Source organism: Ornithorhynchus anatinus, chromosome 6 (genome assembly GCF_004115215.2).
Source record: "Ornithorhynchus anatinus isolate Pmale09 chromosome 6, mOrnAna1.pri.v4, whole genome shotgun sequence".
In the NCBI taxonomy this organism is placed as follows: domain Eukaryota; kingdom Metazoa; phylum Chordata; class Mammalia; order Monotremata; family Ornithorhynchidae; genus Ornithorhynchus; species Ornithorhynchus anatinus.
In genome coordinates this window covers 1,498,418-1,642,596 of record NC_041733.1, presented here as the reverse complement: position 1 = coordinate 1,642,596, position 144,179 = coordinate 1,498,418, and the positions used below count along the sequence as shown (strand labels likewise).

Sequence of the window (144,179 nt, the reverse complement as noted above, 5' to 3'; positions counted from 1 at the left end):
GTGGCAAACCAGCCCACACACTTTGCTCCCCTAAGGCCAACCTGCTCACCTTAGCTTGACTCATCTGGCCTTCCCTCTGGCCTGGAACGACCTCCCTCTTCATATCTGACGGACCACCACTCTTCCCACCTTCAAAGCCTTATTAAAAACCCATCTCTTCCAAGAGGATTTTCTCAACTAAGCCTTCATTTCCCTATTCCTCCCTTCTGTGTCCCTTTTGCGCTTGGATCTGTACCCTTTATTCACTCCATCCTCAGCCCTTCAGTATATATAGTATATATACATACATACATAGTACATAGCCATAATTTATTTCAATGTCTGCCTCCCTCTCTAGATTGTAAGCTCCTTGTGGGCAGGGAACAGGTCTATCACCTGTCTTATATCCTTCCCAACCAAGCACTCAGTACAGGGCTCTGTACACAGTAAGTGCTGAATAAATACGGCTAAATATTTATTAACCAATAATAGTAAGGTTATTAAGCAATTCAAACAATTTATTGTATGCCTCAATAAGTGCTCAATAAATACTGATTGACAAGAGAATTCAAACAATCAGTGAATTGTTTTTATTGTATTCCTACTGTGTACAGACCCCTTTTCTGAGTATTTGGGAGGGGACAGTAGGGTAAGTAGACACAATCCTCTCCCTCAAGGAGTTTAAATCAAATGGAGAGTCAGTTAATTTCTCAGGAGTATTTACTGAGCTCTTGCCGTGAGCAGAGCACTGTACCGAGGACTTGTGAGAGAACAGCGTGCCCTCGTGGATAGAGTCTAGGCCTGGGAGTCAGAGAACCTGGCTCCTAATCCAAGTTCCACGAGATATGTACCTGCTGTGTGACCATGGGTAAGTCACTTAACTTCTCTGTGCCTCAATTCCCTCGTCTGCAAAATGGGGATTCAAAGACTGTTCTCCCTCCTGGTTATCGTATATCTACCCCAGCACTTAGTACAGTGCTCGGCACATAGTAAGCGCTTAACGGATACCACAACTGTTATTATTACTGGAGGCAGGACGGGGAAAAAACGAAGCCAGTGTTCACCGAGCCATCAGGGAGTCCTCCTCTCTTTATAATTCTCACCTCTGGAGTCACTGCAGAGTCCCGGTGCCGGCAGGAAGAGTGGAAAAGGAGGGAAAACCATCCCACCACCACCCACGGTTCAGCTGCCAGCCAGGGAAGCATGGATGGGGAACCCCTGAGTTGCAGGAGGGAGATTAGTAGTGATGATATTTATTAAGCCCTTCCTGAGGACAGAGCACTGTACTAAATGCTGGGAAAGAATACTCAGGCAGGAAGCAATTTGGCCTAGGGGAAAGAGCACAGAGCTGGGAGTCAGAAGACCCAGGTTCTAATCCAGGCTCTGTCACATCTGCTGTGTGACCTTGGGCAAGTCACTTCACTTCTCTGGGCCTCAGTTCCCTCATCTGAGCAGTGGAGATTAAATCCTACTCCCTCTACTTAGATGGGGATTAACTGTGAGCCTCACGTAGGACAACCTGATGACCCTGTATCTCCCCCAGCGCTTAGAACAGTGCTCTGCACATAGTAAGCGCTTAACAAATACCAACATTATTATTATTATTATTATTATTATTTGAGGCAGGGACTGTGTCCGACCTGAGTATCTCAGATCTACTCCAGTGCTTTGAACAGTGCTTGGCACATAGTAAGCACTTAACAAATACCATAGTTCTTATTAATTAGACATGGTTCCAATCCTTTGGGGGGGCTGGGTGTAGGAGGGAAAGCCCCTAGGCTGCAGGAGATGTAAGAGAGGAATGCAGGGGTGACTCTGGTCTCCCCAGCCGCCCTCAGCAGAGACATTCATTCCCAGTCGCCCAGGGTTTGTGTCCTTGTTGCCAAAATAAAAAAAAGGTCAAAAATCTCTCTTGGGCTCCATCTGAATCTAACTTAACCCCACGCAGAAGTCAGACCGGATCCTTACTAGAGATAGACTGGAAACGTAGCCGGCGGTCAGTGCTATTTTTCATTCTTTATTAGCAGCGCTATCGATGAAGATGTTGATAATGATGATGATGATGATGGTTTTGATTCTGGGGAGGATACAAAGTTGACCTGACTGGACCCAATCCCTGTCTCCCCCTCCCCGCCCCCCCAACCCCAGGGCTTACAGTCTAAGAGGGAGGGAGAGTAAGTACCTGAATCCCCATTTTATGCATCCTGGCTCAGAGAGGTTCAGGGACTTACCCTCGGTCACCCAACAATCAGTCACTCAGTCAACCGTATTTAGAGTGTTTTCTGTGTGCAGAGCACTGTACTGAGAGCTGGGGAGAGTACAATAGAACAATATAACAGACACATTCCCCGCCCACGACGACCTTACAGTCTAGAACGGGCCCGGGGATAGAGCCAGGACTAGAACCCGGCTTTCCGGACTGGGCAACATTGCTTCTTGAAGTGGATTGCAGTTGGACCTGTTGCTATTAAGCTTCGTCAACCGCTCCGACCTCCAATGTTCTTAGAGGAGACTGATTCGGTTGGGCCCGGACCAACTCCACACGAGCAGTGTTGTGCTGCTTTGGAGAAGCTGGGACGGGCCACGTGGTCACCATGACGATCCAGCCCAAGCCCTTCCCCCCAACAACCGTCTCAGGACCACCGCCCTCCTCCTCCTTTCCACCTCCACCTTTTAATTACTCTTCCCATTTGGATTCCAGCGCATTTTCCTGGAGACGGGAGCTTCGAAAATCATCGGTATTTGGGAAGTCCAAAGCTGGGGGTGATGTCCGTTCAGGTACTAATTTATTTACATCAATTAATTTCAGGCCCCTGATGTAAACCAATTAGCATTCAACACTTAATGGAGTCATTATCTGTCAGATTAGCTCTTAGAAATGCTTGTCAGTGCTCTAGCACCAGGCAGCAGAACTTTGCTAATAAAACCAGCAGAATTAATGGACTGAACAGCATAGATAATGACTTAATGTGGAACATACAGTATGGAAAGGAAACGGACCCACTCTCTGTTTGTGAGAAATAGAGATATCACAGAGGCAGCTTCTTTCATGCCCAAACTGGGCTCGGGCGGGTTCTTCCAGACGCCAGGCAGCCTGGCAGAGCCGCCGATGGCCAAAGAGCCGGGGGCAGCGTGGGGGCTTCAGGCCTGAGTGGCCGGGGGGGGTCCGTGAGACACATATGGGTGGGAGCCGGGCAGTGGTGGCCCCTGGTTAGTGTGGCCCTCCCTCCTGTTGCACACCGTGGGACAGTCCGGCAGCATGGCCTAGTGATTAGAGGCCCGGGCCTGGGAGTCAGAGGCTGTGGGTTCTAATCCTGGCTCCCTCCACTTGTCTGCTGGGTGAGCTTGGGCAAGTCACTTCACTTCTCTGTGCCTTAGTTACCTCATCTGAAAAATGGGGATTAAAAGCGGGAGCCCCGTATGGGACAGGGACTGGGCCCGACCTAAGCGGCTTGTATCTACCCCATCGCTTAATACAGCACCTGGCACATAGTAAGCACTTAAGAAATACCATTAAAAAAAAAAGGTCGCATCCTATACCGTGAAGGAAGTTGGGTGTTCAGCCTGTCTGCCCCTGTGCAATCCAGAAGTGGCACCAGGCACCTCTGTGGTCATGTTTTTCATTCATTCAGTAGCATTTATTGAGTGCTTACTATGTGCAGAACACTGTACTAAGTGCTTGGAATGGACAATTCAGCCACACATAGAGAGAATCCCTGCCCAGTGACAGGCTTACAGGTGTTTTTATTGTCAGAGCCACCCCACCCCCTCCACCTCAGTGCCTGCCGCTGAGTCCCGTGGCTCGGAAGCAGCGCCCACATTCGTCGGGACCTGGGAGGGGGAATGAAGCCATTCCGGTGTTGGCGAGGGGGTCAGGATCTCCCAACTCCCACTTTGGGGTCACGCTATTGAGTTCTGTGAATCTGCCACCAAAGGTTCCATCTGATGCCAGAGGTAGGGCCACATCATGTGCGAAACCCACACCACGCGTGTGAGATAATGAGTTTCTGGATGGGCCCTGGACTTCGGGTGTCAGCGGGTTCTGCTCTGCACTGTGCGTTTGGGAAGGCACCACCTGTCCACGATGGGTCTTCTCTGCTCACAAGGAGCTTCCCCTCTAACGGGGAAGACGATCAGAAACATTTATGAGCCACGAAATCAGAATTTAATAATAACAATGATGGTATTTGTTAAGTGCTTACTCTATGCCGGGCACTGTACTAAGCACTGGGATGGATACCAGCAAATCAAGTTGAACACAGTCCCTCTCCCATGTGGGGCTCACGATCTCAATCTCCATTTTACAGATGAGATAACTGAAGCCCAGAGAAATGAAGCGACTTGCCCAAGGTCACACAGCTGACAAATGAAGGAGCCGGGATTAGAACCCATGTCTTTCTGAATTCCAGGCCCGGGCTCTATCCATTACGCCATGTTGCTGCTCGGCATGTTCAACTGAACTGTGTCTGCATCTACCCAAGTGCCGACGGCGGGTAGAAGCAGCAATAACACTGGCAGAGACTGTCCCTGAGGACAAATCCTCAAACGGCCTGTACGTTTCGTTGTCTGTGTGGGCTCCTGAGGGGAGAACGAGTTGCTTCTTTGTGTGCCACTTTCCCAAGATCTTATTTCAGTGTCCTGCACCCCTTGGGCGCTCAGTAGGTACAGTTACTATGACTAGTGAGCCTCAGGAAGTCCCGCTCATGGAGACTGAAGAACAGGGAGGATATCTCTTTCACTTGGCTTTTTGGAGAGATTGGTCTTTCTTTGGTATTTTCAGTTGTGTCCGAGCTTCTCGAGTCACTTCATTTCTCTGTGCTTCGGTTCCCTCATCTGTAAAATGGGGAATGAGACTGTGAGCCCCACGTGGGACAGAGACTGGGTCCAATCTGATTTGTATTCCCCACCCCCCAGTGCTTAGTACAGTGTCTGGCATATAGTAAGAGCTTAACAAATACTATAATTATTTAGGGGAGCAGCATGGCGTTGTGGATAGAGCACAAGCCTGGGAGTCAGAGTCATGGATTCTAGTCCCAGCTCTGCCATTTGTTTGCTGTGTGACTTTGGGCAGCAGCGTGGCTCAGTGGAAAGAGCACGGGCTTGGGAGTCAGAGGTCATGAGTTCGAATCCCAGCTCTGCCACTTGTCAGCTGTGTGACTGTGGGCGAGTCACTTAACTTCTCTGTGCCTCAGTGACCTCATCTGTAAAATGGGGATTCACTGTGAGCCTCATGTGGGACGACCTGATTACCCTGTATCTCCCCCAGCGCTTAGAACAGTGCTCGGCACATAGTAAGCGCTTAACAAATACCAACATTATTATTATTATTTTTATGCCTGTAAAATAGGGATCGAGACTGTGAGCCCCTCTTTGGGACGGGGACTGTGTCCAATCCGATTTGCTTGTATCCACCCCAGTGCTTAGTACAGTGCTTGGCAGATAGTAATCCTTTAACAAATACCACAATTATTATTATTATTAGAGAGGATGTGGTTCTTCCCAGGGCGGCTGGGATATGGCTCAATGCAGGAAGGTGAGATATAGGTTCTGCTTGTGTTTATGTCGTTACTGTTATCGTTATGATGGTAGTGTGTATTAGGTGTTTTCTTGTGTGTCAAGCAATGGGGTGATTCAAGATAATCAGATCAGACACAGTCCCCATTTTGGACTCACACCTAAAGAGGGAGGGAGGGCGGGCAGCGATCTTATCCTCATTTTCAGATGAGGGACTTGAGGCCCAGAGAAGTGAAGTGACTTGCCCAAGGTCACACAGCAGGCCAGAGGCAGCGCTGGGATGAGGCCCCAGTCTTGTGCCCTCCCCACCAGGCCACACGCCTTTCGGTTTGGACATCCCGCAGCCGTGCTCCACAGCGACGGCGATCGCTAGGATGATTGGCCCCTGGGGAAATCATCCCAACACCAGTGTGGTCTCTCAGGCGGCAGCGGAGAAGTCAAATCTTCCCCCCAAGACGCATCTAGTTGTGAAATGCCGTACCACAGGCAGGCCGGGATTTCCTGCCGACCTCAGCTGGCGATCTGCTTTCGCCCTGAAGCACACCGATTAATAACCCTTTTGATTTTTCGCCCAGCTCATGGAACTGCTGAATGTATTCTAATTCATGTCTTGTCTGTTTTCAAAAAAAAACAACAAAAAACACAAAAAACTTTCGAAGCGGTTTGCCCCAGTTCTGTCCCGTGACTGGCAGTGCCACAGGTTAGAGGGAAATGACTCTCAACAATAATAATAATAATAATAATGTTAGTGCTTAAAATGTGCCAAATACTACACTGAGCGCCTGGATAGATACACTCCAACCAGCCCACTCGAAGAGGAAGGGAGAACTAGTATTTAGACCCCATTTTACAGATGAGGAAACTGAGACCCAGAGAGGTGAAGTGATTCGCCCAAGGCCACATAGCGAGCCGGTGGTAGAGCTGAGACTGGAACCTAGTTATCCCATTTTGGTGCTCTTTCCTGTAGGCCCCATCGCCTCCCATGTATGATTGGGTCAGTGCCTCCAGATGTTTTTCCTGTGAGCTTTTTAGGAAAGCAGCACGGCCTAGTGGATAGAGTACGGTCCGTGAATCAGAAGGACCTGGGTTCTAATCCCAGCTCCGCCACTTATGCGATGTGTGACTTTGGCCAAGTCACTTAACTTCTCTCTGCCTCAGTTACCTCATCTGGAAATTGGGGATGAAGACTGTGAGCCCTATGTAGGACAGGGACAATGTCCAACCCGATTACCTTGTATCTACCCCAGTGCTTAGAACAGTGTCTGGCACATAGTAAATGTTTAAGAAATAACATAGTTAGTATTATTATTACAATTATTAAATGCCTTCAGTCATTTCCTATAGCATCCACGTCATCTCTCTTCAGACACCCATGCATCCAGTCGATTAAAAGCTCCCCTTCAGATTGTAGGCTCCTTGAGGTCTGACTCCAGGTGCTCAGTACAGCACCCTGAAAGCAGAGAAACAATGTGGCTTAGTGGTTAAGAAGACGGCTTGGGAGTCAGAAGGACAGGGTTCTAATCCCAACTCTGCCATGTGCCTGCTGTGTGACCTTGGGTAAGTCACTTAACTTCTCTGGGCCTCAGTTCCCTCATCTGTAAAATGGATATTAAGATTGTGAGTCCCATATGGGACAGGGACTGTGTCCAACTGATTAAGTTGTATCCACCCCAGTGCTTAGAACAGTGCTTGACACATAGTAAGTGTTTAACAAGTACTATAATTATTATTATTATTGTTCAGTTCACATTCTGCACACGGAATGCACTCAGTACAGAGCTCTGCACAACGTAGGTACCCAGTATAGTACCATACACAGAATAGGTACCGAGTACACAGCACTGATGTCACTGATTGATTGCTAAGCAGAACTAGTTCCGGCCTTGGTTTGCCCAGGGTGGAAATCAGCCGAGCCCAATTCGGCTGTTTTAATGTTGATGGTATTTGTTCATTCATTCATTCGATCATATTTATCGAGCTCATGCTGTGTGAAGAGCACTGTACTAAGCACTTGGGAGAGTACAATTCAACAATAATTGACATTCCCTGCCCACAATGAGCTTTCACACTTACTTTGTGTCAAGCACCGTTCTAAGCACAGGCTAATCAGTGTTGGACACAGTCCCTGTCCCACATGAGGGCTCACAATCGTAATCCCCACTTTCAGATGAGGTACCTGATGCCCAGAGAAGTGAAGTGACTTGCCCAAGGTCATCCAGCAGACATGTGGCAGAGCAGGATTCGAACATAGGTCCTTCTGCCTCCCAGACCCCTGCTCTATCAACTGCTCACTGTGGGCAGGGACCGTGTCTGTTTACCGCTATGTTGTACTCTCCCAAGTGCTTAGTACAGTGCTCTGCTTGCAGTAAGCACTCAACAAATACGATCGAATGAATGAAGAAATTAATTAGGCGGTGCTTAAAACCCAGCTCCAGCCCAAGAGGCGTCTGAGCCGGCTCACATTTCTTCCTCTATCGCTGTACCTCCTTGCAACCATTTATTATTAATAATTAATATTCATTTCGCCTCTCTAATTGGAAGTACCACCAGGGGGCTGGTTAGCCTGGGCCCTCGGCTCTCCATAATTTTTGCCGGTTTGTATACCAGGCACCAACTGTAGGGAGAGAAGACTTTAAACCATCAAGCCGTCAATGGCATTTATTCAACACTTCCTGTGTGCAGAGCGCTATGCTAAACGCTTGGGAGAGTACACTACAACTGAGTTGGTAGACACGTTCCCTGTCCACAGTGGGCTTCCAGTCTAGTGGGTGAATCCAGTGGAGAGAGTGCTCTGCTGGCTGCCTACTGGATCCAGATTGCTTTATTTTTATTTTATGGCATTTGTAAAGTACTACCTGTGCCAGGCACTGTCCTAAGCACTGAGGTAGATACAAGGTAATCAGGTTGGACACAGTCCCTGACCCACAAGAAGCTCACAGTCTTATCCCCATTTTACAGATGAGGTAACTGAGGACCAAAGAAGTAACTTGCCCAAATCCCACAGCAGACAGGTGGCAGAATCAGGATTAGAACTCAGGTCTTTCTGACTCCCAGGCCCGGACTGTATTAACTAGGCCACGCCTCTTCTTCTCTCTCTTTATTGGACATTTCCAGTGTGCAGAAACTGTAATTGGTGCCTGCTGGGTCCAGAATGCCATACTGGGCACCTGCTGTGTACTCAAAGCTCTAATGAGCAACCACTGTGGACAGACATGGTATCAGATACCTATTCCTACTGTGTGCTGAGCACTGTACTAAATGTGTGGGAAAGTACAGTAGAAACCAGGCTCAGGTTCCCTACCCTGAAAGGAGCTTTCAGTCATAAGGAGACAGACAAAAATGATTTACAGAGAGTGGGAGAAGGAGAGAACAACTATTAGAGGAAGGAGCATATGAATGTGTCAGGCTGGAATATTCATTCATTCGATCGTATTTACTGAGCGCTTACTGTGTGCAGAGCACTGTACTAAGCGCTTGGAAAATACAATTTGGCAACAGAGACGATCTCTGCCCAACAGGCTCACAGTTTAGAAGGGGGAGACAGACAACAAAACAAGTAGATAGACATCAATAGCACCGAAATAGAGAAATAGAATTATATATACACAATAGTAAGCGAATGTCTAGCTGAATGCACACATCTAAAGGAACAGCATGGGATAGTGGATAGAGCACGGGTACAGTGTTCTGCACACAGTAAGCACTCAATAAATACGACTGCTGCAAGTTCGAGTCGACCTCTTCTGCTTTGGCCTGCGGAAAATGCAGAAAATCAAGGGGCAGGGTTTCCCCATGCTTGCAGACTTTCTCCACTCCAGATCCCGGCGGCACCCACAAAAGGAAAACTTGCCAATGCACACCCACAGCTCTCCTTAGCCAGGCTGGGCCGGAAATGGACCAGGGCAGAGAATCTGGAAGGCCAGAGGCTCTCTGGGGCTCACATCTGCCAGGAGCCATCAGATAAAAGAATCTCATTTTTCTTCCAAATTATAATTACTTCAAGGAATTCGGTGGAGGCCGAGGGCAGCATTCAGGCAAGGGAGGCAGGCTTCACACTGAAAAAGGTCTAGAAAACTAGCTTTCATGGCTCTACTGTCTTAATAATAATAATAATAATAATAATGTTGGTATTTGTTAAGCTCTTACTAGGTGCAGAGCACTGTTCTAAGCGCTGGGGGAGACGCAGGGTAATCGGGTTGTCCCACGTGAGGCTCACAATCTTCATCCCCATTTTACAGATGAGGTCACTGAGGCACAGTCACACAGCTGACAAGTGGCAGAGCTGGGATTCAAACCCACGACCTCTGACTCCCAAGCCCGGGCTCCTTCCACTAAGCCATATCTTCTTGGACCAGGCCCATTTGGGGGCTTGCAATTCAGGAGCAGAGGGACTTATTCATTCATTCATATTTATTATTAATAATAATAATAATGATATTAAGTGCTTACTATGTGCCAAGCACTGTGGGCAAACCACTGCACTAAGCGCTTGGGAGAGTACAATAGAATAACAAACAAACACATTCCTGCCCACAACGAGCTCACAGTCTAGAGGAGTTTATGTGGATATTAGTGAGAATGACAGTGCCGGTTATTTATGTGGTGTCCGCTATGTGCCCAGAGCAGTGCTCAGTACTGGTGTAGATCTAATCATAATAATGATGGAATTTGTTAAGTGCTTACTGTGTGCTGGGCACTGTACTAAGTGCTGAGGCGGACACAACCAAATCAGATTGGATACAGTCCTTGTCCCATGTGGCTTAGTGGAAAGCAGCGTGGCTTAGTGGAAAGAGCCCGAGCTTGGGAGTCAGAGGTCTTGGGTTCTAATCCCAGCTCTGCCATTTGTCTGCTGTGTGACCTTGGGCAAGTCAATTCACTTCTCTGTGCCTCAGTTACCTCATCTGTAAAAATGGGATGAAAAAATGTGAGCCCCACGTGGGACAATCTGATTACCCTGTATCCACCCCAGCACTTAGAACAGTGCTCTGCACATAGTAAGTGCTTAACAAATACCATAATTATTATTATTGTGTGGGGCTCACAGTCTCAATCCCCATTTTACAGATGAGGTAACGAGGCCCAGAAAAGTGAAGTGACTTGCCCAAGGTCATGCAGCAGACAAATGGCAGAGCCAGGATTAAAACCCAGGACCTTCTGACTCCCAGCAGGCCCAGGCCCCATTGCCTCAATTACCCCGGCGAGTGAGGGAGGAGAAAGTGGCCCCATTTTGTTTTCTCAATCCCCACGTAGCCTGGAGGATGGTGTCATGTTCGTGCCGCTCAGGACCTTGTGGCAGGGTTCGTTTGGAGGGGGAGTTGGGATCATTTGAATGTAGAGTAGGCAGAAGACTGTACACGTCCAATAGACTCATTTACATGGAATTTAACCTTTCTGCCTTTCCGCATCGCCATAGGCCCTCCCCCTGGGTTCTGGTCTGCTGGTTCCAGGGGCTGTGAGCCAGAGAACAGGGCAGGCAGCGAATCCAAGCACAGAGACCCTGAGGAGATCATAGTCACATGGTTTTCTCTCCTTTTATTATTATTAATAGTAATAATAGTAATAGTGGTATTTGTTAATTGCTACTGTGTGCCGGCACTCTATTAAGCATTGGGCTGGATATAAGCAAATTAGTTTGGACACAGTCCTTTCCCACATGGGGCTCACAGTCTCAATCCCCATTTTCCAGATGAGGGACCTGAGGCCCAGAGAATAATAATGATGGTATTTTTTGAGCCCTTTCTATATGTGTATATATAGAGAAGCTGCATGGCTCAGTGGAAAGAGCACGGGCTTGGGAGTCAGAGGTCACGGGTTCTAATCCCGGCTCCGCCACTTGTCAGCTGTGTGACTGTGGGCAAGTCACTTAACTTCTCTGGGCCTCAGTTACCCCATCTGTAAAAGGGGGATTAACTGTGAGCCCCACATGGGACAATCTGATTACCCTGTATCCACCCCAGCGCTTAGAACAGTGCTCTGCACATAGTAAGCGCTTAACAAATACCAACATTATTATTATATGCCAAGCACTGTTCTAAGTGCTCCACAGAAAAGTGAAATGACTAGCCCAAGGTGACACAGCACATTAGTGGCAGAGCTGGGATTAGAACCCACGACCTTCTGACTGCCAGGACTGTGTTCTATCCACTTTCTATGTTCTCTTTGCCTGGGGATGCATGAGGCTTCGTGGCCTGGGCACTGAGGGCCCTGGCAGGAGGCCACGGTGCCTGGACGAAATGTGTGGGGTCTCCCGACAGAAACAGCGGATGAGCCCTGATTTGCTCCCTTTATTCATCCCCCAACCATCTCTGTCATAGATTTAATTATATTAATGTCTGTCTCCCCCTCCAGACTGTAAGCTCACTGAAGGCAGGAAATGTGTCTGTTATATTGTTACGGTGCACTTTCCCAAGCACTTTAGTGCAGTGCTCTGCACACAGTAAGCACTCAGTAAATATGACTGAATGAATGAATGAATGAATGAGCCTCAGTCTCGAGACCTCAACCCCATGTGGAGGAGTTGGTAACGATAATAATGATAATTATGGTACTTTTTAACCACTTACTATGTGCCAAACACTGGGGGTAGATACAGGTTGATCAGCTTGGACAGAGCCCCTGTCCCCCACGGGACTCACACTCTTAATCCCCATTTTACAGATGACGGAACTGAGGCACAGAGACGTTAAGTGACTTTCCCAAGGTCACACAGCAGACACGTGGCAGAGCTGGGATCAGACCCCAGGTCTTTCTGACTCCCAGGCCCCGGCTCTAGCCACTAGGCCACACTGCTTCTCTGGTAGTTTGGTGGTAGTGCTGCTGGCTGGCACTGAGGCACTCGTGTATTCATCCTTTCTCTCGTGTTCCCTTGAATACAACCGGCGAGCAGGGGCACCGCACATAGTGAAGTGCATCTGTGGTCTTTGCCTACATTAGCCAGCTGCAGGAGGAATCTGGACAACCAATCAATCGTATTTACTGAGCGCTTACTGTTTGCAGAGCACTGTACTAAGTGATTGGTAGTAGAGTACACTAAGACAGGGTTGGCAGACACGATCCTTGCCCACAGCTTACCGTCTAGAGGCGGAGACAGACATTAATATAAATAAATGAATTACGGATATATACATAAGTGCCGTGAGGCTGAGAGAGGATAAATTAGGGGAGCAAAGCCAAGTGCAAGGGTGACACGAAAGGGAGTGGGAGAAGGGAAATGGAGGGCTTAGTCCGGGAAGGCCTCTTGGAGGAGATGTACCTTTAGAAAGGCTTTGAAGGTGGGGAGAGTCATCGTCTGTTGGCCCGTTGTTGGGCGGGGATTGTCTCTATCTGTTGCCAAATTGTACATTCTAAGTGCTTAGTATAGTGCTTTGCGCACAGTAAGCACTCAATAAACACGATTGAACTATGATTGAATGAATATGAAGGGGAGGGCGTTCCAGGCCGGAGGCAGGAGGTGGGGGAGAGGTTTGCGGCAAGATAGGCGTAATCGAAGTACAGTGGGGAGACTGGCATTAGAAGAGCGAAGGGTGCAGTCTGGGTTGTAGCAGGAGAACAGCAAGGTGAGGGAGGAGGGGACACGGTGATTGAGTGTTTTAAAGCCTGGGGTCAGGAGTTTCTGTCTGATGCGGAGGTGGATAGGCAACCAATGGCGGTTCTTGAGGAGTGGGGACACTCGACCTGAACGTTTTTGTAGAAAAAGAATCTGGGCAGCAGAGTGAGGTACGAGCTGAAATGGGGAGAGACGAGAGGCAGGGAGGTCGGCGAGAAGGCAGATGTAGTAATCAAGGCGGGGCAGGATAAGTGCTCGGATTAGCGGGGTAACAGTTCGGATGGAGAGGAGAGGGCAGATTTTAGCGATATTGTGAAGGTTGAACTGACAGGATTTGGTGACAGATTGAACACGTGGGTTGAATGAGAGAGATGAGTCGAGGATAATGCCAAGGTTACGAGCTTGGGAGAGAGGATGGTGGTAGGAAAGTCAGGGGGAGGACAGAGTGTGGGCGGGAAGATGAGGAGTTCTGTTTTGGACATATTCAGTTTGAGGTGTCAATGGGACTCCTAAGTAGAGATGTCCTGAATGCGGGAGGAAATACAAGGCTGCAGAGAAGGAGAGAGATCAGGGCAGGAGATGTACATTTGGGAATCATCCACATAGAGGTGGTAGTTGAAGCCATGGGAGTAAATGAGTTCTCTACGGGAATGGGTTTAGAAGGGGACCTAGAACTAAGCCCCGAGGGATTTCCAGAGTTAGGGAGTGGGAGACAGAGGACCCTGGGCTCCTGGGTCTCAGAGCCGAGCCGTCCACTGGACCCAGAGCAGAACCGGAACTGGAACTCAGGCGTTCTGATTCCCAGAGCCGGGCTGTCCACTGGATTCAGAGCAGAGCAGGACTAGAACCCAGGTGTTTTGATTTACAGAGCTGGGGTCTGTTCAATGGGCCAGGAAAAAGGGCTCACATCCCCATGAATCCTTTCTTGGAACAATGGTGACTTATCTGCTCACACCAGGGTCCCGGAGTGGGCCTGAGATGGTCGCCCCTCAGGGGCAGCAAGAGAACAAAGAGGTGACGGTTTTCAAACCAGCATCTCCTGTGGTGTTGAAGTGACCGCAACAGGCCACAGGGTTATTCGCTCTCTCAAGCCCCTGGACCACTTTCTGGCCAAGCTTGGCCATGGTCATCACTGCCCAACTTATTTGAACGTTACGGAACCCTTGGCAAATCAGGGGAAGGGAAGACCCTTGCTGGAGACAGACTGTAGCTCCTCGAGGACAGGGAATCAATTATATTCACTGAGCGTTTACTGCGTGCAGAGCACTATACTAAGTGCTTGGAGAGTACAAGTCAGTATACGTTCAGTTCAGTGCTTGGCCCAGTGTTCTGTCTTGGGAGGCATACCATTGGCTGTTAGAGGCAGTCAGTCAGGCAATCCTTTTTATTGAGCACTTACTGTGTGCTCCAAGTCTTAATCCCCATTTTACAGACGAGGGAACTGAGGCCCAGAGAAGTGAACTGACTTGTACAAGGTCACACAGCAGACGTGTGGCAGAGCCAGGATTAGAACCCAGGTCCTCCTGACTCCTGGGCCCAGGCTCTATCCACAAGGCCATGCCACCTTCTCTACTTTGCACAGTATTTGGCCCCCAGTTAGCATTTAATGAATCCCATGAAATCGTGAAGTGATGGACACCCACTCAGGAGTTGTGGTCACCACCCGGAATTTGGGGCACGACGGGCACGTTTGAACATATTCCTTCCTGGGCCTGCTGGTTTTCTCCCATTTCAGGAGAAGCATTTACCCAAAGTGCGTGGACGGTGTTTTTGCTGAAGGCATTAGAAAACCAGAATTTGGAAAATCGTCTTTCACTCTTGACGAGTTTGTCCAGGGATCCCGGACGCTTCTGATTTTTAGCATTCTAAAAGTCAGCTCCGCCGCCACGCTCATAGCGTGAAAGCTTCGTGCCCAGGTTGAGCCATTTGCTGAATTCATAAAAATAAATTCATACATTGCCAAGAGAGATAAAGGCACTGCTATCAATCTCCACCATGCGAGGTTTCAGATGGGCACAATTTAGTTGCAAGCAGCTATTACCAAACACTTACTTTAATCACATATTTCTTGGATCCCAAGAAGATACTCAGATCTGGAAATATTTTTCTTTTTGCACTGGGCTTTCATAGATATTTTTTTCCTCTTTCTACCATAGCAAAAATGTCCTGAGCAAAATCCACTACTGGAGACTAATCAATCAAATCATTTGTGGGCAAAGAATGTGTTGTTATATTGTGCTCCCCCAAGTGCTTAGTACAGTGCTTTGCATACAGTAAGCGCTCAATAAATACAATTGAATGAATGAATACAACAGAGCTAGTAGACATATTCCCTGCCCAGGAGGGAGTTACAACCTAGAGGGGGACACAGACATTAATATAACAAACACCATAATTATCAAATAGTCACTGCGGACAGCACACGTTGATAAGTTTTGAGTTAGGGCGAAGTAGTTCAGGAAATGTTAGGTTTTTCTGTGGGTTTTTTAAATGTTATTTGTTAACCATTTACTTTGTGCCAGGCACTGCACTAAGCACTGGCGTCGATGCAAGATAATCAGGTTAGACACAGTCCCCGTCCCTCATCAGGCTCACCATCCTAATCACCATTTTACAGATCAAGTACCCGTCCAAGGTCACACAGCAGACAAGTGGCGGAGCCAGAATTTGAACCCAGTTTCTCCACCTCCCAGGCCCGTGCTCTTTCCACTAGGTCACATTGCTTCTTATTTGCAGAGATGTGCAGCAAAAACATATGCCTTAATCTAGAGAGACCTGTAGAACTAGCAGAGGGACTTCTCCACACTGTTTGCATGGCCTATTTCTCCCAGGTTTGAAATGGAAGGAAAATTACGCAAAAGTACTTCAAAATCTCCCTCTCTCTATCTCCTTCTCTCCTCTTCCTTGTCCACCCTTTCTTTTTCTCTCTCCCTCCCCCTCTCCATTTTTAACGGTATTTGTTAAGCACTTATTATGTGCTAGGCACTGTACTAAGTGCTGGGGTTTATACAAGCTAATTAAGTTTGACACAATCCATGTCCCACATGAGGCTCACAGTCTTCATCCCCATTTTACAGATGAGGTAAGTGAGGCCCAGAGAAGTTAAGCGACTTGCTCACGGTCACACAGAGCATTCAAGTGGTAGAATAGGTATTAGAACCCAGGTCCTTATGATTCCTAAGCCTGTGCTCTAGCCACTAGGCTATGTTGCTTCTCCACATCTCCCTGTTTCCTGCTGTTTCTTTCCTTACCCTCTCTCTCTCTCCATCTCCTGTTCTTTCTCTCTTCCTTACCCATCCTCTCTCCACCCCCTCCTGCTTTCTCTCCTACTTACTTTCTCTCTCCCTTCCTTTCTCTCCCTGTCTTTCCCTTCCTCTCTCCTAATCTTTCTCTCTTCCTTGCCTACCCTCTCTCTCTTTCTTTCTCCCGCTGTCCCCGTCCCCTGAGTTTAGTGAAAGATGAGAACATTGCAGGGGAACGTATACAGCCATAATTTTATTCTACAGTTCTTAGGGCAGTTCAGAGAAGCAGCTTGGGCTAATGGATAGAGCACAGGGCCTGGGAGTCAGAAGGATCTGGGTTCTAATCCTAGATCTGCCATTTTCTGTTGTGTGATCTTGGGCAAAGGACTTAATTTATATGTGCCTCAGTTACCTCATCTGTAAAATGGAGATTACAACTATAATAATGTTGGTATTTGTTAAGCGCTTACTATGGGCCGAGCACTGTTCTAAGCGCTGTGGTAGACACAGGGGAATCAGGTTGCCCCACGTGGGGCTCACAGTCTTAATCCCCATTTTACAGATGAGGGAGCTGAGGCACCGAGAAGTTAAATGACTTGCCCAAAGTCACACAGCTGGCAAGTGGCAGAGCCGGGGTTCGAACCCATGACCTCTGACTCCAAAGCCCGTGCTCTTTCCAGTGAGCCACGCTGCTTCTGTCTTGAGTCCCTTGTGGGACATGGACTGTATTCAACCTGATCAGCTTGTACTTACTCCAGCATTAAGTACAGAACCTGGTACATATTAAGTGCTGAACAAATGCCATTAAAAACAGGCAGGGGCAGCAAAAGATATTTTGGGACCCCCACACACACCAAAAAACAAATTTATGAGGCCATCTCTTTCAAGTCACCTTAAAAATTCCATCGGTCTAAAATGCTTGGGCAAAGTCTGTTGGTCTGCAAATCGGTTTGGACATCTGTGCTTGGGGCCCGAAGCTCTGGGAAGAGCTATCACTTCCTCGGTTCTGTCCGCATCACTTCAGAAATGGATCCGGGGCCACAAGCTACAGGTGTTTGATTTGGACCAGGGGCTCAGCCTCACTCAAGAGTGGGGAGGGAAGCAGCGGGGCTTAGTGGAAAGAGCCCGGGCCCGGGGATCACAGCACCTGGATTCAAATCCCGGCTCTGCCACGTACCTGCTGTGTGACCTCGAGCAAGTCACTTCTCTGGGCCTCAATTCCCTCATCTGCCAAATGGGGATTCAGTACCTGTTCTCCCTCTTCTTTAGATTGTGAGCCTCATGTCCTTCATTCAGTCGTATTTATTGAGTGCTTACTGTGTACAGAACACTGTACTAATGTGAGACCTGGTTATCTTGTATGTACCCCAACACTCAGTACGGTGCTTGACACATAGTAAGCACGTAACAAGTGGCATAATTATCATTACTATTCTCTGCAGGAATCCAAGAGGCCTGCTCTCTTGTGGGTACCATCCTTCTGCGATCTGGTTCTTCTGGTAAGCAGAATCTTTTTTTCCATCACAAATCTTATATTCTGGAGGACTGAGCATCAGCCAAGAACCAGTTGCTTGGAGCCAAGGCTCCTGAGGTCTCAGCCCTCTGAGTCCTCCCAAAGCTTCAGTGCAGATTCCCGACCCTCAATCAATCAATTGATCAATCGTACTTATTGAGCGCTTACTATAATAATAATAATGTTGGTATTTGTTAAGCACTTACTATGTGCCAAGCACTGTTCTAAGCACTGGGGTAATACCGGGCTATCAGGTTGTCCCATGTGAGGCTTACAGTCATAATCCCCATTTTACAGATGAGGTAACTGAGGCACCAAGAAGTTAAGTGACTTGCCCAAAGTCACACAGCTGACATGTGGCTAGAGCACAGGCTTGGGAGTCATAAGGACCTGTGTTCTAATACCTGCTCTGCCACTTGTATGCTCTATGTGACCTTGGGCAAGTCACTTAACTTCTCTGGGCCTCAGTTACCTCATCTGTAAAATGGGGAATAAGACCCATGACCTCTGACTCCTAAACCCATGCTTTTTCCACTGAGCCATGCTGCTTCTCAATGTGCAGATCACTACACTAAGCACTGGAGAGTACAGTATAACCAAGTTAGACACGTTCCCTGCCCACAACAAGCTTACAGTCTAGAGAGGGAGACAAACGTTAATAATAAATAAATTAATTATGGTTATGTGGATAAGTGTGGTGGGGCTGAGGGAGGCGTGAATAAGGGGTGCAAATCGTGCAAGGGTGATGGAGAAGGGAGTGGGAGATGAGGAAAGGCTGGCTCAGCCGGGAAAGACTTCTTGGAGATGTGCATCAAATGGATTGGGACAATCTCCCATACAGTGAGTCTTACTTTTTTAAAGTAATGAGTCTGGAGTTATATCCCGGCTAGACTACTGTGTCAGCCTTCTCTCTGACCTCCCTTCCTCCTCTCTCGCCCGGCTCCAGTCTATTCTTCACTCCGCTGCCCGGCTCATCTTCCCGCAGAAACGATCTGGGCATGTCACTCCCCTTCTTAAACAACTCCAGTGGTTGCCTATCGACCTCCGCTCCAAACAAAAACTCCTCACTCTAGGCTTCAAGGCTCTCCATCACCTTGCCCCTTCCTACCTCTCCTCCCTTCTCTCTTTCTACCACCCAACCCGCACGCTTCGCTCCCCTGCTGCCCACCTCCTCACCGTCCCTCGGTCTCGCCTATCCCGCCGTCGACCCCTGGGTCACGTCCTCCCGTGGTCCTGGAACGCCCTCCCTCCTCACCTCCGCCAAACTGATTCTCTGTCCCTCTTCAAAACCCTACTTAAAAATCACCTCCTCCAACAGGCCTTCCCAGACTGAGCTCCTCTTCCCCCTCTACTCCCTCTGCCATCCCCCCTTTACCTCTCCACAGCTAAAGCCTCATTTTCCCCTTTTCCCTCTGCTCCTCCACCTCTCCCTTCCCATCCCCACAGCACCGTACTCGTCCGCTCAACTGTATATATTTTCGTTACCCTATTTATTTTGTTAATGAATTGTACATCACCTTGATTCTATTTAGTTGCCATTGTTTTTACGAGATGTTCTTCCCCTTGACTCTGTTTATTGTCATTGTTCTTGTCTGTCCGCCTCCCCCGATTAGACTGTAAGCCCGTCAAACGGCAGGGACTGTCTCTATCTATTGCCGACTTGTTCATCCCAAGCGCTTAGTACAGTGCTCTGCACATAGTAAGCGCTCAATAAATACTATTGAATGAATGAATGAATGAGTGTGTTTTAACTGTTTCCGATACCCCTCCACCCCAAATAAAATCAAATGCAATTAGAAGCGGGTGAGTTGATGGTCCCAAAGCCAGTTCTCACCTGGAGAAATCTCCCTGAGACTGTCTAGTCTGCAGCATTCATATAATGGGTATCTTGGATCCTGGCGCTTAGGACTGTAAACTCTAGACTGTAAACTCTTTATGGGCAAGGAATGGGTACCACCTCTTGTTGTATTGTACTCTCCCAAGCACTTAGTACATAGTAAGCACTCAATAAATACCACCTTGTGGGCAGGGAACTTGTCTACCGACTCTGTTGCATTTGTAGCGGATAGAGCATGAGTCTGGGAGTCAGAAAGCTTTGGGTTCTAATTCCCACTCCGCCACTTGTCTGCTGTGTGACCTGGGCAAGTCACTTCACTTCTCTGTGCCTCATTTCCCTTATCTATAAAATGGGAATCGAGACTGTGAGCCTCACGTGGGAGAGGGACTGTGTCCAACCCAATTTGCTTGTATCCACTCCAGCGCTTAGAACAGTCAGGCACGTAGTAAGCACTTAATTACCACACTTATTATTATTACTCTCCCAAGCCCTTAGTATAGTGCTCCAGACACAGTAAGAGCTCAATAAATACTACCGACTGATTGCGCATGGTACCTAGCCATCACTTATTGAATGCCACAATTAATATTATTGCTATTATTTTTATTATAATCATCACAAACAGAGAAGGCCCCTCTAGTTTGCTGGTGATCACATTCTCTTGTCTTTTCGGGTTTGGGAGTCAGAGGTTGTGGGTTCTAATGCGGACTCCGCCTCTTATCAGCTGTGTGACTTTGGGCAAGTCACTTAACTTCTCTGTGCCTCGGTTACCTCACCTGTAAAATGGGGATTAAGACTGTGAGCCCCACGTGGGACAACCTAATAACTTTGTATCTATCCCAGCGCTTAGAACAGAGCTCGGCACATAGTAAGCACTTAACCAATACTATCATTATTATTATTATTATTACAAGGGTGAGATTGGAAAGTTTAGACTTAGGGTGGCCGAGTTTCTCATTTGGGGGCTCTGCCCCTCCGGTGGGAATAAAACATGGAGAGATGGAGAGGATATGATTCCCCACCGGCACTCGCTCCCGGGAAAACTGAATCTCCCCCACCCCCCCCCCCCAACCCCCGACCTCCCACCCCCAGGGCCCCCCTGCTCCGGTGCACACAGAGAAACCCTATTGATATTAATGAGTTCCTTCCTTGGTCATTCTGTGCGGACTGAAGTGGTCATTTTGTGAGTTGTCATTTGCATATTGGTGAAGGCGGAGGAGGGAGTCGGCGGGGAGATGAGGTTTCTCAGGGTCCCCGGGGAGGGAAAGGGTTGTGTGCGAGTCTGTAAAATATTCTTAGCCTTTGGATTTCCAACAATCTTTGTGCCAGTCTGTTCACTGTGCTCTAAATGCAGCAGGGAGGGGGTGGGGGTGGGAGCGGGGTGTGTGTATGTGCGTGCGTGTGTGTGTGTGTGTGTGTGTGTGTGTGTGTATTTTAAAGTCAGCTCTTGTGCAAGAACGGGTTTTTTTTTTTCTTTAGTTGAAACTGAAAAGCAAGATTTTAGAATTCACGGGAAGTTTTTTCTCCCAGCAAATGTGGACTGAGAGAGTAGGAAGGCCCAGGGGTAGCAATACCCACTGCCCTCACTCCCTGATCCAGATGCCCCTTCCATACCAGGACCCGATCTTCCTCGGGGGGTGGGGGTGGGGGGAGCTGGATACAGCAACCCCTGGGATCCCAAAAGATAGCACCCAGGACCCTCTCCCAATTCCCCCTGGCTTCGCACCCCAACTTTCATGGGGCAGTTTCCCCTCCCATATAAAATGTTAAACATGGAGGGAGAAAAGGGGGAAGAGGAGGAGGAGGAGGAGGTCAGCAGGGAAGCAGGATCCCTCTCTGCTGCCACCCCAGGATGGATTTCCAGGCTGCAGGAAGGCCCCCAGACTCTGTGCGGCCGGGGGGGAATTGGAGCTGGAGACCAACAGCGACAGGCCAATCGTCCCACATCCGGAACGGCAGATTGGGTGATCCCCCGCTCCTGGAGCAGAGGACCGAAGGATGGCCTGCACCCAAAGAAGCATCCTGGGGGACTGCCCTTACCCGTATCGGTGGATTGGGAAACCTCCTGCACCCAGAATGGTGAGTTAGGGGGACTGCCCATACCCAGAGCTGCGGATTGAGGGAGTACCTGCACTCAGAGAATGGATTGGGGGACCACCTTTACCCAAAGTGATGGATTGGGGGGATCACCTGCATGCGAAGAGGATGATGGGGGCATGGGGTCTCATGGCTACGATCAAGAGAAGGTGGTCTCAGTGGAGACGGCACTGGGCCTTCCCCAACGACCCCCGCCTGCTCACACCCCCTTCAGTCGACCCCATCAGGAAGACCTCTCCACATAATCCCTCTTCCCACCGATGACCCAATCAGGAAGACACCCCCGAGACAAGCCAGGCTCTGGACGACCACCCTCCGCTCGACCACCGGCCGGGCGACCTCTCGTGGCTCCTGGTCCAGGTCAGTGGTTGGCCAGCCCCGGCCCCCGACAACTCCCCCAACCACTCCTGCCCCACGAGAGTCGCCCACGGCTGGTCACATGCTCGGGGGGGGCGTTAGGCTGGTACCTCCTGGGGAAACGGGCCCTCTTAGGAAGTAGTAGGAACCAGGCCGAGTGGGTTCTGGGGGCCCAGGAAGGGGTGGGGGGTCTGCTCACCCACCAAGGACCTTCCCGCCACCTCCTCTTTCACATGGTAATTTTCTAGACCATTTTAGTGGATGACGGACAGTGCGGTGGGGGCGAGTGGATTTCAAGCAGTATAGTTGGGAACTGGGAAAAAAGAAAAATACGCTGAAATCCAACTGTAGTTAATCATGTGATTAATTTTAAATGAAAATGTCCCTCACCCCTTCCTCAGAGGAAGTGTGCAGCCTTCCCTCCCTCCTCAAGCCCCTGCCTCCTGGTGGTCTGCCGTTTGGGGGTCTCTGCCTCTTTCCCAGAGGGTATCGAGTGAAGTCAGTGCTGAGTGTGTAGGAGGCACTTAACTAATGCTATTACTACTACTACTGAGGTACATGGATGTTCATATCCATTTTACAGATGAGAAAACTGAGGAGGGGAGCGACGAAAAGATTTAACTAACAATCCTCTGTCGACCTGGTAAGTAAGAACCCCCTGTTCCCTCCGGACTGCCCTCTTTCAGCCCTCTCATTATTATTATTATCATTATTATTATTTAAGAACTTACTATGTGCCAAACACTGTACTAAGCACTGGGATAGATACAAGGTAATCAGGTCCCACATGGGGCTCACAGCTTAAGTAGGAGGGAGAACAGGCATTGAATCCTCATTTTACAGATGAGATAACTGAAGGACTTTCCCAAAGTCACTTGACTTCTCTATACCTCAAATTACCTCATTTGTAAAATGGGGATTAAGACTGTGAACCTCATGTGGGACAACCGGATTAGCTTGTATCTACCCCAGCGCTTAGAACAGTGCTCGCACAGTCAGTGCTTAATACCATTATTATTATTATTATTATTATCATTATTATTTTTAAGGTCACATAGCAGGCGCATGGTGGAGTGGGCCACAGGGCCTGGGTCTCTTTCTGCCAGACCCTAGAGACTCTTAAGCAGAGTGTGTGTATGTGTGTGTGTGTGTGTGTGAGTGTGTGTATGTCTGTGCACATGTACTCAACCACGTGGAAAGGCAAAATCTGTGTGAAGATATGTAAGACTGTCAGTCCCTCGAGGGCAGGTATTGTGTGGACTAACTCTAATGGGCTCTGCCAAGCGCTCAGTACAGTGCTCTGATGTCAGGAGTTGCTCTATAAATAATATTAGTTGATGAGAGCTGTGAGTTTGATCTTTTGTCTCTCTCTATTATTTAGGCCTTCCAGAAAGAGACCCAGGGGATGGTTTTGCTGATGTTTTTGTTGAGAGAGGCCAAAAAGGAGGAGTTTCATCGTATTACCTCTATGTAGACCTGGATGCAATATCTTGGGTTTTGTGGAGGGGGGAGGGGTTTCATGCAATTCTACCACTTTTGGAAAACGAAACCATCGAGGTTCTTAAGATTTACTACACAGAGTTAACGCATACCCACACATACTGAGTTATAGACCGAACCCATTACAGGTCAGTGTAATAGCATATATTTTTATTTTTTATCTACACCTATCCAGCTCCACCTCTTAATTTTTGAAGTCCCTCGTGTTGCCTGTGCCAAAGTAATTTAAAATCAGCTGGATGTAGAGACAGCAGTGTGCCTCTCTGGGTTTGGGGCCAGGCGGTGATTGTGTGTGTTTGGACAATTTTATTTTTCAGAGGGACAGAGAGGAGGGGAGGGGTTGGCAAGCGGTGGCTTCCCACCATCTAACCCAAATGCAAATCGTCCCCTGCATCTACAGAGTTCTGACAGGTGGAAACAAAAAGGAAAGAGAAAATCCGCGGTGGTATTCGAGGACCTGCACCTTTACCTTTGCCCACGACGCAACCTCCCCTCCTCCTCCGGCTTCCCAGTGAAGCCGTGGGTAGTTGTAAATAAAACCAGAATTTTTCTGTCTCTACTCGCAGCCTGCAGGCGTCCCAAACCCGCCTGAGCGGCTGGAGCTCAGAAAGCAGCCCGCGTTGGCCGAGAAGCCGGGTTTGCTTTTTATTAGGCGCTCAGGACAGGGGTCCCCTCCCCCGGGCCTCCCCGCACCCCCCGACTTGCTGCTTCTCCACGAAAACTGCGGGAGGGGAAGGGGGCCTTGCATGGAGGGGGATGAGCAGGACACGGGTCTGGCTTTGTTTACTTGCCGGAGGCCTCCCTTTTCCGACATCTCTCTCCCCCGGCCCCCCATGTCTCTCCCCCTGAGGTCTCTGACTCTCCTCCCTTGCCAAACGAGGCCCCGACCGGGCACCGGGCTGAGTGAGGACGGAAGCCTGTTCCGTTTCACCCCATTAGCTATGATTAACTGTTATTGTTGCTTTGAACGGCCCGGCTCACGTTGAAGGAGGGGGTGGGAAAGTACAGTGGGCAGCGAGGTGGAGGGCAAGGCCGGCGGGTCCGCAGACCCCCAAGGGGTCCGGGTGAAGGAGGAAGGGGAGCCGGACAGACCTTTGCCCTTTGACATCTATTGGAGAAAGGTTTTTGTTTTTCCGGTTTGGTTTGGTGTGTGTAGCGGGGGAAACGTCCTGGGGGAAGGGTGGCAACGAAACGACACACACATACAAACACACACCTCCCTTCGTGCGTAAGGTTTCATTCCACGACACAAAGCAACAATTGCACGCCAACCCGGCCCATCCACCCCCCACCAGAGTCTCCAGTAACAGCTGCAACTGGTGAGGCGCAGCGGCTCTGTCCCTCTGTCCGTCCCTCTTCCTTCCCTCAGCGCTTAGAACAGTGCTTGGCACGTAGTAGGCGCTTAAGAAAAAGCCATCATCATTATTAGCACCCTCCAGCCGCCCCCAACTCTTCCCCGGGTCCATCCTCTAGACTGTGGGCTCTTTGTGGACAGGGATGGTCTCTATTGCTGGATTGTACTTGCTGGCGCTTGGCACATAGTAAGCGCTTAACAAATACCATCGTTATTATATCCCGAGCGCACAGTACAGTGCTCTGTGCAGAGGAAAGCGCTCAATCAGAGAAGCTGCGTGGCACAGTGCAAAGAGCACGGGCTTGGGAGTCAGAGGACGTGGGTTCTAATTCCGCTCCGCCATTTGTCGGCCCTGTGACCTTGGGCAAGCCGTATAATTTCTCTGTGCCTCAGTTACCTCATCTGTAAAATTAAGACCGTGAGCCCTACGCAGGACAACCCGATTACCTTGTATCTACCCCAGCGCTTAGAACAGTGCTTGGCACGTAGTAAGCGCTTAAATACCATAATAAAAATTAATCCATTATGGTACTTTCCCAAGCTCTAAGTACAGCGCTCTGTGTATAGTAAGCGCTCAGTAGGAAAAGCAGCGTGGCACAGAGGAAAGAGCACGGGGTTGGAAGTCAGAGGACCTGGGTTCGAATCCCCGCTCCGCCACTTGTCTGCAGTATGACCTTGGGCAAATCACTTCACTTCCCCGTGCCTCAGTTACCTCATCCGTAAAATGGGGATTAAGACCGTGAGCCCTTCGCGGGACAACCTGATTACCTTGTATGTGCCCCAGCTGTAAAGTCAGCGCTTGGCACGGAGTATGCGCTTAACAAATACCATAATGATAATAATTAATCATTGTACTTTCCCACTGTGCGTAGCACTGTGCGTAGTACAGTGTTCTGCGCACGGTAAGCGCTCAGTAAATACGATCGAATGAATTAAATGAATTCCCCCGCAGCCTGGGAGGGTGGGATTGGGGGCAGGGGAGAGGCAAAGACCCGCACCCCCCGGCGGAGAGGAAAGGAGTGCGTTCAGAAGCAGCCCCGCCGGTTGTCTGCCGGTTGACCTTGGGCAAACCACTTCACTTCTCCGTGCCTCAGTGGCCTCATCTGTAAAACGGGGATGAAGGCCGAGAGCCCCACGTGGGACAACCTGATGACCTTGTACCTACCCCAGCACTGAGACCGGTGCTTGGCACAGAGTAAGCGCTTAAAAAATACCATCATCATTATTCAGGGCCCGCATCCTCCCGGGCACATTGCGGAGATTTGGGGAGCCATATGGGAGCGTCGCGCGGGGAGAGTTTACACACAAACACACGCCCGCACGCCCTCCCATGTGCGCCCTTTGGCGTGGACAGCTGGGAATTATTAGACGACCAGAAAAATGCAAGGCGTTCCATGTGATAATAATTACCTATTACTGATGAATTAAATCTTTTTCGCTCGTCTCTAACCAAAGACACCTACTCTGAGCGTGCGGTGCGGGACGGGATGTGCCGCGACGGAGGGGCAGTTCCGGGGAGGTTTTTCCCTCTGACCCGGGTGGCGACCCCCGACCCAACGGACCCGCGTCCGGCGCGACCCCCCGCCCCCTCCCCTGTGAGCATCTCACTCATCCTGATCATTTTCATCTAATGGTGGGGGGTAAAATTAAAATTACCTCCGAGGACCAGTCCTTGGCCCGGCCTCCCAGGCCCGGCCGCCCCGGCGCATAAATCTCCCTTATTTCTCGGACCAACTGAACGATGGAATAAAACCACGGTGATTAAAAACAAGCCCAGGCTCCGGGGAGCAGATTTCTGTCCATCCCCCGACCCCCGGCCCTGCACCGCGCCGGACCAGGGGGTCTCCTCAACCGGCCCCTTCCCCATCCAGGTCTGCTCGCCCTCGCTCTGCGCTTTCTCCGACGGGCAGAACGCGGTTTGGGAACTTTCTTTTTTTAAAGAAAGGAAAAGAGAGGGAAGTCCGGGGATGGGGGCGGTGAGGAGGGGAAAGGGACGAAGGGTAAGGCCCAAACTCCCGGTGCGGGAGCGGGTTGCGGGTGCGGGGTCACCGAGAACCAACGACCGAGAACCGAGAATCCAAAGTCAAACAATGCAGCGCCGCCCCCTCCCGCAGCGCGCCCCCGACAAGTCTCTCCGTCCCTTTGTGGCTTTTGTTTTGTTTTGGGGGGTTTTTGGGGAAAAAAAATGTTTTATTTAAACCTTTTGTATTTTCTTTTACAACAATAAAATACTGCGTCGATATAAGCCCTTTCGACTAAAACTTCTCGAAGACCGACATTACAGCGAATCGTTGATTTTCAGACACCCCATTTCGTTTCCGTCCGGTTTTTTTCCCCCTCAGTTTTTTTCCCTCGCTTTTTAAAAACATAAATGCGGAATTTATTGAAAATAAATAATCGTTGGCAAAGGCAATAGGTCATTTGAATAAAATAGTTGAAAAAAGCAACTCTTAATGAAAATAGCGTTTATTATACATCAGTTACTAAATGAATAAACTAAACGATCTTTCTTTAAATTAATACCTTCAAAAACGTTTAATATACAAAACTGTACAATTATAAAGTCGGCGGAAAGGTCTAGGTTAAGTCGGGGCTGGGCTGGACGCGGCGATTTCGGGTCGGAGGGGATGAAAAGATAGCGGGGAGATGCGGAGGGGCGAGAGGCTCCCACTGGGGCCTCCAGGCTACGCACCGGCCTCCTCCACCAAGGCGACGCTATTGTCTCCTCCACCTGCCCGGCCCGGGGGTCCTTGAGGTGCAGGAGAGTGTGCGTGGCAGGGACACGCACACGGACCCACGTACACACAGACACACGCAAACACACACGGACGTCCACCTAGTTGACATCTGCAACGCCGGGGGGTTAATGGGAGTTGCACCCCATCAGGATGCGACCCTCCCGGCTTGGGCCGCGCACGGTGTGTGTTGCGTCTGACCACACAACACTGACCTACACATCCACGCGCATACACAAACACACACACACACACAGGGACGTCCACCTAGTTGACATCTGCAACGCCGGGGGGTTAATGGGACTTGCACCCCATTAGGATGTGATCCTCCCGGCTTGGGCCGCGCACGGTGTGTGTTGTGTCTGACCACACAACACTGACCCACACATCCACGCACATCCACACACACACACACACAGGACCGGTCCATCCGGGGGTCGCAACCGCCCCCAACCCGGACCTAGGCCCTCAGATAGGAGACGGCCGGCGGCCGCCGCCTTTGAACCGATTTAATTGTCGCGAGGGGCAAGAAGGGGATAAACCGGGCCTATATAATCCGGGAGGGGGAATTTGGGGAGGGGGGGACCTGCAGATGAGCCTGGTTTGGGGATGGGGAGTGCGAGGTTGGGAGGAGAAGGGATAGGAACTCGACTATTGCGCCCCTCGCTCCAGGACCGACTGCCACGGTTCCCAGCCCTCTACACGGGATTTCCATTTTTCTCCCTTCCACCGGTTTTGCGGTCAAAACTCCCTCTTTCTATCACCCCTCCCTATCAGCCCTTCTGAGAACAAAAAAATAGCGATAATAATAATAATAATAACAATAATAATAATCAGGAGAATAATGCGGACCGGTCAATTAGGTACAAATTATTTCACAAATATTGTGTACAGTTTGTAGTAAAACACCTCGGACATTTAAAAACGCTATAGAAGTTTTTTTTTCTTTTTTTTAATGCAAAACTAGTCTATTGTAAAACAGATTTCACCTGATATACAGCTGCTCTAACCAAGGCGCTGGAAGGTTCGTAGGCACGCATCTGTCTTTGTTTTTTGTTTTTTGTTTTGTTCTGTTCCTCTCTTTCTCCCTCTTCCTAGTGGAGACGGACAAAAATCCCGACCGAAAAAGCAAAGGAAACAAAAAAAAAAAGAAAGAAAGAAAACCGACGAAGCCCAAACCTTGTCGAAAGAGTAAACAATATACGGATTGGCCGGGGGGTGGGTGGAGGAGGAGCAGGAGCAGAAAATACATTGTGTCCTGGACGAGGTCGGCGGGTGGGGGGCGGGTCTGCCCCACGGCGCCTTTCCCGTGCGGGGTGCGGGTGGGTAGGGGGTCCCCCCCATCTCCCTGGGGGATGGGTAGAAGGGGGGCTTGCTCTTTAAAGGTAAAATTTAAACAAAAAATCCTTCCAAGAGGAAAAACCCTCAACCCCAAATGAGCCCCCACATAATTCTCCTCTCCCTCCTCGAGAGTCCCTTTCTGGCCGTGTCCGCCCCCTCCCCCCAAAGCAACCCCAACCCAGCACACACACACACACACACACACACACACGCACACACTCGCATCACCCCCCGCCCCCTCCGGGTCCCTCACTCCACGCGTGGGAGGAGGAAGGGGAGGGGAAAGAGGTCCTCAGAGGTCATGACAGGCCGAGTCGGCCTTCCCGGCGTGGGGGTGGGCGTAGCCGTCGTGCGGCTGGGGGTCGCCCGGGGGGGTCATGCGCTTCTCTTTCTGCCGCCGGTTGCAGAACCAGACCCTCACCACCTCCTTCTCCAGCTGCAGGCTGTCGGCCAGGGACGAGATCTCCTGCGCCGCCGGCTTGGGGCATTTGAGGAAGTGCGTCTCCAAGACCCCCTTGACACTCACCTCGATGGAGGTGCGTTTCTTGCGCTTGCGGCCCTGGGCCGCGATCTTGTCGATGCTGGTGGGGCCGCCGGTGGACGAGTCGGCCTCCTCCAGCCACTTGTTGAGCAGCGGCTTGAGCTTGCACATGTTCTTGAAGCTGAGCTGCAGGGCCTCGAAGCGGCAGATGGTGGTCTGCGAGAACACGTTCCCGTAGAGCGTGCCCAGGGCCAGCCCCACGTCGGCCTGCGTGAAGCCCAGCTTGATGCGGCGCTGCTTGAACTGCTTGGCGAACTGCTCCAGCTCGTCCGACGTGGGGGTCTCCTCGTCCGAGTGCGGGTCTCCGCCCCCGCAGCCGTGCGGGGCCAGGGGGTCGGCCGGGAGCAGCGCCTGCGGGGGGCTGGGCCCGCCGTGGTCCAGCAGGCCGCCCACCGAGAAGCCCGACGCCGGGTAGCCCCCTCCGCCCCCGCCCCCGCCCCCTCCAGGACCGGCTCCCCACGGGTGACCCCCCGCCGGGTGCGGGGCTGGGTGCGGGACGTGCGGCGACCGCTGCTGCTGCTGCTGCTGCTGCTGCTGCTGCTGCTGCTGCTGCAGGAGGGGTCCGAGCTGCAGGTCTTCGCGCCCCGGCTTCACGTCCTGCGGAGCGTGCGGCGGAGGGTCCAGCGCGCCGGCCGCGGCCCAGGGCCCCCCGTCGCCCAGGCCGGTCACCCAGGGGGGGCCCAGGGCGTGCCCCCCGCCTGGCACGCCCTGCAGGTAGTCGCCCTGCAGCAGCTTCTGGGGGCTGCGGAAAGGTCCCCCCTGCTGCATGCCCGCAGAGTCGGCGTGCACCAGAGCCCCGGGGCTCAGCAGGCTGTAGGGGTTGGAGGCGGCCGTGGCCATCGCGGTGGGCACGGCGGGTGCGGGCTCCTGCGCCCCCCGCCCGGGTCCGGTGTGGCCGAGGGGGGGAAGCCTCCTCAGCCTTTGACATGTACCCCGGCGAGCCTGCCAAATCAGCAGCCGCCGGGTGATGGGCACCCGGCCGGGCCAATGGCGGGCCGCCCTGGGCTGGGGAGGGCCCGCCCCCCGAGCCCCCCCGCGCCAATGACGGGCCCGGGAGGGAGGGACGGACACACGGACGGACACACGGACGGACGGACGGATGGACACGGAGGGGAAGGCCGGCAGGACCGGCCGGTGGCTTCCCCAACCCGGGGCGGGGGGTCGGGGGGGAGGCGACCGGGACCGGGAAAGGGAGGAGCCCGACTTGGGGGGCGGGGGGGTCCATTGGCTGCCGCCGGCCGGGCTCCCCCCGCAAGCACGCCTGCTCCGCTTAACTCTTCCTCTCCCCCAGCCCTGCCTGCTCCCTCTTGCTCCCCGCCCCCAGACCCAAGAGGGAAAGGGGCAAGGCGGGGACCACCCCGTCCCCCGGGACCGGGAAGGGGAGAGGGTGTTCCCTGGGGAGGGGTCATCCCAGCCAGGAGGGAGGGGGCAAGGCCGCGATCTCCCCACACCCAGGACAGGGAAGGGGAGAGGCCGTTCCCTGGGGAGGGGTCATCCCACCCAGGAGGGAGGGGGCAAGGCCGGGATCCCCCCCCCACCCCCACCCGGGACCGAGAAGGGGAAAGGCCATTTCCTGGGGAGGGGTCATCCCACCCAGGAGGGTGGGGGCAAGGCCGGGATCATCCCCACACACTCAGGACCTAGGAGGGGAGAGGCCATTCTCCGGGGAGGGGTCATCCCACCCAGGAGGAAGGGGGCAAGGCCGGGATTCCCACACACCCAGGACCGGGAAGGGGAGAGGAGATCCCGGGGGAGGGTACGGGGGGAATCCCCTCTCAGGATAACAATAATTATAACAATTGTGGTATTCGTTAAGCCGTTGCTATGTGCCAAGCACTGTTCTAAGCGCTGGGGTAGAGACAAGGTAATCCCGGTGTTCATTTGACAGAAGAGGTCACTGAGGCCCAGAGAAGCGAAGTGGCTTGCCCAGGGTTACAGAGCAGACAAGTGGCGGAGTCGGGATTAGAACCCACGTCCTCTGACTCCCAAGCCCGGGCTCTTGCTGTGGGATGTAGGGGAGGCAGAGGAGGAGGAGAAGTGGTCCAGCAGGATCCGGGTTTGGAAAAAGGAGGGAGGGTGGCGATACTTCCAGGGGTAGCAAAGAGAGGGGGAAAAAAGCAACCAACAAACCCACACCTTGAACCGATCTGTTCCCTTCCAGACAGGGTTTGGGAGAGTTCGTCCCTGGATGCTCTTGAAAGAATCGTCCCCCGCTCACCCTCTCGAAGTCGACGGGTTCTCTAAACTTCGATTTGGGCCCTTGCCAGAAACTCCCCACTGCGATGGCTCTTCTTTAAAATGCCACCGAGAAAAGAAGACCCCGGTGTCCGCGGTTTCCCCACCTCTAGCGGCCCGCGTGGAGGGAAGAGAGGCCGGGAGGGAGAAGGATCCAAGTCAGGGATGGAAGTTTAGCCCGGGGAGAGGAAAAATCCAACACGACACAACCACCGCTCGGTCCTTTTTAAGACGCACCCCGTCCACCCCCCACCCCCCATCTGTCTGGTCAGTTGGAGTTCTTGCTCTATTATTGCTGAAAGTCGTTTCCCATCAGCACTTCCACAACTTCTGAGAGAGAAGCCAGCTTCCAGGAACTCTTTCGGAGCCAGAAGGAAGACTACAGCCTCCCGTCTCTCCTCCCTCCTTGAAAATCCCCGCCGCCTCCACGATACGCTCAAATCCGTTTAAATCAAAGAAAAAAAGAGAAAGAAAACAGAGTTTCAGACCCCACCGACAAGGCCGGGAGGAAAGGGGGTGCAGTTTAATATATCCAATAGATTTTTGAAGTGACTTCCACCCAAGTGGAAAAAGAGTATTATTATTATTTTTTTGGAGGGTGAGGGGGGTTACTTGCCGGGAGTGGGAGGAAAATCCCGTCTATTTTCTCTGAAATTCAGTTTCAAAGCTCATGCAGTTTTGAAGCGCTTTGTATCAGCGGCATTCTCTGCTTCAGATTCGGGGGGGGGGGGCGGTCGAAACCCCAAGATGAAGCAATGGAAACGAACCCCTCGAAACCTTGGAAAACTCCAGTTTTAAAAAAATGACCTTTCTTTGCCTAATTTTGGAGCTAGCCTAGCTGCGTAATTATATTTGCACTTACAGAAGACCGCATCACAGTTCCCTTATTGGTTTAAATTCCATTAAATATATTGCAGGATCTCCTAGGTTAAGCTTGATTTAAATTTGCATACATTTTCATATATTTAGCAGAAATAAAAGAAGGCTCGCAGCTACCAGAAAGTCATTAAAGCATTCGTTTCTCTGAGAAGACACATCAGAAGAAAATTCAAGAAAATGAGAAAAAAATAAATCAAAACGAAGGCACGAAGGCAAGGGTGGGGGGCAGATTCCGGGGTCCCTTTCCTGCGCAGCAGCTTCCTCGTATGTGAGTAAATTCTTCATCAAAGCTCAGAGCCCGAACCGGTGATTTTGAAAAAAAAATTTGAACGCATCTGTCAGGCGGGGAACACGAGCGTTTTGGTTGAGCTGCGTTTCGATATCTTTCTTTTATTTTTTTTTAATAGACAAACGCGTAAGAATTATTGGCGAGCGATTCCCCTGTCTCGCGCTCTTCCCCTCTCCTCTTTCTCTCTCTCTCTCCGTCCCTCTTTCCTTGATTAATTGAAATCGCCGCTTCCTTTAGGGGCTATTGCTGTTTGGATCCTGATTCCAGTCGGTGGAATCAGGGGTTGTCCGCTTTTACCTAGAAATAGATTCCCTCTCCCAACCCCCTCACTGGGTCCTTCCTGCGCAGGGAAACGAGAACTGTGTGTGTGTGTGTGCGTGTGTGTGTGTGTGTGTTTTGTGAGCGTTGTTGAAGTTTTCAGATGCCCTGGCCTCTTCCAGAGCAGGCCCGGGTCGTGACGGAGTGGCAGGGAAAGACGAGGTGGGCGAAAGATCGGGATAATTGCCTATTTTCAGGGATGGGGGGCGGGGAGCGGGAGGCTGCTATGGGGAAGGCGTTGCTAATCCTGGTTGAGACCTTTAGCGCGTTATAACAATGGTCAAGCTACGCGGCCTTGGGCCCGAGTCCTTGAAACGGGGCGCCCGCCTCCTGGCCCCCGGGGCCCGGAGTGGGTGAAAGCGACTTGGCCAAGGATGGGTAGGAGAAAGAGGGAGGCACACAGGGAGAGACGAAGACAAGGGGAGAGAGAGAAAGAGACAGAGAGATAGAGAGGGAGACCCACGGAGAGAGAACAAGAGGAGAGACAGAGAGAGGGAGATCCAAAGAGAGAGAAAGTGAGGGGAGATCCATAGAGAGAGACAGAGAGGAGCGACCCACAGAGAAAGAGACGAGAGAGACAGAGAGAGAGAGAGATCCACAGAGAGAGAAAGCGAGGGGAGATCCATAGAGAGAGAGACCGAGAGGAGAGACCCACAGAGAAAGAGGAGAGAGATAGAGAGGGAGATACACAGAAAGAGAATGGGAGGGGAGATCCATAGAGACAGAGAGGAGAAACCCATAGAGAAAGAGAGGAGAGAGACAGAGAGAGGGAGATCCCCAGACAGAGAAAGAGAAGAGAGGCAGAGGGAGATCCCCAGACAGAGAAAGAGAGGAGAGAGACTGAGAGGGAGATGAGGGAGATCTCCAGATAGAGAAAAGGGGAGAGAGACAGAGAGAGGGTGATCCCCAGACAGAAAGAGAGGAGAGAGACAGAGAGGGAGATCCCCAGATAGAGAAAGAGAGGAGACAGAGGGAGACCCCCAGACAGAGGAGAGAGACACAGAGAGGGAGACAGAGAGAGACAAAGAAGAGAGAGGTAGAGAAATAGAGATAGGCGGGGAGTGGAAACACTTTGAGGAGGAGAATCAAACTCGAGTTTTATTACGGCGACCCCCTCTTCCACCCGCCGAAACCTCTTTTTCAGAAAATTCTTCCAATTCTACCGCCAGAAGCAAAATACAACGCCTGCGGCCGCAAAGAAAAGAAATCGTTTTCCTGCATGGAATAATTTATTTTTTTTTTAAAAAAAACATTTTAAATTCTGCATAGAGTGAAATCGGGTTGCTGTTCTAAGTAATCTTCTGGAGAGGGTTTCCCTGTCAGTCTCCCTTCCCAAGTGTAACAGATGCCGCTCTGAAGCGCTCTTTTCTGCCGCTTCTCCTATTCAGCCTCGCATATTTCCCCCGTGATCGAGGTTTCCATAGAGAGAGGCATAAAAGGGACGCCATGGCCACAAATCCTTTGCCCCATGTAGAATAAAAGAGCCTTATTCAATAGCCCACCCCGTCTGGACATGGGAGAAAAATAAGTCCCTGAAAGGCGACTGTTGCAAGAATTTGTAACTTATTTTTCATAGACTCGAGCTCACGTTAAAAGTTAAAAAAAAAACCCCAACCAAACCGCTTTTCGATGCTTTGAGATCTCAGCCACTGTTTCTGCCTGTCCCCCAGTTTGCAGATCTGATGGCGTCCCCAACCCCGCGCATTTTTCAATCCCCGGAGAGAATCAGAGCCCCAAATTTGGCTCTGGCCCGGACCGACCCGGACCAGCTCGGCCCAAGTTAAAGGCAGGGGGACACCTCGTCGGCCTCTTCCCCGTTTCTCACTCCACTCCACTTCTCCCACCCCTTCCCCCTCCTTTTCCCCTCTCCCTCTCTCCCTGCTCTCCCTCACCCCCTCTCTCCCGCTTCCCAGCAAGGCCTAGCGGTTAGAGGCCGGGCCTGGGAATCAGAAGGAGATGGGTTCTAATCCTGACTCTGCCACTTGCCTGCGGTGTGACCTTAGGCAAGTCACTTCACTTCTCTGCGCCTCAGTTACCTCATCTGTAAAACAGGGAGTTGGACTGTGAGCTCCACGTGGACTGTGTCCAACCTTATTTGCTTGTCGCCACCCCAGCGCTTAGTACGGTGCCTGGCACATAGTAAGCGCTTAACAAATACAATTATTATTCTTATTATTCCCACTCCACTCTACTTCTCCCCCGGTCCCAAATCCTCTCCCTCTTTTCCCCCCACTCCCCCGTTCTCTTCTCTCTGCTCGGCCACGCTCCGCACCCTCCTCCCCAAAGGATGCGTCCCGAAAGACATTTCTCAGAGTTTTATTTTTTCAGGGCTCCCTCCTCCAATTTTCCTCCTCCGAACACCGTGACTCTTCCCCCACGCGGGATTTGCAGGCTCCAGTCTGCCTCCGATGAAACGGGAAATGCATTTTGCCTGAAAGCAGGCCCCAAACCTCAGCCCTCCCCCGCGCCCCGCAGTCAACTCTTGAATAATAATAATAATAGTGTTAGTTAAGCGCTCACTATGTGCCAAGCACTGTTCAAAGCTCCTCGGGGTGGGGCGTGGGTGTAGGGTTTTCTCTTCTGGGAAGCAGTGAAGGACGGGCGAGCAAGGGAGATTTATGGCTTTCGCGGATTTCATATTTTGCTGTCGATTGAGAGGTTTTCTCATTATCCCCCCGCAGAGGCGGAGGGCTGGGGGAGGGAAGGGAGAGAGACCCCCGTCCGAACCGTGGGTGGTCAGCTCAGCAAGCAGCTCCCAGCGGGGTCACGACCCTCCCCTCCATAGGAGACTTTTCCTTCAGTCCCAGCTCATGGGAGAGGCGGGGGGAGGGCTTCCACGAGAGGAAACGGGAGCCGTGGAAAACCCGGGGGCATCGCCTGACTCCAGAAGCGTTGGCTTTCCCTGACTCTGTCTTTGCTCCTACCTCTCTAGCTCTGCTCGTGTCTCTCCCTGGCTCTGCCCTTCCGCCTCTTTCCGTCTCTCTGAGTCTGCTTTGCTCTCTCTGTGTCTCTATTTCTGCCTCTCTATCTCGGCGTCTCTCTGCGTCTTCCCCTAAAACTCTGTCACCTCACCCTCGGCCCCTCCAGCGCTTAGGTACAAATCCTTTCATCCCGTCATTCCCCTATCTGTAATGTATTCTAATGGCTGTCTCCCCCTAAGCTCCCTGTGGACAGGGAACGTGCCTAATAATTATAATGATGATGACATTTTTAAGCTCTATGTGCCAAGCACCGTTCTAAGCGCTGCGGGAGATAGAAGGTAATCAGTTTGTTCCACGTGGGGCTCACAGTCTTCCCCATTTTACAGATGAGGTAACTGAGGCACAGAGAAGGTAAGTGACTTGCCCAAAGTCACACAGCTAAGTGGCGGAGCAGGGATTAGAACCCACGACCTCTGATTCCCAAGCCCGGGCTCTTTCTCCTGAGCTTCGCTCCTTCTTATTAATAATAATAATAATAATGGTATGCCGACTTCATTGTGTCTGTGTACTGCCGTATTGCACTCTCCCAGGCGTTTAGTACAGTGCTCGGTACACAGTAAGGGCTCATTAAGTACGATTCAATGAATGAATGAACTGTATTACGCTCTTCCAAGCGCTTAGGTCAATGCTCTGCACACAGAAAACACTCAGTAAGCATCAATCAATTGCTTTGAATGCTTACTTTGTGCAGAGCACTGAACCAAGCACTTGCGCACTGTATTAAGCGCTCGGTTAATTGGTCTGCGTCTGCTTCGCTGTCTCCAAGTCTCTGTCTCTACTGCTGAGTCTCTCTGTTTTGTCTCTGTTTTTGCCTCTCTACTTTTGTCATTCTCTTCGTTTCATTCTCTTCGTTTCTGCCTCTGTGATCTCTGCTTTTCCTTGCGTTTCTCCCTCGGTCTCTTTCTGTCTCTGTGCCTCTCTCTGTTTCTGTCGCCGTCTCTATTTCTGCTTCTCCATCTCTATGTCTCCCCCGTTTGTCTCTCTATCTCTGCTTGCGTCTGCGTTTCTGCCTCGGCCTCTTTCTGTCTCTATGTGTCTCTGTCTCTGCTTCGATATCTCTGTGTCTCTTCCGTTTAGCTCTCTAACTCTGCTTGGGTCTCTGATTCTGCCTCTCTGCCTCTTTCTGTCTCTCTTTCTATTTCACTGTCGCTGTCTCTGTTTCTGCCTTGCAGACTCTGTAAACGTTTCCCCCTCTATCTCTATCCGTCCATTTTAGTCAGTGGTGTCTATTGAGCGCCTACTGGGTGCAGAGCCCAAGACTAAGCGTTTGGGAGAGAAGCAGCGCATTAGCGGAAGGAGCACGGGCTTGGGAGTCAGAGGTCGTGGGTTCTAATCCCGGCTCCGCCACTTATCAGTTGCGTGACTTTGCACAAGGCACTTCACTTCTCTGTGCCTCAGTTACCTCATCTGTAAAAGGGGGGTTAAGACTGTGAGCCCCACGTGGGACAACCTATATCTACCCCAGCGCTTAGAAGAGTGCTTGGCACATAGTAAGCGCCTAATAAATACCATTATTATTATTATTATTACAATACCACAGAGTTGGTAGACACGTTCCCTGCCCACAAGAAGCCTATATTCATTCATTCGATCGCATTTATTGAACGCTTACTGTGTGCAGAGCAGTGTACTAAGCGCTTGAGAGAGCGCAATATAACAATAAGCAGATACATTCCCAGCCCACAGGGAACAGCCATGAAAATGAATTATGGATGGTGAGTACGGCGGAGTCAATATCAAATGTTTAAAGGCCACAGAACCAAGTGCGTAGGTGACGCAGACTGGAGAGGAACTAGGGGGAAATGAGAGCTTAGTCAGGGAAGGCCTCTTGGAGGAGGAGTGGTGAGGTAGGAGAGGGCAAGTTGATTTTAATGCGTTAAAGCCGATGGTAAAAAGTTTCTGCTTGAGGCGGAGGTGGATGGGCAACCTCTGGAGGTTCCAGAGGAGAGGAGAGAAGCATCCTGAACGGTTTTCCAGGATAAGCAGCGTGGCTTAGTGGCGAGAGCCCTGGCTCGGGAGTCCGAAGTCACGGGTTCTAATCCCGACTCTGCCGCTTGTCAGCTGTGTGACTTTGGGCCAGTCACTTCACTTCTCTGTGCCTCAGTGACCTCATCTGTAAAATGGGGATTAAGACTGAGCCCCAGGTGGATAACCTGATAAGCTTGAGCCTACTACAGCGCTTAGGACAGTGTTCGGCCCATAGGAAGTGCTTAACAAATACCATTATTTATTTTTTTTCCGAAAAACACACCGGACAGCAAAGTGACATATATATGGCAGTGGGCAGAGACAGGAGGCAGGGAGGTCAGCGAGGAGGCTGATACAGTGTTCGAAGGCGTGATGGGATAAATGCTTGGATTAATACCGTAGCAGTTTGGATGGAGAGGAAAGGACGGACTGTAGCGATGCCGTGAATGGACAGGATTTGGGGACAGACTGAATATACGGGCAGAATGAAACAGATCAATCAAGCACTGTACTAAGCGCTTGGGAAAATACAACAGCATTAGTAGACACATTCCCTGCCCATAACGAGCAGTTGAGTGAAAGATAAGGCTAAAGTTTCAGGCTTGTGAGACGGGGAGGATTCCGGCGTTGAGTACAACACTATCCTGCTTTGTCTCTGTTTCGACTTAGAGCAGCGTGGCGTAGTGGAAAGAACAGGGGCTTAGGAGTCAGAGGTCGTGGGTTCTAATCCCGCCTCTGCCACTTCTCAGCTGTGTGACTTTGGGCAAATCACTAACTTCTCTGTGCTTCACTCACCTTATCTATAAAATGGGGATTAAGACTGTGAGCCCCACGTGGGACAACCTGATTACCTTGTATCTACCCTAGCGCTTAGCACGGTGCTAAAGTGCTTAACGAATGCCATTATTTTTTCCCTCTATTTTTGTGATTTATCTGTTAAATGGGGATTAAGACTGTGAGCCTCACACGGGACAACTTGATGACCCAGTGTCTATCCCAGATACAAATAAATATCATAATTATTCATTATTTATTATTGTCTCTCCCTTTCTGCCCATCTCCTCCGCCCCCAGCCCCCTTAAGCACCAGCCCACCCCGGAGGCCCGGAGCGGGAGTTGTTCCTGTCCCCATTTCGCTCTGTGTGCCCCCGTGCTGTACACTTTCTATCCCTGGGTTCTCTGCTCTGCCTCGCTATCTCCATTTCAACCGATCATTCATTCATTCAATAGCATTTATTGAGCGCTTACTATGTGCACTGTACTAAGCGCTTGGAATGTACAATTTTAGTGCTACTGGCAAACACCAACAGAGACAGGGAGGAAGAAGCAGTTTGGCCCCTTGGCAAGAGCCCGGGTTTGGGAGTCAGAGGACGTGGGTTCTAATTCCGGCTCCGCCCCTTGTCTGCTGTGGGACCTTGGCCAAGTCGTTTAACTTCCCCGTGCCTCAGTTGCTCCATTTGTAAAACGGGGATGAAAACTGTGAGCCCCACGATGGAAAACCTCTTTACTTTGTATCTATCCCAGTGCGTGGCACATAGTAAGCGCCTAACAAATGCCATCATTATTAAGTAGGAACGGGTAGATGGAGAGACTCTTTTACTCTCCCTACTTCTCCCTCCTTATCTCTGGCAGTGTCTCTGTGTCTCTCTATTTCTTTTTCGGGTGTCTGTGTCCGTTTTCCACACTCTATGCTCCCCTTACTTAGGACACGGGTTCTAACCCTGGCTCCACCACTTGTCTGCTGTGACCTTGGCCAAGCTACTTACCTTCTCTGTGAATCAGTTACTTCATCCGGAAAATAGGGATTAAGACTGTCCCACGTGGGACAACTTGATTACCTTGTACCTACCCCAACGCCTAGAACAGTGCTTGGCACACAGTAAGCGTTAAAGAAATACCAGAATTCATTTATTTTATTCTGTCCCGTCTTCCCCTCCCTAGCCCCTCTCCTGTCACGCCCCCCAACTCCATCCCCTCCCCAAATCCACACCCGCCCCTGCTGGTCGGAACCCCCGTTATTCCGCTTTCGGGGGGGGGGGGCTCTTACTGTTGCCGAATTGTACTTTCCGAGAGCTTAGTACAGTGTTCTGCACACAGTAAGCGGTCAATAAATACGACTGAATGAATAAATACCCACCAGGTGTTTAAATGACCCCAGCAGCAAAGCCGCCACCTCCTGCACCTTCCTTTTTAGCTTTTGTAAAATTTTTGATTTTGTATAGAAGCGGGCAGGGGCGGTGGAGAAGGGTGGGTGGAGGATGAAGGGGTAGGGGGCTGCCGGGGGGGAAAGAGGGTCAGCAAGGGTCAGCGCCGACACCGACTCAACCCGTTGGGCTCCCGCTCCGGGCCTCCGGGGTGGGCTGGTGCTTAAGGGGGCTGGGGGCGGAGGAGATGGGCAGAAAGGGAGAGACAATAATAAATAATGAATAATTATGATATATATTTGTATCTGGGATAGACACAGGGTCATCAAGTTGCCCCGTGTGAGGCTCACAGTCTTAATCCCCATTTAACAGATAAAGTAAATAAGAAACAGAAAAATGAAGTGATCCGGCAAGTACCAGAGCAGGGATTAGAATCCATGTCCTCTGACTCCCAAGACCGTGTTCTTTCCACTAAAGCACGCTGCTTCTCTGCATATTGGAGTCGGGGCGGGGAGATGGGGAGAAGGGTAGAGGGGAGACTGGAAGGGGCGAGTAGGAGCAGAGGGGAGACAGGAAAGGAAAGATGTAGGTAGAGGGAGGCAGGAGGGGAAGAGAGAGGTAGAGGGAAACACTGTACCTTGGTGGAAAGAGCACGGGCTTGGGAATCAGAAGACGGGGGTTCTAATCCCCGCTCCGGCACTTGTCTGCTGTGTGACCTTGGGCTTCTTAGCTTAGCTTCTCTGTGCCTCATTTACCTCATTGGGAAAATGGGGATGGAGATTGTGAGCCTCACGTGGGACAACCTGGTTACCTTGTACCTGCCCCAGAGCTTAGAACAGTGCTTGGCACATAGTAAGCTCTTAACAAATACCAACATCATCATTATTATTATTATCATTAGACAGGCGCCGGGAGGCCCCTGAATCTTGCATCCGCAGCCTATTGGCCAGGAGCCCTTCAAGACCCAGCCAGGAGCGGGTCGAGTGGGCTGGCGAGTCTGGAGGGGTTGGTTTACTGCAGGTGGAAGTCTGGGCTCCTGCCTGGAGGAGGCGGCATAAGGGAGAGAGGACAAGCCGTGCCGGGGAGCCCTGCTAAGGGAAATAAATATCCACTAGGCATGCTGTCCTCTCTTTCTTGCTCTTTTCAGTTAATAATAATAATAAGGATATTTGTTAAGTGTTTACTATGTGCCAAGCACTGTTCTAAGTGCTGGGGTAGATTCAAGGTAATCAGGTTGCTCCACGTGGGACTCATAGTCTTCACCCCCATTTTCCAGATAATAATAATGTTGGTATTTGTTAAGCGCTTACTATGTGCAGAGCACTGTTCTAAGTGCTGGGGGAGATATAGGGCAATCAGGTTGTCCCACGTGAGGCTCACAGTTAATCCCCATTTTACAGATGAGGTAACTGAGGCACAGAGAAGTTAAGTGACTTGCCCACAGTCACACAGCTGACAACTGGCAGAGCCGGTAGTCGAACCCATGACCTTTGACTACGAAGCCCAGGCTCTTTCCACTGAGCCACGCTGCTCACCCAGTATCTGAGGCACAAACAAGTTAAGTGATTTGCCCAAGGTCACACAGCAGAGAAGTGGCGGAGGCGGGATTAGAACCCACATCCTCTGACTCTCAAGCCTGGGCTCCAGGTTTGGCATGTGTGCCCCTCTGCCCCTCCTCCCTCTACCCTAGCCCTGCACCTCTTCCCTTGCCCTTTTGCCCCCTGCCCCCACCTTCCTTCCCTCAGCACCCCCTGCTCCCTTGCTCCCGGCCAACGCCTTGTCTTCCCTGACCCAGTCCTTAACACCTGCCCTCTTTCCCTGCCCTCTGTCCATGCCCTCTATCCCTGCCCTTTGACCCTGCCCTCTGCTCCTGCCCTGTGCTCAGACCTCTGACCCTGCTCTTTACCCCAGCGCTTGCCCCCCACCCTCGATCTCTGTCCTCGTTCCTCTGCCCTCAGTCCCTGCTCTGTATCCCAATTCTGGAAACTGAGCGATCTGCCTTTCTCCAGGAAGGCACCTTTCAGATGCCCTGGGACCTCGAGTTCTGGGCCTGGGTAAGAAAGGGACGTGATAGGGAGAGAGGGGCAGGAGCTTGAGCGGGGGGTCTTGGAGTGGTCAGGGCAGGCAGGGGCTGGGGCTGGGCAGGGCCTGGGCCAGGGCCAGGGCCAGGGCCAGGATGAGGGCAGGCCCTAGGCCCCCGGGGCTGGAGGGGCCCGGTCTCTCTCCTGCTCGAGGAGGTGGTAAACTGGTTGGTCCAAGAGTCTGGGGCTGGTGGCCGGGGGGTGGGGGGGAGGTGGCGGCAGTGACTCTGCCCGGTCAAGGACCGTGAAGTCCTGGCTGGGGTCACTCCTGGGTCAATGGAGCCATCCCCCAACCCCCGCCTGGGGCTCTGCTGGTGGTTGGGCTCCAGGGCACAGAGGGTAAGGGGTGGGGGCTGAGGCCATCCAATGGGCCCTGAGCTGGCCGTCCACAGGCCAGCCCGGTCCTTTGGGGGACCCCTTTTCAGTTGGCCGACCGGTCCAGCTGGAGCCATGGAGTGGGGGAGGTGAGATTGCCCGAGGGGAGATCAATGCCACCTGGACGTCTTTGGGAGTGGGAGGGTGCTGGGGTGGGAAGGAAGCGGCCTTAGGCAGGGCAGGGACTGGGACGGGGGTGGGGGCAGAGCGGTGGCAGGTGGAGGAGGGAGGGCTGAAGCAGGAGGAGGAGGGAGGGAGATGAGGAGGAGGGTTAAGGGATCTGGGGGTGGGGCCTGAAGGGCTTCACTGCCCTTGTCCCCCTTGTCTTGGACTTCTCATCTCCCTGCAAGCTCCCTTGGCCCTGAGCTTGACCCTCTGACCACTGGTCTCTCCGGCCACCAGAAATGACTAAGCTCTTTGTCACTTCCTTAGGAGAGATTGAAACTCTTCCTCCTCCAACACCACACACACACACACACACACACACACACACGGCGCCTTCCCCTCCCCGCCCCCCCAATTTAGTTCCTGATCAGCTGGGGCCGAGAAGCGATTATTTTCTTCATCCTCCCTCTTTCCATGCAGTCAGATCAGGGTGTGGCTACCTAACCTCCAGGTGACCAAGGGTCAGGTTCATACATCTTATATATCAGTGGCTGCCTGCCATCACGCCTACTCAGCCCCTGCTTTTTTCTAGGTTCACACCGACCCAGCCTGTTTACTCCTACTCACTGGCCTCTTCACTCCGAAGGCCCCAGAGACAATTCAGTCGTCTCCTCAGGGTTTCCCTAAACACTGGACTCTTCACTCTCAAAGACGCAAGAGTAATTCAACCATCTCTTCAGGGTTCTCTTACTTCTTGGCCTTCTTACTCTCAACAAGCCAAGTACAATTCAACCATCTCCTCTGAGTATCACCAAATTAAATTGTTATTGCTATCGTTTGCTTCACCAACCCCACAATGACCTTCAATACCCTCCCTCCTGTCAACTCATCCCAGTCCCATCTCCCACCTCACCTCCCTCCCCCCCAACATCAACTCCTCCCCACCCAATCCCTGTAATCCTGACCTAGAGCCATCCCTCATCCCCCTCAGATCACTTCCATCCATTCCCTCCCACCCCTTGTCCGGTCCACTCTCCCACTACCCCCACCCCCCTTCCCATAGCTTCAGCCAAGTGTGGCCTATGGAACCCCCGTTCCATCATGGGGAAGCTTCCCTTCATCCTTGACCTGTTCCTATCCCGGTCACTCCTCCTCCTTGCCATCACTGAATCCTGGCTCTCCTCAGGTGACATGGTCTCCACTGCTGCTCTCTCCAGAGGGAGGTCTCATCTTCTCCCACTCCCCCAGACTCATGGAGAAAGAAGGAGGCGTTGGCTTCCTTCTCACGCCCCAATACCACTTTTGCACCATTCCACCTCCCCCCTTCCTTTCTGCGAAGCCCATATCATTCACCTCCTCCACCCCCTCTAGATTCTAATAGCTATCATCTACCGCACTCAGGTCCCACCTCCAACTTCTGTAACCATTTTAATCGCTTCCTCACATTTCTTCTCTCTTTCTCCATGCCCATATTGATCTTTGGGGACTTGAATATCCACAGAAATGTTCCTGATGACCCTTCTGCTGCCCGCCTTCTATCACTTCTCACCTCTGCTGACCTCCTGCTCCACCCCACTTCGCCCACTCAACCAACTTGGACACAATTCCATCTCATCTCCTCTAACCACTGTACAATCTCTACCCTCACCAACTCTGAAATTCCTCTATCCGACCACAACCTCATCACTTGCTTCCTTTCCCACACACCTCCTCCTCTTGGATCTGTACTATTCCCCCACAGAGACTGCTAGTCTTTTGATCCCATCCCATTTTCTCAACTCATCATGCCCTGCTTAGCTTCCATACCCAAGCAACCTTCCCTTCATGACCAAACTGACACTCTCTATAGCACCCTCTCTGCTGAATTCAACTCACTCGCTCCCCTATCCCTTTGTCGATTTAGTACCACTAACCCACAGTCCTGGATCACCTGGCCAGTATGCCTCCTTCATTCTTGTGTGCAAGCTGCAGAGCACTACTGGAGGAAATTTAAATATCAGGCTGACTTCTTCCACTTCAAGTTTATCCTTACATTCTTAAACTCTGTCCTCTTCTCTGCCTGCCAAAGGCATTTCTCCACCCTTATTGACAGCCATGCCCTCACTAGTTGTTCCAGACATTTAATTCCCTCCTCAGTCCCCGTCCTCCCACCTCCCCCATCCCTTACCCTCAGTGACCTGACTTAATTAAGAAAATTGACACTATCAGGCGTGAGCTCCCTAAAATCTCCCTGGCCCCTCTTCAGTCCCTCCCCGTTCTGTCCTCCTCTTCAGCTCTCCCATCCTTTCCAGCAGGACCTCTAGAGAAGATCTCCTGACTCCTCTCAAATTCACCCCCTCCACCTGCACAGCCTACCCCATTCCTTCTCACCTTCTCAAAACTCTCACCCCCTCCCTTCTTCCCTCCGTAACAGCCATCTTCAACTATTGGCTCTCTAATGGCTTCTTTCCCACTGCTTTTAAACATGCCCATGTCTCCCAAAGCCTAAAAAAACCCTCTCTTGACCCCAGGACTCCCTCCAATTACCGCCCCATCTCCCGCCTACCATTCCTCTCCAAACTCCTTGAGTGAGTTGTCTACACTGCTGTCTCAGATTCCTCTTCTCCAATTCTCTCCTGGACCCCCTCCAATCTGGCTTCCATCCCCTTCACGCCACAGAAACTGCCCTCTCAATGGTCACTCTTTCTATCCCACCTGGATTACTGCATCAGCCTCCTTGCTGACCTCCCAGCCTTCTGTCTCTCCCCACTCCAGTCCATACTTCACTCTGCTGCCCGAATCATTTTTTTACAAAAACGTTCAGACACGTCACTCCGCTCCTCAAAAAACTCGAGTCGTTTCCCATCCACCTCTGTATCAAACAAAAACTCCTCAATATTGCTATTAAAGCATTCAATCACCTTACCCACTCCTACCTTACCTATTGGTTGAAAAGCAGCGTGGCTCAGGGGAAAGAGCTCGGGGGTGGGAGTCAGAGGTCGTGGGTTCTAATCCCAGCTCTGCCACTTGTCAGCTGTGTGACCTTGGGCAAGCCACTTAACTTCTCTGTGCCTCAGTTACCTCATCTGTAAAATGGGGATGAAGACTGTGAGCCCCACCTGGGACAAACTGATTATCTTGTATCTACCCCAGGGCTCAGAACAGTGCTTGGTACATAGTAAGTGCTTAACAAATACCAGCATTATTATTATTATTACTCTCCTACCACAACCCAGCCCGCACACTTTGCTCCTCTGGTGCTAGATCGTTTCACTGTATTTTGATCTCGTTTATCTCACCACCGACCCCTCGCCTACATCCTATCCCTAGCCTGGAACACCCTTCCTCCTCAAATCTGACTGATAATTACTCTCCCCCGCTTCAAAACCCTATTTAAAGTACATCTCTTCCAAGAGGCCTTCCCTGACTAAACCCACCTTTCCTCTTCTTCCACTCCCTTCTGCATCGCCCTGACTCACTCCCTTTGTTCTTTCACCCCCCCCCCCCAGCCCCACAGCATTATGTATATATTATGTACACATCCCCATTTTACAGAAGAGGAAACTGAAATAAATCTCCCTAGGTCACACAGCAGGCAAATGGTAAAGTCGGGATTAGAACCCCAGGTCACCCCACTGCCAGGCCCACTGCTCTTTCCACCAGGCCTCGCTGCTTCTCTTATGGGAGTTGAAGCATTTGTGTGCATGGGTAATACTTTTTGTATATGTGTTGGGGGGAATCTCACCCTTATTGCAGACTAAACCCCAGGTTCTTCAAGTTCGCATTTCTACATATGTGGAAACTCTCAGGTACCATAGCTCTGTATAGTCCTTTCACTTTTTCATGTCGTTACGTCATTTTCGTTCTCGCAACCTCCCTGTGAGGGAGGGATAGACTGGGTGGGACTATTAGCCAGATGATAATAGTAATGATAACAGTATTTGTTAACTGCTTACTGCATTCCCAGCGTGGGGTCCTAAAAGACTATAAGCTCCCTGAATGTGTCTGTTTATTGTTATATTGTACTCTTCCAATCACTTAGTACAGTGCTCTGCACACAGTAAGCACTCGATAAATACGACTGAATGAATGAAAGAACAAGATAATCAGGCCGGACACAGTCCCTCTCCCACACGGGGCGCACAGGTCACCAGTCAATTAATCAATCAGCAGGATTATTGAGTGTTTACTATATGCAGAACAATGTACTATGCGCTTGGGAGAGTACAGTACAACAGAATTAGCAGACATGTTCCCTGTCCATAATGAGTTTACAGTCTAGAGGGTGAGACAGACATTAATATGAATAAATAAGTCATTTATAAAATACAGTTTCAAAAAAGGAGGGGAAACAGATAACCAGTTCCTGTTTTCCCGATGAGGAAACTGAGGCCCAGAGAGACTCGGTGACCTGCCCAAGGCCTCACCAAAGGCCAGGAGTGGCACCGAGATCAGATCCCAGGTCTCCAGACCAGTGGCCCCCCAACCCGCTGCATCACACCCTAAGCCCTTCCCCAACTTTGGGCTCGAGACAAGCTAAGCCAGGGAAGCCAAGGCTTGGCCGGGCTGAGAATGTCTCTGGTTCTGTCTGGAACCGAAGCCCAGCCTGTGAAAACAAATCCCAGCCTGGAGACGGAGAGCAGGATTGGCGTTTGATGTGAAGCTGGGGGCCACCGGGGGTCTGCCGTTTTGGGTTTGTTTGTGCTTCCAGTCAGGTGTCGGGGAACCTTCCTGTGCGAGCCCGGATCGATTCTCCAGGAAGCGGAGGGTCCAGTTTGTTTTCAAAGCCAGCGGGGCAGTTGGCTCCTCAGGAGGGAGGAAGAAAGCTTGGAGGAGAAAGTGGCCAACCCAGGTCTTTGCCCCCCACCCCCTTTTTTTTAAAAAGGTATTAGTTGAATGCTTACTATGTGCCAGATGCTGTTCTAAGTAGTGGGGTAGATCCAAAGTAATCGGGTTGGACATAATCCATGTCCCTCATGGAGCTCACAGTTTTAACCCCATTTTTCAGTTGGGACTGTGGCACAGAGAAGTGAGGTGACTTGCCCAAGGTCACATAGTACATGACAGGCAGAGCCAGGATTAGAATCCAGGTCCTTCTGATTCCCGGGCCAGTGCTCTAGCCACTAGGTCTCTGGCCCTCTGTCCCTCCACTTCCCCACCCTGAACTGGAAAAGAATCGGACATTTCCACCCCGTACCCTCAATTTTGATCCTCCTCCTCCATCCATCTTGCTGAGCAGCCCCCACCCCCTCCTCCCAAAGCCCTGGTTACTAAAACGATGTGAAATCACTCATTTCGGCTTGTCAAAATCCTCTCTTGTCTACATTTTTGAGTGTCTTTCTCCCTCACTTGACGGTAAGCTCTTTGAGGACAGGGATCAATCCTGCTAATGCCACTGTACTCTCCCAAGAGCTTAGTACAGTACTCTGCATATGGCTGCTTAGTAAATATTAGTGATTGATTGAAAGCCACACAGGGGAATGTGGACACACACCTGCTCAGGTTTACACACCCAAACACACGAAGGCACATATATCCTGATATATAGATATACACATATACTTAAACACATCCACATATGGTCTGCCAACCTCAATAGTTGCTTCCTCCCCCATAGGCACACATAATAATAACTGTGGTATTTGTTAAATGCTTACTATGTGCCAAGCACTGTTCTGAGTGCTGGAGTAGATACAAGGTAATCAGGTTGGACACAGTCCATGTGTCTATGTCCCTTATGGGGCTCACAATCTTGATCCCCATTTTACAGATGAGGTAACTGAGGCCCAGAGAAGGTAAGTGACTTGCCCATGATCACACAGCAGATAGGTGGCAGAACTGAGATTAGAACCCATGACCTCTGACTCCCAGGCCTGTGCTCTTTCTGCTAGGCCATGTCACATATAGACCTACACACACACACACACACACACACACACACACACACACAGACACTGAAGCAGCATGGTGTAGGGGATAGACTACGGGCCTGGGAGTCAGAGGTCATGGGTTTCTAATCCTGGCTCCACTGTTTGTCTGTTGTGTGACCTTGGGCAAGTCACTTAACTTCTCTGGAAAATGAGAATGACACTGTGAGCTCCACTTGGGACAGAAACTGTGTCCAACCTGATTTGCTTGTACCCACCCCAGTGCTTAGTACAGTGACTGGCACACAGTAGGTGCTTAACAAATACCATTTTAATTATTTTTATTATTATTACATATACTCATACTTGAGTATAGGGAGCAGAGAAGAAGGATACAGGGGTCAGGTCGGACTGACTTGGCAGTGTCTACCCAGGCCGGAGTGTCCGGAATGCAACCAGACCTCCAGACTGACACGTAGGCTGTCCGAAGTCTAGCGGACACAGGTCTCAGTGGTCGGTCACCTTCGTTGTGGGCAGCGAATGGGTCTACCGACTCTGTCGCCTTGTCCTCTCCCAAGTGCTTAGTAGAGTGCTCTGCCCACAGTAAGTGCTCCATAAATATGATTGATTGATTGATCTTGATCGATGATCTTCCAGGGGGAGCCGGACGGGGACAGGGAGGACCTGACGGGGCGGGGGGTGCAAGTTGCTTTGGAAGGTGTCCTGTTCCAGCAGATGGATCTGGGGAAGGCCAGGGAGAGGAGTGCAAATTGCAGAATTGGGGGAGGAAAGAGGGAGAGATAGGGGACTTGGGGCAGAGGCAACACTTTCACACCCGTAAGGTGTTGTGTGTGTGTGTGTGTGTGTGTGTGTACACAAATCAATCCACTCCGGTCCTTGTACAAGCTGTTTTGAAATTACCACTAGGAGAAAAGTAGACTGCAAGTAAACCTAGTGAATTAGGGTGGTTCCCAATCCGTTTAATTTATGTTTTATAGTTAGTTTAGCCTTCTGATTTGATTGCCTTAGTAATGTGAATTGCCTACAGCTGATGATGATACAGCCTTAATTCTGTTTTAAAGGTCATGTAAACATGTGCCTGTAGCATAAGGAATGCAGATTCAATTCCCTTTTAATGTTTGCTCACATTCACTTCTCAGTCTTCACCTAGAAAATTAGCGGGATTTAATATGAAACTGTTTCAATGTGATGATTTCATTAAAATCCCTGTTCAGTGCTGTTTTTTCCTCCTTGAGAGGCAAAAGAAGTCTCAATTGTATGTGATAGACACACACACGCACACACACACGGGCAGCAGAAAACACTGTGTTTAGATCAATAGATTTTTTTTTCCATTTCTTTTGCTAATGAAGAGGAGCAGCACTTTGATACTGCAGGATTTGATCCATCAAGGGATGGCATTTGTTGAGTGTTTCCTGCATGTAGAGAGCACTGTAGTAAGCCCATGAGAGAGTATATTAGGGTTGGAAGAAGAGATTCCTGCCCTCAAGGAGCTTAGAACCTCCTGGCTGCAGATCGCTGGACAAAACACTTGGGAAAGTACAGTAGAGACAGAAGGCGTGACCCCTTGACCTGGAGAAGCTTCCAGTCTATCTGGGGGAGTCAGACGCTGAAATAATTGGCACGCGTTTGTATTGTATGGTGTTTTGACCATTTGCACTGCCCTTTCCCAAGTGCTTGGTACAGTGCTCTGCACACAGTAAGCGCTCAGTAATTACCACTGATTGATTGACTGACAGGAGGAAGATGGGAAAGTGGATTGGTAAGTGAATAAAATGCAGTGTAGCCTAGCAGCATGGCTTAGTAGAAGGAGATAGGGCTTGGGATTTGTGGGTTTTAATCTCGGCTCTGCCGCTTGTCGGCTGTGTGACTTTGGGCAAGTCACTTCACTTCTCAGGGCCTCAATTACCTCATCTGTAAAATGGGGATTAAGACCGGGAGCCCCACGTGGGACAACCTGATGACCTTGTATCTACCACTGTGCTTAGAACAGTGCTTGGCACAAGGTAAGCGCTTAACAAATACCATCCTTATTTCTTATCAATAGAGCACAGGACTGGGATTCTTCTAATCCCCTCTCTGCCCCTTGCATACTCGGTGATTTTAGTCAAGTCATCTAACTTCTCTTTGCCTCAGTTTCCTCAGCTGTAAAAATGGGCTTAATCTTGCCTTTCTTCTCCTAAAGACTGTGAGTCCCATCAAAAAATCAATCAGTGGTAGCTATTGAGTACTTAGTGCACGCAGAACACTATATTAAGCGCTTGGGGGAGTTCAGTAAAACAGAGTCATGTGGGACAGGGACAGTGTCTGATGTGATTGTAATGTATCTAATATTTCACCCAGTGCTTGGCACAGTGCTCGACACATAGGCACTCAACCAATACCACAATGGTTATTATTGCTACAAATAAATTAATTGGCCGAGGTCATAGTGGGGTGGGGGGTGTTGGGAGGAGGATAAGATGTTCACTGGGAAGAAGAGAGATCACAGAGGCTGTGCAAGAAGACTGGAGTTCCCCACTCAGTAAAAGGCAGCGGGAAGTTCACATCCCACTGCGGCATTTCTTTCCCACAGGATTAGGTTCATGGCAGAATGTGAGTCTAGACTGTAAGCTCATGCCTAGACTATAACATCATTGTGGGCAGAGAATGGATCTGTTTGTTTTGTGCTATACTCTCCCCAGCACTTAGTACAGTGCTCTGCATGCAGTAAGTGCTCAATAAATATGATTGATTGGCTGACTGGGTTGTTGCTAATTGGTTTTGAAAGCCCCTGAAGTGCTCTGCCCATTAATGTCTGATATCACCTAGTGAATTATTTTAAGAACATGGACCTCCCAAGTTCAGCTAGAGATTGCATTAGAGGCCCCCGAAGGTGGCCCTCAAGCCTGCTGGACAATGGGAATTATTATTATAATTCAAAAATCTCATTTCATCTATTTGCACTGCCTTTTCCAAGTGCTCGGCACGCACAGTGTGTGGCACCCAGGGGACCCTCAGTATAGTGTGTGGCTCTCTAGTCTTGTCTTATGCTGTCGAGCCGTCTCCGACCCATAGCGATGCCTTGGACACATCTCTCCCAGAACGCCCCACCTCCACCTGTAATCGTTCTGGTAGTGGATCCGGAGAGTTTTCTTGGTAAAAATCCAGAAGTGGTTTATCGTCGCCTCCTTCTGCACGGTAAACCTGAGTCTCCGCCCTTGACTCTCTCCCATGCCGATGTTGCTCAGCACAGGGGAGTTTTGACTTGTAGCAGACTGCCTTCCACTCGCTAACCACTGCCCAAACCAAGAATGGAATGGGCAGGCCTCCACTTGACTATGCGTCCCATAGTCGAGACTGGTAGAATACTGGAAACTCTCCAGGTGTGACCCTGAGAGGGGAGTGTGGCTCTCAGGGGATGCTTAATAGAGCATGAGGTACCCAGGGGATGCTCAATACAACACAGAGCACAGTGCATATGACCCAGGAGGTGCTCAGCGCACAGCAATGACACCCAGGGGGTGCCCAGTATAGAACACAACACCCAGGGGATGTTCAATATAGTGTGCAGTGCCCAGAAGGCACTCAATACAGAGAGTGGCAGTACAGAGGGTGCTCAGTAAAGAGCATGGCACCCAGAAGGCGCTCACTCAATACCCTGCCAACCCCTTAAGACCATGCAGAAAGTGTTCGTTTAGGGGCAGCGTCCACGGTTTGGTGGCCAGTGTCGGACCAAAATTACAGAGAGGAGGGCAGAGCAAAGAAGGATCAATAAACACCATTGGATTTGCTCAGACGGAGTCTTGGCCCTAACCGTTGGCGGTGGCTTGGGGGCAGGTGGAGGCAGGGGTGATGTTGCTGCCTAGTTCATTCATTCATTCAAAAGTATTTATTGAGCGCTTACTATGTGCAGAGCACTGTACTAAGCCCTTGGAATGTACAAATCAGTAACAGATAGAGACAGTCCCTGCCCTTTGATGGGCTTACAGTCTAATCGAGTTGACGGGTAAGGGTCTGGCTGGCACAGCCCCCTGGCTCCAGCGGTTCTTAGCTCAGTTCTGCCTCTCAGAGCCCATTTCTGTGTAGGAAGGCGGTCCTTCCCACTCGCCCTTGGGGTTGCTGTCAATCGAGCAATCACTAGTAATTATTATTATTATAAAAATGGTATTTGTTAAGCTCTTACTATGGGCCAGGCACTGTGCTAAGCACTGGGGTAGATACAAGGTAATTGAGTTGGACTCACTCCCTGTTCCACATAGGGCTCACAGTCTTAATTCTCATTTTACAGATGAGGAAACTGAGGGACAGAGAAGTGAGGTGACTTGCTCAAGGTCACCTAGCAGACAAGTGGTGGAGCCGGGATTAGAACCCAGTTCCTTCTGACTCCCAGGCCATGTACTATCCGCTAGGCCATGCTGCTTCTCTGGGCAGTGTTGGAGCACTACTGAGTGTCTAGTGGGTGCAGAGCACTGTGCTAAGCACTTGGGAGAGAACACGACGACAGGGTTGATCGACACATTCCCTGCCCAAAAGGAGCTTAGAGTCTACAGCTGATGCACAGGTAGATCAATCAATCCGTCAGTGGGATTTATTGAGAGATTACTGGGTGCAGAACACTGTGCTAAGTGTTTGGGAGAGGGCAATATGACATTGTTGGTTGACAACTTCCCCGTCCACAGGGAGCAGCTTGGTCTGGCGGAGAGAGCCCGTGTCTGGGACATATACTAAGGGCTCGGGTAGTTTGAAGATAATCAGGTTGGACACAGTCCCTGTCCCACATGAGACTCACAGTCTAAATCAGAGGAAAGATAATTTAATCCCCATTTTACAGATGAGGTAACTGAGACACAGAGAAGTGAAGTGACTTGCCCTACCTCCCACAGCAGACAAGTGGCGGAGCTGGGATTAGAACCCAGGTCCTCTGTCTCCCAGGCCCGGGATCTTTCTACTAGGCCATGCTGCTTAGCCCATAGAGCCCGGGCTTGGGAGTCAGAGGTCATGAGTTTGAATCCCGGCTCTGCCACTTGTCAGCTGTGTGACTGTGGGCAAGTCACTTCACTTCTCTGTGCCTCAGTTACCTCATCTGTAAAATGGGGATTAACTGTGAGCCTCACGTGGGACAACCTGATTACCTTGTATCTACCCCAGCACTTAGAACAGTGCTAGGCACATAGTAAGCGCTTGACAAATGCCAACATTATTATGAATGCTGTAATTATTGTAGTGAAAGAGTATGTGGAAATTCACAGGCGTTCTCCTCAGAGAGTAGAGTCAACGGTCGCTCAGCACTTTGGCAAAAATGGCCCGCATCTGTCTGCTGCGAGCCAGTCCGTCTGCCCACTGGTCCCCTGCGGCCCGCTTGCCGCCTACCCGCTGTCCTCCTGGTTATCTGCTTACCCGCCCAGCCCCTAAGTGCAGTTTGAATTCTCCTCATCCCCTCCTGATCCCCGTCACTGCTGTGCCCGATACCCAAGGCCTCTGCTGCCCTCACTGGGTCACACTCCTTTGTGTTTGTGAAAATAAAGTATCCCTGGACGGAATTGTTGGAGAAGTAGCGTGGCCTAGTGGATAGAGCCCAGGCTCGAGAGTCAGAAGGACCTGCCTTCTATTTCCGGCTCTGCCACTTGTCTGCTGTGTGACCTTGGGCAAATCACTTCACTTCTCTGGGCCTCACTTACCTCATCTGTCAAATGGGGATTAAGGCTGTGAGCCCCATGTGGGACGGACTGCGTCCAACCCGATTTTGGGGTTTTATTTGCTTGTATTCACCCCCAGCACTTAGTACAGCACCTGGCACATGGTAAGCGCTTAACAAATACCACAATTATTATTACTGTTATTGTTAGAGCCCGGGCTCAGGAGCAAGAAGGATGTGGGTTCTAATTCCGGCTCTGCACTTGTCTGCTGTGTGTCCTTGCACAAGTCACTTCATTTCTCTGCGCCTCAGTTACCTGATCTGTCAAATGGGAATTGAGACTGTGAGCCCCATGTGGGACAGGGACTGTGTCCAACCTGATTTGACTTGTATCCACTTGAGTGCTTAATTCAGTTCCTGGCACATAGTAAGCACTTAACAAATACCATAAAAAAAAATTGTCCGGACAACAACTCCACACTAATTCCAGCCTTGTCACCCTGCTTGTCCAGAGCTCAAAATTGACAAGGACTTATGCCTTGATGATCACTCAAACAATCATTCAGCAGCATTTATCGAACGTCTTTTGGGTGCACAGCACTGTACTGAGCATTTGGGAAAGTAGAAGTAGTAGACATGATGCCTGCCTTCAAGGAGTTTCCAGTCAACTGTGTGCAGAGCACCATGCTAGGAACTTAAGAGAGTACAGTTGAGGAAGAAGACACAATCCCTCTCTTCTTTGTGCAGAGGACTGTGCTAAACACTTGGGAGAGTGCAATAAATGAGGTAGACATGCTCCCTGTCCTCAAAGAGCTGTCAGTTTACTGTGAGAAGAGCACTTAGGTCAAAATCTGCAATTTATTTATTTATATTAATGCCAGTCTCCCCCTCTAGACCGTAGGTTCACTGTGGCAGGAATGTGTCTATTTATTGTCATATTGGACTCTCCCAAGTGCTCAGTACAGTGCTTTGCATACAATAAGTGCTCAATAAATATGATGGAATGAATGAATGAAAGAGCACTGTGCTAAGCTCTTGGAAGAGTACAGTAGATGTGGTTGATGTGATCTCTAATAATAATAATAATAATGATGGATGGAGAAGCAGTGTGGCTTAGTGGAAAGAGTGCAGGCTTGGGAGTCAGAAGTCATGGGTTCTATTCTCGGCTCCGCCGCATGCCAGTTTTGTGACTTTGGGGAAGTCACTTAACTTCTCTGTGCCTCAGTTCCCTCATCTGTAAAATGGGGATGAAGATTGTGAGCCCCACGTGGGACAACCTGATCACCTTGTATCCCCCCCAGCACTTAAAACAGGGCTTGACACATAGTAAGTGCTTAACAAACAATAATAATACTGATGGTGTTTGTTAAGCACTTACCATGTGCCAAGCCTTGTTCTAACGGCTGGGGTAAATACAATGTAATGAGGTTGGATATAGTGCATGTCCCATGTGGGGCTCACAGTCTAGCTTCCCATTTTACTGATGAGGTATAGAGAAGTTAAGTGACTTGCCCAAGGTCACACAGCAGACAAGTGGCGGAGCCAGGATTAGAACCCATGACCTGTACAGTGCTCTGCACACAGTAAGCGTTCAACAAATATGATTGAATGAATGAATGACCTTCTGACTCCCAGGCCTGTGCTCTATCCATGTGGTAGACATGATCCTTGCCCTCACCGAGAGCTTCTAGTCAGTGGTGTGCAGAATACTGTGCTCCAGGCACCTCCACCCAGCAAAATGTGTGTGTGGGGGGCTCATCCTAAAAGGTGGGCTTGGCAGCACCCAATAGGCTGGAAGTCCATAGCTTCCCCTGAGCGTTCCCCAGTGGGTTCTTGGGCAATAATGATAAGGTTATTAGTTACTCACTATGTGTCAAGCGCCGGTCTAAGCGCTGGGGTAGATACAATTAATCAGCTCAGATACCATCCCTGCCCCATATGGGGCTCACATCCAAAGCAGGAGGGAGGACAGGTATTGAATCCCCCCATTTTACAAGCCCAGAGAAGTGAAGTGACTAGTCCAACGTCACACAGCAGACAAGTAGCAGAGTCCGGATTAGAACCCAAGTCCTCTGACTCCCTGGCCGGGACTCTTTCCACTAGGCTACGCTGCTTCCCAGGAAGGATGTTTTCCTCTCTGTTTTTCTTCCCAATCTTTGTATATCTGAAGTTCTCTTCCCCCCACGGCCCCCCTGCCTGGCATGTGGATTATTCGTCCAAGTCCCTTGGTTGAGCCAATCTCTTTTCATGCAGAGGATAAAAAGAGAAGGACTTCAAAGCAGGTTCAGGTAATTAACAGCTGAGGGGAATATAATCTAAACCACCGGCCTCTCTCTGCACCCAGATCTCGACAGCCGGCCGGGGAAGCTTGATTCCCTGCAGCATATACAGATCGGCTTCCTCCTCCGACCCGTTTCGCCCAGCCTCCAGATCACATCTGCATTTCAAACACCGGGTCTCTGGCATTCATTATTAATTAGCCTGCAGTCACCCCAGAGGATTCGACTTCCAGCCTGCACATACTTATTCATTGACCTCTGTCTTAGTTTTTCTTGGAAAAAACCCCACTAGAACGCTGAACAATTCCCTTCCCAGATCCTCTTTCGGGTTTCAGGGTGGTGGTGGGGAGCTGGTGGGGGAAACGGTATATTTTCTTAGGGAGGGGAAATCAGAACAGCCCAGAAATTTGTTTAGAGGAAAATTCTCTTTCAAAGCTGGCCGGGTGGGAGGAGAGGGGATAGTACCACAGAAGGATGTGGAGAAAACTGAGAGAGCAGAGAAATGGGTGGTTGTTTTCTTTCTTTCTTTCTGCTCCACAAAGTGCCCCGTTTGGGGAGCTCTGGAAATGGAGAATCTCCAGGGATGGGGCCAAATGAGACTTTTTTTTATGGTATGTGTTAAGCATTTACTATGTGCCAGGTACTGTTCTAAACTCTGAGGTAGATACAGGGTAATCAAATTGGACACAGTCTAGGTCCCACATGAGGCTCACCGTCTTAAACCCCATTTTACAGATGAGGTAACTGGGGACTAGAGAAGCGAAGTGACTTGCCCAAGGTCACACAGCAGATGAGCGGCAGAGCTGGGATTAGAAGCCAGGTCCTTCTTATTCCCAAGCCGGGGGTCTGTCCACCACGCCATGCTGCTTCTCCCCTTCCCCGGGGAGGCATGGGACCCCGGAGTCCCGGATGGAATTGGAATTCGCCCAAGGATGGAGTGTTTGTCGGATCAGTGCAGTCAGTGTTGTCTAAAGAAGCAGTGTGGCCTAGTACAAGGAGCACGGTAAGAGCATGGTAAGCTTCCAAATTGTGTGTCTATAGGAATCATTCTTCCTTTCCCATTTCTCTTTATTTTAAGCAGTCTAAGTAGCAGTAATGACTATGGTATTTGTTAAGTTTTTACTATGTGCTAAGCGCTGGGGCAGTTGTCAGTTAATCACATCAGACACAGTCTGTATCTCCCATAAGAGGCTCATGATCTAGGAGTAATTGTATTGGCATTTTGTTTTAATGGTATCTGTTTAGTGCTTACTCTGTGCCAGGCACTGTACTAAGTCCTGGGGTAGATACAAGCTAAGCAGGTTGGACACAGTCCCTGTCCCACATGGGGCTCACAGTCTTCATCCCCATTTTATAGAGGAGGGAACCGAGGCACAGAGAGGTGAAGTGATTTGTCCAGCGTGACCCAGAAGACACGTGGCAGAGCCGGGATTAGAAACCAGATCCTCACGACTCCCAGGCCTGTGCTCTGTCCACTAGGCCATGCTCCTTCTGGTTTATTGAGCACCCAGTGGCTGTGTCGTTCCATATTAAGGTCTTGGCTCGTGGCTTCAGATATAAACGAAAGCCAAAGCATTTTTCCCCGCTAGCGAAAGTGGAGAGGGGTGAGCGGGACAGAACAATATACCTGGGGAATAGTATGGTTTTTCACCCACCTCAGACACCCGCATCAAGCAGAAAGTGCTTACCATCCACTTGAAAGCACTCCATCATCTCCCACCTCACCTCACCACCTTCCCGCTTCGACCTAGTCCGCACGCTTTTCTCCTCTAATGCCAACCTCCTCACTGTACCTCCATCTCGTCTATCTCACTGAGACCTCTCACCCACGTCCTGCCTCTGGCCGGCAACACCCTCCCTCTTCATATCCAACAGACAATGACTCTCCTCTCCTTCAAAGCCTTACTGAAGGCACATCTCCTCCGAGAGGCCTTCCCTGACTTAGCCCACTTTTCCTTTTCTTCCACTCCATTTTGCAGCGCCCTGACCGCCCCCTTTATTTATTCCCCGTCCCAGCTTCACAGCACTTATGTCCATATCTGTCATTTATTTATTTCTATTAATGTCTGTCCCCCACTCTAGACTGTAAGCTTGTTGTGGGCAGGGACGGTGTCTGTTATACCGTTCTACTGTCCTCTCCCAAGCACTTAGTACAGTGCTCTACATACAGTAAGCGCTCAAGAAATACAATAGATTGATTTTTTGATTATTTTTCTGTGGATCCCATTTCCCATTTCTCCTGCACAGTTCCACCCCTCCCCCGCGGCAGCTCCACAGAGCCCGCCGAACGAGGTCCCCATCCATTAATCCTCCGTTTCCGAGATGGTATCTGCGGCACAGCCGGTTCCTGCAGAAATTAATTTGTCCTGACATCGGGCCGAAGGATTGGAGTCCGGGGATCACTTGGCAGAATCCCCTTCGTCGGAGCCCGGTCGTAAACAGGGGAAGTGATAACTGCTGTCCTAAAGGGCCTGGCTGTGGTTCCATCTCAGAGTACTTTGTCTCTTCATAAAGCCAACAGAGGACAGGAATCCTCCACGTTCTCCGGCCTTGTGCAAGTCCACAATGGGCAGACGTGACCAGCGCATGATAATAATAGTGGTATTTGTTAAGCGCTTTCTATGTGTCAGGCACTGTTCTAAGCACCCTGGTAGTTACAAGGTAACTGGATTGGACACAGACCTTATCCCACAATAGGCCTCACAGTTTTAATCCCCATTTTCCAGATATGAGAACTGAGGCACAGAGAAGTGAAGTGATTTGCCCAAGGTCACCCAGAAGACACGTGACAGATCTGGGATTAGAATGCAGGTCCTTCTGACTTCCTGGCCCGGGTTCTATCCATTAGGCCACACCGCACCTATTTTGGGTCCACCACTGAAAGACTTTCACAATTCCGCCTCAAGCTTCCTACATCGTAGTCGACGCCCAGTGATGTTTGCGATTTCAGTGCATGTTTGGATGATTGAGAGCAGATCATCCACTGTCACCATCAATAGTATTTATTGAGTGCTTGTGTACAGTATACTACATTAAACATTTGGGAGAGTACCGCATAAAAGAGTTGGTAGATACTTTCCCTGCCTACAACAAGCTTACAGTCTAAATGAAGGTAAGCAAATGGGAGTGTTTGAGGTGAAGTCTGCTCTGAAAAGGCATCTTTTGCTGACCCGTGTGTTTCTGAAAGTAAAAAAATGAGGATATATTTGGAAATGAGCTACCCTCCAAAAGCATGTAGTTGCCCTCTCCCCCTCAAGGAAACACACAAACACACACACACACATACATACACACACTCACCCCATTTAATCAGTGCGTTCGCACGAATGGTTTTTGCTTGGGTTTTGGACTAGCTGGAAATTAATGAGGGAACGAGGGTGAAGAGGTATCAGAGTCATTAGCGTAGTCTGATGCCATTGTTTCAGGTCAGTTTTCCCAGGATTAGCATTTCCGCTAGATCTAGAATGGGTACAGAATCAAATTCCCTTTTAATGAACGGTGCTTATGCCACTCCTCGCTCACCTGGGCGTTGGCTTCCGTGGCCAACTTTTCCAGGAAGTAGTTAATGATGTTGCTACTCTGTTCTGTTAGGGGCCTTGGTTTGGACACTATCGGAAGAGACCAAGGATCCATCCATTTAGGTAAACACCATCTTTTGGGGAGTGTCAGTGCTCCTCTGGGTATGAAAGTTGGCCTCTGAGCCTCTTCGCTGCCTGGAGCTGAGCAAAGATACACTGGGGAGGGCTTTGAGAGACCCAGGAAAGGGGTCATATGTGCGGTAAATCTCGTTTCGGGCAGACAAGGTTAGGAAAGGCCTCCTCTGGTTGCTCTCAGGGGAGGGAGGTGAGGGGTCAGAAGGAAGAGGATGGGTAAACTGTCGGACAGGGTTGTGGAAGCTCCTAAATTGGGAGTCACAGCTGCTTCCATTAAATGCCATTGGGACTTTTATCATTTATTTTATGGTATTTAAGCTCTTACTATGCCTATGCAGAATGCCACATTAATCTTTTTTTAACGGTATTTGTTAAGCATTTACTATTCGCCAGACACTGTACCAAGTGCTGGGGTAGATACAAGCTAATCGGGTTGGACGCAGCCCCTGTCCCATAGGGGCTCACCCTCTTAATCCCCATTTTCCAGATGAGGTAACCGAAGCCCAGAGAAGTGAAGTGACTTGCCCAAGGTCACACAGCAGACGAGCGGCAGAGCTGGAATTAAAACTCGGGACCTCTGACTACCAGGCCCATGCCACCAGGCCATGTGGCTTTAGGAAGAGCAGGGAGTCAGGAGACCCAGGTTCTAATCCCGACTCTGCCACTTGGTCGCTGCGGATCTTGGGCCAGTCACTTCACTTCCCTGTGCCCCAGGGTCTGCATCCGAAAAATGGGGATAAAATACCTTCTCTTCCTCCCTCTTATGCTGTGAGTCTGATTTCTCGTATTTACCCCGGGGGTTGGCTCACAGTAAGCGTTTAAGCGAAGCCGTCACAATTCATTGATATTATTACAGTAAACACCAGAGGCCTGACCCCGACCTCGAGGAGAGGTCTTGGTGCCGGACAATGCCCTTGGGTCATGGGTGAAAAGCAAAAGTCCTGAAAGACCAAGGAAGTTCAGAAAGAAAAGCTTATTTTCGGGATGAAAAATATTTCTTTTGGATGTCGGGAGAGACAAAAATACCATATGTAGAGAACACACTGACCAGTTCAGATTTAGAGATCACATTCCCTGGATTTTCAGGAGAAGGCAGGGACCGCAATGTCAGTTTTGGCAGGAGTTGAGAGGATCCGGCTTGAATGGCAAAACTTGCCACTTTTGCCCTCGAAGGCCCCGAATCAGAGCGCTGCGTAAGGAACCTGACATGGATTGGAAAGGATGGGGAGGTGTCACCTGCAGGGACACCTCCTGGCCACCAGGCAACTCTATGCAAGCAGCTGGTTAGCGTCCCGGTCTCTAATAATAATAATAATAATAATGATGTTATTTGTTAAGTGCTTACTATGTGCCAGGCAGCGTGGCTTAGTGGAAGGAGCCCGGGCTTGGGAGTCAGAGGTAGTGGGTTCTAATCCCGACTCTGCCACTTATCAGCTGTGGGACTTTGGGCAAGTCACTTCATTCGTTCAATCTTATTGAGCGCTTACTATATGCAGAGCACTGTGCTAAGCGTTCGGAACATACAATTCGGCAACAGATAGAGACAATCCCTGCCCAACAACGGGCTCACAGTCTCACTTCTCTGGGCCTCAGTTACTTCATCTGTAAAAGGGGGATTAAGACTGTGAGCCCCCTGTGGGACAACCTGACTGCCTTGTATCTAGCCCAGCACTTAGAAGAGTGCCTGGCACATAGTAAGTGCTTAACAAATACCATCATCATCGTCATCATCATTCCAAGATAATCGGGTTGGACACAGTCCCTGTCCCACATAGGGCTCACAGTCTTAATTCCCATTTTACAGGTGAGGGAACTGAGGCACAGAGAAGTTAAGTGACTTGCCCAAGGTCACACAGCAGAGCCTTGAGCTGGGATTAGAACCCATGACCTTTTGACCCCTAGTCTCGTGCTCTATCCACTAGGCCAAGCTACTTTGCTATCTCTGAGCCACTAGCAGTGGTATTTATTGAGCACTTACTGTGAGCAGAGCATTGTTCTAAACGTTTGGGAGTGTATGATATAACAGTTGGTAGACACATTCCCTACCTGCGCAGAGCTTTTAGTCTTGAGGGGGAGGCAAACATTAATCGACATAAATAAGTTATGGATATGTACATTAGGGCTGTAGGGTTGAGGGCAGGGTGAATAATGGGTGCCGATTCAAGTGTAAAGAAAATGCAGAAGGGAGAAGGAGAAGAGGAATTGAGGACTTAGTCGGGGAAGTCCTCTTGGAGGAGGTGTGATTTTAATATGGCTCTGAAGGCGGGGAGGGTGGTGCGTCGGATATAATATTTTTATTAATAACAGTAATAATAATAATATTTGTTAGGTGCTTGCTATGTGTCACATACTGTTCTAAGTGCTGGAATGGATACAAGCAAACCAGGTTGGACACGGTCCCTGTCCCACATGGGATTCACATTCTTAACCCCCCTTTTCCAGATGAGGTAACTGATGCAGAGAAGCAAAGTGATTTGCCCAAGGTCACATAGCAGGCAAAGTGGCAGAGCTGGGGTTAGATCCCAGGTCCTTCCGTCTCCCAGGCCCCTGCTCTATCCACTAGGCCACACTGCTTCTCATTGACAGCAGCAGCTGAGCCTTCAGGGGACATCCCGACAGAGCCCAGGAGCTCAGACCAACGTGAGGCCTGGATTCTAATCCCAGCTCCGCCTCTTGTATGCCGGAGACTTTGGGTAAGTCCCATAACTATTCTGTGCCTCAGCATCCTCATCTGCCCATTGTGGGCACAGAATGTGACTGTTTATTACGGTACTGTACTCACCCAAGCACTTAGGATAGTGCTCTGCACACAGTAAGAGCTCAATAAATACGATTGAATGAATGAATCTGTAGCGTGGCTCAGTGGAAAGAGCCCGGGCTTGGGAGTCAGAGGTCATGAGTTTAAATCCCGGCTCTGCCACTTGTCAGCTGTGTGACTGTGGGCAAGTCACTTGACTTCTCTGTGCCTCAGTTACCTCATCTGTCAAATGGGGATTAACTGTGAGCCTCACGTGGGACAACCTGATTACCCTGTATCTCCCCCAGTGCTTAGAACAGTGCTCAGCACATAGTAAGCGCTTAGCAAGTAGCAACATTATTATTATAAAATGGGGATATTCCCTGCCCCTGGTTAGATTGTGAGCTCCGGACTGTGTCCAACCTGATTATCTGGTATCTACGCCAGCACTTAGTACAGTGGCCGGCACACAGTGAAGGCCGGACAAGAGCCACCATTTTGCTTATTATTTGTCTGGACTGAGAGGTTGGTGGGGTGTTCTCCCCATTTTCAAAGCCTTATTGAAGACCCGTCTCCTCCAAGAGGCCTTCCCAGACTAAGCCCCACTTTTCCTCATCTCCCACTCCCTTCCCCAGCCCCACGGCACTGAAGTACACAAGAAGCAGCATAGCTCAGTGGAAAGAGCCCGGGCTTAGGAGTCAGAGGTCATGGGTTCTAATCCTGACTCTGCCACCTGTCAGCTGTGTGATTGTGGGCAAGTCACTTCACTTCTTGGTGCCTCAGTGACCTCATCTTTAAAATGGGGATGAAGACTTAGAGCCTCACGTGGGACAACCGGATTACCCTGTATCTCCCCCAGCACTTAGAACAGTGCTCAGCACGTAGTAAACACTTAACAAATACCAACATTATTATTATGATTACATATCTGTAATTTATTTATTTACTTATATTACTGTCTTTCTCCCCCTTTAGACTGTGAGCTCATTGTGGGCAGGGAACGGGTGTGTTGTTGTACTGTACTCTCCCAACCTCTTAGCACAGTGTTTTGCACACAGTAAGCACTCAATAAATTGAGCCCTGCTACTCTGTGAGCAGCTTCCAGTAGAGGGTGCAGAAGCGATGACCCAAACCTCAGGTGGGCATGTGCCCATCCTTTGGTGCCACCACCCTCCGTCCGGCCTGCGGGGCCGCCACGCCATGGCCGCTTTGGGCCTCGTTGCTGCCCGGGGAGCTCTGGACCTGCTCGGTGTCTCAGCTCCAGCTGGATGTGGACTCTGCAGCTCTTATATTGCACTCTCCCAAGCGCTTAGTACAGTGCTTTGCACACAGTAAGCGTTCAATAAATACGATAGCATGAACCACTGAATTTGCGGTAGACGGCCATCATATTTTTCTCTTTTTTTTAATAGTATTCATTAAGTGCTTACTATGTGCTGGCCACTCCACTGAGTGCTGGAGTAGATCCAAGGATAATAATAACAATAATGTTTGTATTTGTTAAGCGCTATGTGCCAATAACTGTTCTAAGCACTGGGGTAGATACAAGGTATTCAGGTTGTCTCATGTGGGGCTCACATCCTCCACCCCCATTTTACAGATAGGTAACTGAGACAAATAGAAGTGAAGTGGCTTTCCCAAGGTCACACAGACAAGTGGCAGAGCCGGGATTAGAACTCATGACCTCTGACTCGCAAGCCAATAGTCTTTCCACTAAGCCACGCTGCTTCTAGATTCAAACTAACCAGGTTGGACGCAGTCCGTTTCCCTCATGGGGCTCTATCGCAAGCCCTATTTTCCAGATGAGTTAACTAACTGAGGCCCAGAGAAGTGAAGTGAGTTGTCCGATATCATAAAGCTGACAAGGAGCGGAGTCGGGATTAGAACCCAGGTCCTTCTGACTCCGAGGCCTGGGCTCTATGCCATTGACTCCAGTGGGATGGGATAGCAAGGAGAGGCCGGGCTGGGCGAAGCTTCCTGCGGCAGTCCGGAATCCTGTTCCCGAATCCCTGGGTTCCCCTCCCGGATCCCCAGGAGTGCAGATGCAAAGGTGCCGGGTTCCATGTCGGTGAAGGGAGGGGGACGGGCAGACCTGCCGGGCATCAAGAACAAGATGGATGTCTGCCATCTGTCAATCAGTCAATAGTGTTTACGAGCACGTACTGTGTGAAGATCACTGTACTAAGCACTCGGGAGAGTGCAATAGAAGAATATAACACATTGCCTGCCCACAGTGAGCTTACAGTTTAGAGGGGGAGACAGACATTAATAGAAAGAAATAAAAGTCAGACATGGACATTAGGGTTGTGGGGATGGGAGGGGGATGAATAAAAGGGGCAAGTCAGAGTGATGCAGACGGGAGTGAGAAAAGAGGAAAGAGGGTTTAGTCAAGGAAGGCCTCTTGGAGGAGCTGTGTCTTCAATAAGGCTCTGAAGAAGGGGAGAGTCATTGTCGGATAGGAAGAGAGAGGCCGTTCCAGACTACTAGAGACAGGACTTAGGTGAGAGGTTTCCTTCTGGACAGGGGACCAGTGGTCCAGTGTCAAGCTGGGCCGTTGACCTCCCTGTTCACCACCCTGCTGGCTGACTCCAAGGTTTGGAGAGACAGGTCCACCCTCCACCTCTGCTCAATAGCGGCAACTGAACTGGACCCTAGGCAGGTCAGCCTTGCGGAAGGATTTTCAGCAACATGTCTGGGGTGGGCTGGGGGTTTCCTTCTGGAAGACCCCCCACCTAGAGGGTGGTAAATGGGTTCAGAATGCCCTACCAGGACTCTGCCGTGCGTGGAGCTCTGTATTGGTCACGTACTGTGGGCAGAGCACTGTACCAGCTGCCTGTTGGCTGCAGAGCCTTGGGCTCGGAGTAGTATTCCAGAGTTTCAAGAGAACTGGGCAGCGGGAATTCCCAACTGGGATAACTGAGGTAGTCCGGAATCCCTCTCCCGAGGGATGTGGCCGCCCCAACTTGAACCCAGTGAACGAGAAGTTTTTTTTCATGGTATTTAAGTGCTTACTATGTGCCCAGCACTGTACCAAGTACTGGGGTAAATGCGATCTTATCAGGTTGGACCCAATCCCTGTCCCACCTGGGGCTCCCAGTCTTAATCCCTGTTTTACAGATTAGGGAACTGAGGCCCAGAGAATAATAATAATAATGTTGGTATTTGTTAAGCGCTTACTATGTGCAGAGCACTGTTCTAAGCGCTGGGGTAGATACAGGGTAATCAGGTTGTCCCACATGGGCTCACAGTTTTAATCCCCCTTTTACAGATGAGGGAAGTGAGGCACAGAGAAGTGAAGTGACTTGCCCAAGGTCACACAGCAGACAAAGTGGCGAAGCAGAGATAAGAACCCAGATCCTTCTGACTCCCAGGCTCACTATAAATCCACTGGGCCATGTTGTTTTTCAGAGAAGTGGCTCTGACAGTCGGTGGCAAGGTGGCCACCTGTCTTTCCGGGCATCGCATTGGCCGCTTCAAAGCGCAGGTTCTCATCGGGGACCTTCCCACTGTCCTTGAGGTCTGTGAGTAAACGGGGCTTCCACACCCCTCTCCCTTCACCCCGTGCCATCCTCCACGGCCTCGCTGTCAACACGGCCTCCCTCGGCCCTGGTCCGGTCTGGTTGGGGCAGCAGATGGAGGGTGGAGATGACAGAGGCACTTCGCTCCAGAGAGCCTCGGTTTCCGGGCCACGGGCCAGCGGCCGGCAAGCTCCTGGCTCGCAGGTCAAAGGTTGCCTGGAGCCTGTTAGACTGGAGCGGGAAGGGGGCGATGGTCCTTCCTGCCAGGAAGCAAATGCTTCCTCCCCCACCACTCTGCCGGGTTTCAGGAGCAAGGGGAGAAAGCCCCCACATCTCCCTACTTCCTCCCTCCACCAAAGGACATTCCTAGGACACTAGCCATCTCCCAAAGAGATCACCAGGCAGCCTCAGAGCATGGAAGCATCAGTGAGATTTAATGACAGCAGGCTCTAGACTGTAAACTCGTTGTGGGCAGAAAATGTGTCTGTTAATTGTTAAATTGTATTTTTCCAAGCACTTAGTACAGTGTTTTGCACACAGTAAGTGCTCAATAATACAACTGAATGAATTGTGAGCACTGTAAACTCATTGTGGACTCGTTAAGCATCTGTTATTGTGTTATATTGTACTCTCCTGAGCACTTAAAACAGTGCTCCACACAGAGTAAGCACTCAGTAAATACTTGAGACAGACTGTCTTCATGAATGGCAGAATCATCGGCAATTAAGGTGGCTTTGAAGCCAAGGGAATAGTGGTGCGGTGGCTTGTGAGGTAGCGTGGTCTAGTAGACCTGGGAGTCAGAAGGACCTGGGTTCTAATCCCGGACCCGCCACTTGTCAGCTGTGTGACCTTGGGCAGGTCACTTCACTTCTTTGGGCCTCAGTTACCCTATCTGGAAAATGGGGATTAAGTCTGTGAGCCCCACGTGGGACAGGGACTGTGTCCAACCTGATGATGTTTGCCTGGAAGGATTCCACTGACGTTTCTGAGATGGAAAGGTCTGTTCACCGGGCAGTAATACTAGTGGTTCAACCCACTTGGTCCGGTGTACTCTACTAGGTGCTGGGGAAGTCCAGACAAGCAAAGCAACACATTCCCTGCCCACAGGGGTTTCCATTCTAACGAGGGAGACAGATGAAAATAGAGTTTGTGGGTAGGGTATGTGTACTCTCCCCAGATTGTTTAGGAATCAAGAGAGACCAGATCCAGGAAGTAAAATTTCCTGGACATGATTATGAGACCTGGAATTGGAAAGGTCTCATTTTTCAGGCTGGCCATTTACATTTTGTTGCCCTCAGTCCTACAGCACTTATGTACACGTCTATAAACTGTATGTTATAAAATATCTATATTAATGTCTGTCTCCCCCCCAGAGTGTAAACTAGGTGTGGGCAGGGGATGGGACTAGCAACTCTGTTGTATTGTACTCTCCCAAGCGCTTAGTACAGTGCTCATCAAACAGTAAGCACTTGATGAATATCATTGGCTGTGGCCTGTTCTGAGGAATCGGAGGTAGTACTAAAGAAGAACTGTGGCATTTGTAAATAATAATAATTATGGTATTTGTCAAGCGCTTACTATATGCCATGCACTGTTCTAAGCACTGGGGTAGATACAGGGCAATCAGGTTGTCCCATGTGGGGCTCACACTTTTAATCCCCATTTTACAGATGAGGTAACACAGAGAAGTTAAGTGACTTGCCCAAGGTCACACAGCAGACAAGTGGCGGAGCCGGGATTAGAACCCACGTTCTTTGACTCCTAAACCCATGCTCTTTCCACTAAGATATGCTGTGCCAAACACTGTACCAAGAACTGCAATAGATAGATAATAATCAGATTGAACATAATCCATGTCCCACATGGGACTCACAATCTAAGGGGAAGAGAACAGGTATTGATCCCCATTTTACAGTTGAGGAAACTGAGGCACAGAGAAGTTAAGGGACTTGCTCAGGGTCACACAGCAGGTGCGAGACAGAACTGGGATTAGAACACAGGTCCTCTGACTCCCAGACCCGAGGTCCTAGACCACGTTGCTTCTTCTGCTGTTTGTTGAGCACCCTTTTTGTGCCTCTGCCAAACAGCTTGGAAACCCAGGCTCTAGTACATGTGAGGGTTTGGGCAACTTGGTGTATTTTGGGAGGAAGCTTTCCCTAATTTCTGAGTGTCCAGTGCAACCCAGTGCAGAATCGGGGAGACGATCCAGCCCCACGCTGGCTCTGGTTCCCTCCCCACCTCCCAGAAGACCACCCCTCCCCCTGCAGAGGGGAGCTCGGCCCACCGGGACCCCGGGGGAAGTTTTCCTTCCCTCGTTAGCCGAAGATGATTAACCTGACTTCCCTGTGGCCGATCCCTCACCCTGAGCGGGCCAGGTTAGATGGTTGGCCAGAGGACGCGGACGTGGCTGCGTCTCGGTTAGACAGTTTCCTGGGTTTGCGCTGGAACCGAATAAGATCCATGTGATGTGTTTGTTGCTGTGGAAACGGAGTTCTCGCCGGTAATAGCTGAATACATGGTTGCACACCATACGTACAACTTGAAGGTGTCAGTGCACAAGTGAGTGCCTCCGGGCAATATAGAAAACATCTCCCCTTCCCTCCCCCTTCCCCAAACCCCTTCTCTCTCTCTCTCCCCTGTCTTTCTCCCCCTCTCCCACTCTTTCCCTCTTTCTCTCTCCCTTTCTCCAATTCTCTCCTTCTCCCTCCAGCTCTGCCTCCTACCTATGATTTATTTGAGGGTTGATTTCCTCTGCTGCATAATAAACACCTTGAGGGCAAGGATTCTGACTTCTCACTCTATTCTGTCATGCACTTAGTACAGAGAATAATAATCATAATGTTCGTTAAGTGCTTATTATTATTATTGATAATAATAATAGTGTTGGTTAAATGCTTACTTATGTGTCAAGCACTGTTCTAAGCGCTGGGGTAGATGCAAGTTTTTCAAGCTGGATGAGGCCCCTTCTCACAAGGGGCTCACTGTCTTAATCCCCATTTTACAGAAGAAGGAACTGAAGCACAGAGAAGTGAAGTGGTCACATGGCAGACAAGTGGCAGAGCAGGGATTAGAACGCGGGTCCTCCTGACTCTCAGGCCTGTAGTTCCCAATGCTCTGCAGACAGTAGGCTCTCAGTTAATTTTGATGGTCTCTCTGGTCACCCTTTCACTCTCCTCCCTTTCTCCTTCTTGACTCTTGACTCCCCCATCCCCAAATTCCCCGAGAATATCAGCAGAACTCACCAGAATGTTGTTCCTCCTGCCGCCCTCCTCACCCCCCGACATTTCATCTGACCCCATTAGAGCTGGGCCACGTTCCGTCGCACAGGTGTGAGGTGCCCAGTGGCCTACTGAGGGTTTAAGGTTCAATGTTTTCCAGGCTAGCTTACTGAAAAGCAAAGCCAAAGCCCCTGTCCCCGGCCCCCAGCTCACCCCCACCCCCCCGTGGCTCCTTTCCTGTCAAACATTATGGGAGCTCAAGGGAGGTTACAGATTTCTTTCCGTTTCAAATAAAAAAAACTCCTCACCCTCATCCGTGAATTCTCAGGCTTGTTCCTCATCAGGAGCACGAGTCAAATTGTTCTTCCTCATTCCCTTACTCCTCATTCATTCAGTCGTATTTAATGAACGTTTACTGTGTGCAGAGGACTGTCCTAAAGCACTTGGAATGTACAATTCGGCAACAGAGACAATCCCTGCCCAACAATGGGCTCACAGTCTAAAAGGGGGAGACAGACAGAAAAACACAAGTAGGCAAGTAGTCAGCAGTAGTAGCAGTCAACAAGGCAGCAGTCCTCACCCCTCCACATCCAGTTTTCCCAAATTTGAGGGATAGGTGGGTAGACCCGGGGAGTGGAAAGGGGGGTGGGCAGAAAACCAATGTGTATTAAAAATGTGAATTCCTTAGCTGGGTAACAGTCCTGTTGGAAGCGACAAACACCCTGCCACCCTCTGGGACAGAATATACCCACCATTCTTTACATCGTTCATGAGGATGCTAAGCCACTCTAAATCCTTTACATTTGCACTTGAGGCTAAGAAACTTCTGTCTTTCATTCTCTGCCTTATTCTCACCCTGGTCTCAAACCCTCTCTGAAGGTGATTTGTATAAATCTTTTTACCCTGACTATTATTTAGCAAATGTGGATTAAAAAAAACAAAAACCAAGACGTAATCTGCATCTTAGCTTCAGCACCAGGCCAATGTGCTAATAGCCGCTTAGATAAGGTGTGTTTTCTGCAGGGTGAGATGAAGAGCAGTAAGTTAGCGTGAAACTCCTATGATCTAAGGTTAGAAAGACTCGACGACAGGCCCCTGGAGCCTATCAATTGCAGGAGGCTGAACTCTTAAATAGTACCTCTAGCCAGGATGAAGATGGGAAGCAAAGCTCACTGCCATGTTTCATTACCATAACTCTTAACATGAGACCTTTTGCCGGGGGTGGGGGGAGAGGCTCAGGAAGTGGGAGATGCTTAGTTTCTGGATTGGTTTATTTGAAATTCTACTGCTCTGTTGTATAAATTGTTTTTCTTTAGAAGAACAACGGTGTGCCAGAAACTGGTCAGGGTGGGGGGCACAAGGAGGCAGGGGGCAGAAAGATCGACCTCTGGAGATCTTTCCAACGGGGGGAAACAGGACAACCATGAGGCCGGGCATAGGTTGATAGGGTGGCTGTCTCCCTTCCATGCCCTGGGACTGTGGAGGGCATGAGCAGAGAACAGGACCAAGAGGTGGGACCCCTGGCTTCTACTCCCCGAGAAGCCCCCGCCTGCTGTGTGACCTCGGGCTAGTCACTGAATCGCTCTGGGCCTTGGATTCTTCAGCGGGGTCTAATGGATAGAGCCCGGGCCTGGTAGTCAGCAGGAACTGGGTTTTAATTCCGGCTCCACCACTTGCCTGCTGTGGGACCTTGGACAAGTCACTTAACTTCTCTGTGCCTTAGTTATCTCATCTGTAAGATGGGGATTAAGACTGTGAGCCCTTTGTGGGACAGGGACTGTGTTTAATCTGATTATCTTGTGTCTATCCCATTGCTTAGTACAATGTCTGACACATAGTAAGCACTTAAATATCACGATTATTATTATTGTTATTATTCCAGTGTAATCAAGCAATCAGTTGTATTTACTGAGAGCTAACTGGGGGCAGAGAACGGTACTAAATGCTTGGGAGAGTATAACACAATAATATAACAGAGTCCCTGGCTACAACAAGCTTGCAGTCTAGAGGGAGAGACAAACATAAATACAAATGAAAAAATTGCAGATATGTACATAAGTGCTGAGGGGCTGGGGGTGGTTAATAAAGGGAGCAAGTTAAGGTGACATGGAAGGGAGTGGGAAAAAGGGAAATGAGGGCTTAGTCAGGGAAGGCCTCATTTCCTCCGCAAAATGGGGATGAAAGCCCTGCCTCTCTCTCCCTCTTAGACTGGGATCACTGGGTAGAACAGGGCCCGGATTCAATCTGATTATCTTGTAGTTTTCCCAGTGTTTAGCATAGGGCTTTACACTTATTAGGCACTCAGTAAATACAATTGATGGTGATGTCGATGATGACTGTAGGTGGTGCTACTGGATGGCAAGCTCCAAGAGAGCAAGGACTGTAACTACCAATGCTATTGTCCTCTCCCAAGCACTCAGTACAGTGATCTGCCTTAGTAAACTGTTAGCTCCTTGAGGGCTATGATCATGTTTACGAACTCTATTTTATTCTCCCAAGCACTTAATACAGTTCTCTGAACAAATGAGGACAGGGTTCATGTCTCCTAAATCTACTGTACTCTCCTAAGACCTCAGTACAGTGCTGTTCATACAGTAGACTGAAGTTCCTGAATCGATCAATCAAGCAATCATATTGATTGAGTGTGTACTGTGTGCAGACCACTGTGCTAAATGTCATATTGTACAGTGAAGTGACTTGCCCAAGGTCACACTGCAAGAAAAGTGGTGGAGCTAGGATTAGAACCCAGATTCTTCTGACACCCAAGCCCGTGCTTTATCCTCTACATCATTCTTCACAACGTTGTTTCTGGAACTTTTGACTGTGATGGTTAATCTTTGGAGGGCTACTACCAATCTTGCCAAAGGCAGAGGGATGACCAGGTCCTGAATCAATCAGTGGCATTTATGGAGCTCTTAGCACTGTATAGAATAATAATGATGGTATTCGTTAAGCACTTACTATGTGCCAAGCACTGTTTTAAGCACTGGGGTAGATGCAAGGCAATCAGGTTGTTCCATGTGGGGCTCACAGTCTTAATCACAGATGAGGTAACCAAGGTACAGGGAAGTTAAGTGACTTGCCCAAAGTCAAACGGCTGATAAATGGTGGAGCTGGGATTAAAACCCATGACCTTTGACTCCCCGAGAGGATAATAGAGTCAGTAGGCATGATCCCTGCCTTCAATCAGTCAATCCGCCGATCGTATTTATTGAGCACTTCCTGTGTGCAAAACAGTATTGTACTTGGGAGAGTACAATATAGCAATATAACAGACAGGAATTTACAGACTACTGTGTGCAGAGTGATGTACTGAATGCTATAAAGTGGCAGTAAAGTGAGCAGATCTGCTCCCTTCACTCAAGGGAGCTTATGGTCTAGTGAAGGGCACTACAATCAATTAAGAACAGAGGAAAGGAGAGAGGTCTGATGAGAACCTCAGATGGGTTTTAAGAAACAGAGTGCGTTACAGGCACGGAGTAAATTGGGTGGTTCACAGAGGATGTGTGTACTCAGTGGTGTGGTGACATAGAAGTTTGGAAGCGGAAGTTTTTGCTTTTTTTATGGTATTTGTTAGGCACTTACTACATGTCAAGAACTGTTCTAAGAACTGGGGTAGATGCAAGTTAATCAGACTGCATGCAATTCCTGTCCCATAGAGGCCTCACAGCCTAAGTGCTGTACTAAACGCTTGGGACAGTACAATATAATAATACAACAGACTTTGTCCCTGCCCACAATGAGCTCACAGTCTAGAGGGGGGACAGACATTAATATAAATTCATATTAATATTAAGTGCTGTGGGCTGGGAGGGGAGAATCAGCCAAGGGAGCAAGTCAGGGTGACGCAGAAGGGAATGGGAAATGAGGAAAGGGGAGCTTATTCAGGGAAGGCCTTTTAGAGAAGATGTGCCTTCAATAAGGCTTTGAAGAAGGGGGAAGAGTCATTGTCCGTTGGATATGAGGAGGGCAGGTGCTCCAGGCCAGAGGCAGGACATGGATGAGATGGCGGCGGTGAGATAGAGGAGCTCAAAGTACAGTGAGAAGGTTAGCACTAGAGGAGTGAAGTCTGCGGGCTGGGTTGTTAGAGGAGAGTAGTGATGTGAGGTAGACTGTAAGCTACTTGTGAGCAGGGGACACATCTGTTTAGTGTCATATTGTACTCTCCCAAGCACTTAGTACGGTGTTCTGCACACAGTAAGTGCTCAATAAATATGATTAAATGAGTGAAATACGATTGAATGAATGAAAGTAGGAGGGGGCAAGGTGACCGAGTGCTTTAAAGGCAGGTTTCCACCGCCATCCTGCAGGCTCCGAGCCCGCCCCTCACCGCCCTGCGTTCAGGAAATCCCCTCCATTCAATGGAATCAGTCAGTGAGGGGTCACCTCGCTTTTCTTCCCTTGATCCTGGTCCTTTGTTGGCGAGGACCCTCACACAATGCCCTATTGAGGCAATGTTTAGGTGGGAAAGACGAGCGATTTTCAGGGTCTGCGCCCAGGGGAATGGAGTCTCTTTCGGGGCACACGGGTCAGGTCTCCCGCCGGGCAGCGGAGTGTGGAGCCCGCCTGGCCCTGAGGTAAATGGGCATGGAATGGCTGGCCATGAGCCCTTCTGCGGTAGGGCTGAGAGGCTACTCCTCCCTCGTGGCTGGCGGCGAGTGTGGCCCGAGGCCCCCAGACCTAACAGTGGGGTTCCTCTGCCAAGCGACCAGCCATGAGCTTGAGGAGGGGAGGGCAGGACGTCATGGTGCTCAAGGCCACCTGCCCTTCTGGGCTTATCAGGACTGCGACAAGGCCCAGGCCCGACATCCCCGGCTTCCTCAGAAGCCTCAGAAGCAATTCCTCAGAATTGCTCTCCCCTCCCAGCGTGAATTCGGGAAGACATTCTCTTCCTCTCTCTCTAGAAAGCCTGACCTGAGGAAGTTTTGCCCGAGGGGCGTTTCACTATCAGTGTAGAAGAATCCACGAGCTGGCTTTTATTCCACGAACTCTCTGGGGGCTGCGATCGCCCCTTAAAGTCAAAGTTTTCTGCGGCCATTAGCGATGAGGCGGCCACCGAAGGCCTCCCGGCTCAGTGACGTTGTTGGGGTGAATTTTGCCAGACAGGATTTGGATTCTTCTCTCTACCCAAGAGTGTCTGCTGTCTCGTACCCTCTGATGAGAGGACTCTTCTCTGTTTAGGGAAGCGGCGTGGCCTAGTCAGAAGTTCATGGGTTCTAAGTGCCACAGTTATTATTAATTATTATTTTTTATGGACCGAGCATGGGCCTGGAAGTCCTGCCATTTGTCTGCTGGTTGACTTTGGGCACGTCACCACTTCTCTGGGCCTAATTTCCCTCATCTGTAAAATGGGGATTAATAATAATAATAGTAATAACGGTATTTGTTAAGCACTTACTATGGGCCAAGGACTGTGAGCCTGATTACCTTGTATCTACCTCAGCGCTTAGAACACTTCCCGGCTCTGCCACTTGTCAGCTGTGTGACTGTGGGCAAGTCACTTAACTTCTCGGTGCCTCAGTTCCCTCATCTGTAAAATGGGGATGAATACTGTGAGTCCCACGTGGGACAACCTGATACCCCTGTGTCTACCCCAGCGCTTAGAACAGTGTTCGGCACATAGTAAGCGCTTAACAAATACCAACATTATTAACACTGCCTGGCACATAGTAAGTGTTTAACAAATACCATAAAAAAAAAAGACCGTGAGCCCTATGTGGGACAGGGTTAATATCCAACCTGTTATTCTTGTATATATCCTAGTGCTTAGCACAGTGCCTGGCACGCAATAACCATTTAACAAATACCATCAACAACAGTAATCTTGTTTCAGGCAGGGAATGTGTCTGTTTATTGCTGTATTGTACTCTCCCAAGTGCTTAGTACAGTGTTTTGCACACAGGAAGTCTCAATAAATAGGATTGAATGAATGAATCAATGAACACCAGAACAGATGTTGGCAGCAACACCCAAGTTAATAATGTTGGTATTTGTTAAGCGCTTACTTTGTGCAGAGCACTGTTCTAAGCGCTGGGGTAGACACAGGGGAATCAGGTTGTCCCACGTGGGGCTCACAGTCTTCATCCTCATTTTACAGATGAGGTCACTGAGGCACAGAGAAGTTAAGTGACTTGCCCACAGTCACACAGCTGACAGGTGGCAGAGCTGGGATTCGAACTCATGCCAAGTTCTCGGTTGCGGGGCAGCCTGGATCCAGAAAATCAGTCAGGCAGTCAGTCAATCATATTTATCGAGTGCTTACTGTGTGCAGACCCCTGTACTAAGCGCTTGGGAGAGTCCAATATTACAATATAACAGACACATTCCCTGCCCACAGCAAGCTTACAGTCTAGAGGGGGAGACTGACATTAATAGAAATGAATAAATTATAGATATGGTCATAAGGGCTGTGGGGATCCAGATCCCATCTACCCTGGTGGTTCTAGATAATAATAATAATAATGGCATTTGTTAAGCACTTATTATGTGCAAAACACTGTTCTAAGAGCTGAGGAGGATACAAGGTGATCAAGTTGTCCCACATGGGGCTTAGAGTCTTAGTCCCTATTTTACAGAGGAGGCAACTGAGGCACAGAGAAGTTAAGTGATTTGCCCAAAGTCACACAGCTGACAAGTGGCAAAACCAGGATTTGAACCCATGACCTCTGACTCCCCAGCCCATGCTCTTTCCACTGAGCCACACTGCTTCTCAATATAATAATAATAATGATGGTATTTGTTATGTGCTTACTGTTCTAAGCACTGACGTAGATACAAGATAATCAGGTTGTCCCACATAGGGCTCACAGTCTTACTCCCTATTTTACAGATGAGGTAACTGAGGCACAGAGAAGTAAAGTGACTTGCCCAAGGTCACACAGCTGATAAGCGATGGAGCTGGGATTAGAACCCACGACCTCGGACTCCCAGGCCCGGGCTCTTTACACTAAGCCATGCTGCTTATATCGATCATTCCAGGGCCGGGTGAGATGTTCCTCTGAGACAAAAGAGAGGTGCCCGCCAGCGGCTGAGCTGCTAGTCTAGATGACACGTTAACCGTCCCGGGAGCATCTTGTGCTCCCTTACGAGAAGCAGCATGACATAGTAGATAGAGCACAGGCCTGGGAGTCAGAAGAACATGGGTTCTAATTCCTGCTTCGCCCCATGGCCATTCTGTGACCTTGGGTAAGTCACTTCACTTCTCTGGGCCTCAGTTCCCTCATCTGAGAAGCAGCGTGGCTCAGTGGAAAGAGCATGAGCTTTGGAGTCAGAGGTCATGAGTTCAAATCCCGGCTCGGCCACTTGTCAGCTGTGTGACTGTGGACAAGTCCCTTAACTTCTCTGGGCCTCAGTTACCTCATCTGTAAAATGGGGATTAAGACTGTGAGCCCCATGTGGGACAACCTGATTCCCCTATGTCTACCCCAGCGCTTAGAACAGTGCTCGGCACATAGTAAGCGCTTAACAAATACCAACATTATTATTATTATCTGGAAAATGGGGATTCAGAGTATGAGCCCCATGTGGGACAGGGATCGTGTCCAACCTGATTAACTCTTATCTACCCCAGCACTTAGAACAATGCTTTGCTTAACAAATACCATAATTATTATTAGTAGTATTATTCAGGTCTGTCTGCTGGCATGCAACTTAGGTTGGCCTGTCCAGAGACTGATCCACCAGACCGTCCACCGTCAGTCAGTCAATCGTATTTACTGAGTGCTTACTGTGTGCAGAGCACTGTATTCTCTAAGCACTTGGGGGAGTACAGAGGCAAGGCACCCGACTTCCGCTTCCAACTCAGAGATCGGTTGTTCGAAACCCCCAGGAGTTTGTCAGCCCCCCTCCTTTCCTCTCCTCCCCAGGGGACGACTTCATTCTCTGAATTTTTTTGCAGACCCTGGGCAGGTTGATGATTAAACATAGGCTTGGGCTTGGGAGAACGACTGATGGCTTTTTTATTTTTAAAAGGGCTTCTCTGGGCCCGCTTTACCAAGTGGCAATGAAATCCAAAAGCTTCCCGTTTTATTTCGGCTAGATCAATCAGGTGATATTTTGAACCAGTGGTCGTGGTTCAATTCCCCTCCCCCTTCCTTCTTCCGAATAATTTAAACCAGATAGATGGGCTAATTGTTTTATTATCACCCCATACATTAATTAGCTGATTTATCCACAACTCAGGCCCCTCCAGATTGCTTTAGCTGGGGTGGTGGGGGCGAGGGAGGGTGGTGATGGAAGAACAGAAAAGCAAAACAGAAAAATGTGAGCACACCCATAATTAAACAGCCGTGAAGCCACAAAGTATCAGTCAGCAAAAACAGGCGTCAACATTATGGAGTGAAAATTAAAGATCTTCCCCCACCCCCCTCCTCACATCAGGATGTCCCTCTCCTTTACAAGCCCCCACTGCCAGACAGCCAGGCCCAGAGAACAAGATACACCTCTATGGTTGGACAGTTTTCCTTATTAAAAAAGCAGTGGGACACACAGTGGGGATACTCACTAAAACAAGGCTTTAGAGTTGTTTCCTTGAAAGAAATTTCCCAAGATAGCAACTGGAAAAGCTTTTAATCTTATGACCGGCTACAGAGGGAGTTTTGCAGTAGGAGGTATTTTTAACACACGCACGCATACGCACCAGAGATCCGTTAGATTGCTTCAGATCTGGAAGAATGGGTCCAAGCTGGGTTCTTTCTCTTTTGAGTGTGAATTTTGCCAAAACATTTGGAATTGAAACACAAGGAAATAGGGCCAAGTTTGGGATTTCTGGGGGTCTTGATGAAATCTCGCAGGAAGGAATTTGAGCTCAAAAGCTAGAAGCCAAGCTACCCCGACATGTAGCAAGGTGCCTAGCAAACTAGTGTTGAATAAATACCGTAACTAGCTATACAGCTGAACGCTCAAGTCCACCCCGCTCCTATCTTTACTTTGATATCTGCTCCCTCGGCCCTTCTCTCGTACTCTCCCAAGTGCTTAGTCACAATGCTGTGCACACAGTGTTTAACATGCGATTGAGTGATTGATAGATAACTAATGCCCACAAAATGGCCTCCTGGGGTGGGGGGGTGGCAGTCTTCACCCGAGTTATTATTATTAATAATAATAATAATGATAATGGTAATAATAATGGCATTTGTTAAGCACCATGTACCAATCACTATTCTAAAGCGCTAGGAGAGATTCAGGATTATCAAGTCAGACACAATCAACCAATCTATCGATGGTTTTTATTGGGCACTTACTATGTGGTGAGCATTGTACTAAGCGCCTGGGAGCTTATAATACACTAGAGTTGGTAGACAGAATCCCTCTCCTCATAGAGCTTATAGTCTACAGGGGGAGGCAAATAATCAAATACATTAGAGATAGGGGAAATAACAGGTTTCAAAGTAAGTGCTGAGGGGCTAAGGGTGGGGCGGCTATCAATAATCATAATGTTGGTATTTGTTAAGTGCTTAATATGTACAGAGCACTGTTCTAAGCACTGGGGTAGATAGAGGGTAATCAGGTTGTCCCTCGTGAGGCTCACAGTGTTAATCCCCATTTTACAGATGAGGTAACTGAGGCACAGTGAAGTGACTTGCCCACAGTCACACAGCTGACAAATGCAAGTGGCAGAGCTGGGTTTCGAACCCATGACCTCTGATTCCCAAGCCCGGGCTTTTTCCACTGAGCCACGCTGCTTCTCAAGTACTTAAGGGATTTGGATCCGAGTGCATAGGTGATGCAGAAGGGAGAGGGTGGGTGGGGAAAATGAGGGCTCACAGTCCCTGTCCCACATGGGGCTCACAATCTAGAGGAGAGAAGAATAGATATTTTATCCCCATTTTACAGTTGAGAAAATTGAGCCACAAAAAAATCAAGTGACCTGCCCAAGGAATTTGTCTATCGACTCAGTTGTATTATAGTCTTCTAAATGCTTAATACAGTGGTGTCACCTAGTAAGCGCTCAATAAGTAAAGTGTCTTAGTGGATAGAGCACAGGCCTGGGAGTCAGAAGGTCATGGGTTATAATCCTAGCTCTGTCACATGCCTGCTCTGTGACCTCAGGCAAGTCGCTTCACTTCTCTGGGCCTCAGTTACCTCACCACTCAAAATGGGGATTGAGTGTAAGCCCTATGTAAGGCAGGGACTGTGTCCAACCTGACTACCTCTGTAGAGAAGCAGCGTGGCTCAGTGGAAAGAGCTCGGGCTTGGGAGTCAGAGGTCATGGGTTCTAATCCTGGCTCGGCCACTTGCCAGCTTCATGACTTTGGGCAAATCACTTAACTTCTCTGTGCCTCAGTTACCTCATCTGTAAAATGGGGATTGAAACTGTGAGCCCCACGTGGGACAACCTGATCACCTTGTATCCCCCCAGCTCTTAGAACAGTGCTTGGCACATTGTAAGCACTTAACAAGTACTATTATTATTATTATTATTAGATGCAATTGATTGATTAGTTGATTAAGGTGACAGAGCAGGGATTACAATCCTCTGACTCCTAGACCTGTGTTCTGTCCACTAGGCCATACTTTAAACCCAGCTCTCTTGGACATCTGCTCCTCAGCAGTCTTTGAGTGTGTTGTGGTGGAGAGAACACAGGCTGGGGAGCCAGGAGACCTGGGTTCCAGTCCCAGCCTTGCCCCTGGCCTGCTGTGCGACCTGACCTTGGGCAAGCCACTTAATCTCTCTGGGCCTCAGTTTCCTCCTCTGCAAAGCACATGTAATAATACCCACATTTCTTTCTCTTTGGGAGCTATTACAAGAACAAAAACAAGCCAGGTAATGTTTAGGCACTTTGGAAATAGGAGTACCCTAGACATTTAAAAAAAAATCAAGGAGGTATTGTTTAAAAGAAACACCTGAAAGTAGCATTGCTCAATACTGGTTCACCCTCATCTTCCATTTCATCCCTAGTTCTATTATGCCCTGTTCAGTAAGAATCTTCCAATGAAGTAAACTTGAGCAAATCTGGGATTTATATTGGCAAATGTGGAATTTCAACTGCAAAAGTCTTGAAAAATTCCCTGCAGAAGGAGCCGAGGTGAGGTTTTGGGAATTTAGCAGTGAGGAGGTGGGGACCGTGTGAATATCTGACCCTCTTACCTCCAAGCTGGCAAAATGCAGTCCCCATAACCTGGACGGTAATGAATCTGTTGCCATACATCCTGTGGGTTGTGAAAGCCGTGTGGAGGGGCTTGCCAGCCCATGAGTAAGTTCACCATACATGCCCCCACACTTTTTAAGTGTGGTATTTGTTAAGCGCTTACTATGTGCCAGGCACTATACTAAATGCTGTGGTTGATACAACCAAATCAAGTTGGACACAGACCCTTTCCCCTTATGAGGTTCACAGTCTCAGTCCCCATTTTACAGATGAGGTAACTGAGCCCCAGAGAAGTGAAGATACTTGCCCAAGATCACACAGCAGACAAGTGGTGGAGTCAGGATCAGAACCCAGGTCCTTCTGACTCCCAGGCGCGTGCTCTATCTGCCACGCCAGCGTGGCTCAGTGGCAAGAGCACGGGCTTTGGAGTCAGAGGTCATGGGTTTGAATCCTGGCTCTGCCACCTGTCAGCTGTGTGACTGTGGGCAAGTCACTTCATTTCTCTGTGTCTCAGTGACCCCATCTGTCAAATGGGGATTAAGACTGTGAGCCTCACGTGGGACAACCTGATGACCCTGTATCTACCCCAGCACTTAGAACAGTGCTCTGCACATAGTAAGCGCTTAACAAATACCAACATTATTATTATTATTATTCAAATTTGGACTGAGGGTTACCTCCACAGCAACTTCTGGCTCCCATTTCTGGTCTTTGGGACCTGGAACCCAGAAATTTAGAAAAGTCAAATGGACATCACTTCCTCCATCCTGACTTTCGCCACTCCCAAGATGCAGGTAGTAACTCGGTTCCCCAGTGGGGTTCTTCTTCCTCTCTCCTGAGCTGTGGATGTTTTATTTGAAATCTCCACAAGGACCAAAGCCAGTTTATCCCCAATCTTCTTTTTGGGACATTTTCCGATGATAAAAATTATCCACATTTTGATCCGGTCAGTCTCTTATGCGACCAAATTTCGATACGATTAAAATGGACGGGAAAGAAAATTTCAGAAGTGGGATATCCGTACATCTGGGGGCTGGTGGCCCTACTGAGGCTTGTCAAAAACACACCTGCTCGTTGGGGCAAATCTGTTTTACCCTCTCCATTTTAAAGGGATGCTGGGGAGAAGACTTCCAAGAGAAGATTTCCAATAGGCTTGATCCTGCTTCAAGCTGGCACAAATCCGGCCAGAGTAAGGGCTGAAGTATCCAAAATTCAGCCAGCTTTCTCTCTGACTGCTGCTGTTTTTGCTGCCTATAACAAGTGAAGCTACCCTCCTTTTCCACACTTGTCAGGAACATAGCCGTTTCTTCCCACCAGGTGGACCAGGAAAATGTGGAAGGCCTCGAGTTTTCGAGTGGCACAGTTTAGTGAGAGCGCAGTGATTCAGTCCAGAGGAAAGCCCAGTCCTTTCCACAGTCCAAAATCGTTTCTCGAACAGTTCCAGAATCCACAGCCTGCAGGAGGCCCCAGGTAAAGAGATGGGCATTTGGAAACGATTCAGCACTCTGGTTCCAGTGTGAAGACGCGGTTTATTCTGTTTCGCCCCCTCCTACTTTCAAAGATTTTTCCAACTTCAGGGTATCTGCCAGTGAAGCATCACCCTGAAGTAAAACAAACAAACGAATGAACAAAAAACAAGTGCCCAAAAGACACTCTGAAGCGCTGGAGTTAAGGCAACTTCCCCGATATTTCTGGAGATGAATTTTTACGGCTCTTCCAGAAGAACCGTGGAAATTCTGCAGTTTTCCACAGGTAGGGGTGGGTGGAAATCTACATTAAAAAGTCCATGGGTCTGCCATGGGGGGAGTTGATTTCCGCTCGTCTCTGGTGCTTGGCCTGGCGAAGAAACCTCCGTAGCAGTTTCGTTTGTTTTCTAGGCAGTGGTTTAGACTCGCCTGCAGGGAAACGGTTAATCTATTTTTAACTAAAGCTTTACTTTGGTAATCTATCCAGTGCTTAGAGTTCTGTCATTGATCTATGATTTATGTGGTTTAAACCACCTCTTGGCTGTAACATTGGTTTCTCTCCAAGAGGCTGAGTGGAATACTAATTACCAGATCCAATTTATGCTGTGGGCTGCAGCCGCTGGAGGCGGCTCGGGGCAGGATCCCTCTCTGAGCCCCCTGGGGGGAAGCCTCCCGTGGACTGGCCGGGCCTGGGGGAGGGAGGGTCTCCTGAGGTTCGGGGGACCTGGGCATGCCGGGCGGGCAACTGCCCGTTGCTGGACAGGGCCAGCCATGCAGGCCGGAGAAAGGACTGGCTCCCTTTATTCATCCCCCACTCCCAACCTCACAGCACTTATGTCCATATCCATAATTTCTTTATTTCTATTAATGTCTGTCTCCTTCTCTAGATTGTAAGCTCGTGGTGGGCAGGGGATGTGTCGGTTTATTGTTATATTGTAACATTAATAATAATGATTATGGTATTTGTTAAGTGCTTACTACGTGCCAGGCACTGTACTAAGTGCTGGGGTGGATACAGGCAAATCAGGTTGGACACAGTCCCTGTCCCACATGGGGCTCACAGTCTTAATTCCCATTTTACAGACAAGGGAGCTGAGGCACAGAGAAGTGAAGTGAGTTGCCCAAGGTCACACAGCAGACAAGTGGCAGAGTAGGGATTAGAACCCATGATCTTCTGATTCCCAGGCCTGAGCTCTATCCATTATGCCGCGCTGACTCTTCCAAGCACTTAGTACAGTGCTCTGCACACGGTAAGCACCCTAATTCTTTTTATTTATATTGATGCTACTGATGCCTGTTTATTTGTATGGATGTCTGTCTTCCCCATTCTAGACTATGAGCCCATTGTGGGCAGGGATTGTCTCTATTTGTTGCCAAATTGTACTTCCCAAGCGTTTAGTACAGTGTTGTGCACACAGTAAGCCCTCAATAAATATGAATGAATGAATAAATACAATCGACTGACCGACTGACTGATTAACTACTTAAAGGGAGTTAGGGGTTGGCGTGCGTTCTAGAAATTCTGGGTGCCAAAGACCAGGCACTTCTGGGTGCCCTAAAGAGCCATCGGATGCACGAGGACCTGACGGGGTCTCGGGGGGCTGCAAGGGGGGCACCTCCAGGTCCTTCAAAAGTAACAATCCAGGTAGTCCAGAAGACCTGGCTGGTTTGATCTTGGGGGATCGGAGCCCAAGGGATTGACTGGTTGAGAGTCGAGGCCAGAATTGTGATCCCCCAGTGAGCAGGAGGACTGAATCATTTTCAGCCAGCTGAGCTAACACCCTGGCTTGATTTTTTCTTTTTGTTTTTTATGGTATTTGTTAAGCGCTTACTATGTGCCAGGCACTTGACTAAGTGCTGGGGTAGATAAGAGCTAATCAGGAATTTTGTTTGGGTTTTCCTGTGATGTTTGTTAAGTGCTTACTGTGTGCCAGGCAATGAACTAAACTCTGGAGAAGGCACACGCTAAACAGGTTAGACAAAAACCCTGTCCTAAGTGGGGCTTAATCCCCATTTTGCAGATGAGGAACTAAGGCTCAGAGGAGTAGTGGACTGTGGCCATGGTGGTCTTTATGATGGGCATGGGAATCAGGAGGTCCTGGGTTCTAATTCCACCTCTGCCACTTGCCTGCTGTGACCTTGGGCAAGTCACTTCACTTCGCTGTGCCTCACTTACCTCATCTGTAAAATGGGGATTAAGACTGAACCCCATATGGAACATGAACTGCATCCACCCTGATTTGCTTCTATCTACCTTAGCACTTAGTACCGTGCCTGGCACATAGCAAGCGTTTAACAACCACCACGATTATGAGAGGGAGAGACAGACATTAATATAAACTACAGGTATGTACATAAGTGCTCAAAGGCAAACCCCATTTCTTTTACTTCTCTTGTCTTCTGATTCCAATGCGTAGTTCAGTCCTCTGCCTTCAACAGGCACACAAATCAAAGCCCGGCATCCAGAAGGTGCCCAGTCCAGTGCTCTGCAGACAGCGGGTGCTCATTACATTGCTATGCACACAGTAGGAGCTCAGTACAGTGCTCCGAGCCCAGAGGTGCTCACTAGAGCTCACTGTGTTTTAGTGGATTTGAAAGGGGAATGAGCCCCAGGCAGGAAAGTCACTCTGAGCAAGGGGCCGAATGTGAGAGAGTTGAGACGGAGAGATAGAGCCGAGTTGGGAGTCAGAGGACCTAGGTTCTAATTCCAGCTCTGCTGTGGGATCTTGGGCGGGTCATTTCACTTCCCTGGACCTCAGTTTCCTCATCGGTAAAATGGGGATTCAAAACCTCTCATCCCTCCTACTTAGACTGTGAGTGCAATGTAGGAGAGGTGCTGTGACCAATATGACTGTGTTGTTTTGAGCCCAACGTTTGGAACTGTGGGTCCAGGTTGATGGCGCTGTGCTTTCCCTATTGCAACCACCCTGGGCCACCCAAGGCCCTGTGTGCACCTGTATGGAGCCACATATATGTAAATGGTGTGGCCATATATATGTACGCAGCTTTCCAGTGTGATGCTGGGGGTCCAGGATGCTAAGTATTCTGTCGTTGGGTGGCGGGAGAGGGGGTCGGGGTGGGGGCATAATAATAAGGAAGTTTGTATTGGTAAATGTAAATCATGGTGGGGTCTTCAAACCCCCAACCCGCTCACTTCTGTTGACACAGTGCTCTGCAATTAATCAGTTGTCTTCATCCATTTACTTTCCTATGGCTTCTTCCCCACTGCTTGCTTTCAAACATGCTCAAGCTCCAAATCTTGCCTACGAAAATACTCTTGACTCTAAGGCTCCTTCCAGTTCATTTATTCATTCAATTATATTTATTGGGCGCTTACTATGTGCAGAGCACTGTACTAAGTGTTTGGAATGTACAATTCGGCAACAGAGACAATCCCTGTTATTTCCCTCTACCATTCTTCTCCAAACTCCTTGAGCAAGTTGTCTATACCCGTGGTCTCAAATTCCTCTCCTCCAGTTCTCTCCTGGACCCCCTCCAAACTGGCTTCTGCCCCCTTTACTCCACTTCACTCTCAAAGGTCACCAGTGATCTCCTTGCCAAATTCAATGGCCTCTACTCCATCCTAATCCTCCTCCACCTCTCAGCTGCCTTTGACACTGTTGACTACCCTTTTCTCTTGGAAACATTACCCAACCTTCATTGACACTGTCCTCTCCTGGTTCATTCATTCAATTATATTTATCAAGCGTTTACTGTGTGGTCACTCTACTAAGCACTTAGAAGAGTACAATACAACACTAAACAGCCACATTCCCTGCCCACATGAATTTACAATCTAGAGAAGGGGAGACAGACATCAATACAAATAAAGAAAATGACAGATATGTACATAAGTGCAATGGGGCTGGGAGGGGGGAAGAGTAAAGGGAGCAAGTCAGGGCGATGCGGAAGTGAGTGGAAGATGAGGAAAAATTATCCTCCTATCTCCCTGGACACTCATTCTCAGCCTTTTTTGTTGGCTCCTCTTCATCCTCCCACCCCCTAACTGTGGGGGTCCCTCAAGGCTCAGTTCTGGGTTCCCTTCTATTTTCCATCTACACCCACTCCCTTGAAGAACTCATTCTCTCACATGGCTTCAACTATCATCTCTATGGAGATGATTCCCAAATCTACAGCTCCAGCCTGGATCTCTCTCCTTCTCTGCAGTTTTGCATTTCCTCCTTCCTTCAGAGCATCTCTACCTGGATGTCCCACTGACCTCAAACTAAACGTGTCCAAAACAGAACTCCTCATCTTCCCACCCAAACCCTAGCCTCCCCATTCTTTCCCACCACTGTAGATAATTCCCTAGCTCCCAAGCTGGTAACCTTGGCATTATCCTCAGCTCATCTTTCTCTTTCAACCCACATATTCAATCTGTCACCAAATCCTGTCAGTCCCACCTTCACAGCATTACTAAAATCCACCCTTTCCCCTTCATCCAAACTGCTACTTTGCTGATCTAATCACTTATCCTACTCCCACTAGACTTCTGCATCAGCCTCTTTGCTGACTTCCCAGCCTCCCATCTCTCCCCACTCCCATCCGTACTTCACTCTGCTGCCCAGATCATTTTTCTTAAAAACCTTTCGGTCCACTCCTCAAAAACCTCCAGTTGTTGCCCGTCCACCTCAGCATCAAACAGAAACTTCTTACCATCAATTTGAATGCATGCTAACCTTCTCACTGTACCTCGATCTCATCTATCTCACTGCTGGCCTCTCTCCCACATCCTACCTCTGGCCTGAAATACCCACCCTCTTCATATCAGACAGATAATTGCTCTCCCCCACTTCAAAATCTTATTGAAGGCACATCTCCTCCAAAAAGCCTTCCCTGACTAAGCCCTCCTCTCCACTCCTCCCACTCCCTTCTGTGCCGCTCTTACTTGCTCCTTCATTCATCCTCCCTTCCAACCCCGCAGCACATATGGATATATCTATATATCTGTAATTTTTTCACTTATCTAGTTATTTATGTTAATGTCTGTCTCCCCCTCTAGACTGTGAGCTCTCTGTGGGCATGAATAGGTCTGTTTGTTGTTATATTGTACTCTCCCAAAAGCTTAGTACAGTGCTTTGCAAACAGTAAGCACTTAATAAATATGATTGAATGAATGAATGGTCCCATCCTACCTCACCTCACTGATTTCCCACTACAACCCAGTCCACCCATTTCACTCCTCCAGTGCTGGTTTGCTAACTGTGCCACGATCTTGTTTATCTCAACACCGGCCCCTTTCCACACCCTGCCTCTGGCCTGGAGCTTCCTCCCGCTTCATGTGCTCCAGACCGCCACTCTCCCCTCCTTCAAAGCCTTAGTAGGGTCACATCTCTCCCAAAGGCCTTGCCCGATTAAGCCCTCTTTTCCTCTACTCCCTCTCCCTTCTGCATCACCTCTGTACTTGGAGGCCCACAATCCAGAAGCAGAATAGCTTAGCGAAAAGAGCCTGGGCCTGGGAGTCAGAAGGACCTGGGTTCTAATCCCAGCTATACCATATGCTTGCTGTGTGACCTTGGGTGAGTCAGTTAACTTCTCTGCACCTCAGTTACCTCATCATATAAAATGGGGAATTAAATCCTCCTCCATCCTAATTATCATCGTAAATAGTATTTAGACTGTGATCCTAGTGTGGGACAAGGACTGCGTTGAAACAGATTGACTTGAATCTACTCCAATGCTTAGAACAGTGCTTGGCACATAGTAAGTGCTCAACAAGTGCCATAATTATTAAATCTATCAATCGTTCAATTGTATTCATTGAGTGCTCTCTGTAGGCAGAGAAGCAGCATGGTCTAGTGGCTACAGCTCAGCTGTGTGACTTTGGGCAAGTCACTTCACTTTTCTGTGCCTCAGTTCCCTTATCTGTAAAATGGGGATTAAGACTGTGAGCCCCACGTGGGACAACCTGATCCCCTTGTATCCCCTCAGCCCTTAGAACAGTGCTTTGCACATAGTAAGCGTTTAACAAATACCACCATTATTATTATTATTATTACAGCTCGGGGCCGGGGAGTCGGAAGGACCTGGGTTCTAATCCCACCTCCGCCACATGTCTGCTGGGTGACCTTGGATGAGTCACTTCACTTCTCTGGGCCTCAGTTCCCTCATCTGTAAAACGGGGATTGAGACTGTGAGCCCCATGTGGGACACGGACTGTGTCCAACCTGACAAACTTGTATCTACACCAGTGCTTAGTATGGTGCCTGGCACATCATAAGCACTGAACAAATACCATTAAAAAAAATCTTCTGTGAATGTACCAAACTTGGAAACCCAAGGTTAATAACATAAAGAAAAATGGAAAAATCTATTTTGTTTAGGTAGGGCTATCAATTATTCAGTGGTATTTGTTGAGTGCTTACTGAATGTGAAGCAGTATAATACTAAGTATTTTGGAGAGCACAGTGGAAGCAAGATACCAGCTCCCTGCCTTCAGGGGTCTTCCACTCCACTGGGGAAGACAGGAATTATGTAATAATAAGCACTACTATGTGCCAGGCACTGTACTAAGCGCTGGGGTGGAGCAGCAAATCGGGTTGGACACAGTTCCTGTCCCAGGTGGGGTTCACAGTTTCAAACCCCATTTTACAGATGAGGTAACTGAGGCCCAGAGAAGTGTAGTGACTTGACCAAGTCACAGCAGACAAGTGGCAGAGCTGGGATTAGAACCCATGACCCATGACCAAGTGTTTAGTACAGTGTTCTGCACACAGTAAGCTTACAATAATAAGATTGAATGATTGACCTTCTGAGTCCCAGGTCATGCTCTATCCACTATACCGTGCTGCTTCTCATACAAAAGGGCAGAGTGGAGGGGCAGCATTCAATCAATCATCTGTACTTCCCAAGAGCATGCTGAGCAAAACACTGAACTAAAGGCTCAGGAGAGTTCACCGGAAGCCAGCTCCATGACCCCTGCCCTCCAGGAGCTAGCCCATCCTGAAGCCTCAGCCAATAGCCAGGTGACTGATGGAGGGAGTCACCCATGAGCCAGTCATTTCCCCGCAGGCTGTTTTGTTTGGGAAAACCACTTCATTCATTATGTCATCATTAATGGGATGATTTTTTTTTCTGTTATGATCTGGGAGATCCAAAAGGCGATTCCCAAAATGATAACTGTGGTATTTGTTAAAATCATACTATGTGTCAAGCACTATTCTAAGTGCTGAAGTTAATACAAGTTAATTAGGTAGGACATAGACCCTGTCCTACAAGGGGCTCATGCTCTTATCCCCATTTTACACATGAGGTATCTGAGGCACAGAGAAGAGAAATGACTTGCCCAAGGTCATGCAGCAGACATGTGGAGGATCTGGGTTTAGAACCCAGGTCCTTCTGACTCCCGAGCCTATGCTCTATCCACTAAGCCATCGTGCTTCTCCAATGGAGCAGCTGCTTTCATTCCAATATCCAAGTACTTAGTAAAGTGTTCTGCACCTAGCAAGTGTCTGGTACAGTGCTCTGCACCCAGCAGGAGTCCCATACAGTGCTCTGTGGCCAGTAGGCACTCAGTACATTCCTACCCAGCATGGCTCAGTGGAAAGAGCACGGGCTTTGGAGTCAGAGGTCATGGGTTCGAACCCCGGCTCTGCCACTTGCCAGCTGTGTGACTTTGGGCAAGTCACTTAACTTCTCGGTGCCTCAGTTCCCTCATCTGTAAATGGGGATTAAGACTGTGAGCCCCACGTGGGACAACCTGATTCCCCTATGTCTACCCCAGCGCTTAGAACAGTGCTCGGCACATAGTAAGCGCTTAACAAATACCAACATTATTACCCCCCTTTAAACTGCCAGTTCCTTGTTTGTGATCAGGGAAAAAGTCTACCAAATCTGTTTGATTGTACTCTCCCAAACACTTAGTGTAATGCTCTGCACCAAGCAGGAGATCAGTGCAGTTCTCTCTACCCAGCAGGTGCCTATTACAGTGCTCTGTGCCCAGAAGACCCCAATACAGTGCTCTCTACCCAGAAGGAGCCTGTTACAGTGCTTTGCACTCAGTGGGCATTCAGAACATTCCTACCCCATCTAGACTGAAGCTCCTTTTTTGTGGGCAGGAAACACGTCTACCAACTCTGTTCTTTTGTACTCTCCCAAGTGCTTAGCACAGTGCTCTGTACACAGTAAGATCTTCATAATTACTATAGATGGATTGATTACCTCTGATGGATTGGTGCTGGGACTCTTGGTTCTCTCCCACAGAAATCCTCTTTCCTAGAGAAGGATGATTTCCTGGTGTCCAATCCCTCAATCGATGGTATTTATTGAACACTTACTGTGTGCAGAGCACTGAGCTAAGAGCTTAGGAGAGTGTAATATAATAGAGTCCAGTGGAAACGTAATCTGTCCTTATCCCCAGTTGAAAGGAAAAGGAGAGGAGACTCTTCAAGTTCTCCCTAGCTGTTCGAGCTTCCCAGTTTCCCTGAAGGAAATAGGGCATTGTCCAAGTGAAGCAGTGTGGCCTAGTGGCTAGAGCACAGGCCTGGGTGTCAGAAGAATCTGGTGTCTCATCCCGGCTCCGCTACTTACCTGCTGTGTGACCTTGGGCAAGTCATTTCACTTCACTGAACCTCAGTGACCTCATCTATAAAATGGGAATGAAGACTGTGAGTCTCCTGTAGGACAGGGATCGTGCCCTACCTGATTAGTTTGTATAATAATAATAATATTGATGATGGTATTTGGCGGTCACTGTACTAAGCGCTGGGGTGGATACAAACAAACCAAGTTGGGCACGGTCCCTGTCCCACATGGGGCTCACAGCCTTAATCCCCATTTTACAGATGACGTAAATGAGGCACACGGAAGTGAAGTGACTTGCCCACCGCCACATATCAGACAAGTGGCCGGGCCACCTTCTGACTCCCAGGCCTGTGCTCTGTCCACTATGCTAGGCTGCTTCTCTTGTACCAACCCGAGTGTTTAGAACAGTGTTTGACATGTAGTAAGAACTTAACAAGTACAATTAAAAAAAGCAGCCTGAAAAACTAGCATGAGATTTTCATCTTGCCCCAGGTAATGCCAACCCTGCCACCACCGCCGCCGCCGTTCTAAACCCGCCGTGGCACGTGGGTTCTGCCACCTGCAGTCTAGCAAAACAGCGCAGCAATTATGTTGTTAATTCGTCCTGCGCACGACCTGTCAATCTCCGCTGACAGAAAATATGCATCATAAAGAAGTTTCCGAGCCAAACTTTTCCACGCCTAGGAGGGCGTCCGGGGGAAATGAGATTTTTTTGACCAAACATGGAGCGAGCGGGTGGGGTTGAAGAGTTCCCTTTGTCATCGAACCCGACCGAGAAGCACATGTCACCGATCCGTCAATCAATCAATCTATCAGCCGCCTTTGCTGAGCATCGACTGGGTGCAGAGCACTGTGCTGTGCTCTGGGGAGAGCACCATAGAATTAGTAGTCAACACCCACTTGATTGGAAGCTCCTCGTGGGCAGGGAAGGTGTCGCTTGTTTTGTGTTTAAGTGCTTAGAAATCAGTCAGTCGCATTTATTGAGTGCTTACTGTGTTCAGAGCACTGTACTAAGCACTTCTTTCAATCATATTTATTGAGCACAGTGTGCAGAGTGCTGTACTAAGTCATTGGAGAGGACAATGCAGCAATAAAGAGAGTTAATTCCTGCTCACAACAACCTTACAGTATAGAGTCTCATACAGTGTCTTGGACCTAGGGGGATGCTCAGTACATCCTCTTGCACTAGTACACATGACCTCTGCTCTCAGGAAGCTTCCAATCTGGCTAGAGAGACAGAGACAGACACTAAAATACATTGCGGTCATGTGTAGAAAGAGGAAGAGGATATGTACACTACTTTTTTTAAAAAAATCTTATTTGTTAAGTGCTTACTATGTGTCAAGCATTGTTCTAAGCTCTGGGGTAGACACAAGTTTAATTGGTTGGACACAGTACTTGTCCCACATACAGGTCACAGTCTAAGAGGGAGGACATGTATTTAATCGCCTTTTTGCAGATGAGGAAACTGAGCTACAGAGAAGTGAAGTGACCAGCTCAAGGTCACATGGCAAACAATTGGCAGAAACAGAATTAGAACCCAGATCTTCTGACTCCCAGAAATCTTCTGACTCCCAGACCCTTGCTCTTTCTGCTAGACCACGCTGCCCAAATCTGTCAATGGACTGTATTCATTGAGCACTTACAGTGTGCAGAGCACTGTATTAGGTGCTTGGGAGAGACCAGAGTTGGTAAAAGCATGTTCCCTGCCCACAGTGAGCTTACAGTCTAGAGCAGAAGCACTGTGACTTAAATGGTAGCTGGTGTAAGAGATGTACAAATGGGCAACTGAGGGGTGAGGGGTGAGAAACCAAGGATTTAGAAAACAGAAAAGTACTAAAACTGGGGTGGGGGGGAGTGGTGAGGGAGATTACTTGGGGAAGACCTTTCTCCCTCTCTCCCTCTCCTTTTCTCTTTCTCTTCCTCTCCATCTCTCTCCCTCTCCCCCTCCTCTCCCTTTCCCTTTCTCCTTCTCTCCCTCTCACTCCATCTCCCACTCTTTCCCTCTCCTTTATCTCTCTCCTTCTCTCTTCCTCTCTCCCTCTCTCTCTCCATCTCCCACTCTCTCCCTCTCCTTCTTTATCTCTCTCCTTCTCTCTTCCTCTCTCCCTCTCTCTCTCCCTCCATACCTCTCTCCCCTCCCTTCTCTCCCTCTCCGCCCCTCTCCTTCCCCCATCTCCAAAGGAGCATATCTTTCTGATTGATAGTTCGGCTGATGCACTGTGATATTCTGGTTAATTTCATCATGAAATGTCACCCCGTAATCCCGCGGAGTGCAGTGTTAAGGACCACGTGACAGTAAGGCTCTGTGCTCCAGAATGAATTGCCTGCTCCAGGCCTCGATTTCTGGCAGCGACTGAAGGATCCGGGGGTGGTTTCGATGGGCAGATTTGGATGGTGCTGGTGGTGGTGGTCCTCTGGCCTACCTTTCAGAGGAACGGGATTGGCGGGTCTTAATAGGGGAAATCTCTGGTATCTGTGGTGGGGACCTTTCCTTCCTCCGTCCCTCCCGCTTCCATCTCTCTCTCAATCAATCAATGCTATTTATCCAGTGCTTACTGTGTGTAGTGCACTGTACGAAGCGTTTGGGAGAGTATAATAGGATAGAGTTGGTAGACACAATCCCTATCCCCTATTAAATTGTTTTCAAACCCTGCATTCCCCCTCCCAGGCCCCCGTGGACACAGGCGCCACTTCCGAGCCGCAGAGCTCGGAGGCAGGAGCCGAGATGGAGGGAGACTGACGATAGAAACAGCGGACACGGCCTGCCTCAGTCCTAGTATGCAGGACAGATGGCAGTGCTGAAGAATGGCCTAGTCGATAGAGCATGGGTCTGAGAGTCAAAGGTTGTGGGTTCTAATCTCAGCTCTGCCACTTTTCTGCTCTGTGATCTTGGGTAAGTCACTTTATTTCCTCTGTGCCTCGGTTACCTCATCTGTAAAATGGGGATTGAGACTGCAAGCCCCACTTGGGCAGGGAATGTGTCTGGTATTGCTATAATGTACTCTCCTAAGAGCTTAATACCCTTTCAGGGTCGCAACTGGAGAGTTTCCAGTCCTCTACCAGTCTCAGCTATGAGAGGAGGAGTCAAGCAGAGGCCTACCCATTCTATTCCTAGCTTGGGCAGTGGCTAGCGAGTGGAAGGCAATCTGCTACAAGTCAAAACTCACCCGTACTGGGCAGCAGAAGCATGGGAGAGAGTCAAGGGTGGATACTCGAGTTTACTGCACGGAAGGCAGCAATGGTAAAGCACTTCTGGATTTTTACCAAGAAAACACTATGGGCCCACTACCAGGTCGATTGCACATGGAGAGTTGGGTGTATTAGGGGAGATGTGTCCGTGGTGTCACTATAGGTCGCAAACAACTCAACGGTATAAGACAAGACAAGCACTTAGTGCAGTGCTTTGCACACAGTAAGCACTCAGTAAATGCGAGTGAATTGAATTGCATTGACAGGGACTGTGTCTAACCTGATTTACTTGTATCCACCCCGGCGATTAGTACAGTGCCTGGCACAATGTAAGCACTTAGCAAATGCTGCAATTATTATTGACAACTTGAAAAGTGAGTTTTATTTCATAATAATAATAATGGTATTTAAGTATTTACTATGTGCCAGGCACTGTACTAAGCACTGGGGTGAATACGAGCAAATCAGGTTGGACACAGTCTCTGTCCCACATATGGCTCACAGTCTTAATCCCTATTTTACAGATGAAGAAATTGAGGCCTGGAGAAGTGAAGTGACTTCTCCAAGGTCACACAGCAGACAAGTGGCAGAGACAGGATAAGAACCCAGGACCTTCTGACCCTCTCCCGGGCCTGTGCTCTATCCACTATCCACTGTGCTCTATCCTATGCTGCTGCCTCGTGACATGACTGAATGTGGGCAAAGCCTGTAAGGATGAGGGAAGCCCCTGACCCTATTGGGAGATGGAAGTTGGGGGCTAGAGTACTTTTTTATGGTATTTTTTAAGCATTTACTATGTGCCAGGCACTGTACTAAACACTGGGGTAGAAACAAGATATTTAAGGTTAGACACGGTCAATGTCCCATATGGGGCTCACAGTCTTAATCCCCATTTTGCAGATGCGAGAACTGAGGCACAAAAAGATGAAGTGACTTGCCTAAGCCTACAGAGCAGACAAGGCCTCTAGACTGTAAGCTTGTTGCGGCTAGGGAATGTGTCTGTTTATTGTTGAACTGTACTTACCCAAGCACTTAGTGCAGTGTTTGCTCATAGTAAGCATTCACTAAATACGATTGAATGAATGACTGAAGAGGTGGATCAGAGTTAGAACCCAGGCCCTTTGACTGCCAGGCCCAGTCTCTGTCCCCTAGGCCTTGTGATTTCCCCGAGGAATAAAGTAGTCACTGCCGGTTTGGGAGAAATAACCGTCTACAGGTGAAGCTGTATCAGGCTCCTGGGCCAGAGCTTAGTGAAGACACACTGGCCTCTACTACAGAACCTCCTGTGGCCTTCAAGGCCCAAACCTTTCCTGAAAGTTGCCTCCCCAGTAACATCAAGGCCTAGAAGAGACGAAACTTCCTCTAGACTGTAAGCTCCTTGTGGGCAGGGGAACGTGTCTCCCAACTCTGTTGTGTTGTACTTCCCCTCTGCCTTCAAACATGCCCACGTCTCCCCCATCCTAAAAAAACCCGCTCTTGACCCCACTTCCCCCTCCAGTTATCGTCCTATCTCCCTACTACCCTTCCTTTCCAAAATCCTAGAACGAGTCATCTACAATCGATGCCTAGAATTCCTTAACTCCCATTCTCTCCTAGACCCCCTCCGATCTGGCTTCCGTCCCCTCCACTCTACCGAGACTGCTCTCTCTAAGGTCACCCGTGACCTCCTTCTTGCCAAATCCGATGGCTCCTACTCCATTCTGATCCTCCTTGACCTCTCTGCTGCCTTTGACCCTGTCGACCATCCCCTCCTCCTCCATACCTTATCTCACCTTGGCTTCACGGACTCTGTCCTCTCCTGGTTCTCCTCTTACCTCTCTGGCCGATCATTCTCGGTCTCCTTCGCTGGAGCCTCCTCCCCCTCCCATCCTTTAACTGTTGGAGTTCCTTAGGGGTCAGTTCTTGGCCCTCTTCTGTTCTCCATTTACACTCACTCCCTCGGTGAACTCATCCGATCTCACGGCTTTGACTACCATCTCTATGCAGATGACACGCAGATCTACATCTCCGCCCCGTCCTCTCCCCCTCCCTTCGGGCTCGCATCTCCTCCCGCCTCCGGGACGTCTCCACCTGGATGTCGGCCCGCCACCTAAAACTCAACATGAGCAAGACTGAGCTCCTCATCTTCCCTCCCAAACCCGGTCCTCTCCCAGACTTCTCTATCACCGTCGATGGCACGACCATCCTTCCCGTCTCTCAGGCCCGCAATCTCGGTGTCATCCTTGACTCATCCCTCTCGTTCACCCCACACATCCTATCCGTTACCAAGACCTGCCGGTTTCACCTCTACGATATCGCCAAGATCCGCCCTTTCCTCTCCACCCAGACGGCTACCTTACTATTGCGGGCTCTCGTTATATCCCGGCTAGACTACTATGTCAGCCTTCTCTCTGACCTCCCTTCCTCCTCTCTCGCCCCGCTCCGGTCTATTCTTCACTCCGCTGCCCGGCTCATCTTCCCGCAGAGACGATCTGGGCATGTCACTCCCCTTCTTAAACAACTCCGGTGGTTGCCTATCGACCTCCGCTCCAAACAAAAACTCCTCACTCTAGGCTTCGAGGCTCTCCATCACCTCGCCCCTTCCTACCTCTCCTCCCTTCTCTCTTTCTACCGCCCACCCCGCACGCTCCGCTCCTCCGCCGCCCACCTCCTCACCGTCCCTCGGTCTCGCCTATCCCGCCGTCGACCCCTGGGTCACGTCCTCCCGCGGTCCTGGAACGCCCTCCCTCCTCACCTCCGCCAGACCGATTCTCTTTCCCTCTTCGAAACCCTACTTAAAACTCACCTCCTCCGAGAGGCCTTCCCAGACTGAGCTCCTCTTCCCCCTCTACTCCCTCTGCCATCCCCCCTTTACCTCTCCGCAGCTAAAGCCTCATTTTCCCCTTTTCCCTCTGCTCCTCCACCTCTCCCTTCCCATCCCCACAGCACCGTACTCGTCCGCTCGACTGTATATATTTTCGTTACCCTATTTATTTTGTTAATGAATTGTACATCGCCTTGATTCTATTTAGTCGCCATTGTTTTTACGAGATGTTCTTCCCCTTGACGCTGTTTATTGCCATCGTTCTCGTCTGTCCGTCTCTCCCGATTAGACTGTAAGCCCGTCAAACGGCAGGGACTGTCTCTATCTGTTGCCGACTTGTTCATCCCAAGCGCTTAGTACAGTGCTCTGCACATAGTAAGCGCTCAATAAATACTATTGAATGAATGAATGAATGAATACTTTTCCAAGCGGTCAGTACCATGTTCTGCATATAGGAAGTGCTCAGTAAATACCATTGATTGATTGATTGATTGATAAGCTGGAACGCCCCCAAGTGGTTGGCACTTGAGTTGATTCCAGGGACAGCTCTGGGCATGCTCAGAAGGAGAACCATTGGGAAAAGTTGAAAGGCAAATTCAAGGAGGATGTATAAGACTCCAGTGCCCCCTCCCTCTTTCTTTCTCCTTTTCCCATTCCTCCCCGCCCCTCACTCCCCCCACTCCATCTTTGCCCTTCCTCTCTGTCTCACACTGTCTCTCCGCTCCATATTCATTAATTCTGGAGCTGCTCTGTCTTGACTTTTGCGGCTTGATGCTTCCCACCGCCCCTCCTCCCCGCATCCTCTCTCTCCTCCGGGATGCAGAATCGGTAAATAAGCCTTCTAGATTGGACTCCAACCAGAAAGGGGCTTTTAATTAGCTTGATCTGCTAGAACCAGAGATTTGACTTTGCCCTGGGATCGCTACGCATTTTTTGTTGTTGCTGCTGCTTTTATAAACCTTGTGATTTTGGGATGATTTTTCTGTTTGGTCCCAGAGTCCAGATTAACTGGGGCTCAGCAAATTAGGAAACATTAATCTTCACTTCCCTCCTTTTGCTAAATTAATTTTCCTCTCCTTGGTGACTTTGGGGTGGTTTGAGAAAGGGCTACTGGGCCTTGCATGTAATGGTAGCCCCGTCTCCAGACATTGCACAAATCCTTTTGACCCTGGATGTGCTTAGAGGTCTGTGCCAGCAAATCAGAGGGTAAATCCCAGGTTCCTGCTCCATAGGGGTGAAGGAGGAGCCAGACCCCCACCCCCTTTACCTCCTCTGAGGTTCAGATGGGGTCCTAGAGTTTTCCATTAGGGCTGAAAAGACCCCAAATGGTGGCTGTTGACTGCCTGAAGCCCACCAACTCCCAGCTCTTTTCTCCTCTCAATTCCCTCCGTTCACCACCACCCTTAGCCACTACACTCAGATTGAATAGTTGGGCACTTCTGGGGGAAAAAATTAGAATTTGATATGATTGCCAACATCAGGGCTGTTGATTCGGTTACTCAACTAATGCATGCTGGAAGCTCCTTAATCTCCTTATCTCCTTAATCATGTGGTTGAGGGTTGGGGGTGTTTGTGCCTGTGTGAGCACATGCAGTGTCCACACATGCACTTCACTAAATCATGGTTCAGCCCCATGGTCGTCCGCCCAGCCTGGGATTCTAGCTTGACCTGTAAGAGCGGGATGCTGGGAGGGGAGCAGGTGCTGATTATTTGACCAGAACGCCCACCCCAAACTTCCCACCCGGGATCCCGTCTGAATAATCTCATCTAAATTTCTCATCTAGGCTATAAACTTGTTATGGATATGTCTGTTTATCATTGTATTGTACTCTCCCAGACACTTTGTACATTGAACAGTGCTCTGAACACCGTTAAGTGCTCAATAAGTACGATTAAATGAATGAATTGGAATGAAAGCACATCTCCTTCAAGAGGCCTTCCCCGACTAAACCCTCATTTCATCTTCTCCCACCCCCTCTGCTTCACCCTCACACTTGGATTAGCATCTTTTATTCACCCCTTCCCTTAGCCCCACAGTATTTATGTTCATACCCATTATTTATGTTAATATCTGCCTCCCCCTCTAGACAGTAAGCTCCTTGTGGGCAGGGAACGTGTCTACCAACTCTGTTATATTGTACTCTCCCAAACAATTAGTACAGTGTGCTACACACAGTAAACGCTCAATAGACATGATTGATTGATTACATTCCCCTCCAACCACTGATACTCCATCACTTCATTTGCAGATCTGCTTAGGTCAGTTTCCTCTGCAAGAGTGTAAACTCATGGACAGGGATAGTGTTTTGTTCGGTCCTTTCTCAAGGGCTTGATGCGGTGCATCACACCCAGTGGATGCTCAGTAAATACTCTTGACTACTTTTGACTCATTTATGTAGTGATAAGGTCCCTAACTCACTCCTCCCCTCTCCCCCAGCCCTGAGGGGACTATGTCTTTCTTTTGTTTCAAGCCACTTCTAGTTTCAGTGGTTGCCCCGAATCCCAGTCCTGTGGGATTTGGGGAGCAATAATATTCTACCTACTCTGCCCACACCCTCTATGCTTCTGTTAGCTGTAATCAAGCCCTCTTTCAATCCATGGTATTTATTGAGTGCTTACTGTTTGCGGAGCAAAAATAATAGGTGTACTACTTAAACACTTTTTAAGTGTCAGGCTAAACGTTGGGGTGGATACAAGCAAATCAGTTTTGATTCAATCCCTGTCTCACGTGGAGCTCACAATCTCAATCCCTATTTTACAGATAAGATGACCAAGGTGCCAAAAAGTGAAATGACTTGACCACGGTCACGCAGCAGAAAGGAGGCAGAGCTGGGATTAGAACCCATGACCTTCTGAATTCTGGCTTCATGCTCTATCCACTACATCATGCTGCTTCTTAGGAACATACAATACAATGGAGGTGATAGACATGTTCCCTGCCCACGATAAGCTTACTATTAATGAGAGGGGGAGGCTTTTCTGTGACTTCTCCATCAGCAGTGGTATTTATTGAATGCTTATTGTTTTCAGAGCACTGTACTAAGCTCTTGGGAGAATACAACACAACTAAGTTGGTAGACACAATCCCTGGCCTAGTGGATAGAGCATGGGCCTGGGAGTCAGAACAACCTGGGTTCTAATCCCACCTCAGCCACTTGTCTGCTGTGTGACCTTGGTGCAAGTCATTTAATTTCTCTGGGCCTTAGTTCCCTCATCTGTAAAATGGTGATTAAGACTGTGAGCCCCATGTGGGACAGGGACTGTGTCCATGTCCAACCTGATCACCTTGTATCTACCCCTGCAATTAGAACAGTGCACAGCACACAGTAAGAGCTTCCCAAATACCATTTTTAAAAAATGAGTTCCAGTTCTATTATGGCCTTAGCAATAACAGTTTGAGGTTTACTTAGCACTTAGGAGGTGCCAGGCTCTGGGGTGGATACAGAATAGTTGGTTCAAACACAGTTCCTTTCCCTCACAGAACTCACAATTCAAGAGAGAGGGAAAGCAGGGATCTTACCTAAGTGTTTAGGACAATGCTCTGCCCATGGTAAATGCTTAATGAATGCTTTGGATTTATTGATTGACTGACCTTCTCCCCATTTTACAGATGCTGAAACTGAGGACCAGAACTTGGATTCGGATCTGCACCATCTGTCTTCCAGGCCCCCGCTCTGTCCCCTAGGCTGAGTGGCCGATAAGGTAAAGTCGACCCCTTTTGGACAAAAAGGCCATCTTTGGAAGATGCTCTTTATGTAATAATAATAATGTTGGTATTTGTTAAGTGCTTACTATGTGCAGAGCACTGTTCTAAGCGCTGGGGGAGATACAGGGTAATCAGGTTGCCCCACATGAGGCTCACAGTCTGAGAGGACGAGGTGTTGAAGACACCCCTCTCCCCTCTGTGAGGCGGTGGGAATCGGGCAGCATCCATCCACTGACGTGAGCCTGTCACACACAGCATCAATATGGGACCACCTTCTTCTTTCCCTCTCCCATTTTCACAACTCCGTCTTTTTTCCTTCGACAGGACAGGGCCGCGTTCCCATCCCGGTCCAGTCATCACTCAGTCATCAGTGGTGTTCCAGTCAGCAGAACCCGAGCGACTCACCTCAGAAGCGGGAGGACAGATGCTACCTCACTCCTTTGATGTCCCAAGGCCGCGAACCGAACCGCCCCCTCGGAAGCCACCCTTTTCCCCGAGGGAACATGGCACCGGCTCCCCACACCATGCCAGTCTACCCCCAGTGGCACCACCTGTCCTGAGATTTCTTCCCCCACAGAAATTCCCAGGGGAAAACCCGGTGTTGGAAGGGGCAAGAACAAGAATCGTGAGTCCTTAAAGCTTTCTATTTCCTGTTGGCTCAAGCAGGAGGGTGGACCGACTAGATTTCTTCATGGGAACCTGGTAGGTCGCCTGGTTCGGACCGCCCTGCTCTTCTGATGGGGGAAGGCTTTGATCATCTGACTTCCTCTGTTCACTCTGCCCTGCCGGGGTTATTTCCCTCAGAGACATACTAGCTGAGGGAGTGTCTACAGTTGATTCCTCTTCAGACAAACAACTCAGAGAAGGAAAATGATGCACCCCAGCAAGAGGACCCCAGCAGGAGAAGGAATAGTCTGTGAACAGTGGGTGTGTATGCGGAATTTGTGTATATATAATAATTGTGGTATTTGTAAAGTGCTTACTATATTCCAGGCACTGTACTAAGTGCTGGGGTGGAGACAAGTAAATCAGGTTGGACTCAGTACCTGCCCTCTGAGGGGCTCGCAGTCTCAATCCACATTTTACAGATGAGGCCCAGAGAAGTGAAGTGACTTGCTCAAGGCCACATAGCAGATGAGTGGTGGAGTGGGGATTAGAACCCAGGTCCTTCTGACTCGCAGGCCTGAGCTATATCCACCACACCATGATTGCTTCTATATGTGTGTGTATGCGTTTGCTTCTCTTACCTGTAATTTATTTTAATGTTTGCCTCCCCTACTAGACCATAAACTCCCTGAGGGGAGGGAACATGTCTACTAAATCTATTATACTCTTCCAACCCCTTAATACAGTGCTCAGCATACAGTAGGTACTCAGTAAATACTGCTTGGTTTATGTCATAGCAGCGTGGCTCAGGGGAAAGAGCCCAGGCTTGGGAGTCAGAGGTCATGGGTTCTAATCCCGGCTCCACCGCTTGCCAGCTGTGTGACTTTGGGCAAGTCACTTTACTTTTCTGTGCCTCAGTTACTTCATCTGTAAAATGGGGATTAAAACTGTGAGCCCCAACCTGATCACCTTGTATCCCCCCAGCGCTTAGAACAGTGCTTTGCACATAGTAAGCGCTTAACAAATACCAACATTATTATTAAATCCCAGATCCACCACTTATCAGCTGTGTGACTTTGGGCAATTCACTTAACTTCTCTGTGCCTCAGTGACCTCATCTGTAAAATGGGGATGAAGACTGTGAGCCCCACATGGGACGACCTGAGCACCTTGTATCCTCCCCAGCTCTTAGAACAGTGCTTTGCACATAGTAAGCGCTTAACAAATGCCATCATTATATGTGTTTGTGTACGTAAGCATGTGTAGGAATATGTGTGAATGTTGATAGATGCAAATGTGTTTATGTATGGGTGTGTATGTGTCCTTTTTTTCTTTAACGGTACTTGTTAAGCACTTACTAGGGGCCAGGTACTGTACTAAGCACTGGAGTAGATAATAATAATAATTATGGTATTGTTAAGCACTTACTATGTTCCAGGCACTATATTAAGCTCTGGGGTGGATATCCAATTTGTTTGTATCCACCCCAGCATTTAGTACAATGCCTGGCACATAGTAAGTACCATAACAAATACCATTATTATTACTAAATGCGTATAAGCTGGATGTAGGTGATGTGGATCTGCAGACACTTTCTTCACTGCCCATAGCGGGTACCTGGGCATAGCTCTCTGTTCCTTCCCAGAAGCCTCGGAGGTGCCACCCCCTGCTCATTTTGGGCAAGAGTCACCCGCTCACCTCTCTGGGGCAAGGCCGCAGCAAGAGAGTGAATACGGGCTCCAGGGTTATTACTGTGATTATGATGATCATTAAGCATCGGAATGGAGATGGAGCTACCGTCAGAGCTCCCATCTAAGAGGTGGAGAAGTTGGCAAAGCCCCTCATGGCCATGGGAACAGAAGCCTGCAGGGTACAGAGATGATAAAATCATCACCGGCTCGCTGATAAGCTTGGTAGGGAGGCAGGGAGGTCTAGTGGAACCTGTCAGGGGCTGGGAGTCAGTAGACCCCCGGGTCCTAGTCTCAACTCTGTCCTAGGTCTGCTGTGTGACCTTCGGCAAGTCCCTGAATATTTCTGGCTCTCATTTTCCTCCTCTGTAAAATGGGGTTAAGCACCTGCCCTTCCTCACTCTTAGGCCGGGAGCCCCATGGGAGACAGGGACTGTGTCCAATATGCTTCATTTGTATCAGCCCCAGTGTTCAGCACATAGAAAGGGCATAATAAATTCCATCATTGCGATTACTATTTTATTCATGTGATAGAGAAAGCTTGCAGGAAGAGGTACTGGCACGTCTGGGATACCGCTTACTGCAAACCACTGGAGTCCTCTCTGAGAGGGTCATCTCGATCTGCAGTGACTTTATTCATTCAATTCATTCAATCATATTTATTGAACGCTTACTGTGTGCAGAGCACTGTACTAAGCACTTGGAAAGTACAATTTGGCCACAGATAGAGACATTCCCTACCCGACAATGGGCTCACAGTCTAGCTACATGCCAGAAAGTAGCTGAAGAAAAGTGTGAGTGGAAATAAGGACACAGCGTGGAGAGATCGGACAGTGACCAGGACATTTTAGGGTCCATCTTAAACTGAAACTGAAACATAGCGAGCACTATAATAAATAAGGCAGATGGCAGTAGAATTTTTCTTTTAAAACGGGGCTCACTTTTTTTTTAATGGTATTTTTTAAACACTTACTATGTTCCAGGCACTGTACTAAGCTCTGGGGTAGATACCAGATAATCAGTTTGGACACAGTCCCTGTCTCACATGGGGCTCACAGCCTTAATCCCCATTTTACAGATGAGGTAACCGAGGCACAGAGAAGTTAAGTGACTTGCCCAAGGTCACACAGCAGATGAGTGGAGGAGCCAGGATGAGAACCCACGTCCTTCTAACTCCCAGGTCTGTGCTGTATCACTAGGCACCGCGGAAGCTGCCGCATTTTCCAGAATAAACTTCGGTCCCGTGACAGAATCCAGGAGGGGACAGTCTTCCCATCAGGTGGTGATGGGTTGTTCCAGAGCCCTTGAGCACGGCCGGCCATCGAGGCTGGTGTCTTAGGCGCTCTCTCCGATGGCCCCTGGTGTTTCCACGGGCCGTGTGGCCTCCTGGCGACTTCAGGAGACCCGACGCTAGAAAGCGAGTTGAAGGTTTCTGCCCAAGTTTCCTTCCAGCGTCACTCAGGAAAAACCAATCATTCGATCAATCAGTATTATTCAGCGAGCTCCCGGCATATCCGGAAATCATATCTCCAGGAGACCTTCTGCGATTAATTTCTCTTCTCCCCAGTTTCCATAACCCTCCAGATCCCACCTTGGGATGATATTTGTTCAACACTTACTCTTGGTCAAGCTCTGCCCCAAGTGCTGGGGTAGATACACTTTAATCAGGGAAGATGCAGTTCCTGTCCACATGGGGCTCAGAGTCTATGTAGGAGAGAGAACAGGTTTCGTTTTACAGTTGAGGAAAATGAGGCACAGAGAAGATAAGTGACTTGCTCAGGTCACACAGCCGTCAAGTGGTGGAACCGGGATTAGAGCCAAGGTCCTCTGACTCCCAGGCCCATGTTCTTTCCACTAGGCCAAGCCGATTCCTGTGTACTCTCCCAAACACTCAGTACAGTGCTCTGCTCACTGTAGGTACTCCAAATGCACCGTCGATGGATCGGTGCCACAGACATCGCACCAGGTAACAATAATAATAATAATTGTGGTATTTGTTAAGTGCTTACTATGTGCCAGACACTGTACTAAGAGCTGGGGAGGGGAATACAAGCAAATCGGGTTGGACAGATCTAGGTGCAGTTTGAATGAGGCTGTTGGGTCCGAGTCCTAGCAACCTCACACCTTCTACGCCTGTCAAAAATGAGACCCCCTTTCTGGAAACAGGGTTCATTTTGATCCATTCAGCTTCACGAGGGGGATGAGTTGACAGATTTACTCTCCCCATTTGATCCGGGGTAGATTATGTAGCTTTCTCCAGACCCCAGGGTGACATAACCTGGTCCACACTGAGTTTTCCCAATTTCTGTCCTAAATAGAATGCCCCATTCCCCATAAAACAGAAACCTGGGACTAGTTGCGTTGGGTTCAACATAAAATTGGTTTTGTGCCCTGTAGGAAGGTGATGAATGATGCTGTCTGACCAAGCTCTGAGAGTGCCTTTGGCTTTGCTTTTTAAAATAGAATTCAATATTTGTGTTGAACACTCCAAACTGAATTATTCCTTTCGGGCCCTGGGACCACTTTTTTGTTTTCGCTGGTTGTATTCTTCTATTAATAAATCAATCAGTAGTATTTATTGAGCGCTTATTCTGCTCTTGGGGGAGTACAATACAGTATGACAAATTTGGTAGACAAGGCCCCTGCCCACGAGGAACTTACAATCTAGAGCGGGAGACAGACAAGGAAGTAAATTATGGCTGTAGACATAAGTAATGTGTGTAAACCACCTCCTCCTCCACTTCTGTTGGCAGGCAACGTGAATCTCCCTTTCCTATGAGTGTTTGTCTCCCTCTGTAGTCTTGTAAGCTCCTTGTGGGCATTCGTTCATTCATTCAATTGTATTTATTGAGCACTTACTGTGTGCAGAGCACTGTACTAGGCACTTGGAATGCACAATTCGGCAACAGATAGAGACGATCCTTCCCCAACAACGGGCTCACAGTCTAAAAGGGGGAGACAGGCAGCAGAACAAAACAAGTAGGCATCAATACCATCAAAATAGATAAATAGAATCATAGATATCTACACAGTCATAGATATATACACAAATCATAGATATGGTGACTATCAGCTAGACTGTAAACTCATCGTGGGCAGGGAATGTGTTTATTGTTGTATTACACTCTCCCGTGTACTCAGTACAGTGTTCTGCACACAGTAAGCACTCAGGAAATACGATTGAAGGAATCAACTGTATTGTAGTGTACTTTCCCAAGTGCTTAGTACAGTGTTTGCACCCAATAAGTGCCCAATACAGTAATTTATTTATATTAATGTCTGTGTTCCCCTCTAGACTATAAGATTGTTGAAGGCAGGGGATGTGTCTATATTGTGCAAGGCAGGGGATGTGTCTATATTATGCACTCCCAAGCATATAATAATAATAATAATAATTATGGTATTTATTAAGTGCTACTATGTGCTAGGAACTATGCTACTACTACTAATAATTATAGTATTTGTTAAGTGCTTACTATGTGCATAGCACTGTTCTAAACCCTGGGGTGAGCACAGGGTAATCAGGTTGTCCCATGTGGGGTTCACAGTTTTAATCCGCATTTTACAGATGAGGTAACTGAGGCACAGAGAAGTGAAGTAGCTTGCCCAAGGTCACACAGTAGACATGTGGCAGAGGCAGGATTAGAACCCACATCCTCTGACTCCTAAACCAGTGCTCTTTCTGCTAAATCACTTGAGCTGTGGTGCATACAAGCAAATTGGACACAGTCCCTGTCCCACGTGGGGCTCACCGTCTCAATCCCCATTTTACAGATGATGCAACTGAGGCCCAGGGAAGTGAAGTGACTTGCACAAAGTCACACAGCAGACAAGTGGCAGAGCTGAGATTAGTACAATGCTCTGCCCACAGTAAGCATTCAATAATTATGATTGATTAATTATTTTCTGCTTCCCCCATGTTTAGTGCATTGCATTGACCCAATGGGCGCTCAGTAAATAGTTACTTCTATTGCCGCATCACCTAGCTCTGGGCTTCGCCCGCAGAAGGAGCTCGATCAGAACCGCGGCATGAATCGATCCAGTGGATTGGTGGTCTTCCACTCTCTCAACTGACGGCCTTTCTGCCCTCCATCTCTCGGTCTCGGCTCCGCTTCTCCCATATTCAGGCCTCCTAAAGAAACCTAAAAAATGTTCGTGTTCAGGCTACTTTGTGATCTATTGGAATTTGGAAATGCCTTCGGGACCCTCGCTGGGACGAGGGATTTGTAGCGAGTAAAATCGAGTCTCTAGGCCGGGTCATAATTTTAAGACATTTCTCTTCAACCGGGAACAAACAGAGCAGCGCGTTGTGACTTGGGAATCGGCTGGCTCCCTCACAAAGGACGGCTGAGAAATCACCAGCTAGGGTTGTATTATCTTGCTTAGGGTGGAAACGTAATTCTGTCCCGTTCTCTTCCTCTCCCACAAAACCCCAAGGATGGTTCATCTCATGGCCTTCTCTTTACGCCTACCGTTTTCATCTTTAGTTGCCAGTGTTCTTCGTGGCCAGGAATCAAGTATAAATACACCCTCTCTCAGCGGAAAGAAAAATATCCGTGTGCTTATAAAGCATTTGCAAGTCAAATGTCCGCAGACAAAAATAATCTATTTAAATAAGAGTTCAAGGAGGATTTTCTGAGGCAGAAAACTCTTAGATCTATCCTCTCTGAGGCCCGCTGGCCCATCACGTGTCTCCGGCTTCCTCCCGGCCTTTGGCCACTTGGCCACGAGATATTCTGATCTGATGATCTCGTCTCGACCCCAGTACTTAGCGTGGCGCCTCGGCCCCATCGTGGGCGCGGAACAACTCCTCGCGTGTTATGGCGGTGGCGTTATCGTTCCCTCACGTGATCATTATTTTTATTTTCCTTTGAACCCAGGTGCTCTCGGTTGGATCCGGGAGGCCAGCGCCCTGGTGACGCCAGTGTTGTGGAGCCGGTTTGGCCGCAGCGTCTCGAGTCCCGCGGTGGACGGGGTGACCTCCCTCCTCCCCGGCCCCGGCCCCCAGTTTTGGGATGTCCCCCTGGGACCTGAGGCGGCCTGCTGGCACGTCGGCCGTCGCGGCCTGTCCACGTCGTTAGCTCGGGGGAAACCGGGGAAGAGCCACCGGGACTGGTCGCTTCACGGTGCGGGGGAAGTGCTGGGGTGAGTTGTGCTGGACGCTGGATAAGTAGTCCCCGGCCTAGAGAAGATTCCTACAATCACACACACATTCATATACACACTCTCTCTCACATATACTCACAAGCACACACTCTCACACTCATTCTCTCATTCTGACACACTTTCACTCTTTCTCTCATACTCTCTCTCACTCTCATCCACTCACTCTCCCATCCACTCACTCACACACATCCCCTTTCCCTACTTCCTTTCTGGATCCTTCCCTCAGGGGGCCTCCGGCTCAGTGCGGTCCAGGCGTGGAAAGCGGTCCAGGCGTTGACCCCTGAGACGAGGGGCTGCTCCGATGAGAAGAGGGGCACAGCCGGGTCAAACGGACACACAGAGCACACAGTTGTGCGCTGAGGCCACGTGGAAATGGTCAAATGAAGCCACTGGAAGCCAGCCCCAACCGGACCCAGACTCCTGCTTGGAGGCAGGAAGGGTGCTCACACCCCTGCTCCTCACAGAGACCGTTGTCCGTGGCCTGCTGGATAGAGCCTGGGTTTGGAAGCCAGGAGATCCGGGTTCCTTTCCCAGCTCATCCCCTGGGCTGCCGGGTGGCCTTGGGCAAGTCACTTCACTTCTCTATGCCTCAGTTACCTCATCTGGAAATCGGTGGTTTAGGCTGCGAGTCCCAGGTGGGACACGGACTGTATTCTGACCCTTTGGTTGTAATCAGCGTGGCTTAGTGGAAAGAGGCCGGGTTTGGGAGTCAGAGGTCGTGGGTTCTAATCCCGGCTCTGCCACTTATGAGCTGTGTGGCTTTGGGCAAGTCACTTAACTTCTCTGTGCCTCAGTTACTTCATCTGTAAAATGGGGATTAAGACTGTGAGCCCCACGTGGGGCAACCTGATTACCTCCTATCTCCCCCAGTGCTTAGAACAGTGCTTGGCATTTAGTAAGCGCTAACAAATACCATTATTATTATTATTATCCTCCCCAGCTCTTTGTACAGTGATGGTACACAGTAAGCACTTAACAAATACCACAATTATCCAGTGCTTAGAGCAGTGCTTGGTACATAGTAAGCTCTTAACAAATACCATAACAATAATAATAATAATTTCACCTCTTTGGCCTTGTTTTATCTCCTTTGTAAAATGGAGATAAGTTCCCACTTTCCCCCTTAGACCGGGAATCTGGTGTCAAAAAGGGACTGTGTCCAGTCTGATTACACTGTGTCTATCCAAGTGCTAAGCACAGTACTTTTGCACCTAGTAAGTGCTTAATAAATCCCTTCTACAAAACGGAATCAAGTCAGTGGCATTTACTGGGCCCCTGCTGGGTGCAGAGCACTGTACTAACCTGGGAGAGGAGGATAGAATTTAGTCAACATGATCCCCGCATCCTCAAGAAGCTTCCAGTCCAGTGGAACTGACGAATTACAATCCACCAGAAAGAGCTGGTGCTAAGTCGAATGAATAAAAAGTGGGGCCAGGTTGTAGGGGAACTAGGGGAAGCCACGTTGGAACAGAGAAAGGGACCAGCATACTGGCAGGAAACCTTACCGAGATCAAAAAGAGATGTTGTTTCATTTTGGAAGTTTCCCCTCTGTTTTTGCAGTTTGGAGCTGTCAACATCTCAAAATACCGCCTCCCCAAACTGTTGAAAGAAAAGAACCCCTGGATTCCCCTCGAGAGAGACTCCAAAGCTGAGAACGACTCTTTGTAGTCTTGGTTTCCTTTCAGACCAATTTTTTTTCTTCCCCCTCCACTTTCTTCCCGGCCTAAACGTAGAATACAAAAGTCGGCTCACCGTTAATTAACTAAATGCTATCATGGCAACTTCTCTCGTAAAAGAAAAAAACGAAGTGGATCGCTACCATATTTTTCTCTTTATGGCAAATCTTAGGAGACTAAAGATCGCATTTCTTGCATCATTAATAATGTAAATTAGTTTTTGTTTGTATCTCGCAGAAGTTTATAATTAGAAGTAAATATTTAATGCACAGATCAGAAAGTCAAATCCTCCCACCCCCCGCCATCCCCTTGAAATTGTGTTCTCTAGCTGCTGGAAGTTAATGTAAGAAAGATTGCTAGGATTGTAATTCTTGTTTATTTAACCTTTCTTACTTTTGCCTCTGTTGCCAGCACACTTTATAACACATCATTACACAGTAATATACATATGTATATGCATATATATGTATATATATATATATATATATATTTTCTCACTCCCTCGGTAATTCCACCTGTACGGCGGCCATTAGTATTAAGCATTTTATAATTAACTTTACTAAACGCAAGTAACCCATGTAGAACTTTAACTACCACTGGACTTTGAAGGATCTGGGGATCTGGTGTAGCCCTGAGGCCCACGTTTTTTTGATTCCCAGATGATAAACCAGATAATTGCTGAGGATATGGCACGGGGGCCTTTATTTATTGACTCGACATCAATTTTTCATACTTCAATTTAACACAAAAATCTGTCAATCTCTAACCAAGATTACGGTTACCTGAAGGTTTGGGAGTGTTATCCCGGCTCTGGTTGGGATGGCAGAGAGGAACAATTTAGGAATTTTTTTCAATGGTATTTAAGCGCTTATTAATGTAATAATAATTATCGTATTTGTTAAGCACTTACTATATGCCATGCACTGTACTAAGTGCTGGACGTAATCCATGTCCCACATGAGGTTCACAGTCTTAATCCCCATTTTACAGATGAGGTAATTAAAGCACAGAGAAGTGACGTGCCCAAGATCACACAGCAGACAAGTGACTGAGCCAGGATTAGAACCTAGGTCTTTCTTACTCCCAAGCCTGTGCTCTCTCCATTAGGCCATGCTGCTTCTCCTTATCCCAGGTTCCCAACTGGATGAAAAGTGGGGACAGATGATGGGGGGGATGTGGGTCGGGGAATCAATCAATCAGTGGTATTAGAGAAGCAGCATAGCTTAGTGGCAAGAGCACGGACCTGGGAGTCAGAAGGACCTGTGTTCTAATCCCAGCCCAGCCACTTGTCTGCTGTGTCACCTTGGGCAAGTCGCTTCACTTTTCTGGGCCTCAGTTTCCTCATCTGTAAAATGGGAATTAAGATTGTGATCCCCACGTGAGACAGGGACTGTGTCCAACCCGATTATCTTGTATCTACCCCTGAGCTTAGAACAATGCCTGGCACATAATAAGCATTTAACAAATATCACAATTATCATTATTACAATTAAGGGTTTTGGAAGAGAGGGCTATGATGAACCATTCTAAGCATCCTCTAGACTGTAAGTCTGTTGGGCAGGTAATATGCCTGCTAATTCTGTTGTACTGTGCTCTCCTTAGTATAGTGCTCTGCACATAGTAAGCACTCCAAAAATATGATTGATTGAGAGGAAGATTGGGGAGGAGAGCATCTTGACTATCTGACATTACCAAGGGAGGTAGCATGAGAGCATGGGCTCGGAGTAAAGAGACCTGGGTTCTTTTAGTTCTGCCCCTAGACTACTGTGTGACCTTGGATAAGTCAATTCACTTCTCTGGCCTCAGTGTCCTCATCTGTAAAATAGGGATGAGAGCTCTACTCTCCCTCCCTATTAGACTGTGAACCCAGTAGGGGAGAGAGGTCTATGCTGGATGTGATCGTCTAGCATCTACCCTAGTGCTTAGCCTAGTGCTTAGCACAGTGCTGGGCACCTTGTAAGTGCTCAATAAACATCAGTGGGCAATAATAATAATGTTGGTATTTAAGCGCTTACTATGTGCAGAGCACTGTTCTAAGTGCTGGGGGAGATACAGGGTCATCAGGTTGTCCCACGTGAGGCTCACAGTTAATCCCCATTTTACAGATGAGGGAACTGAGGCCCAGAGAAGTGAAGTGACTTACCCACAATCACACAGCTGACAAGTGGCAGAGCCGGGATTCGAACCCATGAACTCTGATTCCCAAGCCCAGGCTCTTTCCACTGAGCCACGCTGCAATAGACATCACTGCTGACACTTTCACCTCCAAACCAGAAATCCTGGGTGCCTCACATTGGTAGTCCAACCCACCCAGGCCCGTGGGGCAGATATTTCCCACCCCAGTTCATTCAGATACCTCTGCCTCAGAGGTTTTTTTTTCCTTATAGTATTTATTAAGTGTTCCTCTGTTCCAGACTGTGAAAAGAGCAAGGGCTTGGGAGTCAGAGGACATGAGTTCTAATCCCGGCTCCGCCACTTGTCTGCTGGGTGACCTTGGGCAAGCCACTTAATTTATCTGTGCTTCAGAGACCTCATCTGTAAAATGGGGGTAATGGGGACATCTGGAAAGTATCCCACGTGGGACAACCTGATTACTTTGTATCTACCCCAGTGTTTAGAGCACTCCTTGGCACATAGTAAGCGCTTAATAAGTACCCTAATTATTGTTATTACTAAGCACTGGGGTAGACACAAGCTAATCAGGTGGGACACAGTCCATGTCCCACACACAGCTCACAGTCTTAAACCCCATTTTGCAGATGAAGTAACTGAAGCCCAGAGAAGTGAAGTGACTTGCCCAAGGTCACCCAGCAGACAAGTGGCAGAGTCAGGATTAGAACCCAGGTTCTTCTGACTTCCAGGCCCGTGCTCTATCCACTAAAGCAAGCTGCTTCTGAGTGCTTCCTGTCTTTCTGTGAGATCCTGTTCTTTTTCCTTTACAAAACTCAGCATCCGATCTGCCTTTACTCCATGTTAAAGCACCATAATCACCAGTCCTAACCCGCTGGTCCTGAAGCCCAGTTTTCTTTCCTTCCAGTGGTGTCTTGTGGTGCCTGAAGATTATGTAAATGAGGGAAAAGAGATATTATTTCAACAGAGTATTACTTCTTCCTTCGAGTTCCAAGGCCGCTTGCCGTTCCATGGTTTAATGGTTCAAAATTTCATACCCTGTGGCCTAACATGACTGACAAAGAGCAGATCTGGGGTTGGGACAAATTGCATTTACACTGATAATGGATCATTTTAAAGGAGTGATCACCCTTGAGCCAATATTTCCCCTGGATTGAAGGCTGAGGAGGCATTTATTCATTTCATTCTTCAGTATTTTGCACAGTTGCTCCTAGAGGATCAGTTTACCTGGGAATAAATCTTTGGGAATTGGGTCCACAGGCAAACTAGCATATTAATAGTGATGGTAGTATTTGCAGTAAGAGCTGGCCTGTCCTATCTTATGCCTTCGAGGCATCTCCATAAGGACGCCATGGACACATCGCTCCCAGAACGTCCCGCCTCTATCTGTAATCGTTCCGGTGGTGTACGCATAGAGTTTTCTTGGTAAAAATACTGAAGTGGCTTACCACTTCCACGCAGTAAATTCGAGTCTCTGCCCTCGACTCTCTCCCGTGCCGCTGCCGCGCAGCGCAGGGGAGTTTTGACTTGTAGCAGATTGCCTTCCGCCCGCTAGCCACTGCCCAAGCTAGGAATGGAATGGGGAGGCCTCTGCTTGAAGCTCCCTCCCGTAGCCGAGACCGGTTGAGGACTGGAAACTCTCCAGCTGTGACCCTGAGAGGGGCAGTAAGAGCCGTAGCAGTAAGTAATACTTAGTGGTAGAAGTATAAAGCATGGGCCTAGTAGCAATAAGGGTCTGGGAGTCCAAGGTCCTGGGTTTGAATTCTGGCATTGCTGCTTACTTGCTTTGGAACCTTGGGCAACTTTCTTAACTTCTCTGGACCTCAGTTTCTTCATCTGTAAAATAGCGATTAAATATCTGTTCTCCCTCCTACGTAGACCGTGAGCTCTGAGTGGGATGGACTGTGTCAGACCTGATGATCTTGCCTCTACCCTAGCACGTGGTACAGTGCTTGGCACAGAGTAAGTGCTTAGCAGATACCACAGACAATGACTATTATTGTCAATAGTAATAATAATAAGCACCTACTATGTGTAAAACACTGTGCTAAGTGCTGGGAAAGAAGTACATGGGCTTCTAGATGGTAAACTCGGGGAATGAGGATGTGTCTGTTGTTGTATCATACTCTCCCAAGCTCTTAGTACAGTGCTTTGCAACCAGTAAGCGCTCAATAAAGACGACTGAATGAATGAATGAAATACAGCACTTGGATTTGCTTTCTTTATTCACTTCATCCTCAGGCCCCACAGCACTTTAGTACATATCCGTAAATTATTTAATGTCTGTCTAGATTATAAGCTCATTGTGGGCAGGGAAGGTGTCTTTCAGCTCTATTATTCTGTTATATTGTACTCTTCCAAGTGCTTAGTACAGTGCTCTGCACTCAGTCAGCACTCAGAAAATACCATTGATTGAATTGATTGATTGAGGAGTGTGGCCTAGTGGATAGAGCACAGGCCTGGGAGTCAGAAGGACCTAGAGTCTAATCCTGGTTCCACCACTGGTCTCCTTTGTGATCTTGGGGAAATCACTTAACTTCTCTGTGCCTCAGCTACCTCATCTGCACAGTGGGGATTAAGACTAACCCCAGCGGTTAGAAGAGTGCCTGGCACATAGTAGGTGCTTAATGGATACCATAAAAATAATTAAGGTGCACGGTACCAACTTCCAAGAGAAGTCACTCTGATTAGTTACCCCACCCTCAATGCAACCCGACCCAGTGGACCTCATCTCCAGTCCCTCACCCAGATCTCCTTTTCTATGACATACAGCTCTTCCAGGGGTGGAGAATCCCTTTGCCAGAAATACGGTACTCTCTCCGAGGCAACGGCTACTGTACAGTTATACTGCCACTAGGATGGTTTCTTTCAAATGGTTCATTTCTTTTCTGCTGAGAATTCAGGACCAATATAGCTTGGCTTTATGCATCATTAGAGATTTACAATTACTTGGCTAGAGCTTGTTTCTGGGACCCAATCTCTCGTGGCTGATGCTGTCGGCGTCCTGTCGGGCAGAGCCCGGGGTCGGTACCTTGTATTGGTGAAGTGTTCTGTGAAGCAAATCCCAAGATGGCTGCCAAAATCCCCCCAACACTGCTCCTGCCCCTTCACCCTAATAGTGGAACCCCTGGAGGACCAGAATTGGCATTTTTCTTTCAGTTGGGAAGGTGCTCGGTTATCTTCCAGAGGTTTCGGGTCTTTGCTGGGGGTTTTCCCCTTCCAAATTCCCATGAGTGAGGCTGGGACTGCAGTGAATGCTTCTGCCTAGGTTGGCCATCTGTCCAGCTCTACGCCGTCCAGAGGGTGGTTGTCTGTCCGATTCTATACCGCAGGGATGGTCCCGTGTCCATCCAGTCTGGCTCCATTTACAGGGTGACCATCTGTCTGATTCTACCCCCATGGGGATGGTCTGGTGTCTAGCCGGTCTGGCTCCATCTACAAGGTGACCATCTGTCTGATTTTACACCATGGGGTCAGTAGTCCAGTGCCCAGCCGGCCTGCTTCCACCCATAAGGTGGCCATCTGTCTGATTTTTTAAAAAAATGGTATTTGTTAAGCGCTTACTATGTGCCAGGCACTGTTCTTAGCGCTGGGGTAGAGACAAGCTAATCAGGTTGGACACAGTCCATGTCCTACATGGGGGTTAGAGTCTTAATCCCCATTTTATCAATGAGGGAACTGAGGCACAAAGAAGTGAAGTGACTTGCCCATGGTCACCAAGCAGGCAAATGGTGGACTCGGGATTAGACCCCTGGTCCTTCTGAATCCCAGGTCCGAACTCTATCCAATAGGCCACACTGTCTCTCTGATTCTACACTGCGGGGACAGTGAAGTGTCCAGCCGACCTATTCCCTTCATGTCCGGTATTTTTATCATCAGTGAGCTGACTCCAGCCAAGTACTGCAGTTCGCGGGGACTTGGGAGAGGTAATACAGTGGCTCCGAGGCCGGTGAGAGAAACCAGGGACCCCTCCGCCCCCCTCCAGGGTCATGCTCTAGGTTCTCTGGATTTCCACAAAGAACCTTTCCGTATGTCCTCAATCAAACAATAATGTTCCTAAATATTCATTTCTTCACTCTCAAAGACCCTCATTCTAGACTGAAAGCTTGCTGTGGGCAAGGAATGTGTCTGTTGTTATATCGGACTCTCCCGAGCGCTCACTACGGTGCTTTGCACCCACTAAGTGCTCAATAAATCTGATTGAAAGAATGAATGATTTTTGTCCCAAATGCCTACTGTGTGCAGATCACTAAACTGAACATTTGGGATAGTTCAGTGTAAGTGTGTTAGTAAGACACATACCAGGCCCACAACGAGTTGACACTCCAGAGAGGCCAAGTGTTGATGAATTGGGCTTCCCAAGCGCTTAGTACAGTGCTCTTCACACAGTAAGCGCTCAGTAGAAGCAGCGTGGCTCAGTGGAAAGAGCATGGGCTTTGGAGTCAGGGCTCATGAGTTCGAATCCCAGCTCTGCCACTTGTCAGCTGTGTGACTGTGGGCAAGTCACTTAACTTCTCTGTGCCTCAGTTCCCTTATCTGTAAAATGGGGATTAAGACTGTGAGCCCCACGTGGGACAACCTGATTCCCCTATGTCTACCCCAGCGCTTAGAACAGTGCTCGGCACATAGTAAGCGCTTAACAAATACCAACATTATTAATAAATACAATTGAATGAATGAATGAATGTTGTATCCACAAGTACTTAGGAGAGTGCACTGCCCCCCAGGAGGCTCTCAGTCAGCTCTCAGTCAGTAGCTCTAATGTAAATAGTGATGGGAACCTGCCTGCTGTATGACCTTGGATAAGTCCCTTAACCACTCACTTTCCTCATCTGCCAATTGGGATTGAAGTACTCACTCTCCCCTTTTTGAAACAGTCAACTGTACAGGGAACAGAAACCGTGTCTGATCGGATTCTCGTGTCTCTACCTCAGTTCTGAGCAGAGCGCTTGATACAGAGTAAGAACCTAAGAAATACCGACATTAGCTACAAGGGTGTCTGTTGATTGGTGACAATCACTTGGTGTAAGGATTTGCCCGAGGGGTGTCAACAACGTCATTTAGAAATTTCAGTTGCCCGAGGTATTTTTTCATTGCTCTATTTTATTAATTCACTTGGAAGCATTTTTGGCTGTTTGTTTTTTTTTTTTCTTTAGGTATCCATTGAAAACCACGTGTCAGATATTGCATTAGCACTCTTGGTGAGCACTTCATTTCTCCGGCGAAAATGGTAGCAATTTGCAATTGATTATTCGGTTAGGAACTCATACATCGTACATGAAAAACACAATTGAGAGGCCCGATAACGTATTTCAATTCTATGTAATATACAGCGTAAATTACCATTTACAATGTAAGTTAATACAACGGGATACAAAGAAAAGCACAAACACAAATAATAACAAAAGAAGAACCTTCCTAAAAGATAATATGATTTCAAGAGTGAAATGGAGAGAGCGGGAGAAGGATAAAGGGAGAGAGGGGAGAGAAAAGGGATAGAGAGAGAGGGAGACAGGAAGGGAGGGGAAGAGAGAAAGAAGCTGGAGAGAAGAATGGAAGGAAGAAAGGAAAAGGCGTTTCAAGTTTTCCTTCAACACTGACTCTGCCTTAGCTCCCCTCACTTGATAATCATAATAATAATAACTGTGGAACTTGTTAAGTGCAGCGTGGCTAGAGAGGCAGCATGGCTCAGTGGAAAGAGCACGGGCTTGGGAGTCAGAGGTCATGGGTTCGAATCCCGCCTCCACCACTTGTCAGCTGTGTGACTGTGGGCAAGTGATTTAACTTCTCTGTGCCTCAGTTACCTCATCTGTAAAATGGGGATTAAGACTGTGAGCCACACGAGGGACAACCTGATTATCCTGTATCTACCCCAGCACTTAGAACAGTGCTCTGCACATAGTAAGCGCTTAACAAATACCAACATTATTATTATTACTATGTGCCAGGAACGATACTAAGCATTGGGGGTATACAAGCAAATCAGGTTGGACACAGCCCCTGAACCACATGGGGCTCACAGTCTCAATCCCCATTTTACAGATGAGGTAACTGAGGCACAGAGAAGTGAAGTGACTTGAGCCAAGCCGTGAAGGCCCTGTCCAGAGATTTTCATCCGGCCTATAATTTTCAATACAAATTCTGATTCCAATTCCACAGACAGCCATTTATGACCTCAAGGTACTAACTCTGTTATTATATTCTTCCAAGCGCTTAGTTCAGTGCTCTGCACACAGTAAGCGCTCAATAAATACAATTGATTGATCCATCCATCATTCAGTGGTATTTTTTGAGCATTTCCTGTGTACAGAATACTGTCCTAAGCACTTCAAAGAGTACAATACAGTAGACTGTAAGCTCGTTGTGGGCAGGGAATATGTTTATTGTTATAGTGTACTCACCCAAGCGTTCACTACAGTGCTCTGCACACGTAAGCGTTCAATAAATGTGATTGGTTGATTTACTGATTAGTCAAATGCAGTAGCGTGTGTCCATGGGTCCATGAGAGTGGAGCCCTGAAGCGTGGAGGGTCAAGCATAGTGTGGCATAATGGATGGAGCATAGGCCTGGGAGTCAGAAGGTTGTGAGTTCTAATTCCGGATCTGCCACTTGTCTGCTTTGTGATGTTAGGCAAGTTACTTCACTTATCCGTGCTTCAGTTACCTCATCTGTGAAATGGGGATCACGACTGTGAGCCCCAGGTGGGACAGGGACTCTGTCCATCCCGATTTGCCTGCGTCCGACCCCAGTGTTTAGTACAGTGCCTGGCACCTAGGAGGTGATTAACAAGTACTGCGATTATTGTTATGAATCATGGAACACTGGAACATGGAGGGCTGAATGCAGTAGCGTGGGATATGGAGCACTGAGGCATGGAGGGTTGAGCACAGTAGGGTGGGTCATGGAGTATTGGGGCCTGGAGGGTCAAGTGTGGTAGCGAGTGTGATGGAGCAGTGGAAGACGGAGGAGGGAGTGCGGTAGGGTAGAACGAGGAGCGGGCACAGCGGCTCGTGCCCAATGTCCGGGATTGCGGCTGGGCAGCGTTCAGGACGGCCCCAGATGAGGCAGAACCTGAGCCCTTGGGTGGCAGAAACAGCGCCCACGACAAGGCCGGTCACCCAGTTGGCCCCTGACCTCAGTGAGCCCAACAACGAGTGCATAGTGAGCACTTAAGCAGTGCCAACAAGAGCAGCAGGAAGCACTTGACCGAAGCCACCAGGTGGAAGCAGCCAAGCCATATATCTAGGGCTGCTCTTGCTGCTGTTAGCTTTTCCATCCCTGATGGAGAGGATAGTAATAATAATAATAATTGTGGTACTGTACTGTGGTATTTGTTAAGCGCTTACCATGTGCCAGACACCATTCTAAGCGCTGGGGTGGTTACAAGCAAATCTGTAATTTATTTATTTATATTTATGTTATTGTCTGTCTCGACTCTAGACTGTAAGCTTGTGGTGGGCAGGGAATGTGACTGTTTGTTGTTTATTCAATTCATTCATTCAATTATATTTATTGAGCGCTTACTGTGTGCAGAGCTCTGTACTAAGTGCTTGGAAAGTACAATTTGGCAACAGAGACAATCCCTACCAACAACGGGCTCACAGTCTAGAAATTGTATTCTCCCAAGTGCTTAGTACATTGCTTTATAAATACGATTGAATGAATGAGTGAAAGTCCGACGTCCAGCATCCCATCCTGAGTCAGGCTTGGATTCAGGGGAAACCGGCTTGGGACTAGGGGCATCTGTCCCAGGGGAACCCATGAGAGCAGACTTCTAGCTTCTCCACTCACCTCCTGCTCGTCCTGGAAGCGGGTCAGACCGCCTTTGGGGGAGAGCAGGTGCCGTGGGTTGGGGAGGGGGCTGTTGGGATGCAGAGATTCTCTCTGAAGCCAGGACCGGGATGGAAGGCCATTCCCCCCCGAGGCTGGACACACACTGTCCTAGCCCACGGCCGGTCACGGCTCAGAGTGCCGCTTTGGTTCTCGGCTTTGGGACCGGGTCCCGTGGCTTCCCTTTGAAGGTGGGCTCCAGCTGGGCACAGAGCTTTCAGGACACTGAACAGGGGAAGGGGGCAGGACAGGGGCATAATTGGGGAGCAGCAGGGAGGCAGGAGAGGGGTCGGGGTCAGGCAAGGGCAGAATTGGGGGGCAGCAGAGAGACAGAAGTGGGGGCCAGGGGAGGTGGGCCAGGTCACCGGATTGATGCCAAGGCTCAGTATACAGTAAGCATTCAATGAAACGCTGGCCTAGAGGATAGCACACAGGCCTGGGAGTCAGGAGGGTTCTAATCCCGGCTCCGCCACTTGTCTGCTGTGTGTCCTTGGACAAGTCACTTCACTTCTCTGTGCCTCGGTTACCTCATCTGTAAAATGGGGATTAAGGCTGTGAGGCCCATGCAGGACAGGGACTGTGTCCAAAGCAATTTCCTGGTATCCAACCCAGAGTTTAGTCCAGTGCCTGGTGTACAGTAAAGTGCTTAATACCACATTTATTATTACCCAGGTGCTTAGAACAGTGTCTGGTACATAGTAAGCGCTTAACAAATCCTGCAGTTATTATTATTAAATTCCACTGATTGATTGATGGATTGATTATAAGTTCGTTGTGGGCAGGGAACATGTCTACCAACTCCGTATTGTACTCTCCCAAATGCTTAGTACGGTGATCTGCTCACAGTAAGCGCTCAATAAATATGATTGATAGATTGAGATTCCTGGAGGAAATGATCATGCAAAGCCTTGATGTGAGCAGCCTCCCACCAAACTGCCCCACTAGAATCATTTGCTTATTAATTTACAATTTTTGCCAGGCTGGAGAATGACACAAATTAGAAAATAGGAATAATTATCAGGCAGGAGCCCCCAGAAAGCTAACCACGTTGAAAGAATTTTCCTTTTGAAATTTAATAATAGCAAGATAGCTCAAAAATGAGTAAGAAATACATAATTGAAAATTAACCTCACCAATGTGCCACTAAGAAACATGGATAGGTTTGAGGTTACAATGATGACATTCTTATTTTGTAACTGTAGTGTCAGCCCTGGCGACTCTCTGGATCAATCAATCAATAAATCGGTGGCATTTATTGAGTGCTTACTCTGTGCAGAGCACTGTATGAGAAGCAGCGTGGCTTGGCGGAAAGAGCAGGGGCTTGGGAGTCAGAGGTCGTGGATTCTAATCCCGGCTCTGCCGCTTTTCAGCTGTGTGACTTTGGGCAAGTCACTTAACTTCTCTGTGCCTCATTTACTTCATCAGTAAAACAGGGATTAAGACAGTGAGCCCCACATGGGGCAACCTGATTACCTCGTATCTGCCCCAGCACTTAGAACAGTACTTGGCACATGGTAAGCGCTTAACCAATACTGCGATTATTATTATTATAAATAATTTAGTAATTTTTAATATATGATTTAAACCAATATACGTGAGTGCTGCGGGGTTTGGGGTGGAGCATATATCAAATGTCCAAAGGTCACAGATCCAAGTGCAAGTGGATAGTACAGTGCTCTGCACACAGTAAGCGCTCAATAAATATGATTGAATGAATGAATGAATTGAATGAATGACTATGAAACACCTCAGGTCTGTGTGGGAACCAGATATGCTAAGAAGATCTGATTCTCTGGGAGTTTTTTGTTGTTAATGGCCCCTGCACAAGTCCGGCAAAGAGCAATCCCCCAGTGGTATTTACTGAGCACTTATTGTGCGCATTATATTCATTCCATAGTATTTACTGAGCGTTTACTATGTGCAGAGCACTGTACTAAGTGCTTGGAATATACAATTCGGCAACAGATAGAGACAGTCCCTGCCCAGTGATGGGCTCACAGTCTAATCGGGGGAGACAGATGGACAAAAACAAGACAACATAATCACGATAAATAGAATCGAGAGGAGGTACACCTCATTAACAAAATAAATAGGGTAATGAAAATATCTCCAAATGAGCACAGTGCTGAGGGGAGGAGAAGGGAGGGGGGAGGAGCAGAGGGAAAGGGGGCTTAGCTGAGAGGAGGTGAAGGGGGGAAGGGGAGGGAGCAGAGGGTGGAGGGGGAGCAGAAAGGGAGCAGAGGGAGAAGAAGGCAAAGGGGAAGCTCAGTCTGGGAAGCCCTCTTAAACGAGGTGAGCTCTCAGTAGGGCAACAGATGAGGAAACTGAGGCACCGATAAATTAAGTGACTTGCCCATAGTCACACAGTTGACAGGTGGCAGATCTGGGATTAGAACCCATGACCTCTGACTCCTAAGACCGTGATATTTCCACTGAGCCACGCTCCTCCTCTAAGGTGCTTGGGAGAGTATGCCAGAATTAGTATATGTAATCTCTACCCTTAAGGAGCTTCCAGACTACTCTCTGCAGAGCACTGTGCTAAGCATCGGGGAAGTCCACTAGAGGAAGCAGACAAGGTCCCCGCCCTCGAGAAGCTGACAGTGTAGTGGAGGACGTTAAAATATACAAAGTCCCCCATTGTAGCTAGGGGTGGGAGCCGGGGATCTTGCACACCGGAGACTCGTTCATGGGGGCTTAGGGATGGAATCCAGTAAAAGGTTTGGTTCCGCTTTAATTTTTCTTCACCAAGGTAAGGAAAAATGAATGGTTCGTTTCATTCACTCATCGTCCATTTCAGGCTGGTCCCTCTAATTGTAAGATTTTTTGGAAATGACCCCCAATGTTCTGAGAGTTTGGGGTCCAATCAAAGGAGATCAGTTTTATTTCTTTCCTGCAGATCCCCACTCAATGGCTGAATTTCTGGGAGTCCCTGCAGGGCAGATCCTATCTGATTCCCCCAAATGATCAGTATCTTTAAGGCGGGGACCTTGGAATGAATCCTCACACTGGGCCACCTTCGAGGGATTTTATTTTAACGGTGAAAACAACCTATTTTTGCTAGTGCTATAATTCTGAACCCTGAGGGCCCCAGACTTTCTAACTTTGCCTTTTTGTGGTACTTGTTAAGCACCTACTATGTTTCAAAAGCTGATCTATGCCCTGGGCTAGATACGAGTGAATTAGGTTGGATGTAGTCTCTGTTCCACTTAGGGCTCATAGTCTAAGTAGGAGGGAGAAGAGGAGAACTGAGGCCCACAGAAGTTAAGTGACTCTCCCAAGGTCACCCAGTGGACCAATGGCGGAGCTGAATTAGAACCCAGGTCCTCTGACACCCAGGCCCATAGTCTTTCCATTAGGCCGTGCTGCTTCTCTGATGACTTGATGGCAGGGTTAATGATTGTAATATCTGTTAAGTGATGAAATTCTGGGACAGATATAACAGACACATTTCCTGCCCACAGCATGCTTCCAGTCTAGAAGAGGAGACTGACATTGATATAAATGTAATGTAAAATAAGGATTATAATATAATATAAATATGACAGACACAGTCCCTGCCCCATAGTCTCAGAGGGAGGGGGAACAGGAAACAGATCCCCATTTTACAGAGGGGGAAACCGAGGCCCAAAGAGGTTAACTGACCTGCCCGAGCTCACTCGGCTGACCAGTGGCAGAACAGGAACTCAAATCTGGGCCCTTGGACTTCCAGCCCCTGCTGGCATCGTGGATAGAGCACTGACCTGGGAATCAGAAGGCCAAGAGTTTTAATCCCAGCTCTTCCACTTCTCTGCTGCGTGACCTCGGGCCAGTCACATCACTTCTCTGTGCCTCAGCTACCTCATCTGTCAAATGGGGAGTGAGACTGGGCGCTCCACGTGGGACAGGGACGGTGTCCAACCTGATTTGCTTGTATCCACCCCAGTGCTTAGTACAGTGCCTGGCACACAGTCAGCGCTTAACAAATACCTCACTTATTATTATTATAGGGCTAATAATAATATAATAATGATAATAATGGGCCCCGCTGCTTTCTCGTTGCTGGATGTTCCTAACTAAAGTGGTCTGGGGCTATCTGAGGATGTGTCCGAGGACAGGTCTGTGCGGTTTTAGAACCGGACCACCGTCGCCCCTCGGGCCCCGGAGATGCCATCGTTTTCGAGCCCGCCTGGGTTCCCACTGCTCGGGGGTCCCAGGACGGGGACGGCTTCCCCCTCTAGTGGCTACCAAAAGGAAGCTCCCCACAGGTCCAGTTTCTCCCAAATGACCTCCTCCTCCTCCTCCTCTTCCCTCTAGAGAGACCCCCAAGACCCTGTGACCCCGTGACCCCATGACCCCGCGACCCCGCCCGGGCCTGCAGACATCCACGCATGGGATCGGCCAGAGAGCACCGTGGAAGGGACAGGTCTCAACGTGTTTGTGTGCACGTTCATTCCTTCATTCAGTCGTATTTATCGAGCGCTTACTCTGTGCAGAGCGTTCTAAGCGCTTGGGGAGAGCATAATATAACAGTAAACAGACACATCCCCTGCCCACAGTGAGCTTACAGTCTAGAGGGGGACTTCTGGAGGAAGGGGTATGTTTGTACGTGTGAGCATGCCTGGGGTGACATTTGTGAAGTACTACGTACCAGACGCTGTACTAAGCGCTGGGAAATGAATCAATCAATCAGTGATACTATTTACTGTGTACAGAATCCTGTACTAAGTACTTGGGAGAGTACGGTACAACAGAGTGGGCAGACACGTTCCTTGCTCACAGTGAGTTTGCAATCTAGAGGGGAAGATAGAAATTTAGAGACTGAATAATCAGGTCAGACACAGTCCCGAACGCTCTGTGTGTGCGTGTGTGCATGCGTGCACATGTGTGTGAGAGAAAGTGTGTGTGTGTGTGTGTGTGTGTGTGTGAAGCCAGGAGAAAGGGACACAGAGCCGGGGATTGTGTGTATGGAGCTGGGGCAGAGGAGTGAGGAGGCCAGTAATAATAATAATAATGTTGGTATTTGTTAAGCGCTTACTATGTGCCGAGCACTGTTCTAAGCGCTGGGGTAGATACAGGGTAATCAGGTTGTACCACGTGAGGCTCACAGTTAATCCCCATTTTACAGATGAGGTAACTGAGGCACAGAGAAGTTAAGTGACTTGCCCACAGTCACACAGCTGACAAGTGGCAGAGCCAGGAATCGAACCCATGACCTCTGACTCCAAAGCCCAGGCTTTTTCCACTGAGCCATTCTGCTTCCCTAGAGGATTGAGTAGGAGAAACCGGGAGCCATATGGATCTCCGTACTCCTTTCCTATCCCTTCTGTACTCTCCCAAACATTCAGGACAGTGCTCTGATGCCATCATTATTATCAATATTATTGTTATTAGTAACCGCTCAATGAATACCGTTGGTCGACTGGGAGAGGAGTGCAACTCAGGAGTGAGTCAGAGGACCTGGGTTCTACTCCTACCTCTGCCAATTGTTTGTTGTGGAACCTTGAGCAAGTCACTTCACTTCTCATTACCAACATTATTATTCTTCTTCTCTGGGCCTCAGTTTTCTCAACTGTAAGATGGGGAGTCCAAACCTTTTCCCCCTCCAACTTCAGATGTGAGTCTCATGTGGGACAGGGACTGTGTCCAACCTGATTAACTTGTATCTACCCCAGTGCTTAGAACAGTGCTTGAAAAATAATAAGCATTTAACAAATACAGTAATAATAAATATAATAATAATAATGGTATTTGTTAAGCGCTTACTATGTACCAAGCACTGTTCTAAGTGCCGCGGTAGTTACAAGGTAGCTCTCCCACTTGGGGCTCACAGTCTTAATCCCCATTTTACAGATGAGGTAACGGAGGCACAAAGGAGTTAAATGGCTTGTCCAAGTTCACACAGCAGACAAGTGGCTGAGCCAGGATCAGAACTCACAACCTCTGACTCCCTAGCCCGTGCTCTTTCCACTAAGCCCCACTGCTTCTCATAATAATAATAATAATGTAGCTAGGAAGGGGAATCCAGGGCAGGGTATGGATTGTGTTAACCCTCCATTGACTTTAGGCAAGATGGTGCCAGCATGACTGGAGGGTGGAGGAGAACTTTATGTCTTGCAGTTGGTCAATCAGTCAATTGATCAATGACTGTAAGCTCCTCCTCTAGTCCATAAGCTCTGTATTTGCAGGGAACGTGTCTAACAAATAAGTTTTTATCATACTCTCCAAAGTGCTTAATACATCCATTCTTTCTATTGTATTTATTGTTTACTGTGTGCAAAGCACTGTACTAAGTGCTTGGGAGATTACATTACAACAACAGACACATTCTCTGCCTACACTGAGCTTACAGTCTACAGTGCTCTAAATGTAGTAAGAACTCAGTAAATACCACAGATCAATAAATGATCAATAAATCAATAAACAGATCAATAAATATGGTATTTATTGAGGACTTACTGTGTATAGGGCACTGTTCTAAGCATTTGGACCAGCAGGATGCAGTAGAGTTGATAGAAATGATCCCTGCCAACAATGAGCTTACAGTCTAAAGGGAGAGACAGACACTAATATGAGTCATTTATAGATGTATATCTATCCCAGTGCTTAGAACAGTGCTTGAAACATAGTAAGCATTTATCAGATATATAATATATAATATAAAAGAACAAAAATATATAATAAGAATAAAAATATGTACTATATTATTTTTATTATGCTATTTTGTTAAGTGCTTACTATGTGTTTATAGTGGTGGGCACTGTATTAAGCACTGAGGGTGGGGTAAATACTAAATGCCCAAAGAATACAGATCCAAGTGCAGAGATGATGCAGAAGAGAGAGTGAATATGGGTAAAGAATGCTTAATCGGGGAGACCTCTTGGAGAAAATGTGATTTTAATAAAGGTTTTAAAGGTAGTGATCTGGCTTTTATAGAAGGAGAGGGAGTTCCAGACCAGACGGAGGATTAAAATAATTGTGGTGTTTGTTAAGTTACCCAATTAGAGCACTGCACTAAGTGCTGGGGCATATACAAGACAATCAAGTCCCACACTGAGCTCAAAATCTAAGCAGAAGGGAGAACAGCAATTAAATCCCTATTTTGCACATGGGGCACAGATAAGTTAAGTGACTTGTCCAAGGTCACACAGCAGGTAAGCGACAGAGCCGGGCTTAGAACCCAGGTCCTCTGACTCCCAGGCCCGTGCCCTTTTCTCTAGGCCGCACTGCTTCTCTAAGGATATGAGAAAGTGTCCAACGGTGAGGTAGAAGAGACTGGGACACAGTGAGCAAGCTGATGCTAAAGGAGTGAAATGTGCGGGCTGGTTTGTAATAGGAAATTAGCAAGGTAAGGTAGGAGGGAGGGAGCTGATTGAGTGCTTAAAAGACGACGGTAAGGCGTTTGTGTTTGCTGCGGAGGTGGATGGGCAACCACTGGAGGATCTTGAGGAGTGAGGAAACATGTACTGAATATTTTTTAGAACAATGATCCAGGCAGCAGCGTGAAGTGTAGGCTGGAGTGGGGAGAGACAGGAGGCAGGAGGGTCAGCAAGGAGGCAGATGCAATAGTCAAGGCAGAATACTATAACTGCTTAGCTCAGCATAGCAGCAGTTTGTTTGGAGAGGAAAGGGTGCATTTCAGCAATGTTGCGAAGGTAGAACTGACAGGATTTGGTGACAGATTGTGTATGTGGGTTTTTCTGAGAGAGATGAGGCGAGGACAACTGCAAGGTTATACGCTTGGGAGATAGGGAGGATAGGGTACTGCCTACAATGATAGGAAAGTCAGAGGGAGGACAGGGTTTGGGTGGGAAGATGAGGTCTGTTTTGGACATATTTAGTTTGGGACGTTGTCAGGATATCCAGGTAGAAATGTCCTAAAGGCAAGGGGAAATGTGAGACCACAGAAAAGGAGAACTGGACTGGAGATGTAGATTTGGGACTCATCAGTATAGAGATGGTAGTTGAAGCCGTGGGAGCAAATGAGTTCTTCATGGAGAATAGAAGGGGACCCAGAACTGAGCTTCATGGGACCCCCAGAGTTAGGGGGCGAGAGGCAGAGTTGGAGCCCGCAAAAAGGACTTAAAATGGGTGCCCAGAGAGATAGAAGGAGAACCAGGAGAGGACAGTATCAGTGAAGCCAAGTTTGGATCAAGTTTCAAGAAAGTCTAGGAGTACTGATTGATGGGTTGATTGATTGAAAGCTTACTCTGTACAATGGGAGAGTTCAATAGACTCAGTACCCTGCCCTTAAGGAGTTGATAGAGGTTAAAGTCGTTTCTCAAAAGTGCTTTTCCTGGTCTCTTTCAGCTGTGTTTCCTTCAGGAATAAGAGCACCTTGAACTGTAGAGAACCCACTCCTCCCAGAACATGACTTCCATATGAATTATCTCATTTTTTCCACACAAGCGAGAGGCAAGTATCGTTATCCCCATTTTACAGATGAGGAAACTGAGACTTGGAGAGGTTCCTTGAGTTGGCCTGGATCACACAGCAGGTCGGGGCAGAGCTGGGACTAGATCAAAAGTGTCCTGCCTGCCAGCCCCGTGCTCTTTCCATGACGCCATGATACTGTTCTACTTCAGGTGGCGCTCTTCATCGGTTCCAGAGAAATAAAATAAAATAAAAAATAGAACCTTCAGTGAAACGGTATTAAATGAAGTCTCATTTCCCCTAGGAAATAGTGTAAAGGGTATTTATGCATTCCCAAGATCCCAAAATGGGATCAAATGCCAGAAATATATTAAACAGCAGGGATTTAAAAAAACACAGTGAATAGAGTTGTATGATCAAATCTCAGTGTAAATATTTACCCATAATGGAAGATTTTGACTTTGGTGTTTTGGGGTAAATATGTAAATTCAGAAGTTGGCTTTCTATGCTATCTGTCACATCCTATTCAGCAAAGACACTTCCTACTAAGAAAATAGAGCTCCGCCATTCTCTAAATTAAATAAATCTGCCATCGGTTCGGTCATGTCCAGTCAGACAAAGCATTGCCGAGGGAAGGGAAAGGAAGTGCTTAAAGCCAGGTAAACTCTGCAGCCTTAAACACTTGGTCAGGACCCCCAGCATGACTCCACCTCGCCTATCTCCCCGCCGACCTCTCGCCCACGCCCTGCCTTTTACTTGGAAGGCTCTCCCTCCTCATATCCGACAAAAAATGACTTTCCCCCTCTTCGAAGTCCTACCGAAGGCACATCTCCTTCAAGAGACCTTCCCTGACTCCGTGTCCACTTTTCCTTTTCTTCAACTCCCTTCTGCATCTCCCTGTCTTGCTCCCTTTATTCATCTCCTCTCCCAGCCCACAGCATTTATGTCCCTATCTGTCATTAATTTATCTATGTTATTGTCTGTCACCCCTTCTAGATTGTAAACTAGCTGTGGGCAGGGATTGTGTCTATTTTATTGCTATATTGTAATCTCCCAAGTGCTTAGTAAAGTGCTCTGCCCACAGGAAGCGCTCAGTAAATATGACTGATTGACTGATACCACGATGAGAGAATTTGAACTTGGATTTATTCTAAAGCAGGGAGGCAGTAGCCTCTTGGATCTGGGGTCATTCTCCACTCTGGAATCCAGTTTTTTGAAATCGGGGGAAACGCCCATTGAAATTTTTGATGTGATTAGCACCTCTTCCTCCTCCTCCTCCTCCTCCCACTCCCACAGATGAAGGCTCCTGGACCACGTGGCCTTGGGTATTGCTGCTCTTGGGCTGGTTCTCTGAAAGTCTCTCGTCTCTTCCACTCAGGAAATCCAGTTCTCTGACACCCGCTTCTTCTCCTCCTTCTCTTCCTCCCCTGATGAAATAATAGTCATCCTTATTGGTACTTGTTAAGCGCTTGCTCTGTGCCAAACAATGTCCAAAGTGCTGAGATACATACAAGTCAATCAGGTTGGACGCAGTCCCCGTCCCACATGGGACTCACACTCTTAATCCCCATTTTACAGATGAGGTCACTGAGGCCCAAAGAAGTGAAATGATTTGCCCAAGAAAACAGCAGACAAGTGGAGGGTTTGGGATTAGAACCCAGGACCTTCTGACTCCCAGGCCTGGGCTCTCTCCTCGAGGCCATGCTCCTTCCCCTCATGAACTGGATCCAGGACTGACCCCAGCCAGCTGCTCTCTAGCTGATGCTTTCCACCACATGAGCCTTCCCCTCTCGCTCTTAAAGACAAGAGGGAAAAAGAATAACAGTGATATTTGTTTAGTGCTTACAATCAATGCTATTTATTGATTGCTTACTGTATGCACAGCATTGTATTTATTCATTCACTCATATTTATAGCTCAGTCTGGGCAGGAATGTGTCCGTTATATTGTACTCTCCCCAGAACTTAGAATAGCGCTTTGCATATAGTAAGCACTCAATAGATACGATTGAAGGAATAAATGAATGAGCACTTACTGTGTTCTGAGGACTGTACTAAGCGCTTGGGAGAGTACAATCTAACAATAAACAGACACATTCCCTGCATATAATGAGCTTCCATTCTAGATGGGGAGACAGACATTAATATGGATAAATTACGGATATGTACATAAGTGCTGTAATAATAATAATGTTGATATTTGTTAAGCGCTTACTATGTGCAAAGCACTGTTCTAAGCACTGGGGTAAACACAGGGGAATCAGGTTGTCCCATGTGGGGCTCACAGTCTTAATCCCCATTTTACAGATGAGGTAACTGAGGCCTAGAGAAGTCAAGTGACTTACCCCAAGTCACACAGCTGACAAGTGGCGGAGCCGGGATTTGAACCCATAATCTTTGACTCCCACGCCCGTGCTCTTTTCACTGACCCACGCTGCTTCTCTGTAGTAAGCCCTTGGGAGAGTACAATGCAACAGAGTTGGTAGACACATTTCCTATTTTGTTTTGTTTTCTGTCTCCCCGCTTCTAGACTGTGAGCCCGTTGTTGGGTAGGGATTGTCTCTATTTGCTGCCGAACTGTACTTTCCAAGTGCTTAGTACAGTGCTCTGCATGCAGAAAGAGCTTAATAAATACTATTGAATGAATGAATGCTCACAATAAGCTCACAGTCTGGAGAGATTATGTGCTAAACTCTGCCCCAAGTGCTAAAGAAGATATAATAAACTCCTATCAGACATGGTCCTTGCTCCACCTGGGGCTCAAAGTCTAAGAGGGAGGGATTTTATTCCCATTTTATGGAGGAGGAAACTGAGACACAGAGAGGTGGGTAGGGAATGTGTCTGTTTATTGTTATAGTGTATTCTCCCAAGCTCTTAGTACAGTGCTCTGCACACAGTGAGTGCTCAAAAAGTACCATTGAATGAATGAATTAATAATAATGTTGGAATTTGTTAAGCGCTTACTATGTGCAGAGCACTGTTCTAAGCGCTGGGGTAGATACAGGGTAATCAGGTTGCCCCACATGAGGCTCACAGTTTTAATCCCCATTTTACAGATGCGGGAACTGAGGCCCAGAGAAGTTAAGTGACTTGCCCACAGTCACACAGCTGACAAGTGTCAGAGCCGGGATTCGAATGAATGAGTTAAGTGATTTGCCCAAGGTCACCCAAGAGGACTGGGGCAGAGTTGAGACTCAAACCCGTGTCTCCAGCTCCTACAGAAGCAGCATGGCCTATTGGCAAGAGCACTGGCTTGGGAGTCAGAGGACATGGGTTCTAATCTCGACTCCGCCACTTGTCTGCTTTGTGACCTGGGGCAAATCACTTTGCTTCTCTGTGCCTTAGTCCCCTCATCTGTAAAATAGGGATTAAGACTGCGAGCCCCATGTGGGACAGCCTGATTACCTCATATCTACCCCAGCACTTAGAACAGTGCTTGGCACATAGTAAGCACTTAACAAATACCATAATTATTATTATTATCATTATTATTATCCCAGGCCCATGCCCTTTTTGTCAGCCACGTGGGAATTGTTGGATTTCTGATCCTCCCTCATCCACCTTTCTGACTGAGTTAGGTTATCCTTTTCATCTCCCAGAACTGCCATCCCCCTCTTCCACTCCTGTAATGAGGCTGCATCACCTCCTCCCTTAAGTATAGGATAATCAATGCAAATGAGCAGGGCCCCCAGAGTCGTTAAAAAAATTAGGAAAATGCTTACTGTAGTTGCTTTTTTTATTATTTTCATGGTCGTCATCCAATAGACCCCCCCCCCAATAAATGGAAGGGGCGTTAACCAAAATTGCAGTTGGGGGGGGAAGCATGACACAATAATTAAGACCCTTCAGTCACAGAATTATCGCTTTCCCCGGCATACGGGCCCTGCCTTCTCATCTTTAACTCCGCAGACAGTGTCGGCCTAGATTGGATTTAATAATCTGTCTCTCCTCAACATATTTCTCCTTCGGCGGGAGGATTTCCAGCCAGCCAGACCTCCTCGGGTCATTTTCATTCAGTGGGATTTCAGCACAGACCACCACCGTGCGTCATTCTAATTAAGAGATAAATGCTGCAGAGCCGAGGGTGAGGGAAGGCTGGAGAGGTGCCCTGAGTTTCCCGGGGCTTAAGTCACCCGAAACACTTACACAAAAGCTACAATTGGGAAAAAAAGACACATTAAAATAAAGGAAATGGAGCGGGACAGGGAGGAGGGGAGGGAGTCCTGTTGGCTAACTCTAACATGAATAATAATAATAATAACTAGTAGTAGTAATGCTGGTGGTCGTGGTGGAAGTAGTGGTACTAATGGGAAGCAACGTCGCTCAGTGGAAAGAGCCTGGGCTTGGGAGTCAGAGGTCATGGGTTCACTTCCCGGCTCTGCCACTTGTCAGCTGTGTGACTGTGGGTAAGTCACTTCACTTCTCTGTCCCTCGGTTACCTCAACTGTAAAATGGGGATGAAGACTGTGAGCCTCACTTGGGACCACCTGATTACCCTTTATCTAGCCTGGCACTTAAAACAGTGCTCTGCACATAGTAAGCGCTTCACAAATACCAACATTATTATTATTATTAATGGTTGTAGTAATAGTGGTAGTAATAATAATAGTATTTGTTAAGTGCTTACCATGTGCTAAGCACTGTTCTAAGCGCTGGGGTAGATACAAGGTAATCAGGCTCACAGTCTTCATCCCCATTTTACAGATGAGGTAACCGAGGGACAGAAAAGTGAAGTGACTTGCCCAAAGTCAAACAGCCGACAAGCGGCAGAGCCGGGATTGGAACCCACGTCCTCTGACTCCCACTGAGCCACGCTGCTTCTCCAGAATAATAATACTTGTTAAGCACTTCCTATGTATCTAGCACTGCTCTAAGCACTGAGATAGACACAAGTTAATCAGGTTGGACACAATCCCTGTCCCACACGTGACTCACTGTCTAAGTAGGAGGGAGTGAAAATCAATCCCCATTTTACAGATGAGGAACATGAGGCACAGAGAAGTTAAATGACTGCGAAAGGTCACACAGCAGACAGATGGCAGATGTGGGATTAGAACCCATGACTTCTGACTCTCAGGCCCATGGAATTGCCACTGGACCCTGCTGCTTCTAGTAGTAGTAGTGGTGGTGGTAGTAATGGTGGTAGGAGGAGTAGTAAGCATGACCGTAGTAGAAGTAGTAGTAATAGTGATTAGAATAGTAGTAGTAATGGTGGGAGCAGTAGTTGTAGTAGAATTAGTGGTAATAGTGGTTATACTAGTAGTTGTAGTGGTAGTAATAGTTGTAGTAGTAATGGCGATAGTAGGAGGAGGAGTAGTGAGAATCGTGGTATGAGGATAATGGTGGAAGTAATAGTAGTGGTAGTGGGAGTAATGGTTGTAGAGGTAGTAATGGCAGGAGGAGGAGGAGGTGTAGTAGTAGTAGTAGAAGTAGTGGTATTAGCAGTTGTAGTAATAGTGGGAACAGTAGTTGTAGTAGTAATAGTTGTAGTAATGGTGATAGGAGTAGTTGTAGTAGTAGAAGTAGTGAGAATAGGTGATAGTAGTAGTTGTAGTAGTAGAAGTAGTGAGAATAGTGCTAAGAGGATAATGGCCATAGTAGTAGTGATAGTAGGAGTAATGGTTGTAGAGTTAGTAATGGCGGTAGTAGTAGCTGTGGAGCTAGAAGTAGTGGTAATAGCGGTTATAGTAATGGTGGGAGTAGTAGTTGTGGGAGTGGTAATGGTGGGAGTAGTAGGTGTAGTAGTAGAAGTAGTGGTAATAGCGGTTATACCGGTGATGGAGGGAGGAGGAGTGGTAGTTGGAGTAATGGTGGTAGAGGTAGTAATGGCGGGAGGAGTAGCTGTGGTAGTAGGACTAGTGAGAATCGTGGTAAGAGGATAATGGTGGAAGTGATAGTAGTGGTAGTAGGAGTAGTAACGGTTGTAGAGGTAGTAAGGGCGGGAGGTGGAGTTGTAATAGTAGAAATAGGTGGTAGTAGCGGTTATACTAGTAAATGCGGGAGTAGTAGGTGTAGTAGTCGAAGTAGTGGTAATAGCGGTTATAGTAGTAATGGTGGGACTAGTGGTTGTAGTAGTAGCAATGGTGGGAGTAGTGGTTGCAGTAGTACTAATGGGGGGAGGAGTAGCTGGGGTAGTAGGACTAGTGAGACTGGTGGTTAGAAGATAACGGTGGAAGGGATAGTAGTGGTAGTAGAAGTAGTAACGGTCATAGAGGTAGTAATGGTGGGAGGAGTAGCTGGGGGTAGTAGGACTAGTGAGAATCGTGGTAAGAGGATAATGGTGGAAGTATTAGTAGTGGTAGTAGGAGTAGTAATGGTTGTAGAGGTAGTAATGGTAGGAGGAGTAGCTGTGGTAGTAGGAGTAGTGAGAATTGTGGTAAGAGGATAATGGTGGAAGTGATAGTGGTAGTAGGAGTAGTAATGGTCGTAGAGGTAGTAATGGAGGGAGGAGTAGTTGTAAAAGTAGAAATAGATGGTAGTAGCGGTTATACTAGTAAATGCGGGAGTAGTAGGTGTAGTAGTCGAAGTAGTGGTAATAGCGGTTATAGTAGTAATGGTGGGACTAGTGGTTGTAGTAGTAGCAATGGTGGGAGTAGTGGTTGCAGTAGTACTAATGGGGGGAGGAGTAGCTGGGGTAGTAGGACTAGTGAGACTGGTGGTTAGAAGATAACGGTGGAAGGGATAGTAGTAGTAGTAGAAGTAGTAACGGTCGTAGAGGTAGTAATGGTGGGAGGAATAGCTGTGGTAGTAGGACTAGTGAGAATCGTGGTAAGAAGATAATGGTGGAAGTATTAGTAGTGGTAGTAGGAGTAGTAATGGTCGTAGAGGTAGTTATGGCAGGAGGAGTAGTGGTGGTAGTAGAAGTAGAGGTAATAATGGTTATACTAGTAATGGTGGGAGTAGTAGGTGTAGTAGTCCAAGTAGCGGTAATAGCGGTTATAGTAGTAATGGTAGGAGGAGTGGTTGTAGTAGTAGTAATAATGGTGAGAGATGTAGTAGTAGTAATGGTGGTAGTAGCAGCGTGGCTCAGTGGAAAAAGCCCGGGCTTTGGAGTCAGAGGTCATGAGTTTGAATCCCAGCTCTGCCACTTGTCAGCTGGGTGACTGTGGGCAAGTCACTTCACTTCTCGGTGCCTCAGTTCCCTCATCTGTAAAATGGGGATGAAGACTGTGAGCCCCACATGAGACAACCTGATTCCCCTATGGCTACCCCAGCGCTTAGAACAGTGCTCGGCACATAGTAAGCGCTTAACAAATCCCGACATTATTAGTAGCTGTGGTAGTAGGAGTAGTGAGAATTGTGGTAAGAGGATAATGGTGGAAATAATAGTAGTGGTAGTTGGAGTAGTAACGGTCGTAGTTGGAGTAGTAACGTAGTTGGAATAGTAATGTAGTTGGAGTAGTAACGTAATGGCAGGAGGAGGAGTGATAGTAGTAGAAATAGTGGTAATAGCGGTTATAATAGTAATGGCGGGAGGAGTGGTGGTAGCAGGAGTAATGGTGGTAGAGGTAGTAATGGCGGGAGGAGTAGCTGTGGTTGTAGAAGAAGTAAGAATCGTGGTAAGAGGATAATGGTGGAAGTGATAACAGTGGTAGGAGGAGGAGTAATGGTCATAGAGGCAGTAATGGAGGGAGGAAGAGTTGTAGTAATAATAATAATAATAATGATGATGATGGTATTTGTTAAGCGCTTACTATGTGCCAAGCACTGTTCTAAGCGCTGGGAAGCAGCGTGGCGCAGTGGAAAGAGCACGGTCTTTGGAGTCAGGGCTCATGAGTTCAAATCCCAGCTCTGCCACTTGTCAGCTGTGTGACTGTGGGCAAGTCACTTAACTTCTCTGTGCCTCAGTTCCCTCATCTGTAAAAATGGGGATGAAGACTGTGAGCCCCACGTGGGACAACCTGATTCCCCTGTGTCTACCCCAGCGCTTAGAACAGTGCTCTGCACATAGTAAGCGCTTAACAAATACCAACATTATTAAATACCAACATTATTACTACAGTTCTAAGTACTACAGTACTAAGTACTTTGGCTACTTAGTGGTAGAAGTAGTGGTCGTAGGGGTTATAATAGCAGTAGTAATGGCGGTAATAGTAGTTGTAGGTAATGATAATAATGGTATTTGTTAAGCATTTACCATGTGCCAAGCACCTCTTCTAAGTGCTGGGGGATACAAGGTAATCAAGTTGTCCCCTGTGGGGCTCACAGTTTTCCTCCCCATTTTACAGATGAGGGAATTGAGGCCCAGAGAAGTGAAGCGGCTTGCTCAAAGTCACCCGGGCTTGGTTCGCTCCCCTTCGCTTCCTCTCCCTTCCTCCCTTAATAATAATGTTGGTATTTGTTAAGCGTTGGTATTTGTTAAGCGCTTACTATGTGCCGAGCACTGTTCTAAGCACTGGGGTAGATACAGGGTCATCAGGTTTTCCACGTGAGGTTCACAGTCTTCATCCCCCTCCCCTCAGCACTGTGCTCATTTGTATATATTATTGATCACCCTATTTATTTTGTTAATGAGGTGTACATCCCCTTGATTCTATTTATCTTGATGATGTTGTCTTGTTCTTGTTCTGTTGTCTTTTGCTCTGCCCTCTGTCTCTCCCGATTATACTGTGAGCCCGTCATTGGGCAGAGATTGTCTCTATCTGTTGCCCAATTGTATACTCCAAGCACTTAGTCCAGTGCTCTGCAAATAGTAAGCGCTCAATAAATGCTATTGAATGAATGAATGAGGTAACTGAGGCACCAAGAAGGGAAGGGTTTACCCAAAGTCACACAGCTGACAAGTGGTGGAGCCGAAATTAGAACCCATGACCTCTGACTCCCCAGCACAGGCTTTTTCCACTGAGCCACGCTGCTTCTCTATAGTAGTCATAGTAGTATAGTAGTACTATAATATTTATAGTAGTATTTATCGATTAGACTGTGAGCCCGTCACTGGGCAGGGATTGTCTCTATCTGTTGCTGAATTGTACATTCCAAGCGTTTAGTACAGTGCTCTGGACATAGTAAGTGCTCAATAAATACTATTGAATGAATGAATGAATATATATAGTACAGTATACAGTGTATAGTATATATAGTGTATATATATAATATGTGTGTGTGTGTATATTATATAGTATAGTAGTATATTTAGTAGTTATAGTAGTATAGTTATAGTTAAATATAGTTATAGTTATATGTATAATATATGTAGTTATATATAGTTATAATTACAGTAGTATATATAGTAGTTATAGGAGGAATAGCAGAAACAGTAGTAGTTGTTTGAGCATTTAATGTGTATCCACTAGGCTCAGGGCACTGTATTCTGCATTTGGCAAGTCCTCACCAAAGAAGCGACATGTTCCCTGCCCACAAGGAGCTTCCATTCCACTGAGAGAGGCAATCAGAGAACAGCATTCAGTAGAGTGCATTGAACTTAAATATCATTAATCTATTCTCAGCACTAACGATAAAATGTGCTCACACAGTTGTTTCTTTGGAACTCTCTAACTGTGGATATTTTTGCCTCTAACTCTCCCCATTAGATAGATGGAAGTTATTTGCGGGCAGGGAAAGTATCGCACCTTTATTCTCTACTTCCCGAGTGCCTAGGTGTTATAATAATAATCACTGTGGCATTTGTTCATTTAATCATACTTATTGAACACTTACTGTGTGCAGAGCACTGTAGTCAGCGCTTCTTACTACGCTCCAAGCACTGTGCTAGGTACTGGAGAAGCTCTAAGTGTAACCTAGCCCGAGGTAGCGTGACTCAGTGGAAAAAGCATGGGCAGGGGAGTCAGAGGTCATGGGTTCAAATCCCAGCTCCACCGCTTGTCAGCTGGGTGACTTTGACTTAACTTCTCCTGTGCCTCAGTTACCTCATCTGTAAAATGGTCATTAAAACTGTGAACCCCACATGGGACACCTGATGACCTTGTATCCTCCCCAGCGCTTAGTAGTAAGCGCTTAATAAATGCCATCATTATTAGTAGTAGTAGTACAGCGCATTCCAACCAAATGTTTAATAAATGCTTCTCCTGCTACTCATCATCATCATTTGTGACTTTCTCTTCTACAGCTCCAGACTGCTGGGCCACTTCACCTCCCTCCCCTTCCCCACACCTGCAAATTCCAAGAACTGACCTAAGAGGGAACCGGGAGAGAGCGGGTGACAGGCAGAAGTCCAACCTGATTTGCTTGTATCTACCCCAGAATTTATTACAGAGGATTAAGTTGTACGAAGTAGTCGTAAGTGCTTAACAAGTACCATCAAAAAAATAATAAGAATAATAATGTTGGGATTTGTTAAGTGCTGACTATGTGCAGAGCACTGTTCTAAGCGCTGGGGTAGATACACGGTCATCAGGTTGTCCCACGTGAGGCTCACAGTCTTAAACCTATTTTACAGATGAGGTAACTGAGGCACAGAGAAGTTAAGTGACTTGTCACACAGCTGACAAGTGGCAGAGGCGGGATTCGAACTCATGACCTCTGACTCCCAAGATAGTGCTCTTTCCCCTGAGCCACGCTGCTTCAACAAGGCAAGAGGAGGAGGAGGAGGAGCAGGAGGAAGAGGAGGAATGATCCCAGAATGATCCCAGGATCATTATTATTATTATTATATTATTATTATTATTATATCTATGTGCTAAGTACTGGGATAGAAAGAGGGTAAGTTGATCAAGCACAGTCCTGGTCCCCTAAGTCTAAAAGAGAGGGAGAGCGGGGATCTTATTTCCCCATTTGCAGAGGAGGAAACTGAGGCATGGAGACCTCTCTTCCTTGACTTCCTCAAGGTCAGAGCAAAGGCAAGTGGCTGGGAGCTTTCCTCCTTGTGCTTCACGATGGGGAAGAGTGAGCGAGGTGGTGACGGGCCGTTGGGGTGGCGGGGGCAGGCCTAGGGGTGGCCCAGATGGGAAGTAGCATGGCATAGTGGAAAGAGCCCCTGCTTGGGAGTCAGCGGTCGTGGGTTCTAATCCTGGTTCCTCCACTTGTCATCTGTGTGACTTGGGGCAAGTCATGTAACTTCTCTGTGCCTTGGTTACCTCATCTGTAAAATGAGGATTTAGACTGTGAGCCCCATGTGGGACAACCTGATTACCTTGTATCTACCTTGTAAGTGCTTAGAACAGTGCTTGGCACATAGTAAGCGCTTAACAAATACCATTATTATTATTATCATTATTATGACCATTCTTCGGGAGCTAAGGAGCTAAGTCTTTACTATGTTCCAGGAATGTGATTAGGTTGGGAACAATCCATGTCACACATGGGGCTCCCTCTCAATCCCCATTTTACAGGTGAAGTAACTGAAGCATAGAGAAGTGAAATGACGCCCCAGGCCACTCAGCAGGTAAGTGGAGGAGCCAGGATTAGAACCCAGATCCTCTGACTCCCAGGCTAGTGCTCTATCCATTAGGCCTGCTCTTTCTCTCTCCCTTTCTCTCTTTCTTTCTCTCTCTCTCTCCCTCCACCCCTTCAGTGAGAACCAGCTCAGACGAACAAGCTGAAATCCCATTGTCTGAAATTTCTCACTGTGAAATTGTGTTTTTCCTGACATTGTTCTTTTTGGACTCACGCCTCCCAGAAGGCGAAGGGTGGGAACCTGAAATAAAAGGAAATGACATTACTTTCAAGCGGATTTATCTGGTCATGAATAAGGTGATTGGTGGTGTGTATTGAGCATCTGCTTTGTGCACAGCACTGTCCTAAGTGCTTGAGACAGACCAGCAGTAGAAAGAACCGTGTTCCCTGCCCTCAAGGATTTTACCACCTAATGGTGGGAGAGAGACAGACTAAAATAATCTACAACTACCCAGAGCAGAAGGGGAAATAGGGATATAACAGGTAGAAAAACAGATGATGGAATGGACGTTCAAATATGCATTTTTTACGGTATTTAAGTGCTTACTATATGGCAGGTATTGCACTAAGGACTGGGGTGAATACAAAAATAGGGTTGGACAGAGTCCATGTCCCACATGGGGCTCACAGTCTTAATCTCCATTTTACAGAAGAATAACTGAGGCACAGGGAAGTGAAGTGGCTTGCCCCAGGTCACACAGCAGAGAAGTGGCGAAGCTGGGATTAGAACCCAGGTCCTTCTGACTCCGAGGCCTGTGCTCTGTCCACTAGGCCATGAGTCTTCCCTAACTTTTGAGGAGGGGTACAATTCAGAGAAGTTTTAGGGATGATTGGCATGAATAGAGTGTTGGGTACAATTCAGGCAGGCTTCCTGGAAGAGGTGAGTTTTCAGGAGGGCTTTGAAACTGGGGAGAGTGGTGGTCTGGGGGGTGGTATGAGATGGGAAGGGCCAGCAGGAGGTGAAGAGCATCACAGGACCGTCCAGTACGGATAAGAAATGTTTCCGCCAAACAGAGGGGAGTCCAAGGAGACTGTCAATCAGTCAATCACATTTATTGAGCGCTTATTGTGTGCAGAGCACCATTCTAAACATTTGGGAGAGTACAATTCAACAATAAATACATTCCCCACCCACAACAACCTTACAGTCTAGACTACTACCTGCCTAATCCATTCTTTTACCCGCCTTGGCATTGTTGTCTTGGCTTCTTGAATCTGTTGTTTGTTGTTGTTGCAAGACATCTTTACTCTTCTCTTTAATAATAGCATTAATGTTGGTATTTGTTAAGCGCTTACTGCTTATTTTCCACAGAGCTCACTTCCAAATTTGCCTTTTCTTGATTTTCAGATGTTAACGCCCAACCCCGCCCCCCGATACAGTAGTTGGGAAAAATCTCTAATACAATATGAGAAGCAGTATGGGCTAGTGGCAAAGAGCCCCAGCTTGGGAGTCAAAGGACCTGGGTTCTAATCCTGGCTCCGCCACTTGTCTGCTGCTTGTGACCTTGGGTATTTCACTTCTCTATGCCTCAGTTTCCTCATCTGTAAAATGGAGATTAAGACTGTAGCCCCCATGTGAGACAGAGACTATGTCCAACCTGATTTCCTTGTACCTACCCCAGTGTTTAGAACTGTTCTTGGCCCATAGCAAACACTAAACAAATATTATTATCATTATCATTATTATTATTGTGTCCAGAGTAGGGTGTTTATTCATTCATTCCATTATATTTATTGAGCGCTTACTGTGTGCAGAGCACTGTACTGGCAAATGGGAAAGTACAGTTCAGCAACTAATAGAGACAATCCCTGCCCACAACAGGCTCACAGTCTAGAAGGGGGGAGATGGACAGCAAAACAAGTAAATAGGCATCAGTAGCATCATTATAAATAAATAGAATTATAGATACATACACATCATTGGGTAAATCACTTCACCTCTCTGGGCCTCAGTTCCCTCATCTGTAAAATGGTAAAAAGATTGTGAGCCCCATGTGGGACATTGACTGTGAGAAGCAGCGTGGCTCAGTGGAAAGAGCCCAGGCTTCGTAGTCAGAGGTCATGGGTTCGAATCCCAGCTCTGCCACTTGTCAGCTGTGTGACTGTGGGCAAGATTCCCCCGTGTCTACCCCAGCGCTTAGAACAGTGCTCGGCACATAGTAAGCGCTTAACAAATACCAACATCATCAAGTCACTTAACTTCTCTGTACCTCAGTCACCTCATCTGTAAAATGGGGATTAACTGTGAGCCTCACGTAGGACAACCTGATTACCCTGTATCTACCCCAGTGCTTAGAACAGTGCTCTGCACATAGTAAGTGCTTAACAAATACCAACATTATTATTATTATTGTTAGTTTTTGTCTATCCCAGTGCTCAGTACAGGGCCTGGCACATAGTAATAGTAAGCGCTTAAATACCATAAAACAAAACAAAACACAAAATCTTCTGACCCCCAGTTTCATGTTTCTGAGCTGGACCCAACTGCCTCCTTTTGAAAGTCCCCCGGCTTTCTCAGACTTCTTTGTCTAGATTTCCTGTCCATGTAAGCCCTTCTCACTCATTCCCCAAGCCTGTTTTGCTTTCCTAAAATTGCTTTCCTAAACTTTATTTTCTTGCTGACTTCTCTCCTCTTTTCCCTGAGGATCTTGAATATGATTATCTTGTAACTGCTCCCAACAGTGTCGATATGAATTGAACATATTTGCAGGAGGAAAATTGAAAGGTTTTTTTTTTTAATTTGGACATATTTGAATACCTCACCTTAATTAAAAGCCAGAGCAGGGAAGGGATCTTCCAGAGGAGCACAAGTCTTTAATTAAACGATTGCCGGCGGAGAGGTGATGGATTTTGGAAGAGTCAGGTGGAAAGGCAAGGTGGAAGAATTCTTGGATTCGGACCCCTCTGGACAGAACCTTTTGTCTGGAACTGTTTCTGATTTTGTGGGCAGGAATCATGCCTACCGACTCTATCATTTTGTCCTCTCCCAAAGCCTTAGAAGCATCATGGCCTAGTGGAAAGAGCCCTGGGTCGGGAGTCAGAAGGACCTGGGTTCTAATTCCGGCTCTGCCACTTGTCTGCTGTGTGACCAGGGGCAAGTCACTTCACTTTTCTGGGCCTCGGTTACCTCGTCTGTAAAATGCGGTCTATGGCTGTGAGCCTCATGTGGGATATGGACTGTGTCCAACCTGATTATTTTCTTATCTACTGCATTGCTTAGTACAGTGCCTTGTTAGCATTTAACAAAGACCATAACAAAAATATATAATAAAATTAAAATTATGTGGGCAAGTGGGAGAGGAAGGATAGAACAGGTGGTAGCATGAAGTAGCTGAATTCATAATTGAATGTACAAATTAATATTCGTGCATAATAATAATAATAATTCTGGTATTTGTTAAGCACTTACTCTGTGCCAAGCACTTTTCTAAGTGCTGAGGTAGATACAAAATAATCTGGTTGGCCCACGTGGGGCTGGCTCATAGTCTTCATCCCCATTTTACAGATGAGGTAACTGAGGCACAGAGAAGTTAAGCAGCTTGCCCAAGGTCCCACAGCGATAAGTAACGGAGCTGAGATTAGAACCCACGTCCTCCTACTCCCAAGTCTGTGCTCTTTCCGCTAAACAAGAGAGGAGGTTGGGAATCAAAAACGTAAGTGCTCAGTGTATTAAGCAGGAATTTTTGGAAAGGTTCTGGCCATTGTATTCAAATATTTTGTATCAGCCCCAGGGAGTTGAACTCCTGGGGATCAGCCATGGTCCTGTGTGAGTCATAATAATTATAATAATTGGGTTAAGCACTTCCTACCAGGTGTCAGGCACTGTATTGTTTCAATTTTATTTACTGAGCCCTTACTATGTGCAGAGCACTGTATTAAATGCTGGGGTGGTTACAAGCAAATCGGGTTGGATGCAGTCCCTGTACTACATGGGGCTCACAGTCTTAATCCCCATTTTTCAGATGAGGTAACTGAGGCACATGGAAGTGAAGTAAACCAAGGCCATACAGGAGTCAAGTGGCAGAACTGGGATTAGAACCCAGGTCCTACTGACTCCCAGGCCCGTGCTCTAGCCAAGTCAGACTGCTAGGGATGGATGGAGCACCCCTCCCTTCTCCAATTTTTCCACTGATCTCTTGCTTATTGTCAGCTCTTCGAGGGCAGGGATCAGGACTGCCAATTCTCTTGTCCTCTCCCAAAGGTTCGGTACAGTAATAATAACAATAATGGTGGTATTTGTTAAGCGCTTACTGAGTGCAATGCACTGCTCTAAGCGCTGGGGTAGATACAAGGTGATCAGGTTGTCCCACATGGGGCTCACAGTTTTAATCCCCATTTTACAGATGAGGTAACTGAGGCACAGAAAAGTTAAGTGACTGGCCCAAAGTCACACAGCTGGCAAGCGGCGGTGCCAGTACACTCTCTACGGTAGATTGTAAGCTCCTCGAGGGCACAGAGCATGTCTACTGACTTACCAGTGTTTAGAACAGCCCATTGTAGGCACTTAATAAATATCATCATCATCATCATTATTACTATCATTAGTTGTCCTCTCCCAACATAATAATAATAATAATGTTGGTATTTGTTAAGCGCTTACTATATGCACAGCACTGTTCTAAGCACTGGGGTCGATACAGGGTAATCGGGTTGTCCCACGTGAGGCTCACAGCCTTCATCCCCATTTTACAGATGAGGTAACTGAGGCCCAGAGAAGTTAAGTGACTTGCCCACAGTCACACAGTTGGCAAGTGGCAGAGCTGGGATTCGAACCCATGACCTCT

The 144,179-nt window shown here is 48.4% G+C and overlaps 1 protein-coding gene, 1 long non-coding RNA gene and 1 other non-coding gene across 3 annotated transcripts; 2 read left to right on the top strand and 1 right to left on the bottom strand.

The window, feature by feature from the left end:
• Positions 1-29,232: 29,232 nt before the first annotated feature.
• POU3F4 (POU class 3 homeobox 4) lies at positions 29,233-30,544 on the bottom strand. The gene has a single exon (XM_029066993.2). It carries the CDS (start codon positions 30,394-30,396, stop codon positions 29,308-29,310), a length of 1,089 nt encoding a protein of 362 aa, XP_028922826.1. The 5' UTR covers positions 30,397-30,544; the 3' UTR covers positions 29,233-29,307.
• A 1,191-nt stretch (positions 30,545-31,735) lies between these two features.
• On the top strand, positions 31,736-108,166 carry LOC114812791. The gene is made up of 4 exons (XR_003760418.1): positions 31,736-32,938; positions 100,504-100,595; positions 100,924-101,526; positions 107,774-108,166. It is a non-coding gene; the product is annotated as an uncharacterized LOC114812791 (long non-coding RNA).
• Positions 93,921-94,058, top strand: LOC114813112. The gene has a single exon (XR_003760722.1). It is a non-coding gene; the product is annotated as a small nucleolar RNA SNORA7 (small nucleolar RNA).
• Positions 108,167-144,179: the final 36,013 nt, after the last annotated feature.

Bases quoted from the DNA above. Each gene is read 5' to 3' on its own strand.
- POU3F4 (XM_029066993.2), bottom strand. From the start codon at position 30,396: ATGGCCACGGCCGCCTCCAACCCCTACAGCCTGCTGAGCCCCGGGGCT.